The sequence below is a fragment of the Pongo abelii genome, chromosome 4 (genome assembly GCF_028885655.2).
Source record: "Pongo abelii isolate AG06213 chromosome 4, NHGRI_mPonAbe1-v2.0_pri, whole genome shotgun sequence".
In the NCBI taxonomy this organism is placed as follows: Eukaryota; Metazoa; Chordata; class Mammalia; order Primates; family Hominidae; genus Pongo; species Pongo abelii.
Genome location: NC_071989.2, coordinates 72,951,138 through 73,095,316, shown reverse-complemented (window position 1 = coordinate 73,095,316; position 144,179 = coordinate 72,951,138). Strand labels below are relative to the sequence as shown.

Sequence of the window (144,179 nt, the reverse complement as noted above, 5' to 3'; positions counted from 1 at the left end):
CACTAATTTCTTTCTCTTTCATAAAATAAGAGGAAAAACATAGGTGAAATACATCACAAAATTTGTATCCATAGATATTAACTCCTAATTTTGGATTTGTGTTGATTAATTCTTTTTTACACTTTCCCTGTGTGCTTCAAAATCTAGTATTTTCATTTCTGTTTTCTTGTCAGGTAACAGAGGTTTCTGGAGATAGAAAGGATGGACTAGAGGTGAAGAGTTTTCCTACTACAGGGGCATTGAATTGTAGGGATTTTGTAGAGGGGATTGAAGCATGAGATGGGTGGTTGGCATGAACAAAACCCAAGCTCCTTAATCTCTGATTGCCAGTGATTATATAAAACTTATGCTCATTATCAGAATATATCTCATGTCTTACTCTTAGCCCTGTCCAATGAACTGTACCTCCATCTTTCTAAACTTTCTTTAGAATTAAGCCTAACAAACATTTGTTAGATTCTTGTTATGTGCAAGACTATATATTAGCCACTCTGTAAGAATCAAATTAACTGTAATGCATATATATAATGTGAAACTTTATACATTTAAAAAATTTCCAAGTTTTTAACAATTAAAAATAGAATAAAGCAAAAAAGAAAAAAGTGAATAAAGTAAATAGTGTACAGCTCCTGACTTCAAAGAGCTTACAATTAGAAATTTCTTAAAGTTCATGAGGTTTTGGTCATTTCAATCATTCCAGCAGCCCTCTAACAATTCTGTACATTGCACAAAATTTTTAGTGCATATATTTGAAGTGTGGGTTAGAAATAATTAATATTTTAAAATCATATGCTAAATAACAAAATTTCCAAATTAAAATGACTATATTTTACTCAAGAAAATAAGTTTATAAATTAAAAATAAATACTAATTTACTATGTACAAAATACTGTGTGAAAATGAAAGCTTTTTTAAAGCACAAGTTTCAGGTTATAGGAAATCAATACACATTCAGCCCAATCTTCTACATTTTCTATATGATGCAATTAATACTTCTGTTAGCATAAAGACTATGAATCACTGAAAAAAAATCCATTACCAAAGGCAGAAAGTTTGACTAAAACAAAATTAAAAGTTCTTCTCAGAACACACACATGACCAACAAACATATGAGAAAGTGTTCAACTTTGCTAATCATTAGAGAAATGCAGATCAAAACCACAATTACATACCCTCTCACAAAGGTCAGAATGGCTATTATAAAAAATAAGATACTGGCAAGGTTGTGGAGAAAAGTGAATGCTTATACACTGCTGGTGGGAATGTAAATTGTTTCAGCCATTGTGGAAAGCAGTAGGGTGACTTCTCAAAGATCTTAAAATAGAATTGCCATTCAACCCAGCAATCCCATTATTGGGTATATATTCAAAAGACTATAAATCATTCTTCTATAAAGACACATGCACTTGTATGCTTATCACAGCACTATTCACAATAGCAAAGACATAGAATCAACCTGAATGCCTGTCAATGGTAGATTAGACAAAGAAAATGTGATATGTCTATGCCATGGAGTACTATGCAGTCATAAAAAAGAATGAAATTATGTATTTTGGGAGCAACATGGATGGAGCTGGAGGCCATTATTTTTAGTAAACTAATCCAAGGACAAAAAAAAACAAATACCACATGTTCCAATCTGTAAGTGGGAGCTAAGCATTGAGAATATATGGACACAAAAATGAAAATGACAGACATCGAGGCCTGCTTGAGGGTGGAAGGTGGGAGAAAGGAGAGGATCATAAAACTACCTAATGGATACCATGATTATTACCTGGGTGATGAAATAATCTGTATAGCAAACTCCTGCAATATGCAAATTACCTATATAACAAACCTGCAACCCTGAAGCTTAAATCAAAGTGAAAAAAACCTTGAACATGGACAAAAATAACTATAAAATATATTTGAAAATTTTTACATGCAATAGAAAATACTGAAAAATTATCTATATATGAATGATTAAAAATTATGATAATTCTATACCATGGAATACTATACATCCATTAAAAAGAACATTATATCTATATATAAAGACAAAAGAAGTTCTTCTAAAATAATAGATAAATTAAATGGGTTTTATGTTTAAAACAGTTTACCAAAAGCTAAATTTACTAGAACATTTTATCTCTTTACTATTCTAAATAATCATGGTTGCAGTAAGTGTTTTTTGTTCTGTTTACATCTATTCATCTGTATCTCCATCTATATGTAGTGTTAGTAACTTGAGATCAGAGAATAAAACTAACACACAGTGACTAAGGTAAAGCTTTGCAAATAGTAAATACAGTTGGTTAAATTAACTTTTTATACCCCTGTAATCATTGTGTACATTGAATTATAAGTCTTTTATTGAATTGAACTTCCCTAATTCATTCAGCATTTATTGAGCACGTAGTGTACACCAACATGTCAATAATAACACTATTCTTTCCAGAATGGAGAAAATTGTAAGGGTCTATGGTGGTCTTTAGTGATGTCTACGAATTAGGTTACTGACTTTCTGGCAATATGGTGGGATTACCCTCCCTTACTGCCTTTCACATGAGATAGAAACACATGATTTGTTTGGCCAATGAAATATGAGCAGAAATGTCATGTGTAACTTTAAGAGCTTACAGATGATTTGTTACACCACCTTTCCAACAGTTCAAAGGAATGCTCCATTGGGTAGCATTGAAAGGAATACTGCATTAATTCTATGTCCCTCAATGTTTGCATGAGCGGAGCTATCCTGTCATCCCGTGTTGGAAACAAACCATGAGCCTCAAATAAATTTTTTGTTGTGATAAGCCTATAAGATTGTGATTATTTATTATTTCAGTGTAACCTGGCCTTTGTCATACTGAAGTCGACTTTTTGCCCAAACAGAAGGTCTAGCAATATGGTATTGACTTCAGGACTGAATAGTGAGGAAATGTTATTGGAGGCTGCAAAGATAAGTAAGGAATCCCAAAATATTTGGTAAAACTCTTGCCTGTGATAATGAAGAAGACAGATCATACCTGAAGAACTTATAACTGTAGGAAAAGAGGATGGAAAATTGAACATTAATAGTTTATTTGGTTACTGTTGGCTGCAGTTAACAAGGTACTACAAGAAACAGATAAGATTTCAAAAGGAATGGACTTAAAAAAAATACAAGGAAATAGAGAGTCTAGAAATTCAGAAACTTCCGGGTATGGACTATGAAATTTCTTCACAATCCCAACCAGTAAAATGTAAAATGAAAGGTCTTTGAACAACAGAGTCTGATTGAAATGGCCTTAAGTTAGGAATCAAATCAAACTTTTGGCTGTGACAACCATTGCTTAAACTTCTGTGTGGACCAAGGTGTTCCAGAATAAAGATCCAGTTAAGGTTAGGGGACCCAGAAACTCCTTTCAATAAGACAAAATTGCTCAAGTAAAAGACAAGAAAGGTATGTCTCCCCCTCTAAGGCCTAGTTGATCCATGTTTTGATTAGTTAGAGAGAGAAAGAGAGAGGCATAAGAGAGAGGAAATAAAAATAGCACAGTTAAGAAATATGTCTAGAAAAGAACTGTGGGTGTGGCTAGTGGCACCTGAATCTATCTTAAATCAAACTAAAAAATTACAAAGTGCTTAATGTTAAAAGTCATTAATCTGGATGAAAAGCAACCAACCATCTACAGGCAAGAAGCTGTATGAGAAAGAGGTTATCTCCTAAGGGACACATTCTCCAGTACTACTTCAGCTCTAGCTAAGGAGGGCAAAGGAAGAGGAGAATCTCCCAGAGAGTGTAGTCATGGACCACAGAGAATAATGAACTCTACCATGGATCAGAACTGGGCTTGATCTAGAAGCATTCCTTTCCTCCAGGATAAGGAGTTCTCAAAAATGTCTGCACAGTGGGATTCTGTATTTTTTTAAGGACAAATATTTCCTGTGTGTTTTATATTTTTTCTCTGTGTAGAAATGCTTATTGGGGTTTTTCTGTCCCCTTTATACCATCTTATATTGATTGCATTGGGACAGATAAGTTTTCTTTTATGTATATGTCTCCAGATCAAGAGGAGTCATATATGGACTTGATGTAAAATGACCTCACCCTAGATCTTAAATTTTGAGCTTGATGCTAGTTGTAGATGTCATGCCAGACCCCTCCTGACTCCACTAGGGATGGCACTATCTCTAAGAGGCCAAAGAAGAGATCCAGAGACAGCAAGCAACACATAGGGTTTATTAAGGGAAATTACATACAGGATGGTCTACATGGTGGGCTGGACAGGAGAACCGCTACTGGTTGTAAAAAGCATGCAGTGTGTATAGCACCTTCACTTAGCATGTCTACCTAGCAACCTCCATTTACCCCCCTAGAAAGGGCCTAAATGCCTTGTATGGCCTGCATTCCAAGGGATGAGTCAGGAGTTCAGATTTCCTTCACAGATATGAAGTGAATCTCTGGGTTGGCCACACTTGGATTCCTTAGCTTGGAACTCTGAAAACACATTCTTCTTAGACCATAGGGTCATCCTTAGGATATCCTTAAGTTAAGTTATTGCTGTCAGGTGCACCTGCCATGCAATGTACTGGACTATGAGACTGTATCCTTTGGGGGTAAGATAAATCTATTTTATGAGTGGGAAGAAGAGTTAACCAAATAATTAGTGTCCAGAAAGATAGAATATGGTATGCACTAGTGATGTGCATAGAATCTTCTCTTCATCTTCCAGGCACATGATAGGATTGTATTTTCTCATTGATTATGAAATTAAGAATGACTGTGTAATGTATTTTGACCAATTATGTGTGAGTAGAATTGGCATCCATGACTTCTTAGCACAAGCTTTATATGCTAAGGTGGGATTGGCTACATTCTTCTTTCATGACTGGCATGATTGTGGAAACACACATTGAAATTAAGCTTTAATCAACTCATCCCCTGAGTACTATGGACTGAAATGTGTCCCCCACAAAATTCACATATCATAGCGCTAACCTCCAATGTGCCTGTATTTGGAGTAAGAAAGTAATTAAAGTTAAATGAGGTTATAGTGTGGGGTCCTTATCTGGCAAGATTAGTGTCTTTATAAGAGACACTAGAGAATTTACTTTTTCTCTCTCTGTCTACTATGTGAAGATACATTAAGAATGCAGCTATCTGCAACTAGGAAAGAAGTCTTCACCAGAATTCAACCTTGCTGGCACCCTGATCTCAAACATTCAGCCTCCAGAACTCTGAGAAAATAAGTTTCTGTTGTTTAAGCCACTCAGTCCATGGTATTTTGTTATGGCAGCCTTAGCTGACTAATACTCTGAGTGAACACAATGAGCAAAGCCCCTGCCATCCCGCATTAGATGTACACTATGAGCATGAAGTCAACCTGTTGTGATAAGACACTAGGATTTGTATATCCAACTAAGTTGTTAATGTTTCCATTCGGATGCCTCACAAGCAATTCAAAAGTTAAAATGTCCAAAGCTGAAAACTTGACTTCACCCCCATAGCCTTTTATTCCTATTCTTTCCTATCTTAATAGGACTTAATAGTACAGCAGTACACATTCACAGTATAATCCACCTGATGGTTCAACTAGAAGACTGAGAGCATTCTTGATTCTTTACTGTACATCGCCTCCCATATTAAATCCATTGGCAAGTTTTGTTGAATCTCCCTCTAAAAAACACCTTGAATTCACACAGCTTTCTCTATCTGCACAGCTCCCAACCTAGAACATTATCATTACTTCTTCATGGACTACTGGAGTAGATTGCTAATTGGTGTTTCCACTTCAACTCCTGTCTTTTCCCAGGGTATTCTCCACAAGCAACCAGGAGTTCTGTGTAAACCATAAGTATCAATCACTATCAGACCAAAATACCTTCAATGACTTCCCATTACACTTTAAAAAATAGACATTACCATGTCTATTTTATGTATGCTATCTCTTGTCACTCTCTTTCTTGTCTGCTTCAGTCTGTAATATTTTTCTTCTACTTCTTCCTTGGATGTGCCAAGATATTTTTAGTCACAGGGTTTTGAGATAATTGTAATAGCAATAACACAATTAACAAAAATATCAATAACTAACATTTATTGAATGTTCACTCTGTACCTGGCCCTGTTCATTTAGTACACATATTAGTTCATTTAGCATTCACGGTAAAATATAGACTATTCACGGTGAAATATAGACATATATAATATGTCCATTGTATAGATAGAAACCCAAAGCACAAAGAGATACCCGAGGTCATTTTCTAGTGACTGTTGGAACCAAGATTGGAAGCCAGGAGATCTGTTCCAGAGTCACTTGCCTTTTTAAGCATCATGGTCCCTAAATATCAGCTCTTTCCTGTTGTGTTTCATGTTGTCAGTCCTTTCACCATTTAATCCCAGCTTAAACATCACCCTCTGAGAGAGATCACTGTATCCACTCAGCCCTTACTGTCTTTCATCATAACTGTTTGTTTTCTTCATAGTGCATACCTCACTATTTGCAATCATATATTGTTTATTCTGTATCTAAAAGGTTGGTAAACATTTTCTGTTAAGGGCTACAGAGTAGAAATTGCAGGCACTGTGGGTCATATGCTCTCTATTGCAACTGTTCAACCCTGCCATTACAAGCAAACAAATATGGCTGTGTTCCAATAAAATTTCACTTACTAAAAGAGGTGGTGGGCCAGATTTAATCCATGGACCAGGGTTTGTCAACCTCTGGTCTAACTCTTCGATGAGACTATAAGTGCTGTGAATTTTGGTTACTTTTTTATGTATCCTCAGGGTACAACACAGATCCTGGCACATAAGAGTCATTTGGAACTTTCCTGTTGTATGAAGGAATGGCAGGCAACAGTGCATCTTACTCTCCACACACAGAAAAAGCAGACATTCACATTTAGTCTGATTATAATTTAGAAACAAATGTACGTATCAATATGAAGAGGGGGACATGGAACAGGTTACAGAAAAGGGAAGGGGAGAAAGAGAACTTGAAACTTCATCAAGATATGATGTCAACACCTCCTCTTTTCCACATTAAAAAGAAATTTGTTGCATTAGTCATTAACAGCTTGAATGTATTCCTCTGAATAATGGAAGCGGATTCCCCTTGTGACTGTGTAACAAAATGCTTTATAGCTTTGAGATTTTCCTTTTATGTGCTATACTATATACTCAGTTTTGGACAAATGAAAATCGGTGAGTCATTTTGTGTCTGGGTGGGAACATGAAGGCAGGCACACCTGAGAAGGGCAGTAGAAGTTAAAATATGGATGAGTTCTCTGAAGAGTCAGAGTAGAATAGAATGTGTTTACTAACATGATATTCTGACAGCACCTCATCAACTCTCAGCTAATGTGTCATTAATGGCTTTGTTGGATAACTGCTCTACTTCCTATGGTAAGGATGCACTAGAAATACTATTGCCAATGTTTATGTCTCAGAAAATCTCCTTTGAAATACCCAGGCACCATGGAAAGGAAGTAGAGCTAATAAATAATTCCAAGTTTATTAAATCTTATAAATTTAACAAGATTGGATCCTTAAGAGAAATTAGAAAAGATAACTACTCTAAAAGTTTAATTAACCAAGAAATATTTATTGAGAAACTATTATGTGCAAGGCATTGAGGGAAAAAGGGAAATATCTGCCAAATAATTTCCTAAAATTTTTCAATTGTAAAACATTTCTGATTGTTTAAATTGGAAATATCTTTTCCTCTATTTCTAAAAGTGGTTTGACCTATATTCTTAACCCAAAATAGGCAAAATAGCTTCATTTTGGTAACTTTGTAAATTTCCTCTGTTACAGATGAAATTAAGCTGAAGAGTGTCAAATTAATCAGTGATAGGGTATTTTGGATAATTTGTTAGATCCGTATGGAAGGGAAATGAGTAACATGAATCTCTGAACCTCCGAAGAAGATTTGGGCTTGGCCTGATTTGTTCTCTTCTCTTACCTCATTCTTCAAAAAGGGTCTTTCTTGGCTTGCCAGATTAGATCTTCTGAGTTTTTGTTCATACAGACATAATCAGGAGAAAAGCAGTGAAGAAGAATAAATGTGTGGGTGATAACTTGCAAAATTAATTTAGGGAAGAGTAGGAGAGAAGGATGAGGGAGAAGCTGAGTGAGGTATTTGTGGGATATCGGTGGGCAAGAAAAAAGGAAAGGGGTTTTAAAAAGTGTGGGCCTGATCAATGCATATCTATAATTTTTTGAGAAATGCCAGTAAAGTTTTGAGTTATTTAAAAAATTATTATTTTTTTGCTTGCTGACTTTTTTTCTTTGACTAAGATGTTGCTAGGTGTCTTGGTATAATATCGTGTATATGAAGGTCATAAGCATTGTAGATCCACAGGCTTCACAAGCATTACGCCTTCAGAAGCATAAGGCTACCTCCTCTTTTTATATCATCTCTATCACCTATGTTGGAGAAATATGTTAATCACATGATATATGCACAGTCTTTTTCATGCATTACAGAGCTGTTACAGCTGTATTCCTTTTTGATCTTTATGCATACTCAAAATTTTTTAATACTCTCTGGAATGGCAACAAAAAAGCTTTTATGTGTGAGAAATCTTCACAAATTGTGAAATGTATTTGACATAGTTATTCACTTTACATAGTAGATTTCCGATCAAGTGACGGTGATGTTTTAAGTTTCTGAAATTATGATTTCTTCTGATGAGAAATACTTGGTTCATAGAATCCAGACTATCAATTTGGACTATTACTTTAAACTCTAATTATATCAAAAGGTCTCTAAATTCAGGCCCAGAAATTCAAATAGGTTTAGGAATACTGAGAATGTATTCTTCATAATCTCTTTTCAATACTTCCTCTGTCACCATTTTAATTTTCCTCTTAGAAAACTTCCTTTCATATTAAAAGGCCAATTAGACTCAAAAGCAACAATAAACAATGGTCATTGACCCAAGAACTATTATCATTGGTTTGATGGATATCAATAATAATTGTCCAGGCAAGAAAGGAACTTAGTGGGCAGAGGAAACATCCTTTCAATTATGGTGGTTTTCAGACACCGTTGTTATTTCACTAGGCTCTTCTGAACTGGTAGAATTGGCATTAGACTGTGTCAATAAAATCACTTAGCAATTGAAAAGTCTAAATGCTTGTAGCAGGAAAAAAAACCCTTGCCAACTTCCATATTTACATGAGGCAGAATGAAAGGAAGTGACACTAATCATTGAATTTAGCACTGGTTTCTTTTTAGTTGCAAATTAAAAAGTTCCTCTTTCAGCATATTTAGTATTGGTTGGTCAGCTGCAAATAAGAGTTATTCTATCCAAACTGTGGTTATATTACAAAAAGGTCATAGACAGATTATTCTCAATGGAGAAATTAAGATGCCTAATTCTGACATTATGTGGATCTCAGATTTGGGTCAGAGTTATTTATGTGTTGGGCAAATGACCTTTGATTTAGATACCACATTTTCCTAATGGAAAATTAAAACAATAGGTCAGAAAACTTTGATGCCTTTTTTTAGATGACATAAGAGGCCTAGGATATGTTTTATATGATGGAATGTTAAAATTAGTAACTTAGGGGGACTGTGAAAAAAAATTCTGAAATTAGAACTGTCCCAGGTAGTTTAGAAAACATGATCAATGCACCCATATGCAGGAGGCGTTATCTGTATTCTGCTGACATGATGTTATCCAAAAGTTTATGCTTGTAGCTTCAAATATTCCCCACTTGTCTAGCATGCTATTATACTACTAACTTTTTTGCCTCAATAACTTGAAATTTTAATTTTCTGGGTCATGGATGGATTAGCAGAGGAGCAGAAACAGTTCTTTCAGAAGGTCTTTTTTAAAGTATACATATGTTTTAGAGAGGTTTCCTGTGGCCTTTTCCCTTTGGCCAAGTTCAGTATATCTGATTAGCTGATCCAGCTTTAGTTCCTGAATGCAAGGAGAGAGATACAGGAGAGAACTGCAAGGTGGAGAGAATCAGTGGAACCCTAAGTTCACGAGTGTGCATTAGTTATTACTCTACTTGTCCAGGCCAGGGAGAGTAACCATAGGCTTTGGCACCTAAGGGATTTTGAGAGGCTCCGAAAATAACTAGGATGTTGATGGTGCCTGAAGAACAGGATAATTGATGAGGTGAGGTGAGGTGAGAGTTAAGCCCCAAAGTTAGGATGCAGCTAGGTAATAAAAGCCCTTAGAAAACAGGCCAGGAAGTTTGGGTTGTCCTGTAGATAAGAGAACAGGGAAGAGAAAGCCTTTGGAGGATCAAGCAATGGTGAGATTTATGTTTAGATACATTATTCTGATTATCAGGGAGTAGGAGGGAACAAAAGGGAAAGGGCTTAGGCCAGTTGGTGGGAATGAATGTTTGAATAAGTTAGTGAAGGCCTGAATTAGGTCAGTGTTAGCAAAGATACAAATGACAAATTCTCCTGAGTTTTCAAGAAAGAAATAACAAGGATTGAATGGAGAATATGGTTTCAATAGCTATAATTTCTTATAATAAGAAGGGGAATATAGGGAAAGAATATAGTATTCAAGCACAGTCGTTTATAAAATGTAGTCTCTACGTACCTTCAATCCCCACTTTAGGCTAAAACCAATAAGGAAATCAACTAAAAACCAGAAAAGTGATTTGGATCTTTGTAGGCCATTGGTTCTCAACTTTAGGGAATATCAGAATCACCTTGAGAGTATATTGAAACACCAATTGGTAGCACATACCCCCAGAATTTCTGACTCAGTGAATGTATGGTGGGGCCTGAGACTTTGCATTTCAAGCAAGGGTCAAGGTGAAACTGTTGCTGCTTATCCCGGGGCCATCCTTTGAGAACCACTGTCCTTGATCATTGTTTTAAACAATAGCTTTCAATATGGCTGTTTTGAGTAGAGGCATTCTATCATGATCTGTAGTGACTAAGGGAGTTACACAATTAAATTGACGGGTCTTACTCCCATTCGCTCAAGACATTTTTTCCCCAATACATTTTAACTTGGCCTAGACCATGGTTTATTTTAGCTTACATATTCTGGTTCTGTTTTTGTAAGCTCACCCTTGATTCTTTCTACCTAAATCCTAAGACACTGCCTCTGTGATTCTCAAGAAATCATTTAATCTTTGCCTTGAAACCACGGATCCAAGTAATTCTTTAAATCTGTCTAGCACATTTATAATTGTAAGCCTTTAAGAACTATACTGTTTATCTGTTATCATCTTCTTTTATTCAACTTATCATCATCATAAGTCACAAGCCTAGAAATTCACCACTTCCATTTAATGTAATTTTCCTTTTCTGAACCTCAATATTAGTGAGACAATTCTATGAATTGTCAATAAAATTTAAAAAATGCTGTCCTATGGGGATTTGATAAAAGAACCAAAATAAATATGGAAGTAAAGACCATGAATGTTGGAGCAGATTTCATAACTGAAAAGCATAAATTATCTTAATACTTGTGACTTAGGTGGAACTAACAGAAAAAGCTTGTGTTCGGTGGGACAATTACTGTGTTTGCTGAGCCAATCAGAGAAACTTGAGGAAGAGAGAGAGGGGAAATTTACAAGGAAATGGAATAGAAGTGTCAATGCAGAGAGATTTATTTGTTATGGAGGCTCCTGTAATTGGAACAATAAACGCAAGCTTGACTGCAACCTTCGATGTTTCCTTATACAGAAAGAATATATGTTGCTTGGGGATCAAAAATATTTTGTAAATTTCTCCTGTTGTGAATTTTATGGACAGAAAGCACAGTATTTCTAAAAATATAACATGTTCATATTTTCCTTTCAAAGTGGCATTAGCTTTTTCAACTTTCTTCCAAAACACTTACGTTTTCATTTTCTCACTAGCTGACCATCTCTGTGGTCTTTTCCAGCCCTCACATTCCTTCTGTATGTACTTGTCTGTGATGCCCCCTGAGCTCAGTGGAATCAGAGCAACCTACTTTATAATCACTTCATAATCCTTCTCATTGACGTATATTTTCCATTTGCTTGAGAGAGGAATTAGCCCTGTGGGAAAATGACTGAAAAAGGCTGTTAAAACACTTGGTCCCTTAAAAATACTCAGAAAATTTCCAACTTTGTGACTCCTGGCTTTTCATCCAAGTACTCCAGCAGAGAAGTATACATAGGGGATAGTCAGTAAGAACAGCTGATGATCTGTCATCATCCCTCAAATATACCTTGCCATTGAGGAAGAAAGATTTGCCAATATATTAAATGGAACTCATACAAGTAGGTAATAAGAGCTGTTCAGTAGGTTTGGTTAACATTGCAGTTAATTTTCTATAAAAGCACCCTGGTGACCTGAGACCCAAACCTCCACACACTCTAGAGAAGTTGTTTTGCCATTGGAGAATATAGCCTAGTGGATAAAAATATGCTTAGATATGTTTGTTTTGAGGTAATTGTTCTTTATCCTTTTAGATCAGCAAGCCCTTTGTATAAAAATTCTGTCTGCTTTATTTTGCAAAATTTACATATGCATGCAATGTAAAGTTGTCTGTAATTTTCTGAAGCCCACCCATAGACCACAGAGAGAAAGCCTCTACTAACCTTGTTTGACGTCTTAGGAGCATTTATCATCCTTCAAAATTCCAAGGTTTTTTAATAGAAGATATCAGTATATGTGCATTGGCCTCTGCAAATGTATGACTAAGTTTGTAGGAGCAGAAGAAGAGAAATAAAAATGCTTGCTTTTTGCAATACTTTTTAATTAAAAAATTAAAAGCCATGGCAACTTGAGTTATGTGAAGGAACTATTTTAATCTTAAACTGTGATTTTCCTTTCTTATAAGAGTTCTATGGGAAAACTTAAAATAAAAACAAAGTGTATGTATGTGTATGTTTTCCCAGTTGGAAAATTTGTTACAGAACCTAAGTCATCCATCACCATGTCACAGAGTCAATAGAATCCTCCCCTTTAGAGTCTTGCCTGAAGGTTTTCTGTGTAATTCTCCAAATAAAGGATTAGTTAAACCCAGAGTAGCTAGTATTTTAGATCACATAGTGGCTCAAATTTTTTTTTACATCTTATCTTTCTAAGAACAATTTAATTTCTTCGTGAAGTGATTATGTGGATTCTTCTTAGTTTCCCATTTCTTGGATTCTCCAGTACATAGTACACAGCAGATTACATTCTCCCTCTAATAATTACCAGAGCCTTACGGTACTGTAGGGTTTCTGAACATTGGACACACATTAGAATTGCTTAGGGAGCTTTGAAAAACATTAATGCTTGGGGCTGCTTGGATGAGTCTCATTTCTAAACATCCTAATTAAATTGGTCTGAGGTGTGGCCATAATATTGGGATTTTTTTATCGGTATTTTTAAAAACAGCTTTATTGAAGTCTAACTGGCATACAATAAAAAGTATATATTAAAATGTACAATTTACTAAGTTCAACAAATGTGTGCACACATGAAACCATCACCAGAGACAAGATAGTAAATGTATACATCAGCACAAAAATTTGCTCACTCCTCTTTATCCCCTCTCTCTTTCTCCCTCTCCACTTCTCTTTACTCCCTCTCTAAGCAACCATGATCTTCTTTCTCTTCTTATAGATTAGTTGCATTTTATAGAGTTTTTTATTAATGGAATAGTACAGTTTGTATTCTTTTTTTGTCTACTGTGTTCACTCAGCATAGCAATTTTTAGATTTATCCATATTGTTGCATGTAGTTCATTCTTTTTTGTTGCAAATTAGTATCCCTTTGCAGGGAAATGCCACAAAATGTTTACACATTCCTTTGAGTTGTTTCTAGTTTTTGGCTGTTACAAATAAAGCTGCCATGACTATTCATGTACAAGCCTTTGTATGGATACATACTTTCATTTCTTTAGGAATGGAATGGCTAGATCAAATATTAGGTGAATGACTAACTTTTTAAGAAACTGACCAACTGCTTTCCAAAGTAGTTGTACCATTTTATGTTCCCACTAACGGTTTAGAGAGTTCTAGGTCCTCCACATCTTTATTATGCTTCATTGACCTATTTGTCTATTTTTATGTCAATATCACAATGTCTTAATTACTGAAGAGTAAAAAGTCTTAAAATCAGGTCATAAGTTAGTGCACCAACTTTGTTTTTTTAAAAGTTGTTGTCTGGGAGGCTGAGGCAGGCAAATCACTTGAGGCCAGGAGTTCCAGACCAGCCTCGTCAACACAGTAAAACCCTGTGTCTACTAAAAATACAGTAATTAACTGGGTGTGGTGGCTCATGCCTATAATCTCAGCTACTCAGGGGTCTGAGGCATGAGAATCACTTGAGCCTGGGAGGTGGAAGTTGCAGTGAGCCGAGATCGCGCCATTGCACTCTAGAGTGGATGACAGAGGGAGACTTTGTCTGGGGGGAAAAATGTCCTATTCTAGGCCCTTTTATTTCCATATGAATCTTAGAATCAACTGTGAATTAAAAAAAAAACCCACTGTTGTTTTGATTGGGATTACATTGAATATATAGATAAATTTGGGAATAACTGACATCTTAAAAATATTGAGTCTTTTGACTTATGAAAATATATATTTCTTCATTCACTTAGATCTACTTTAATTTCTCTCAGTAATGTTTTATAGTTTTAGTGTTCAGATATTGGGCATGTATTATCAAATTAATCCCTAAGGACTTAATATTTTCTAATGCCATTCTAAGTGTTATTTTTTTCTAAAGTTTTCATGTCTGATTGTTCTTTGCTAGTGTATAAAAATAAAATTATTTTTCTGTGTTGATTTTGTATCCTGTAACCTGGATAAACTCATTTAGCTTTTCTAGTAGTTTATTTGTGGATCCCGTCACATTTTCTGCATAGATGTTTAAATAGGGAGAAAGACAGTTTTGTCTCCTTCTGGGCTCTTTTTATTTCATTTTCTTGCCTGATTTCTCTAAGTTAGAATGTTGACCAGAAATGATGATAGCAGGGATCCTTGTCATATTCCTGACACTGGGGAACTACATTCAATTTGGCATTAGCTGTAAGGTTTTCATCATTGCCCTTCATCATGTGGGGCATTCTCCCTTCTTAGTTAACATTCTAGTTAAAGCCTGATCCTGAGGGAAGGGAAGGGTCATGGGCCACATGAATTTTTTTAGTTCTCTAATTATTCCTTTATGAAGTGAAACCAGTTCAAAGTTTTACCATTATCCACAAATATTGAACATAATCCCCACTCTCTCACTCACAATAGAGTTATCTGTACTGAGTACAGAGCCTGGTACTTAGTAAAGGCTTAATTAATGTTTTATTTGGCCTTTCCTTTTTCTGATTTTGAGAGCACAGTAACATAAGCTTATAAAATAAATTGGGAGGTGTTCCCTCCTCTTCTATTTTCTGGAAAATATTGTGTAGGATTAATGTTACTTCTTCTTTAAACATTTGGCAGAACCATCTGGACTGGGAGATCTCTTTTTTTAAAAGAATCTTTAAATTATGGATTCAAATTCCCTAATAATGATAGGGCTATCCCGATCCTTGATTTTATATTGGGTGAATTGTAGTTTGAATTTTGGGGGAAATTGGTCCATTTTATGTAACCTGTCAAATTTATGAGTGTAGAATTTTTCATAATATTATCTTATTATTCTTTTGATGTCTGCAGGGTCTATAGTGATTTCCCATTGTATTCCTGATAGCGATAAATTTGTGTCTTCTGTATTTTCTTTATCAGTAATGCTAGAGATTTATTAATTGCATTAATGTTTTCAAATAATTGGCTCATCAGCTCTTTGTTTCATTGGTTTTTCTTAAATGTTTTTCTGTTTTCATTATTTAATTGATTTCTGCTTTTATTTTTACTATGTTCTTCCTTCTGTTTGATGGAATTTGTTGTTGTCCTTATTCTTTTTCTAGGTTCCTTTGAAGTGAATTTGGTTTAATGGATTGAGACATTTACAATTTTGTACCATATGCATTTAGGGCCATAAGTTTGCCTCTTAGCATTGTTTTAGTTGTGTTCCATAAATTTTGGTATGTCATGATTTTATTTTCATTCAGTTCAGTATGTTTTTTATTTCCCCTTGGAAATTGTCTTTGACCCACAGATTATGAAAAAATATATTACTCAGTTTCCAAATGTTTGAAGATTTTTCTATTTCTTTCTGGGATTGATTTCTAATTTGATTCCATTGTGGGCAGAGAATACACTCTATTTCAATTCTTTCAAACTTTTAAAGTTTTTTTTTTGTGTTGTTGTTGTTTTTTTAAAATGGAGTTTTACTCTTGTTGCCGAGGCTGGAGTGCAATAGTGCAATCTTGGCTCACTGCAACCTCTGCCTCCCAGGTTCAAGAGATTCTCCTGCCTCAACCTCCCAAGTAGCTGAGATTACAGCGTATGCCACCATGCCTGGCTAATTTTGTATTTTTAGCAGAGACGGGGTTTCTCCATGTTGGTCAGGCTGGTCTCTAACTCCCGACCCCAGGTAATCTGCCCGCCTCGGCCTCCCAAACTGCGGGGACTACAGGCGTGAGCGACCGTGCCCGGCCAAGATTTATTTTAAGGTTTAGGGTATGGCTTATCTTGGTTCATGTTCTGTAGGCAGTTGGAAAAAATGAATACTCTGCTGTTCCGGGGTGTAATCTTCTGTAAATGTTGATTAGATCTTGTTGGTTAGTGTAGTTGAGTTCTATTAATATATCCTTTCTGATTATCTGTCTAGTTCTATCAATTGTTGGGAGAGGGTTATTGAAGTTTCCAATTATAAATATGAATTTGTTTTAGCCTTAATTTTGATAACTTTTGCTTCATTTACTTTGCATCTCTGTTGTTTGATGCATACATATTTATGATTACTATGTCTTCTTGGCAGAATAACCCTCTTGTTTTTATAAAATGTCCTTTTCTGTATCTGGTAAATATTTTTGGTCTGAAATGAAGTCTACTTTGACTGATATTAATGTAGCCACTCTTTTCTTTTGATTACTGTTTGCATAATATATCCTTTTACATCCACTCTGCCCATGTCATGTATTTAAACTGAACTTCTTATAGCAGCATATAGTTGTCATATTTTTATAAAATCTACCAATTTCTGCCTTTTATGTGGTATATTTAGACCATTTACACTAATGTAATTATTAATTTGTTAGACTTAAGTCTATTATTGGATTTTTTTGTTTTCTGACTTTTTTTCTGTTTGTTTCTCCATTTTCTTTTTTCTGACATTTTGTGGGTTACTTAAACTTTTTTTTTCTTTAGAATTCCACTTTGATTTATTTATAGTGATTTTGGTGTATTTCTTTGTATAGCTTTTTCAGTGTTTGGTCTAGGTACTGTATTATATATACATAACCTATCACAGTATACTAGCGGTATCATTTTCCCAGCTTGAGTTAGAGTAGAAACTTTACTCCCCTTTAGGCCCTTTTATACTTGCCATTTTATAATTGTCTTAAATATTTCCTAAATATACCTTTAGAATCATATCAGACACTGTTATAACTTTTGATTCAGCCATCAAACACACTTAAAAAAACTTTAGATGCTAAAGGTCATCTATTATATTTATCCATATACTTTTTTTTTTTGCTTGCTTACTGTGTTCCTTCTTCTTTCCTGCTGTTCTAAGATTCCTTCTTTTATTGTTTCCTCTCTGTTTAGATAATTTCACTTATCTATTCTTTAAGGGTAGATCTTTTGGTGAAGGATTCATTTAGAGTTCCTTCATCTGAGAATGTTTTCATTTTCCTTTCATCTCTTTAGAATATTTACACTTGAGATAACATTCTGGGTTGATAGGTCTGTTCTTTTAGCACTTTGAAAATGTAGTGGCACTTCTTTCTGTCTTCTGTGATTTCTTATGACATATATGCTATAATGCATTTTTTTTCTATTGATACAATGTTCTGTTTTCTCTTCATTTGAAATATTTTCTTTGCCTTTGGTTTTCAGAAATTTGACTGTTGTATGTCTTGGAGATTTATTTGAATTTATTCTAAGTTTGCTTAGCTTCTTGGATCTGTAAGTTTATGTCTTTTGCTAAATTGTATGAGTTATTATTTCCTTCAGTATATCTTCAGCCTTTTTCTCTTTCTCCTCTCCATCTGGTAATCCAATGACTTGAATGTTAGATATTTTCTTACATTTCCACAAGTCCCTGAAGATTTGTTCACTTCTATTTTTCAATTTGGTATTTCTATTGTGTTATATCTTCTAGCCCAGTGATTTTTTTCCTGTGTCCCCCTTATGCTGTTGAGCTTATTTCTTTTTATTTTTTTGGCTATTGTCCTTTTCACTTCTAAAATTTTCATTTGGTTCTTCTCTACATCCTCTATTTCTATGCTAAGACTTGTATTTTTAATTTGTTTTAAGTGTGCTTATAATGGCTCTTTGAAGCATTTTTATGATGAGTGCTTAAAGTCTTTGTTAGATAATTCTAACATATCTATTATCTCAGTGTGTCTATCTATTAATGGCCTTTTTCATTCAGTTTGAATAATTTGGATATGACAAGTAGTTTTCTATTAAAGCCTCAACATTTGGGTGTTGTGTTTTTAGATTCTAAAACATATTAAAACCTTCTGTTTTAGTTGACTTTTCTTGACATCACTCTGGCAGGGGAAAGGGACCTCTACTTTATTGCTGCCTATGAGGCAGAAGTCTAAGTTTCCTACTTGAACTTGGTCCCTTTCATCACTACTGCTGGATGTGGGTGGAGTTTCAGGTTCTCCCTAGACCTTACGGGATGAGAGGGTTAAGAGTGCCTTGTTACTTCTTCCTACACACCCTCCACTGATACCATGAAGGGCTGGGGTGGCAATGTGGCTTAATTACTGCTGGGTGGTTGGTAAAATTTCTGTCTCTCCACCGTGCCTCCTCTGACACCACTTCAGGGAGGAGGGAGAGGGGCACCTTATTACAGATGGGTGGGGGATAGACACCCATACTCCCTAAATTGTCACCACTGACCTTGCATCAGGAGGGGGTCTTGTTACCACCTAGGAAAGATAAAGTCATTTTTTTCCTACTTGGACTTTTTTTAATACCACCTCTAAGAGGCTTGGAGGAGATTATTTCAGGCTGCTGTGGGTGAAAGTCTAGGTTACTCATGTGGTCTTTGCTGGTGTGGGGCAGGGGACAGAATACTTTGTTTTTTCTTTCCAATGTTTGGCTAAATTGAGTAGTTATTGTCTAAATTTTTTTTCTCTTCTTGGATGCTTCTTTCCTGAATTTTTCCCTAGAGAGAGCAGACTTTTTCTTGGGGGTTTGGGGCAGTTTTTATCTATTCCCATTGGCCTTTCCAGGTTGCTGGCTTCATAAACTCTATGTCTAAGATATTAATGTAAGAAAAAATAAACCCAGGGACCATAAGTTGCTCTTCATATTTTGAGGTCCGTAGCCAGTCTGTCTCTATCCACCGTTTAAATTTTTTAAATCATTTTTTATATATAATGTCCAGAGAGTGTAGTTGTGTTTAGGGGTAGAAATAGAGAAAAATACATCTATTCCACTTTCCCAGAAGTGGAAGTAATTTCTGTGAAGGTTTTGATTAGAAAATTTTTGTAATATCACAAAGATAATCTCAGGTATCATCATCTGAACGAATTGCAAAGGAGTGGACTGGAAGCAGGGATGTGTTATCTCTGCATAAGAAATGAACGTTTCCACACCCCCTCATCCCCGACACACTGAATGATTGTGAATGCCTGCTATGTGCAGGAACTATACTTACCCTTTACCTACACAGTCGCATTTACTCCTTACCACACTGACAATAAGGTAGGTTTTGGAATTATTTTCCTAATAAAATGATTATGTTTCAGAGGAATTAAATAATTGCCAAAAATCACATAGTAAGCAAGTCACGGAATCAAGTATGGAGCACAGTCTACCAGACTGAAGTTGGCAAGATAATGAAGGACAGTGTATTAGCCAGAGTTCTCTAGAGGCACAGGACTAATGGGATAGATGTATATATGAAGGAGAATTTATTAAGGAGAATTGACTCACACGATCACAAGGCCATCTGCAAGCTGAGGAGCAAGGAAGCCAGTCTGAGTCCCAAAACCTCAAAAGTGCAGCCTTTAGTCTGTGGCTGAAGGGCCGTGAGCCCCTGGCAAACTGCTGGTGTAAGTCCAAGAGTTCAAAAGCTGGAAAACTTGGAGTCTGATGTTCGAGGTCAGGAAGCATCCAGCATGGGAGAAAGATGAAGACGGGAAGACTCAGCTAGTCTAGTCTTTCCATGTTCCTCTGCCTGCTTTTCTTCTAGCCACGTGGGCCACTGATTAGATGGTGCCCACCCAGCTTCAGGGTGGATCTGCCTTTCCCAGTCCACTGACTCAAATGTTAATCTTCTTTGGCAGCACCCTCACAGACACACCCAGGAACGATAGTTTGCATCCTTCGATCCAATCAAGTTGACACTCAATATTAACCATCACAGTTTTATGAGATGTTAGAGAAGATGTATCAACATTACTGACTCTTAAGTTCAGAGGTGTTTGGCAGCCTAAGTACAGAGTGTGTGTACCTTTGGTCATGATTCTCTCAACCTGAGCCATCTGAATATCATCTTATATGTATTCCATACTTAAAAGCCACCTGGATTATTATTTGCTGAATATTTTTCTTTATTCACTTATGTTACTTAAATAAATGTTTATCTTAAACAACAATATTGATATGACCATGTGCTAGTTGTATCTATTTTTCTAATACAGATAGAGATAAATATTGACTATTTAAATAACAGCCGATCTGTGTCTGAGCCAAAAGCTTTTCAGGAATTACTTTGCTGTGGAACCCCGACTTCGGTGCCTGAAAGAGCTCTAATGGAATATGGTTGCACACACAGATATAGCACTGGGGCAAAGGGATGAGAGAACACTTTCCCAGTATTATTGCCACTGGAGTGATTAGAAGTTTTGGTTGGAGGATTATATTTATCTTTAATTTTCAGTGACAGCTCCTTCTGTGTTCCAGGTGATTGTGTACTGACTCTTAGGAAGGCCTGTTATTAACCAAGGGTTAGAATTTAAGAAAAATTACCTTATTAAATGAATACCCATCTGTTGGTGTCTGACTGGCTACATTGTATTCAATACTTAGAGAAAACAAACTCTCTTTTAGTACTTACTAAGTACAACAAATCAAGACTGTTTTTAAAAACATATCTGACTCTATTTTCGTGAAAATGTATACTTAAAGTATGTTGTTGTATCCTGGTTCTTACTTTCAGCACTCCCAAGATGAATTCAGATTTTTCCCAGTGATGAGTTCATCAGATGTTGAAAATATGGTCCCATCTAGGATATTAATCTTTACAAATAATGCCAGCAGAACAGAATAAGAGCCTAAGCTTTGATCCACAACACAGAGAAAGAAATTTGGCTTATTAGAAAAAAAATACAAACCTTTTTTTCTTTTAAAGAAAGGATCCTTAATGATCATGTCACCAAACAGCTGAACTGTTGCAGAGGAATGGCATAGCAGGGTTTTTACTTATTCATTCATTCTGAGTTCAGTTTCACTGGGTTATACCCAGGGCATACAAATAGATGGAAACTAATTTCACATCTGTTCTCCTGCTGTCAAACTGTAATTGGTGACTGATTACATATAAAACATTTTCTTTCTTCCCTGACCTTTTTGTCCTGATAACTTGGTCATTTGCTGCCAAGGTGGGAACAGGATGCATCTAGGTGGAAAGTGCTTTTTCTTTACAGAGATGAAGCACTCACTATCATCTTGAAATGTTTCCCATTTGTAACATGAAGTGAATTGCTTTATGATGGAGGCATTTGGAAAGGAGAAGAAAGCATTTTTAGACCAGCTTTTGGTAATAGATAATCAGCCATATACTGAGCTGAGGATATCACCATCTATATATGGATTGCTTCTAGCCAGAGTGAGATCTCCCCCTCTTGTTTTTACTGCTGTACTAATATTCAATATCAAACAAATCTCAGCTATTAAAACTGAAGCTGAACCCAAATATAACCTGTTCAGCACTTAGGAAGAAGAAGGTAGCTGTTGTCTTCACTGATTCACCTGAGATGTACATCTGTGGGATTTTACTTTCATTTGAGGGATAATGTAGTTGTTTCTGTCTGGAATTGGATAATGAGATTTCAGGGAAGAGTGGCTTTCTACCTCTTATACTAACATTAGTTTCTACTTGAAATTATTGTGTTAGACCTAAGCATCAAAAATAATGGCTCTGTTACTGCTGAATGCCTTTGCCACAAAGGGAAAGCCTAGAGGGTGAAGATGGGGATTGAGCACAAAGTTTGAAGTCAAGAAAGAACATCTTGGGACATATTTGGAAGTCACTTGCAACTTAGATTTTTTATTTTAATGGGCAGCAGGTTGATTCCACATTTGTTGAAGACCGTTAGTATGCTGGCCAATAATCTTGTTTTTGTCTTTCAGTTAAAGCATGAATTTCCATTATATATAGAGAGATTAGAATGTGCATGCCGACATTACTTCTTGTCTCTTGAACAGTTCTGAATAGATATTTGAAATTCGTTAGTCATTTAGTTGTAACTTTTCTTTTGCTGGCCAAAAGCATTTAATAATTTTCTTTATTAGTTATTTTAAAATAAAAATGTATCATATGCATATTATAAAAACTTTTTAAAATTACAAACAAAAATGTATAAAAGTAAGTAATCTCCCCACTTAAGCCCCTATTCCCACCTTTTGAGGTATCTAGTATTTACAACCTGGTATATGTCTCTCCATATAGGTCTCTAGACTCTTCTAAAAGTATAGATATATAACACATGGTTCTCTCTCTCTCTCTCTCTTTTAATCTCTCTTTCTCTTTCTCACATTGGCATGACACTCTATTCATGTAATAAATGTAGTTGCCTACTCAATATCTATTTTCAAGTGGCATTCTATAACACACTTTAGTAAATAGCTATACATCCATGAAATAACTCATTCCTTGCCTCAAAGGGGAAAAAAGACACTTCTCATTTATTTTCCACATTATATGTGAAGTCTAGAGTCTCCAAATTATGTGTAATCTTCTCCATCAAGTCTCCATAAACTTCTTCATGGTCTAAGGACCGATGGATAATCAATTGTCCCAACACAATTTTTTAAAAAGACAATCATTTTACCATTGAACTTCCTTGAAACTTTTTGCCAGAAAACTAAATTCATTAAGGATGTCTGCTCTAGAAAACCAAACACTGCATGTTCTCACTCATAAGTGGGAGTTGAACAATGAGAACACATGGACACAGGGAAGGGAACATCACACACTGGGGCCTGTTGGGGGATGGGGGCCAAGGGGAGGGAGGGCATTAGGACAAATACCTAATGCATACAGAGTTTAAAACCTAGATGATAGGTTGATAGGTACAGCAAACCACCATGGCACATGTATACCTATGTAATAAACCTGCACATTTTGCACATGTATACCAGAACTTCAAGTAAAATTAAAATTAAAAAAAGTCTGTTCTGATCTATCTCTGTTCTTACGACAAAACTGAAGTGTCTTGATTTGAAATAGATGGACCACAACTCAAGATTTAATTCAAATGTCAACATGATAACGCCACACACATACACCACAAAGAGTATAAATATGTTTATTATTTACATAAGGAGGCTTTATGAGGAGAACAAGACTGGCCTAAGATTGTCTAAAAATGCCTCAATAGAGCAAGAAAAGAGACCGGCTTGGGACTTTTATTGTAGTTAGGGGACGGGATTAGCAAGGACTTGCTGGTTTGAATCTCCTTGTGGTGCCTTCCAAATAAGGGAGCTGGTTTCTTATCAGCTTGCCCAGATGTGAAGCAGAAGAGAAAGAGGCTTAAACAATGTCAGCAGTCAAACATCAAAAAAATTGAGTTGAACTCTTTATTACATGGGACTTTACAGTGTCTTGAACTGAGAAGTGTAAGGCCTCTACTGTTTTTTTTCTCAAAATTGTTTTCAAAGCTGTTCTTGTTTTCTTTTTTGTGTTAGGTTAATTGGTTATGACATTAAGAACTCATTAGCTACATAAAATGAAGGTTAAAAACTTTCTATCTTTCATAATGACAATGAAAAACTTTTTTCTTTAAAAGTTAGATAATACTTATACAAAACTATCAATAGCTGGTATTTAAAAATATCATTGTTGGTGCTTAATTACCATATAAATTTCTTCTGTGGATATTGGTCTATTAATATTTTATCCCTTACTAGAGAATATTAAAAAATTACAATTTGATAGAAATTATTCTTTAGATTTTCCAATTTATTATGGAAATATATTGTGTAACTACTGCAGTTTTCTGATGTGTAAATGGTTATCTATTTCAAGAATATTTATTTTGCTGATAAATGAGTAATATGCTAAGGCCTTAGAATAGTAAGTACACAGTAAGCACTCAAATGTTGGTTAATATTGCAATAGAATTGCTGATATCACTTTGTTATAATACTGTAATTCATCTCTTTTGGCATGTTTTTTATTCTTGGTGGTTTGCTGTTAAGTTTGCTATAAATCAGTTATTTATAAGTTCCTTTTGGTTTAATTTATACTTCCTTTTAGTTTTGAAACTTTCTTTAAGCTTTTATCTTCAAGTATGTCTTTTCACTTGCTTTTGATATATTTTGCTCTTCATTTCCTATTTTCTTGAAAACTCAGCTTATTTATTTTCAGTTTTTATTGTAAGTGATAAAAACATTTTTGGCTGTCTGTAATTGTCTAAACTATTCTCTTTTAAAATTACTTTCTAGATTACTTTTAATTTGTTTTGATTTTCTCTTTTATCCAGGAGTTTTAAGAGATGATGGGATAATTTTCACATGGTTAAGTTGGCATATTTTGACGGCACTTTTTATTGTATATTTATAATTCCTTTGAGTGATAATCAGGAAATACAACTTTAAGTTTAAAATTTTTTTTTTTTTTTTTTTTTTGAGGTCGAGAGACTGTTTTATTACTTATTTCCTTTTAAGGATTTAAAACACCACATTATCTTTATCTTATCTGTTATGTTACAGAGAGTTTTTATGATTCAGTTCTAAGATTTTTTTTTCTTTTATTATTATTATTATTATTATTATACTTTAGGCTCTATGGTACATGTGCGCAACATGCAGGTAAGTTACATATGTATACACGTGCCATGCTGGTGCGCTGCACCCACCAACTCGTCATCTAGCATTAGGTATATCTCCCAATGCTATCCCTCCCCCCTCCCCCCACCCCACAACAGTCCCCGAAGTGTGATGTTCCCCTTCCTGTGTCCATGTGTTCTCATTGTTCAATTCCCACCTATGAGCGAGAATATGCAGTGTTTGGTTTTTTGTTCTTGCGATAGTTTACTGAGAATGATGATTTCCAATTTCATCCATGTCCCTACAAAGGACATGAACTCATCATATTTTATGGCTGCATAGTATTCCATGGTGTATATGTGCCACATTTTCTTAATCCAGTCTATCATTGTTGGACATTTGGGTTGGTTCCAAGTCTTTGCTATTGTGAATAATGCTGCAATAAACATACGTGTGCATGTGTCTTTATAGCAGCATGATTTATAGTCCTTTGGGTATATACCCTGTAATGGGATGGCTGGGTCAAATGGTATTTCTAGTTCTAGATCCCTGAGGAATCGCCACACTGACTTCCACAAGGGTTGAACTAGTTTACAGTCCCACCAACAGTGTAAAAGTGTTCCTATTTCTCCACATCCTCTCCATCACCTGTTGTTTCCTGACTTTTTAATGATTGCCATTCTAACTGGTGTGAGATGGTATCTCATTGTGGTTTTGACTTGCATTTCTCTGATGGCCAGTGACGGTGAGCATTTTTTCATGTGTTTTTTGGCTGCATAAATGTCTTCTTTTGAGAAGTGTCTGTTCATGTCCTTCGCCCACTTTTTGATGGGGTTTTTTTTTTTTTTCTTGTAAATTTGTTGGAGTTCATTGTAGATTCTGGATATTAGCCCTTTGTCAGATGAGTAGGTTGCGAAAATTTTCTCCCATTTTGTAGGTTGCCTGTTCACTCTGATGGTAGTTTCCTTTGCTGTGCAGAAGCTCTTTAGTTTAATTAGATCCCATTTGTCAATTTTGGCTTTTGTGGCCATTGCTTTTGGTGTTTTAGATATGAAGTCCTTGCCCATGCCTATGTCCTGAATGGTAATTCCTAGGTTTTCTTCTAGGGTTTTTATGGTTTTAGGTTTAACATTTAAGTCTTTAATCCATCTTGAATTGATTTTTGTATAAGGTGTAAGGAAGGGATCCAGTTTCAGCTTTCTACATATGGCTAGCCAGTTTTCCCAGCACCATTTATTAAATAGGGAATCCTTTCCCCACTTCTTGTTTTTCTCAGGTTTGTCAAAGATCAGATAGTTGTAGATATGTGGCATTATTTCTGACGGCTCTGTTCTGTTCCATTGATCTATATCTCTGTTTTGGTACCAGTACCTTGCTGTTTTGGTTACTGTAGCCTTGTAGTATAGTTTGAAGTCAGGTAGTGTGATGCCTCCAGCTTTGTTCTTTTGGCTTAGGATTGACTTGGCAATGCGGGCTCTTTTTTGGTTCCATATGAACTTTAAAGTAGTTTTTTCCAATTCTGTGAAGAAAGTCATTGGTAACTTGATGGAGATGGCATTGAATCTGTAAATTACCTTGGGAAGGATGGCCATTTTCATGATATTGATTCTTCCTACCCATGAGCATGGAATGTTCTTCCATTTGTTTGTATCCTCTTTTATTTCCTTGAGCAGTGGTTTGTAGTTCTCCTTGAAGAGGTCCTTCACATCCCTTGTAAGTTGGATTCCTAGGTATTTTATTCTCTTTGAAGCAATTGTGAATGGGAGTTCACTCATGATTTGGCTCTCTGTTTGTCTGTTATTGATGTATAAGAATGCTTGTGATTTTTGTAAATTGATTTTGTATCCTGAGACTTTGCTGAAGTTGCTTATCAGCTTAAGGAGATTTTGGGCTGAGACAGTGGGGTTTTCTAGATATACTCTCATGTCATCTGCAAACAGGGACAATTTGACTTCCTCTTTTCCTAATTGAATACCCTTGATTTCCTTCTCTTGCCTAATTGCCCTGGCCAGAACTTCCAACACTATGTTGAATAGAAGTGGTGAGAGAGGGCATCCCTGTCTTGTGCCAGTTTTCAAAGGGAATGCTTCCAGTTTTTGCCCATTCAGTATGATATTGGCTGTGGGTTTGTCATAAATAGCTCTTATTATTTTGAGATACGTTCCATCAATACCTAATTTATTGAGAGTTTTTAGCATGAAGGGTTGTTGAATTTTGTCAAAGGCCTTTTCTGCATCTATTGAGATAATCATGTGGTTTTTGTCTTTGGTTCTGTTTATATGCTGGATTACATTTATTGATTTGCATATATTGAACCAGCCTTGCATCCCAGGGATGAAGCCCACTTGATCATGGTGGATAAGCTTTTTGATGTGCTGCTGGATTCTGTTTGCCAGTATTTTATTGAGGATTTTTGCATCAATGTTCATCAAGGATATTGGTCTAAAATTCTCTTTTTTTGTTGTGTCTCTGCCAGGCTTTGGTATCAGGATGATGCTGGCCTCATAAAATGAGTTAGGGAGGATTCCCTCTTTTTCTATTGATTGGAATAGTTTCAGAAGGAATGGTACCAGCTCCTCCTTGTACCTCTGGTAGAATTCGGCTGTGAACCCATCTGGTCCTGGACTTTTTTTGGTTGGTAAGCTATTGATTATTGCCACAATTTCAGCTCTTGTTATTGGTCTATTCAGAGATTCAACTTCTTCCTGGTTTAGTCTTGGGAGGGTGTATGTGTTGAGGAATTTATCCATTTCTTCTAGATTTTCTAGTTTATTTGCGTAGAGGTGTTTGTAATATTCTCTGATGGTAGTTTGTATTTCTGTGGGATCGGTGGTGATATCCCCTTTATCATTTTTTATTGCATCTATTTGATTCTTCTCTCTTTTTTTCTTTATTAATCTTGCTAGCGGTCTATCAATTTTGTTGATCCTTTCAAAAAACTAGCTCTTGGATTCATTTATTTTTTGAAGGGTTTTTTGTGTCTCTATTTCCTTCAGTTCTGCTCTGATTTTAGTTATTTCTTGCCTTCTGCTAGCTTTTGAATGTGCTTGCTCTTGCTTTTCTAGTTCTTTTAATTGTGAGGTTAGGGTGTCAATTTTGGATCTTTCCTGCTTTCTCTTGTGGGCATTTAGTGCTATAAATTTCCCTCTACACACTGCTTTGAATGCATCCCAGAGATTCTGGTATGTTGTGTCTTGGTTCTCGTTGGTTTCAAAGAACATCTTTATATCTGCCTTCATTTCTTTATGTACCCAGTAGTCATTCAGGAGCAGGTTGTTCAGTTTCCACGTAGTTGAGCGGTTTTGAGTGAGATTCTTAATCCTGTGTTCTAGCTTGATTGCACTGTGATCTGAGAGATAGTTTGTTACAATTTCTGTTCTTTTACATTTATTGAGGAGAGCTTTACTTCCAAGTATATGGTCAATTTTGGAATAGGTGTGGTGCGGTGCTGAAAAAAATGTATATTCTGTTGATTTGGGGTGGAGAGTTCTGTAGATGTCTATTAGGTCTGCTTGGTGCAGAGCTGAGTTCAATTGCTGGGTATCCTTGTTGACTTTCTGTCTCGTTGATCTGTCTAATGTTGACAGTGGGGAGTTAAAGCCTCCCATTATTAATGTGTGGGAGTCTAAGTCTCTTTGTAGGTCACTCAGGACTTGCTTTATGAATCTGGGTGCTCCTGTATTGGGTGCATATGTATTTAGGATAGTTAGCTCTTCTTGTTGAATTAATCCCTTTACCATTATGTAATGGCCTTCTTTGTCTCTTTTGATCTTTGTTGGTTTAAAGTCTGTTTTATGAGAGACTAGGATTGCAACCCCTGCCTTTTTTTGTTTTCCATTTGCTTGGTAGATCTTCCTCCATCCTTTTATTCTGAGCCTATGTGTGTCTCTGCACGTGAGATGGGTTTCCTGATTACAGCACACTGATGGGTCTTGAGTCTTTATCCAATTTGCCAGTCTGTGTCTTTTAATTGGAGCATTTAGTCCATTTACATTTAAAGTTAATATTGTTATGTGTGAATCTGATCCTGTCATGATGATGTTAGCTGGTTATTTTGCTCGTTAGTTGATGCAGTCTCTTCCTAGTCTCAATGGTCTTTACATTTCAGTATGATTTTGCAGTGGCTGGTATCGGTTGTGCCTTTCCATGTTTAGCGCTTCCTTCAGGAGCTCTTTTAGGGCAGGCCTGGTGGTGACAAAATCTCTCAGCATTTGCTTGTCTGTAAAGGATTTTATTTCTCCTTCACTTATGAAGCTTAGTTTGGCAGGATATGAAATTCTGGGTTGAAAATTCTTTTCTTTAAGAATGTTGAATATTGGCCCCCACTCTCTTCTGGCTTGTAGGGTTTCTGCCGAGAGATCCGCTGTTAGTCTGATGGGCTTCCCTTTGATGGTAACCCGACCTTTCTCTCTGGCTGCCCTTAACATTTTTTCCTTCATTTCAACTTTGGTGAATCTGACAATTATGTGTCTTGGAGTTGCTCTTCTTGAGGAGTATCTTTGTGGCGTTCTCTGTATTTCCTGAATCTGAATGTTGGCCTGCCTTGCTAGATTGGGGAAGTTCTCCTGGATAATATCCTGCAGAGTGTTTTCCAACTTGTTTCCATTCTCCCTGTCACTTTCAGGTACACCAATCAGACATAGACTTGGTCTTTTCACATAGTCCCACATTTCTTGGAGGCTTTGCTCATTTCTTTTTATTCTTTTTTCTCTAAACTTCCCTTCTCGCTTCATTTCATTCATTTCATCTTCCAGGGCTGATATCCTTTCTTCCATTTGATCGCATCGGCTCCTGAGGCTTCTGCATTCTTCACGTAGTTCTCGAGCCTTGGTTTTCAGCTCCATCAGCTCCTTTAAGCACTTCTCTGTATTGGTTATTCTAGTTATACATTCTTCTAAATTTTTTTCAAAGTTTTCAACTTCTTTGCCTTTGGTTTGAATATCCTCCCGTAGCTCGGAGTAATTTGATTGTCTGAAGCCTTCTTCTCTCAGCTCGTCAAAGTCATTCTCCATCCAGCTTTGTTCCGTTGCTGGTGAGGAACTGCGTTCCTATGGAGGAGGAGAGGTACTCTGCTTTTTAGAGTTTCCAGTTTTTCTGCTCTGTTTTTTCCCCATCTTTGTGGTTTTATCTACTTTTGGTGTTTGATGATGGTGATGTACAGATGGGTTTTTGGTGTCGATGTCCTTTCTGTTAGTTTTCCTTCTAACAGACAGGACCCTCAGCTGCAGGTCTGTTGGAGTACCTTGCCGGCCGTGTGAGGTGTCAGTTTGCCCCTGCTGGGGGGTGCCTCCCAGTTAGGCTGCTCGGGGGTCAGGGGTCTGGGACCCACTGGAGAAGGCAGTCAGCCCATTCTCAGATCTCCAGCTGCGTGCTGGGAGAACCACTGCTCTCCTCAAAGCTGTCAGACAGGGACATTTAAGTCTGCGGAGGTTACTGCTGTCTTTTTGTTTGTCTGTGCCCTGACCCCAGAGGTGGAGCCTACAGAGGCAGGCAGGCCTCCTTGAGCTGTGGTGGGCTCCACCCAGTTCAAGCTTCCAGGCTGCTTTGTTTACCTAAGCCTCACTGCTGACTTGCTGTTTGATCTCAGACTGCTGTGCTAGCAATCAGCGAGACTCCATGGGCGTAGGACCCTCTGAGCCAGGTGCGGGCTATACTCTCCTGGGGCACCGTTTCCTAAGCCCGTCGGAAAAGCACAGTATTCGGGTGGGAATCGGCACCCGATTTTCCAGGTGCCGTCTGTCACCCCTGGAAAGGGAACTCCCTGACCCCTTGCGCTTCCCGAGTGAGGCAATGCCTTGCCCCTGCTTCGGCTGGCGCACGGTGCACTCACTCACTGACCTGCGCCCACTGTCTGGCACTCCCTAGTGAGATGAACACAGTACCTCAGATGGAAATGCAGAAATCACCCGTCTTCTGTGTCGCTCGCGCTGGGAGCTGTAGACCAGCGCTGTTCCTATTCGGCCATCTTGGCTCCTCTCAAGTTTGAAATTTTGAAGAATATATCATGGTTTTTTGTTACAAGATAAAAATCTTATAAATGTTATATCAATACAAGGAAACAATGTATATTTTCTGAAAAATACAAAACTCTCTTTCACTCTCATATACTCCCATTGAAATGTAATCATTAAGAAATTCAATTCCTGTGAGAGAATAGGAGCCTATTTTGGATCAATACTTATTAATAAACACAGATGGCCTAATCACATTGACTAAACTTCTGCCTAATATCCCCTATCCCTTTTCTACTAGCCCATTCTAGTGCTTAAAAACTCTCCTGCTTTTTGTTTCAGTGGAGTTGAGTTCAGTCTTCCTCCCCTATTTCAATAACATTGAATAATGTTTTTCTTGTCATTTTAACAAACATTGGTTGCAATTTCTCTTTGCACCTGACATTTGTTAAAATGTAATATATTACAGCTTGCTGACTTTATTACTCAAATTCACTATCTCCTTTCTTATTGTTGATTTTTATCGCTTTTTGACTAGTTGCAGCCCTTAGAGTTTCTATGGAATATGATGAAATGCCTATGTATCCTTACAAGTGATACAAACTGGTCCTCAGTTTTTTTTTTAAAGTAATTACTGTAGAAACTTGATTTTCTCTGAATCTTATGAAATGGAACAGATGCATCTCATTTCCAAAAAATGTTTGGAATGGAAGAGTTCACAGATCAAACCCAACCCATTTTTTGTCAATATAAAGTGAGTAAGAACTTGCAGAATACTTTTCGTAGGTCTCACAATAAATTAATGGCAGCAGTAGGCCTTAAACTCACGTTTTAAAGTTTAGCTATCCTTTTTACTCTTATAAGAACTAAGTGAATCTTCTATGAGAAACAGTAGAGAGGAAAGCTCATTGACCAGTACCCTTTAATGGAAAGGAAGGGAGAATAGGTAGTGGAAAGGCATTCGGTTTGCAATATTTCTGCTAAGAGGCAGGTTCAGACCAAAGACTATGAAACTATTGAGACAGCAACATACTCAACTGTGGAGTATCCAGATTTAGCCAGTAAAACTACAGATGTCTAGTTCAACTTAAACTTATTATAATTTTTTAAGTATAAATATACCCCAGACAATATTTGGGGGCACATTACAATGGAAAGAATATTCATTGTTTACCTGAATTTCAAATTTAACTGGGCATTCGGTAGGACTTTGGGAGATAATAGAGACAGGTGAGTGCGAAACAATTCCAAATTCCTATATATATTCAAGCGAAGAAAGGAGATACACTCTATCCTTTTAACTATCAAGTTCTGTAATAAATCACATATAGCACTTCCTGTGTATATAGAAGCTTGGATATCTTAGGTGTGTGATATTTGTGAAGCCTTATTACAGGTTTACTTTCCCTAAGTTTCATATTAGGAAAAGAAGCCTCATTAATAGGCAAAAAATAAGTAAAAACAGGTACATTGGAAATGGAAAATATAACACTGGGATTAGATCCTCAGTGGAAGCTTTATCATGTTTTTCTGACAATTCATGAGATTAGTCAGTTTATAATTCAGGTGGTGGATGAGGACATCAAAAGACAGTTTTCTTAAAGAGGATGTTTTTCTTGATAAGTTCTTTGTTGTAGTTAGGAGTTTGTACACAAAGGATAAAAAAAAACATGTCTCTGCGACCATTGAAAATTACAAAAACAATTGATTTTATCAAATTTGTTAAAGGCATTGTTTTAGAGCGTAAGAAATACAAAAAATTATTAGCTGGGTGTGGTGGCATTCACCCGTAGTCCCAGCTACTCGGGAGGCTGAGGCAGGAGAATCGCTTGAACCTGGGGGAGGTGGAGATTGCAGTGAGCTGAGATTGTGCCACTGCACTCCAGCCTGGCGACAGAGAGAGACTCCATCTCAAAATAAAATAAAATAAAATAAAATAAAATAAAATAAAATAAAATTAAAAAGATAATGCTTTATACACGTAGATCAATTTGTGTTGAGTGTTCCTGCTGTACCAAAAACAAATTGAATTCATTGATCAGTTAAAGATTTTAAAAAGCAATGCTATTTCATGATAATGTCCCAATGTAAATTTGGCTATACTATGATTGGCAGTTTGGCTTCTGACCTCTGCCCTGACTGAGTGGGATTGAAAAGCATCGTATGTTTCCTGCTGCAGAAGAAGTCTGAAGAAGTTGGTAGCTATGGGCAAAAGAACCATTCACCAACAGCTCTAATGTCCTCTGTCTAAGGCAGTGGTCCCCAACCTTTTTGGCTCCAGGAACCGGTTTCGTGAAAGACAATTTTTCCACAGATGGGGTGTGTGGGGATGGTTTCATGATGGAACTAGTCCACCTCAGATCATCAGGCATTACAGTCATAAGGAGTGTGCCACCTAGATCCCTCTCATGCACTGTTCATAATAGGGTTCACACTCCTATGACGTTCTAATGCTGCGGCTGATCTGACAGGAGGAGCTCAGGTGGTAATGCTCACTCCCCCACAACTCACCTCCTGTTGTGCAGCTCAGTTCCTAACAGGCCACAGATCAGTACCAGTCCTCAGCCCCGGAGGTTGGGCACCCCTGGCCTAAGGCATTTTTGTTTAGTGATGCAGAAAGGGCACAGGCAGGGAAGTCCATGGATTCTCATTCCTGCTACTTACTTACAGGTCAATCTTGCCCAAGTCACTGAGTCACCTTAATTCTATAAACCTCAATTTTCCAGTTAGCAAATGGAGATAATAACAATGCCTGCTGAAGTCTCTGAATTACTGTTGAACTCACATAAAGCATATGTACATATGTTGTAGAACTTGACGTCATATGCCTAAATCAGAGTCCCACTAGTTTTCCTGAACCAAAAACTAAGAGGCAAAGATATTTCCTACTGCAATAAAGATATTATAAGACCCTAAAGCCTAGAAACCTAGCCTACCATTCTTCATCCCACATAAGGTAATGTATAATGGGCCATGTTCTAGGTTAGCACAAATGTGTGGCTATTTCTTCAGGCCAACTCACATTTGGAAATAAAATCCGTAAGACTCGAGTGAAACAGAAAAAACTAAGTCTGGAAAATGATTGGTTACTATTTGGGATGAGCTCAAAAATTCTGTTGAGACTCTGGGGAAGTGCTTCCTAAATTCTTGTTATCCCTTAAAATTATGAATAATAGCCATATGAATTCTTTTCCTGAAAAGGCAAAGACCCTTCTCTTGCCAAAACTTTTCACGTCGACGTTGTTCCAAAAAAGCAGCTATAAGAATGTGAACCTCTTAAATGTTATTTCTTTTGTCAGTATTCAGAAAGAAAAGGCTACAAAATCTGTTCAGCCTCTAGCCCCATCTAACCAGAGGCACCAAAGGAGCAAGGAAACACAATCAGAGACCCGAGCTGTCCCCTTGAGAAGCCCTGGAAGTAGGCTTCTGCCTTTAATATTGTTTATCCAGTAGCTGATCATATTGCCAGAGAAAAGAGCCACGAGACTCCTTCTCCCATAGTTTGTCATTGTCAGCAGGCATTTGGCTGTCAGCAATAAGGAGCTTTACTATTGCTTTCTCTATTTTGTTCTTAACACAATTCAGCAATGAACTTTCTACCTAGGGACTCTGAGGCAAGCACAACAATCTTATCAATAAATCCCAAGATTTCTACCCCTTACTCCATTTTCTAATCTAGATTTTCAAAAATAAAACTTTGCACCATTAAGGGTGAGTTAGTTGTGAAAATTAAATTACTTAGATTCCATTCAGAACATAAAAGTTTATAGCTCTTAAACTAAAGAAAATAGCAGTTCCTCAAGACTTGTAGACATCCCTTGTCCTTGGCTGTCACCGCCAGTAGTGTTTCTTGACTGAAGACTTAAGGCATGAGCTAGACCAGATCTTAGAAATGCTTGTTCCCTGGTGCCATAAAGAAATAGCACTTGAACATAAATTTAATTTCCTCAGCAAGGTCATTTTTACTTTCTGCAGAAAGGGTACACTCGCCAGCAGTTTTGCCACGAGAGTACACCAAACGAAGGAGACAGGGTCATTTATAACCTGACGAGTCCACCCTACTGCTGTGTCTGGTTTCCATTGGCTGGAATGGGACCTCACATTCTGTATTTGTCCCAGTTGGCTAGCAACTTAGAACTTTTTAAAAGAGGCAAAGGCAGAGGAGAACAAAGAAAGGAAGAAGTAACTTGTGGAATGCTCAGAAAGGTAAAAACACCTTCAAATAAGGAAGAGAAACAGGCTATGATCTAATGCTTGCTTGGACCAGTATAAGCATGCCAGTTCAAATATTTAGGCTCAATTGTGGGAGCTAAGAACATAAAGTACCTTGATTTCTTTATTATGGCTAGCAGATATTTAAGAATGTTAGCACAAGTCTTTGAATAAATTTGCTTCTAAGAGAAGTTACTATTTATTCCTAATTAGATGGGGAGGAAAGTCTTTGAAGAGGAACCTCTACTTTACTTTTTACACCAGATCATCAGGTTTTTGCTACTGTTGTCATCCATGGGCGATCAAACCAAGTTCTTATGAGCCGTTATTAAAAATCAATGACCTCCATTATCTCTATTACTGTTAAGACACATACATTCTGTGAGAAGAAGCAGAACTTGGATTAAAAGCATGGACTCTGGAGTTTAAACTACCTCAGTGTTACACTTAACCACTTGTTGATTTAGGACAAGTAACTTACCTCTTTCTGTGCACATTTCTTAATATTATACATCTGTAGAGTAAATATAATAATAGGTCCTACCTTATAGAATGAAAACGTGTAAAGTACATCACACAGTGCCTAGCACTTAACACAGAGATCAAAAACACCAGCAATCATCATCATCATTGTCATCACCATTACTATTGTTAACTACAGAGATTGATAGAATCAAATATTATTTTCATTTATCAGAGATAAAGGATTTTTTTGAAAACACACTTTAAGTTTGTAGCCTTAATAAAATCTCCTGTAATATGTTTAATATTGTTCAAACCTGAGATTTTTGAAATGGTCACAGATATACTTGCACATGTAAAAGCAAACGCAAATTAAACACAAGAAGTCTAATTCTTTCTGTTGAAAACTAGGGAAGAAACTTCTTCCTTTTCTTCAAGCATTTACTTTAGAAAACTTGTAAGTTCTTCTCTATCTTTTTGAAATGTAGGTAAATCTTTCAAAAGCCCAATAATCCTCTTACTACTGTTACAAACCAGGAATGTCTTTCTCAGGGACCTGGGAACTATCTCTTTGAAATATAATTGTGATATTGTGATTTATAACAATAAATATATATTTGATCCTCCTCTTCCCTGGCATATAACCCTTAAAACCCTTGGGATATCCAGAGTAATGTCTTTTTGTGTGCTGATGAGCTGCCTGATGACTGTGGGCTCCTGGATAGCCTTGGGATTGGGACTAGTTGCCAAAAGAACCAACCATATGATCAGAGGCTTGCAACTTTCAGCACCACTCCCTGACCTCCAGGGAGGAGGGATTGAAGGGTAAGTTGATAACCAATGGCCAATAATTTAATTAATCATTCCTATGTAATGAAGTCTCCATACATATTCAAAATGACAGAGTTCAGAGAGCTTCTGGGTTGATGAACACATCTATGTGCTCAGAAGATAGTGTATCTCAAACCACTCCACAGGACAAAGCTCTTGTGACTGGGACTCCTCTCAGCCTCACTCTATGTACCTCTTCATCTGGCTGTTCATCTGTATCCTTTATCATAGCCTTCATTATATAATAACCTAGAAACTGTAATTAAGTGTCTTCCTGAATTCTGTGAGCCATTTTAGCAAATTTTGAAACCCAAGGAGGGCATCATGGAAACCTCTGATTTGTAGCCAAGTCAGGTGAAAGTTGTAGGTAACTTGAGGATTCACCACTTACAAATGACATCTGAGTTTGTTCCATTTTCTTTATAGATATATTGCTTTATTGAGTTGGTTGAATCCTAAAGTAATAGATACATTCCATCTTTTATAAATAAAAGTAAAATAACTGATTTGCTTCTCAAGGAACTGATTATTAGAAAAATAGTTCAAATGTACAGGTAAATATCTAGCTATAGAAAAGCCATCAGCCTTACTTCATTTGAAGAGAGGCCGTGTGTGTATCCAGTACCAAAGGCAGCACAGATGAGGCAGAAATCTAGAGCAATGGTTCTTAAATTTTATTGTTCATCCAGATCACCTGAATGGCTTGTTTAAACACTGATTTCTGGGTGCCACTCCCAGAGCTTCTGATTCAGTAGGTCTGGATGAGGCTTAACAGTTTGCATTTCTAACAAGCTCCCAGTGATGCCAGTGTTTCTGATTTGGCTACCACACCACTGAGTAGAGCATTTCCCCATCTATACATTCATTCTACAAATATTTACTTAGTGCCTACTGTGTGCCAGGGACTCCTCTATGAGCTAGGGACACAGCATTCAACAAAATGGACACAAATCTATATTCTCAAATATTTTATACTGAGGAAGACAAACAGTAAACAATATAAACAAATAAAATATATAATACACTGGTAGTAAGCACTAAGGAGAAAAAAAAACCATGATGTGAAGGATATGTGCTGTGTTGGGTATAGTGTCAAAATTTTGATAGAAGGTGAGCAGAGAAGTTTGCCCTGACAAGATATTTTTGAATAAACCCTAAAGGAAGTGAGAGCCTTGTTCATAAAATATCTGGGGGAAAGCATTTAAAGCAAAAGAAAAAGGAAATATCCAAGCCTGAGGCCAGAGAGAGCCTGGCATGGTCAGAGAATTCCAGCATGGGTTTACAAAGTGATGAAGAGAATAATAAGAAATAAGGCCCCACCAGGCATGGTGGCTCACACCTGTAGTCCCAGCACTTTGGGAGGCCAAGGCGGTTGGATTGCCTGAGCTCAGGAGTTCGAAACCAGCCTAGGCAACATGGCAAAACCCTGTCTCTACTAAAAATACAAAAAGTTAGCCAGGCATGGTGGTGGGCACCTGTAGTCCCAGCTACTCAGGAGGCTGAGGCAGGAGAATCACTCGAATCCAGGGGGTGGAAGTTGCAGTAAGTTGAGATCATGCCACTGCACTCTAACCTGGGCAACAGAGGGAGACTCTGTCTAAAAAAAGAAAAAAAAAAAAAAGAAAGAAATCCCCAGAGATGAGGTGGAGGTGACCAGCACAGAAGACCTTACAGGTACTATGTGATTATCATCGTGTGAGTGAGATGAGATGCCTTTAGAGAGTTTTAAGCCGATTAAATCGAATTTATATTTTAATAGCATTACCCTGAATGCTCTGTTAAGAATAAAAAGAGAGGCAAGAGCAGATGCAGACAGGCCAATGGGAAGGCTAGTGTAACAATCATCTGGTGAAGTTTACTTAGTGACCATAGGCATACAGTGTACTTCAATTCAGTGGTCTAGTCTTTCTAGCATGTGTGTCATGATACAGTTAAGCCTCCACATAATCCTCAAAATGGGGCCCAAAATATTAATTGCATAAAACACGTAGTCTGGTTACTGCAAAGTTAATGAGAAAACAAAGGGCAAAAAAGCCATTGAAACTTAGGTAGAAGACTTACTATACACAGAATTGAGAGCAAGTTTCAATAATCACAAGGCAATTGCTTCCTAAGCCTTCTCTGGTTTCCTGCAGAAGATAAGAACTTTAGCTCATCCCCATGCCTGCCCCTATGACCGCCATCTGGATGATAGCCTATCTGTTTACAGCATGGTTTATTGAATATTTTAATCCCACTGTGAGACCTGCTGCTCAGAAAAAAAAGATTTCTTTCAAAATATTGCTGCTCATTGACAACGAACCTAGTCACAAGAGCTCTGATGGAGATATTTGAGATTAATGTCGCTTTTATTCCTGCTAACACAGCATCTATTCTGCAACCCATAGATCAAGGAGTAAGTTTGACTTTCATGTATTATTATTTAAGAAATACGCTCAATAAGGTTATAGCTGCCAAAGATAGTGATATTTCTGATGGATCTGTGCAAAGTAAATTGAAAACCTTTTCTAAAAGATTCATCATTCTAGATGTCATTAAGAACATTTCTGATTTACGGGAGGAAGTGAAAGATAAGCATTAACAGGAGTTTAGAATAAGATGATTCCAACTCTTATGTATGACTTTGAGGGGTTGAAGACTTCAGTCAAGAAAGTAACAGTAGATGTGGTGGAATTAGCAACATAACTAGAGTTAGAAGTGGAGCCTGAAGTTGTGACTGAATTGCTGCAATCTCATGATAAAACTAGAATGGATGAGAAGTTGCTTCTTATGGATGAGCAAAGAAAGTGGTTTCTTGAGATGGACTCGACTACGGGTAAAGATGCTGTGAATATTGTTAAAATGACAAAAAAGGATTTAGAATATTTCATAAACTTGGCGGTAAAACAGCAGCAGGATTTTAGAAGATTGACTCCAATCTTGAAAGAAGTTCTACTATGGGTAAAATGCTATCAAACAGTATCACATGCTGCAGGGAAATATTTCATGAAAAGTTGTCAATGTCACCAGTTAACATTGTTGTCTTATTTTAAGAAATTGCCACAGCTATCCCAAATTTCAGCAACCACAACCCTGATCAATCAGCAGCCATTAAGGCAAGTCCCTCCATCAGCAAAAAGTTTTAAGACTTTCTGAAGGCTCAGATCATTGTTAGCCTTTTTCAATAATAAAGTATTTTTGAGTAAGGCATATACACATTTTAGTCATAATGCTATTGCACTCTTTGACTACAGTATAATGTAAACATAACTCTTGTATTCAGAGGGAAAACAAAAATTCATGTAACTCATTTTGCTGTGATATTTGCTTTCTTATGTTAATCTGGAACAAAAATGGCAATATCTCCAAGGTATGCCTATATGGAGAATCATATTTTTATATTTATAATTTAAAAACCCACCTTTACAAAGGAGTCTTTTATTATAGTGCTAGTATAATGATGTGGCCAATATATCTGAAGAGTAGATTTTAAATGTTCTTACCACAAAGAAATGATAAGTATGTGATGTGATGGATATGTTAATAATTAGCCTGATTTAATGATTGCACAATGTGAAACATGTATTATAGCATCACATTGTTTCACATAAAATTTTTTTTTTTTTTTTTTGAGATGGAGTCTCACTCTGTTGCCAGGCTGGAGTGCAGTGGTGTGATCTCGGCTCACTGCAACCTCTGCCTCCCGGGTTCAAGCGATTCTCATGCCTCAGCCTCCTGAGTAGCTGGGATTACAGGCACGCGCTACCACACCCAGCTAATTTTTGTATTTTTAGTAGAGACGGGGCTTCACCATGTTGGCCAGGATGGTCTCAATCTCTTTACCTCGGGATCTGCCCACCTCAGCCTCCCAAAATGCTGGGTGGCATTACAGGCGTTAGCCACGGTGCCTGGCCAATGCATACAATTTTTATTTTTCAATTAAAAATAAAATTTAAAAATCTATCAAAGACAAATAAATGTAAAAAGAAAGCCTATTTGAAGTGACTGAGTACCAATAAATATTTTATTACCAAAAAAGAAAATGTCTTTATATATATATATATATATTTTTATTATACTTTAAGTTCTAGGGTACATGTGCACAACGTGCAGGTTTGTTACATATGTATACACGTGCCATGTTGGTGTGCTGCACCCATTAACTCGTCATTTACATTAGGTATATCTCCTAATGCTATCCCTCCCCCCTCCCCTCACCCCACAACAGGCCCTGGTGTGTGATGTTCTGCTTTCCGTGTCCAAGTGTTTTCACTGTTCAATTCCCACCTATGAGTGAGAACATGCGGTGTTTGGTTTTTTGTCCTTGCGATAGTTTGCTGAGAGTGATGGAAGAAAATGTCTTTTTTTTTTTTTTTTTTGTAGAGATGGAGTCTTGCTCTGTTGCTCAAGCTGGAGTCCAGTGGTGTGATCTTGGCTCACTGCAACCTCCACCTCCCAGGTTCAAGCAATTCTCCTGCCTCAGCCTCCTGAGCAGCTGGGACTACAGGAGCACACCGCCAGGCCTGGCTAATTTCTTTTGTATTTTAGTAGAGACAGGGTTTCACCGTATTGCCCAGGCTGGTCTCAAACTCATGAGCTCAGGCAATCCACCTGCCTCAGCCTCCCAAAGTGCTAGGATTACATGGGTGAGCCACGGTGCCTGGCCATCTTTGTTTTATAAACGTAGGCCACCCTAGAATTTTATGTGATAAAATGTCTTTAATTTTCAGCTTTTCAGGGTTACTACTGTTATTCTTATCCAAACCTATTTAGTCACTGTCAGGCAGATGACTCTGATATTCTACGTGCCAAAATGGGGGGACATTAAGGTTTCTTAGATGAGGCTGGGAGATTGAATCCCTTGAGGCCAATCTCTATAGATGCATCATAGAACTTTTTTTTATTAGGTTCTAAGGATCAACAAGGCAATAGGATATAGGTCTCTGCCACTCTTAGGACCCTCAGAAATCCATATTTTTCCAAATTTGAAGTAATATCCTCTGTATCTCTTTCTGTTTCCATTTCTTTGCCCCCATCAAAGCTATGCCTGCCCTGCCTGTTTCTTTCTGATTCTCATCAGTGAGATCAGGCTCACACAGATGAGAGCCAGAAAGACAGGTGCACTTCACATCACTGACATAAGGGCAAGACTTACCTTTCTTCCTGAAATGAAAGAAAATAAAATATAAAGTAAAAACAGATAGCTTTATTCATCATCCTTCTTCAGTGATGCAAAGAAAATACAAATATCTTCATAAATATTTCTGCCACTGAAGTCATATATATGGAGCAGGACATAGAATGGGACGTTTCCCTATTGACTTTGGCTGAATTTTTATTGAAGCTCCAACTGAGAAAAGGAGTTAGATATATCTGTGCAGGCTTTGCTGAGAAAAACCAGATTGTTCCAGGCTGTATCATTTCCAGAAGCCTTATAGAAGAGCATTTTAAATCCATTCTCTGAGGGGAAATTGTAAAAGAAGAGAGAGTAGTGGCATTCAACTATTTAACGCCTCCTCTCCCTCCCACCACCACCTGGATTTAATAAGCAAATCCATTGAAGAGACAGTACTTGCAAGCAAAAGGGGCTGGCCTCACATTCTCCTGCTGGCTGCTTGGTGGGCTGCAGTTTCAGGCCTTGCTTGTGCTGCTAGTCATGTAAGTACTTGGAAGGCTTGACTTGTGTTCCCTGAGGATGGGGGGAAGGGGACAGTCAGATGGCTCTTGACGGGCAAGGTCAAAAAGCAGCCCTTGATGGCAGAGTGAGGAGAGGGCAATTTTGAAGACAGCCTGTTCAGCTGCATCTGTTTCCTCTGGCCAAATGGTTACTGCAGAAGACAGCCAGGAATGAATATGGTAATCATAAAATGGTTTTGAAGGTTTTTTATTTGGAAACAATTTAAAACTTACCAAAAAACTGCAGTCTAACTTAGAGAACTTCTGTGTTCCCTTTACTGAGATTAATCAACTGCTAAAATTTGCCACATGTGCCTTATGTTTTTTGGGTTTTTTTCTTTATCATTCTCCCCATTCCCTGCTCTCTTTCTATGTGTAAAGTTTTGTTTTTTTTTTTAAACCATTTGAGAGTAAGTTACAGGTGTCATGTCTCTTACCTCTTATTGCCTCATCATTTATTTTTATGAGCAAGGACATTGACCTACATGACCCCAAAACAATTATCAAAATCAAGAAATTTAACATCAATAGATGACTACTATTGACAGACTATTTACATGTTACCAATTGTTAATTATATAATTTATTATTCAAATCAGGGCAATTTTGAAAGTGATAGAGTGATATTAAAATTATGCCAGGACAACAGGTAGAAACTGAGGCCATGCTAAGAAAACTAGGATGTATAGTCAGTCATTCTGGGCTTGAATGGTCTGTTAAAGATCTCATTCAAGAGAGCTGCCCCCTTCAGGAGTGAGGGAAATCACCAGAAAGGGGCCAGAAGTGCACACTGAGAGCTGAGGCTGAGGGTGACTCCCAAGGGCTAGCCAGGGTTCAGTACTAAGGGCAATATGGCGGCCCTTGCCTTGTGAAGGTGTGAGGAATGCACAAATGTATTCAGCCTGATACAGCAGCATTCGAATGCCTGCTATGACAGCATACAGGACAGCTGAGAGAGTGAGACAGCCTGTGCCAGCTGAGAAAAGCTGTTTTGTCCCTTTCTGCCTCAGTCCTCTACCACTATGGTGGTCCTGGGGGAAAGAGAGGCAGTTCAGGGAAGAGAGGGAAAGAGCTAAGACAAGGGGAATGAAAAGGCAGACTAGGTCCCTTCTTTGTTACTTCTGTTCCCCATCGTTGAGATTAGAATTGCACCAGGGGAGGGATAGTCTTTATTATGATGAGAGATTAAGGTTTGCAATTATATTGGAGAGAAACTTTTAAAATTAGAAACAAAATCATTCAAATACATGAAAGTGATGGGGAAAAAATGCAATTTTCTCTCACAGGAAAGAAAATCCCATAGGTCATGTTTGAAGGAGGTGATGGGAGAAAAATGACACAACTTTTCAAATCCAGCATGTCTAATCAGCTGACTACACATGGTTTAGAAAAATTAAAACATTGCCTAAGTAAAATAGAACCAGAATTCATCACTTCTTTTTCTCTCCCCAGCCCTCTGGAAAGCTGTGCTTTACTTGTTTACATTATTCTTCTCTGCTCCCTTTTATTTTTTTAAAAATATGCATTATATATACAAGTATATACACATGCGTGTATATATATGTGTGTGTATATATATGCATGCATATACGTGTGTGTGTATATGTATATAAAATACTGCACATCCTATACTAAATTTGCTTTCTTCACTACTTTACTATATGCAATAGGTATCTTACAACATATCACCGGCTCTTCATGTTACAAACTGTAAAGATCTACCTCATTGTAGGGACACATCATTGTGTGAATGTATTATGATTTACCTAACCAATTTATTATTTATGACAGTTTGTTTTCCATCGTTAGTGATGATAAATAATTTATTATATCTTTAGGATAAATTCTCAGTGAACTTGTATCCAAAGTGTAGACTTAAAGGATTTTGTGATATAAAATGCCACATTTCCTTTCCAAAATTTGTATCTATGTACACTAGCAATAAAAAGAGGGCCTCTTTCCTCACCTTATTGTCAAAAATCTAGTGAATATTATTTATCTATCAAGTACTTATTCATTCACAAAGGGATACACTTCAGTTTACTTTCCAGTGGTCATAACCAGAAATAAGACAGTCCAATGGTATGGAATGGAATAATAATTTTTTTCTTTTCTTTTTCTCTTTCCTCTTTTCTTTCTTTCTGAATAGCTCTTCAGATTTAAAACCTAAGAATTAATGGGAGAAGCAAACAAAATAATTCCACGCATTGCCAATGTTGAATATATTCAGAGCTTTCCAAAATTTGATAGCTGGATCTGAAATTGTTTTTTGCATTAATACAGTTTTGTTTCTGACTGATCATATGGTTCACCACAGAACCCACCTCCACTTGTTGACTGGTTACTTTCGGTGACATCTGTGTGAGTGGGATGTTAGAACATTCTGCAAGAACTGCAAAATTGTGCTTCATAGGATTATTAGAATTATGCTTCATTTGATACCATTTCAATTCTTTGCTTCTGTTTTTCCCTTATGCTAACTCTCTAAAAACTGAAAAACTAATAATAGCAGTAAGGTTGGAACCACAAAATTGTGGCCCTTTGTCTGGCTAGGCACTTAAGAGCATCACAACTATGAATTTGCACTCCATCTGCTTTGCTTATAATGGTGAAAATTCAGGTAATTTCTTTTCTTCATGGAGATGCATTGTTCATAAATGGCATGTTTCTTGCTTACTCCTGTGCTGAAGCCATGCTTAAGTTCCCAAGGAGAGATTATTTCATAGAAAAGAAGAGTGAATCAGGTGGCTGTGTAGGACTGACAAAGACCCGGCCTGCTGCACCCATGAATAGTTCCCAGTGGGTCTCACAGCTGTAGCTCTAAAGTAAGTCAATTGCTTAGCTTTAGGAATTACTTTAATTCTTTATGCTTACCAAAGTCTATATAGACCAATTAAAATATTATTTTTTAAATCAAATAGTACTCTATTAGAAGGTTGAAGCTTCTCCAAAAGAGTCATAGTTCTTTTCCACCGGGCCATGTATTTCCAAAATTTGTGTTGCTGGAGCATCTTGGCTGTTTGTAGGAAGTTCCCACAAATATGGAAAAGATGAGTAATTTTTTTTATAACTCAGAGCTTTTATGGAAGAAACAGTCTGCAAATAACAGTGCATGAACTCTTATCCGTGTGTCACCTTAGGGTGCTATTAGTCAGAAGGGATACACTAGAGGTTGCAAACCACTGGCCAGCAGGATCATCTGTCCCATAGTCATTTCCTTTGTCTAACACAAGGTGTTACGGACTGAATGTTTGTGTCCCTAAAATCCTAAACCCCCAAGGTGATGGTATTAGATAGAGATGGGACTTTTGGGAGGTAATTTAGGCCATGCAGATGGCACCCTCATAAATGGGATTATTGCTCTTACAAAGGAAACACCAGAGAACTCTCTCCCGCTCTTTCCACTATGTGAAGGTGCAGTGAGGAGTGGGCAGTCTGCAACCTGGAAGGGGACTCTGAGAAGAACCTGACCGTGCTGGCACCTTGATCTCAGACTTCCAGCCTCCAGAACTGTGACAAACAAATTTCGATTATTTATAAGACACCCAGTATATGGTGTTTGTTATAGCAGCCCGAACTAAAATACGGCTTTTCAAAATATTGATCGTTAACTGGTATTTAAAAATCTGGATTTCAAGTTTCTTTTGGAAAACTGAAAGATCTAGTATTGCTTGGGTGACATTCTTACACAATAATCATATCACTGCCCCTTCAGGACAGAATATGGTCTTCACTCATTTATATTACCTGCTTATTGTAGAATCTTGAATTTATAACCCCTGTTACATTCTAAAGAGGCACAACATACTTTTTTGAGAGGCAATTCTTTAAGACAGCTCAGTTTGCTATCCTTTTTAAAGTTTCACATTCCCAGTGAGTAAATGATTCTACGTTCTGGCAACACTTTGTACCTATCTGGATGAAGGTACTTTTCATAATATGTTGTTGGTTTTTCCCCTAAGCCTACCTTCTCCTATAGACTTTGAGGGTAGAAACCATCTCCTGATTGCCATTTTAATGTTCCAGTGCCTATCGCTGCATGTAGGTCCTTGAGAGCTGCTTTCTGAATGAATGAATGCTTGAATGAACAAATGAACAAATGGCCCATTCTATTAATGATTACTTGGGTTTCCAAACCAAGAGGGATAGAGGTGACTTAGGATGAATTTTTCTCAACATTTGGTACTGTTTGAATAGTTTGCATCATATAGATCTTCGAATCAATGTCATTTGAAGCCTGAGCTATAAATTAGAGCAACACTGTTGCCATGGAGCAGCTTTGTTTTTTTCTGAATACTGGGAATAACAATTCTTATTTGATTATCCTATTAAAATTAACACAAAACCTAACACAAACTCATTATCCCTGTCAAGTTTTTAATCATTACCTGACAAAAGAAGAAGCTGAAATCATCCAAAAATATAATTTCTGTCCTCCTTTTGAAAGAATAACATATTCAAGTTTTGTCTCATTGTAATTTCAGTTCTGTTTTTAGTTAGCCTTTTATAAAAGAATGTAAAATCTTCTTTCCAATCTCACCTTTGTAAAGAATGTAAATAAAAAGTGTTCAGTGTTTTGGAACAGTTTTAATATATTTCTCCTTTAAATTAGGATCATAAATGCTCAAAAATGTCATAGCCATTTAATGAAAGGGTGCATATTTTAGTGACTGCAATGAAAGGGAAGCTATTGAACAAATGGTATCTGAGGGTGGTTGTTCTAATTAGAATTGTTGCATAAGAAAAGCAAAAGCAATTCCCCGTATGAAGAAGGCAAAGCTGATTTAATCCAATCTTATTAAGGACAGGTCTATTGTAAGCCAGATTTTAATCAATCATTTTACCACAAACCAGAAGTTACATTTACATTTGTTTCCCACCTAGATACTACAACATTTCTATCACTCTCATCTCATGTAGTTATCAATCACTTTAACACTGATATATTTTTGAAGTTAAATTTAAATCATATGTAATTACATATATGAAATTCAATTTTGTATCACAATTATGTTATAAAATTGGACATAGGTCCATTTCTATGTGGGCAAAATCATCATAAAATTGATCAAAGCACTTTTTAAATAGGAAAGGGTTAATTGGACATCTGGCTGTGAGAAATTTTGAATGGATTCTATCTGCTAGGAGTAGTGCCCACTACAAGAACATTGATGTCTTGATAAAACTAGATTGTGCCTGGAGAAGTAGCAATGCATAACTATAACTTGATTTTTAATTGTATATCTCTGAAAGCATATTTTATATCATATATTTACTAAAGAAAAGACTATATATTTGCTATGTTAATTATTTAAAAACTATTTTAACTAGATATTATTTTAGAATATCATTAATATAGAGAACAGGCTCAAACAATATTATTTAGTGTTTCTTGACTATGGAAAACCACATACTTCTCTGCAAATGTAATTCTTGGCAAAGATTTGTCTCCATTCTGGACATTTGAAATTTCTTTTCCAGTTTAGAATGATAGTGTCCCAGCTTACACCTAAAGTATTGCTTTAATATTCTTTGTTTGAGTGTTTAGTGAAAAGGGAGTGCAAAGGAAATTCACTCAACTCTCCATTGGAAATGAATACCCCATCATTTTTATCATGAGTTCCCATAGTATTAAAGCATTGTAAATGTGTAGCAATTACTGAACCTGTGGTATAACAATTTTCCCCACACAAATATAATTTTATATTTCTTTAAAGAAATTTTAAAAATATCTAACAAAGAGAAAGCCTGCCAAGATAATCTTAACCAAATCCTTGTTTGATGTGCAACAGTGGATGGGAAAGTAGGACCAGGGGTCCTTCTGGGATGTTCTGTCCAACACTGAACTTTTCCTCAAAGAACCTTTGTCAAAGGCAAGTTCCTCTGTCCTTAGAACATCAGTAAAGTTACCTCATGGTTCTCAAGAGGCCACCTGCTATGGAAAAGAAAGAATGTGAAGCCCACTACAAGGGTGGGGCTATGACTTCTTGGAGTCAACATTTGGTACTGGTTGAGTAGTTTGCATCATATAGGTCTTCGAATCAATGTCATTTGAAGCCTGAACTATAAATTAGAGCAACACTATTGCCATGGAGCAGCTTTATTTTTCTCTGAATACAGGGAATAACAATTCTTATTTGATTATCCTATTAAAATTAACATAAAACCTAACACAAACTCATTATTCCTGTCAAGTTTTTAATCATTACCTGACAAAAGAAGAAGCTGAAATTATCCAAAGATGATTTGATTGTTTAAGACAGCTCAGTTTGCTATCCTCTTCAAAGTCTCACATTCCCAGTGAGTAAATGATTCTGTGTTATGGCAACCCTTTGTACATATCTGGATGAAAAGCCTTGGATTCTCTGCTACTCCTGTAGTATACAGGGAGTCCTACATTTCTAAAATTAAAACTTGAAAGGACTTCTCATTTACCTCCAATTTCAAGTGTAACTTTTGACTGGTAGTGGAAAGGCGGTGCAACGCAATGCTGAATGGTGATTGTCTCAGGTCTCATGATGGAAAAAAGGCAGTCCTTTTGTAGGCTTTGAAGCACTTACCTTTTGCTCTTCATTAAGCTGTTCTTACTCATGAAGTAACGTCATTAAGTCGCCTTACTCCTGAATTATGGACTCACATTTCTCTGACATGGAGGAAGTGTGCTGGATCCACAGAAATCTAACTTATTCTGCCACCCATCTCAACTTACCCTAGACCATTTCCATACCCATACAATATCAATATTAATAAGTATGTAGATGTCAAATTTACTCCGTACTCTTGGACTTGCTGACAAACTGATGTAGTTATAAGAAATGATATGTAAGTTTCATTTAAATATATGACTTTAAACTTCCTCAATTATCAGAATCACATTTTAGCAAGTCGATTGTAAGACACTGTGCCAAACAGTTATATAAGCTTCTAAAGAAAAACTAGTGATCTATTTCCTGAATCTTCATCCCTTATTCTTTAAAAAAAACTTCATTTTCAGTGCTTAATTTTGACCATTTGTTGCCCCACTCTTAGACTATCAAAATAGCTTTTCAATTGATTTTCTTATTTCCAGATTCTTCTCTACAGCTTCAAACCATCCTGCACAATGTTGTCAGGTTAATTTCCCTAAGAACTAGCTACTTGTATGCTGAAAAACATTCAGTAATTCTCACTCTCCAGCAATAAAACTTATAAACTTATTAAAAGGTAAAATTTTATTATGACAGTTCCCTGCTTAGCAACATTTTGACTCCCCATCACCCTTAGAATAAAGTCCAAATGCCTTAAAACATGGCCATCTAGCTCTCTCTGACCTATTCCTGACTGCCATTCTAACTGCGTGTGTCTCTGTTCTTCTCACACACCCCAGGTGCCCTGGATTTTGATATAGTGCTATGACCTTCTCCACAATTTTCCATGGTTAAAACTTAGGATCCTAACGAAACATAGAGAAGACAGAGCCAGTTCATGGTAACTTGGGGACTTGTACCATCCTCAAAAGCCAAGGGATTTGACTGCAGAGAGAACTATTCATAATCTGACTGCTTCTCTGCATCCTGACTCCACCAACACCCTAGTCCAAGTCACCATTATTTTTTATCTTAATTACATGCCTTCCCTTTGGTCTACCTACATCCACTCCTGTCTTACTCCTGGTTTTCTTTCAGTCCTATGCATTTGTCATGCTTGTTCCTACCATAGAGACTTTGTATTTATTGATCACTCAGTCTCAAGGGCTGCTTCTTCCCCTTCATGCCTACTTACCTCATTTTCATCCTTTATGTTTCAAGTCACTTAGGCCTTCCTCAGGAAAGTCTTCCTTGAGCTCTCTGACTACATCGAATGCCCTTCCTGTGCTCTCTTTCAGCTCTGTGTGCATCTTCTTCATGGCACTTTTTCACAGTAACACCTTTTACATGCATTTTTCTGACTGTTTGGATAGTATCTGTCTCCTCCATGATACTGTAAGCTTCATTAGAGGAAGCGCTAGATCTATTTTTTTAAACTACTTTATTTCTGGGGTCCTGGGCAGCTCTTGATCAAAAATAGTCATACTTAATAAATATTTTTAGAATGAATTTGAATAATAGATCAAAGTCATCTCTTAAGCTTATTTCAAAGTAATATATTTTGATCCAGATTTATGACTTCTCATTCCCCCCAATGTGCATGAGAATAAAAGATTTTATTAATGTTCAACTTTTTCAGAATATTACATTCTTTCTGTTTCCTGAGAAACCCTGCAGCTAGGACAGATTTTCTCATGTCCTACTATCTTAGCCTTTCTAGAGACATGATGGGTTTCTTGCTTGCTTGCTGCGTTTTTTTTTCCTCTGAGATTTCAAGTTACCAAACTTTCATAATAAAGTTTCCTATCAGTGTTTTTAAAAAGTTATAAGCAAGGAAAATATGGGAGTTGTTAAACAAACAGGTAGAATTAGAAGTAAAAGTATGATAAATAGGTAGGTGAAAAACTTAATTTTAATCCATTTTAATATTGAGCCTCTATAATCTTAAATCTTATTTTAGGTCCCAAATTATATTTAGGCTCTGGGTCCTTTCCAGGCAATTTTCTCAGCCTGGCACTCTCTATTCTGTCCCCTACCCCATCCTTCCTTTGCCACACATCCTTTAGATCTAAGTAAAAATAGCATGTTCTAAGGATTGTTTTCTCTGGTTTATCAGCTCTGTGGATGGAGCCATTTAATTTTTTTGTTGCTGTATTTCCAAGTACAACGCCTGGTATATAAGAACTGCATAACTCATATTTCTTGAATGGATAGATGAATTAAATGAATATCCTTTGCCATCTGGGTATAACCTTTTAACTGACACTGCCTCTGACACAAATTTTACACTCCATTTCTGTGGCGTTGCTTCCGCCATCTCTAGACTTACAATGACATTCCATTTTCCTAAAATAGCACTATGTATCTATGTTTTGTTTTGGTTTTGTTACAGACTTCCTTCCACCCTTATTCATCATGGCCTATCTACCACGAAGCTATCTGCTTTGCTGTACCTTTTTTTTCCCTAGCTAGAAATAATCCCTTTCTCCTCTAAACTTTCAAAGCCATTAGCTGGTCACATGTCTAAGGCAATGACACCTTGTATTACAGGCATTAATGAAGGGCTCATATATCTCTAACTTGATTGCAAACTCTTTAAGAGAATAGGCTATTTTGTACCCATCTCTCACCCATAATTTCTAACATAGTACCTTGCAGATAATACTCATGTACTCAGTCAATATTTGTTAAAAGAATTGAGTAATAGCCACTCTAGTTAACCAAAGGTTTTCCTATTCATGTTGCTTAGTTTGCTTAATCTAAGTGTTTAAACCTCCTGTGCAAAAGAGATTATTTTATTGTAGTCTTATTTAAGCAGTTTGTTTTATAGCAATTTCTTTTTGTTATTTGATTTTAGGAACTCCCTTTATATTTAGCAGATTAAGAATTTTTAAATGAATACAAATGGCCCAAAAACCTGGTCATAAATCTTCTGGATCGTGGACTAAGAACAGATCCATTTTCCCCGGTTTACAAAGAAAGTACTAAATGGAAGAGGTGATTCTACAGTATGCAGGATTGGACCTTATTCAAGAATTACTAGATTTAAACTGGTCATTGTAAGCAATTTAAAAAGTCAGTATGGCCCCAAGTCTATTCAGTTTCCAACAAGCATAGAGCAAAGCATATCTGACAGTGACCTACATATAGTTAGGAAATTAAGGGGCTTAGTAAAACTTCTGCTAAAAACATTTTTGGAGAAATTCTTAGCTAAAAATCCCCAAGGGATTCTTGAAGAAATCAGAAATGATAATTCAGACATAAAGTGCATCCATCTTTTTTTTTTCCCAAGAAGGAGAATATTCTAAGTGAGTGCTTACTTACAAGGAGCACAGAGTTTAGAAAATTAGAAAGAGTTTTACAAGCGGCACACACTTAGGGCTTCGGGGTTGTCTTATTCTGCTTGTGGTGCTATAACAGAGTATCACAGATTGGGTAATTTATAAAGGACAAAAATTTATTTCTCACAGCTTTGGATGCGGGGAAGTCCCAGATCAAGGCACTGGCATCTGGGGAGGCCTTCTTGCTGGATCCTCACATAACAGAAGGGTAACGGGACAAACCCATTCCCAAACTCTTTATATGGTGGCATTAATCCCTTCATTTTTCTGCCCTCAGGACCTAAACATCTCCTATTAGAACCCATCTCCTGGCATTATTGCATTGGGAATTAAGTTTCCAACACATGAATTTTGAGGGGCACGTTCAGAGCAGAGTAAGGGTTACCATGGAAAGACCCCAAAGGGACAGAGTATGCAAAATACTCTTAATGATTATACCAGAAAGAGTATAAGATGTTTTTGTATTTGCCTAGAAGTCATTTGCAAATGAATTTGGGGGCCTGGGACAATAAGTAAGGAGGTCTTAGGGATTAGATTTCTCATTGCTATGGAACTGAGTATTTTTCGATGACAAAGTTCCTCTCCTTATGTTAGGGGAGAAGTTACAGAATGTGAAGTCACCTAGGATAAGGAAAAGGGGTGTTTCCCTGGGTTTAATCCAGTGCTAGTCTCTGTGAAATTGCATTTCCTGGTTAGTAAGTGAATGCCTGTTTATAGCTTGGAGTTGCCTTGAGAGGGGTGGGAAGCAAGTTGGACTTGTCCTGCACAGGATTGATTTTAAGGACTATCTCACTATAGTGAGATACCTGCATACCTGCAGAATCGGAGCAATGGGAACATTTCTGGAGTTACTTGAGAGATTTTGTCAGTAGAGAAAGAGTTCTTGGGTTTGGAACAAATAAACAATGAATGGTGCCAGTGTGGTGCCTCACATCTACAATGCCAGCACTTTAGAAGAAAGGCAGGAGGATTGCCTGAAGCCAGGGGTTTGGGACCCTGTCTGTATACCAAAAAAAAAAAATAAATAAATAAAGTAAAAAAAAATTAGCTGGGTGTGTTGGCGCACGCCTGTAGTCCTAGCTACTTGGAAGCCTGAGGTGGGAGGATTTCAGTGAGCTATAATTCTGTGATTGCACCACTGCACTCCAGCCTGGGCATCAGAGCCAGACTTTGTCTCTGATAAACAAACAAACAACAACAAACAAACAAACAATAAATGGGACACACTCAAGGATTCCTGAGACTGAACATGGTTTGTGTCGAATTACTTTTCAAAAGTCCCAAGGGAAATGTGGGCATGGTTGTAACTGATGAGAAATTCTAGGACCTAGTTTATTTTTTCCTACTTTAAACTTCAACCTCAGATTACACACTGAAGAAGAGCACAAAGTGGATTGTAATAATGCAATCTAACATAAATAGTCGTTCCTCAGTTAAAAAAAATCCCAATAACCAAATGAAAATGTGTCCTAAGTATATTGTAGTGGTTAAGAACTCAGACTTGGGTGCTGAGATTTACACACGTATTCAACCGTGTATCTCTTCTCCCTGTATCTCCAACCTCAGTGTTCATTTACTGTGCAGTAAAAGCTAAGAGCTAAGAAAATTCAGCATGTTATTTAATCTATTTTTAAGTATTGGTCGCTTCATTAGTGGGTGAAGAAAATGATAGCAACTACTCTGTAGAGTTTATGTGAGGGCTGAAAAGCAAGAATACTCAATACATGTTGCTTATTACTATTTTAAGAATATTCTTTTCATGTGATACAATTCAATATAATAAAATAAACTGAAATGTAGGGTATACAGTTTCGTATTGGACCAGCTTCAAGTTTTGATACTTAGATGAGAAAGCATGAAGCAGTGGAAAGAATTCCATTCTGGGAATTAGATGACCTGCATTCCCTGGGCAAGTTTCTCAATGCCTATGGGTCTATGGTTCTTCAACTGTACACTGAGACTTGCAGGTTAGATCAGTGACCACAAAAGGTGAGCACCTACCATACTGGCAATGGAGATGATTTAAGTCTATTTGAACCACAGATCAAATTGCATTGAACTACAAAATGTGTGTTTTTCTGTTCAGTTTTCTTTCAATACTTCTATTTAAATTAAATCAAAGAGAAAGGTTGAGTTTAGTACTAGTCATCACCCCCTGCCAACATTTGCTAAACTCTCCTTTTAAGAGAAGAATAAACTACAGGAAATAACCAGTATCTAAGTAGACTTAAATAATTTATTTGTTTTCATTGTGCTTATTTTTGTGGTTACTTTCTATTTATGGGAAGTAATATTGGGTAATTATTTACAGTTCCCATTTATAATATTTATATAAAGAAGTAACCCTATTTAAAGAGAATTATTACATCTAGGGAATATGTACATTTTGAAAAAATTGTGAAGGTGACTGAAGAGAGACATTTGGGAAACATTCTACTATTCAACATTGGATTATTTCAAGTTCATGGTTTCAAAGGTGAAATAATGGCACACCAGATTTATTTATAAAAGCTAATAAATTTTACACTACGTAAATGAGAAAAAATAACAAATTCACAGTCCTAAAATAAAGAGTCAATGCATATGAGTTTAAAAAGTAGGAATTTTTGAGAAAGGATTAAGAAAGAAGTCCTCATGTTAGGACTAAGGACCTTTGGATAGATTTTGGGTCATATTAGGCATGGGATGAGATTAGAGACAAGAGAGAAGGAGCTTAATCAAACCATATTATTCAGGTAGGAATACTTCAAAAAAATTCATTTCCTTTTCTGAAAAATTTCCATTTAAAAAGAGGATTAATACCAAGTGTTGTGGTAAATACTAAGAAGACAACTGGACATTAGTGAAGATATGATAGTATGGAAATCAGTTCCATGAAATGAAAGAAAGAAAGTATACCAGCATACTTCATTATATCGCACTTTTGTTATTGTGCTTCACTTTATTGTACATTATAGATAGTGCATTTTTTAATAAATTGAAGGTTTGTAGCAACTCTGCTTTAAGCAACTCTATAAGCACCATTTTTCCAAAAGCTTGTGCTCACTTCATTTTTTTGGTTCACATTTTAGTAATTTTTGCAATATTTTAAGTTTTAAACATTATTATTATATCTGTTATGTTTATCTGCGATCAGTGATCTTTGATGTTACTATTGTATCTATTTTGGGGCATCACGAACCATAAAAGATGGCAAATGTAACTGATAAATATTCAGTATATTCTGACTGCTCCAATGACCAGTTGTTTCCCATCTCTCTACCTCTTTAGGGGCCTCCCTATTCCCTAAGACAAAATAAAATTGAAATTAAGCCAATAACAAGTCTACAATACCTACAATAGTCTCAAAGTATTCAAGTGAAAGGAAGAGTCATATGTCTGTCACTTTAAATCAAAAGCTAGAAATAATTAAGCATTGTGAGGGAAGCATGTCAGTTGCTGAGACAGGCCAAAAATTAGGCCTCTTGCATCAAATAGTTAGCCAAGTTGTAAATAAAAAGGAAAAGTTTTTGAAGGAAATTTAAAGTTCTACTCCAGTGAACACATAAATCATAATAAAGAGAAACAGCGTTATTACTGATATGGAGAAAGTTTTAGTCATCTGAATAGAAAATCAAACAAGTCACAACACCCCTTTGAATCAAAGGCTCATCCAGAGCAAGGTCCTAACTCTATTTAATTCTGTGAAGACTAAGAGAAGTGTGGAAGCTGCAGAAGAAAAGTTTGAAGGTAGCAGAGGTTGGTTCATGAAGTTTAAGGAAAGAAGCCATCTCCATGACATAAAACTGCAAGGTGAAGCAGCAAGTGCTGATGGAGAAGCTACAATAAATTATCCAGAAGATCAAGAGAAAATTATGGATGAAGGTGGCTACATTAAACATCACATTTTAAATGAAGACTAAATAACCATTTATTGGATGATAATGCTATGTAGGACTTTCATATCTAGAAAGGAGAAGTCAATATTTGGCTTCAAATCTTCAAAGGACAGGTTGACTCTCTTGTGAGGGGCTAGTGCAGTTGGTGACTTTAAGTTGAAGCCAATGCTCATTTACCATTCCAAAAATTCTAGGGCCCGTAAGAGATTTGCTACTCTGCCTGTACTCTATAAATGGAACAACAAAGCCTGGCTGACAGCACATCTATTTACAGCATGGTTTGCTGACTACGTTTAAGCCTACTGTTGAGAACTAGTGCTCAGAAGAAAAGACGTCTTTCAAACTATTACTGCACATTGACAATGTACCTAGTCATCTAAGAGCTCTCATGGAGATATATAAGATTAATTTTTTTTTTTAATGCCTGCTAACACAACATCCATTCTGCAGCCCATGGATCAAGGAGTAAGTCTGATTTTCAAGTATTATTATTTAAGAAATGTGCTTCATAAGTTACAGCTGCAAAAGATAGTGGTATCTCTGATGAATCTGTGCAAAGTAAATTGAAAACCTTTTCTAAAAGATTCATCATTCTAGGTGCCATTAAGAACATTCATGATTCACAGGAGGTGGTCAAAATATCAACATTAACAGAAGTTTGGAAGAAGATTATTCCAACCTTCATGGATGACTGAGGGATTCAATACTTTAATGGCAAAAATAACTGCAGATGGGGTGGAAATAGCAAAAAAAAAAAAATAGGATTAATAGTGGAACCTAAAGAGGTTACTTAATTGCTGCAGTCTTATGATAAAACTTGAACTGATGAGTTGCTTCTCATGGATGAGCAAAAAAAAAAGTGGTTTCTTGAGATGGAATCTATTCGTGGTGAAGATGCTGTGAGCATTGTTGAAATGACAACAAAGGGTTTAGCATATTCCGTAAACTTAGTTGATAAAACAGCCATAGATTTTGAGAGGATTGACTCCAATTGTAGAAGTTCTACTATGGGTAAAATACTATCAAACAACATCACATGCTACAAGGAAATCTTTTATGAGAGGAAGAGTCAATCAATGAGGTCAGCTTCATTGTTTCTTATTTTAGGAAACTGCCACCATCACCCCAAACTTCAACAACCACTACCCTGATCAGCAGTCACTAATATCAAGGTAAGACCCTATATCAGCCAAAAAATTATCACTTGCTGAAGGCTTAGATGATTGTTAGCATTTTTTAGCAATAAAGTATTTAAAAGTATGTAATTTTTTTAGACATTGCTATTGCACACTTAATATACTACAGAATAGTGCAAATATAACTTTTATATGCACTGCTAATGCAATTTTTTTGACTGGCTTTATTGCAATGTTCCCTTATTGAAGTAGTCTGAAACTGAGTTATGGTTAAGGTATGCCTGAATATGTCTGTATGTATGTATGTATGCATGTATCTATAACATACACATTTCTTGTATATATAATTATTTCCTTATGCCATTTTATTCTTGCTCATACTTGAATGTCTTGCAGAAGGGTAGGCATCAATAATAATCAGTAGCACAATGTTGATATTTGATACATCTTAGCTAGCATAATTTACAGTTTTCCAAAGAAGAACAATTATAATACATCATTGTAACAATTGATATGACAGATACACAATTCCTCCAACTTATTTTATGCCCACTTTTCCAAATAAGTGTCTGGACAAAAATTACAATGCTTTTTAAGCTTTGTCTGTTAATACTCAGATTTGTCTTGGATGTTAGAATAAAAAAAAATTCAGTGAATGCTACTGCTTCCTGTTCAGAAAGGCAACATGTCAATTTAATAACCATTCCACTATTACCAGGGGGTCTTTCAAAAACATCTAATTTGAAATTGGCTAACCAAAATTGTTTACTTCAATGTTAATTTTTTACTTTTGAATTGATTTTCTAAGATGAAGATAATTAGAATTAATTACATAACAGGAGGTATACTGAGAGTCACAGCAGTGGTGATGGTAGTGGCCTTCAGCAGCAAATGGGGGTGGTTCTTTTGCTTACCACCTTTATGACCTTAAGCAAGTCACTTAATGCATCTAAACATCAATTTCCTTAGCAGTAAAATGCAAATAATAACACCTAATGCTTTGATGATTAAATATAAATCACTCAGTGTAGTTACTTACACAAAATAAATGCTTAACAAACATTAGCCATGATAATAATCATAGTCAAGACTGATATAGAATAAGTAGTAATAATACTTTTATTTTTTTCTCGAGAGTTTCTCCATGTGAATGGTAATTAATTTTTAAAAATAATATTCTGTACAGCCTTTCATTTATATAGCAAATGCTTCGTCTTAAGACAGGTGGCACGTTTCTAGAGAAACCGTTGCCTTCTATAATTGCTTTGACAAAAGTATGAATGAGAGAATAAATATTAAAAGTAATAGCTTAGTGTTAAATATTATAAGTGATAGCTTTAATATATTACATTGGATTTCTGGAAAGAGTTGAGTAAAATTTTTTCATATATCACAGTTTTTGCTTTCCAGTGAGATGAAGTTTTGCTAGTCAATCTTTTCCTGTTTCTAAATGTGAACAATGTAATGACTCATGGGGAATAGCATAAAGGTTGATAATACTGTTTAAACAGAAAACTTTTCTGGAAGTGAAAAATATTTAAGAGACATATAAAGTGACTACATAAAATTATGAGTCAGATAATGTAATTTATTTTTTTAATTTAAAAATACTCTAAGAAGCACTTCTTTAATGACAGAGTAAGGACTTCCAAAAACAAACTCTTCCATAAAAACAATAAGAATACTAGCAAAAGGTGTCAAAATGTTTGTTAGGATGCTAGAAATTAACCAAAGTCTTGCAACAATATGAGAAACATTTATATAGGAAAAACGTCTGAATCTTTGTAAGATCCATGAGCTTTGTGGTATTTTGACTTGCCTCCTTTGTATTCCCCTCTCCCTAGCTCTTTTGTAGCCTTAAAAACCATCAGACTCAGTACCAAGCAGATGTAAAAATCAGCAATCTAATAACCACTGTAGGGGTAGAAAAGATTTGGAGCTCCCCATAAAGCCCCATCTCCAGAGAATGATTACTGTTTGATCGGTCTGGTAGCTCTTGGTAAAGCCCATTTTCAAAAGATAGCAGTCTTGCCTTTATTTGACCTGATTCAGAGCTCAATCAGTGAGGAAATCCCAACCCCAAGTAATTTGTTAAAAACATTCAGCAGCAATTGTTTAACATTGCAGCCACTTGTGGTGGCAATACAAATTGGGGAAAACAAAAAGCTGCCAATAAACATAACATAAAAATTTAGGAATGAGGTGTACATAGGGGACTTTGAAAAGTTCCAGTATATTTCTAGGGATTTATGCTGTTATGTGCAGGAATGTGTGTATGTTCAGAGAAGACCTGAAAAGACCCAATCTCTCCCTTATGACTGACCTTGAAGCTCTGTGCAATAGACAGTAAAGGTCATTTCAAAGTGCTAAGTGACTGGAATATTAAAGGCATACCTCAACACATACACGGATCCCCTTGGCAAAGGGTGGAGTGCTTAAAGATTCAAGACATTTAAGTAAACCTATGTCCAATCATTAACTGACAACTAAACTAAGAAGAAAATTCTGTGTTTATACATGACAAAGAATATAGAGTCTTATTAAAGTAATCTAGGAAAATTAATAAACAGATAAACAGCAACAACAACAAACAGCAGCAACAACAAATCTTAAGGAATGAGGAAATCTGATTTCCAAACTTTCCACATTATACTATTCAAATGTTCAATTTTCAACAAAAGTTATGAGATGCATATATAAACAGGAAAGTGTGGCCCATAAACAGAAAATAAAAAGTCAATAGAAACATCCCTTAAGAAATCCCAGATGTAGAACTTTCTAGACAGAGACTCCAAAACAGCTATTATGAATATGCTCAAAGAACAAAAGCAAACTATGTCTAGGAAAATTAAAGTATGAGAAAAGACTATATTAAATAGGAAATAGTACTAAGGTGACAGAAATTATAAAAAAAAAAGAACCAAAATAGATAATCTGGAGTTAAAAATTACTACACTTGAAATGAAATATTCACTAGAGGGATTCAACAGCAGATTTAAACTAGCTGAAGAAAGAATCAGCTTGAAGACAGGTCTGAAAAACAAAATAAATAAAGAATAATAAACAAATGCAGAAAAATGAAGAACCATTCAGAGACCTGTAAGATACCATCAAATGAAACAACATGTGCATTATGGTAATCCTAGAGGACAGAAGAGAGCAGAAAGAATATTTGAAAAAAAATGGCCAAAAACTTTCTAAATAAGATTAGTAACATTAGCTTACATATCCAAGCAGCCCAACAAAATTCAAATAAGACAAACTTTAAGAGAGGCACATCTAGGCACATCCTAATCAAACTATTGAAAGACAAAGACAGAGAATCCTGAAGCACTTAGAGAAAAATGACTTATAACTTACAAGGTATATTTAATAAGATAAACAGCTGACTTCTCATCAGAAACAATGGAAGTCAGAGGTAGTGGGATAACAAATGCAAAGCTCTGAGAGAAAAAAGCTACCAACCAAGCATTCTATGTACAGCAAACTATCCATCAAAAATAAAAGAGAAATTAAACAATTCCGAAAAAGAGAAAAATTAGGAGTTTATTACTAGAAGACCTGCTCTGCAAGAAATACTAAATAGAAGCATTCCTTCAGGCTGAAATGAAAGCACAATATTCCATAACTTGAATCTAGTTAAGGTAACTATATAGGTAAATATTAATATAAAAGACAGTAAAATGTTTTTTGTTTGTTTATGTGTTTGTTCTTTGGTATGTCACCAGAAAAATAGATAAATTATACTTCAGAAAAATTAAAAACTTTTTTTTGTGGAAAATGAAGCTATTAAGAATGTGAAAAGATGTCCCACAGAATGAGAGAAAATATTTGTAAATCATATATCTCATAAGGGACCTGTTTCCAGAATATAAACTAACCTTAACTCTTTGATTATAAAAAGACAAATAATCTAATTAACAGGTGGACAAATGATTTGAATAAACATTTCTCCAAAGAGGATGTACAAATAAGTGTTCAAAAATTGAAATAAAAGATGCTTAACGTCAAAACTTTAATGAAATTCAGAACTATAGATGAAATAACACTCCATACATGCTAGAATGGCTAAAATGAAAACAGACAATATATATTTAAGACATTAATGAATAGGCTTATGGGCTCATTGCAGTTGTTTTTATGTACAACTCAAGTCCTTTACCCTGTTCTTATCCTCCTCAAACCCATCCCAAATTTATCCCCCAGCTTGTCAAACTAAATGGCTGTCAAGTAGTTTGGAAGTCAGTCACTTCACTCAGGCATCTGTCCCCAGCCTCGAACCAGGTCTTACTTATAATGGTGGCTTGGAGCATACATTGTCTAGTGATATTAAGGATATTGCATTTATTTAGTTTCTGATTAAAATTATATGTCCTTGTCCTTTCACTTCTCAAAAACCTTAATGTAGGCAGGGACTAGCAATAGTTTTTCCATCTTCCCTTGGGCAAAGGCAGGGAGCACTGACTTCAAGCAGTCAGCTTGGTCCTTGCCCCTCATCTCACTTAGAACTCCTGTCTCCAGTTAGCCTGTTGTCGTGTAGCAGTGAACTCTTGGCCACCACTTGCTGTTTCCATTTTCCAACTCTCACAGACCTGTGGCTTTGTCCCTTCAATTTTGTGTTTGTTTCTGCTTCATAAAGATGTTTATTTTGCTTCAGAGGTGGGCTATGTTCAGATTGCTCTTGAGATATTTTGTCTATCATTGTCAAAGATTTGCAGCTAAGGTATTAATCAAAGTCAAAACTTATAACCAACATTTTTATCAGAGCCTCCCTCCCCCGTTTAGCTCTCTTAATTGGTGTATTTTTAGAAGCCATTTTCAGGAGTTGTGTTGTATCGGCTTTGCCCACAAAAGATACTAGAATCTTGACTTTAATATAATTGTTTATTTTTTAATATATGAGAAAATTTTTTTGGTTTGCAACTTTATATAAATAATAAAAAGATTAAATAAAAATGGCTAAACAAATAGTAGGGAATTAGCATTGTGTAATAGTTTACTAAGTGACATATTTATAGACATCATGAAATGTCATAATATATAATATGATTCTCATGTTAAATTTCCAAACATTTCCATCAAAGAACTGGTGAAATTCTTAGCCAGGAATGCTTCATGAACTAGTTTCTCCTATTATGTTCAGAAACTTTTCTTCTGTCACACTTTGGCTCTGACACACACTGAGTTTCTTTTCTAATCTATTCTTCCCTGGATACAAATGATCATTTCTTTGTTTCAAAGTCACAATCTTATGACTTTGCTTGTGTACTCTGACATACTGCCATACCTCCTAGGGACACAAGTGCTCCAATCTGAGAAATAGTGATCTTAAGAAAAGATTTGAGGGGAAGAACCCTAGTCATTAGTAACTCTTTAATATTTTAATAAACTTTAGCATATAATTGGTTTATTTAATGACTATGAGTCAGTATGAAGCCAGATAAACATTATAATAATAATAATTTACTATTTTTATTGTTATCTCAGTACTGCTTTCTTAATCTTTAAATCCATTATGCAGAATTGTTCATCCCAGCTGCTAAATGAAATCTTGGGCAGAACAGCAAAAGAAACTGTTATCAGAGTGAACAGGCAACCTACAGGATTGGAGGAATTTTTTGCAATCTACTCGTCTGAAAAAGGTCTAATACCCAGAATATACAAGGAACTTAAACATATTTACAAGAAAAAAACAAACAACCCCATCAAAAAGTAGGCAAATGATATGAAAAGACACTTCTCAAAAGAAGACATTTATGCAGCCAACAAACATCTGAAAAGAAGCTCAACATCACTGATCATCAGAGAAATGCAAATCCTAACCACAGTGAGATACCATCTCATACCAGTCAGAATGGCGATTATTAAAAAGTCAGGAAACAATAGATGCTGGCGAGGCTGTGGAGAAATAGAAACACGTTTATGCTGTTGGTGGGAATGTAAATTAGTTCAACCATTGTGGAAGACAGTATGGCAATTCCTCACAGATATAGAACCAAAAATACCATTTGACCCAGCAATCCCATTACTGGGTATATACCCAAAGGAATATAAATCATTCTACTATAGAGACACATGCACACATATGTTTACTGCAGCACTATTTACGATAGCAAAGACATGGAACCAACCCAAATGCCCATCAATGATACACTGGATAAAGAAAATGTAGTACATATACACATATATGCAGCCATAAAAAGGAATGAGATCATGTCTTTTGCAAGGACGTGGATGAAGCTGGAAGCCATCATCCTCAGCAAACTAACACAGGAACAGAAAACCAAACACCACATGTTCTCACTCATAAGTGGGAGTTGAGCACTGAGAACACATGGACACAGAGAGGGCAACAGCACATACCAGGGCCTGTTGCAGGGGTTGAGGGGAGGGAACTTAGAGGATGGGTCAATAGATGTAGCAAGCCACCATGGCTCATGATACCTATGTAAGAAACCCGCACATTCTGCTCATGTATCCTATTTTTTTTTCTTAGAAGAAATAAAGAAAAAAAATCTTGGGCAGAGACAATGGATTTTCTAGTCATTTTCAGGTATTAAAAAGTCCAGAAAATTTTATTACCAAAACTTCAATAATTTTGAATTAAAACATTCTTTAGTTTTGCTTTGACTCAGGCTTTAAAACTTGTATGAAAAGTGCTTTATCTCCTGTTCTCCTTCTAGATGCTGGTTCTAGTCTCATCCACGGATAGGCCTAGGGGTGAAGTTTAGAGATAATAAGAATCAGATGTTTTTGCTCCCTGTATATAGCAGATTTCCAAATGCAGGTTTCTTTCCTGTGGGACACTCCTGTCATTTCTTCTGAGGTTTTTCCCTGTTCCCATTGCTGGTGGCTCTTCCTCTTGCAGTCTGCTGACAGACAACATCTTCTCCAGCTAGCAGCTGCCTATGATTCTCCCCTTAGTCCTCCAGCTGCACCCCCCACCACTGCAGAATCGATGCTCTTATCTGAGACACTTTTCTATAACTCAGACTTGGCTATTTTTCACGGTCCTCTTTTGCTGATGGAACACAAACTTCTTGGCTTTCCAAATTGTGGAAGCAAAGTCTGTTCCCTGTATACTTACCACACATTACCCTAGCCGTCTTCTTACCTTTTATCTTTTTCTGGTATGGGTCAGAAACTGTCCTCAAACTCCAGGGAACATATGGCAAGCTTTCTGAATGGTTCTTTTAAATCTCCAGTCACTTAGGAAGGAAAGACCTCCTTGGTCTTCTCACCTCTTTCTATCTGCTACATTTGGGGCAAGTGATGTGCTAAGAATTTCAAAGCCACTTTCAAATAATCAATATAATTTTTCAAAATATCACTTTAATGTAAAAGACATGCTATTTTCAGTTTTTAGAAGGCATTTCTTTGGAAATGACTTTTTAATAAAAAATGTTTTGTAGGTTTTCCCATACAATAAAACAAATTTTGGAATCAGTCAATAACTATCTCAAAAATTCTTTGATTTCAATTATTTCAATAACTGTTTTACATGATTTCTCTATTTAAAGAACATGGTCAGCTGTAAAACTCCATTTGACCATTAATTCATTTGACAATTTTTTTAAAACTTTTTTTTTCTGATTTGAATTATCAACTAAAAATATACAAGCCAATTTGATTCAGACGGAAATAGCGCATTGTTCATCTTACCCACTTGTGATTTTTGTGATGTTTATATTTCTTCCATATTTGGGTTGCCTTGTCTAGGCACATCCCGATATCCTTGTCCAGATGGCTTTCGTCACTGTGTACCCCTCCTGTTGTTTTATTTTTTTTTTAGACAGAGCCTCACTCTATCACCTGGGTTAGAGTGCAGGGGTACAATTTCAGCTCACTGTAGCCTCGATCTCCCAGGCTCAGGTCATCCTCTCACTTCAGTCTCCCAAGTAGCTGGAACTACAGACATGTGCCACTACACTGAGCTAATTTTTGTATGTTTTGTAGAGCTGGGGTTTTGCCATGTTGCCCAGGGTGGTCTCGAACTCCTAGGTTCGAACAATCCACCCGCCTTGGTCTCCCAAAGTGTTGGGATTATACGTATGAGCTGCCATGCCTGGCCTGCTCCTGTTGTTTTAACTGTAGAATGCATATGTTGTCCCAGACACTGTGATGATTATAACCTGTCTGTTCTCTCTAAGAATATTCATACTATATGTGTTTGCATGCCTCACCTGTACACATTGCCATTTTAAAATTTTAAAAATCCTTTTATCATTTCTGCTTTCTCACACATTTTATCTTGTATATATTTAATAGAAATATTCCAGAGAATACTTCAGAGCTATAATTAAATCTGAATATTTGAAATTCTTCTACTAATTGGCAGTCTTGAGAGATGCAACTTGCTTTAAAACCTCCCAAACTATGTGATTTATACAAATGACAGAATTGGGGTTATTTTATGTTTTTAATTCCACAGACGATTTTTTAGTCTAAAAGGATCTCTTTAAGTAGTAGGAAATCTTTCTGAGGTATTGCAAACATAATATAATTTATACATTTTTAAAGTTACTCGGCTTTAAAAAATCCCCCACATCTGTTGCATACAAGTAAGGTACATTCATAATTACAAAGAAGAATTATACAAATAAATGATGTCAGGAAATTAAAAGATGACTTTGGCCAAGTGAAAAACTGCCTAGTAGGTTAAGTTCTGATGCTCTTCTATTGCATTAAATGATTACTTCATCTTTTGTAACAAGAGTAGGCCATTTCTATTTCAAAGAAAAAGATTTAGATAAAATACTGAATTTCTGGGTCTAGACTCATATTGTCATATTTTGTTGCTATTGAGTCAATTTTAAATACTAAGTAGCTAAAGGGGGTATTCCCTTTTCTTTGTGCTACTTGCTATGAATGTTGCATTGTTTGTACTTTGATGAGTTTCTTTTTTTTTTTGGTTATTTTGTTTCTAAAAATACCTCTACAAAGCAGGTTAATCCGCTTTTACTTCTAGTACATGTAATACTGGCAAGAAAATTATTAATTTGTAGGGAAGTAAATGTTTATTTCCTTTTCTCTACCTTTTTCTTTCTTAATAGTATAGTAAATCCAGACACATATCTGTAGAGATATCTTAGTTGTATAATTATTCTGTTTCTTGGATATTTTTTAACTTTCAAGCTCAGCTGTCATAGGTTTAGTACAGTCTGTGTACTGATTATTTCATATATTCCACCCTGAAGCTACTCAAAATATAGTAACCATGGAAATACACACACTCTGCACATCTCTCTTCCTTTTACTTTGTGTTATTTATTTTTTTGCTAAATGCAGTTAAACAAATGCTTTCATTTGAATTTGGCTGCTGGGAGTGCCAGAAACTCTTATATTATTATATATTTTAGTTTGTCTTCTGGAATGTTAAGATAGTTACTTTCCTTTCCTTTTTTTTTTTAATCATGGATGGTACAGGGTCAACACACTGATGGAGGTTCAATTGAATTGATTTGTCTGGCAAAATATGCTGGTGTCCTTTCTGAGGGCAAGTGTTTATATTTTAGAATAGAAGGAAGCAGGGCTAAGGTATATTTGAAAAACACAAGAGAGAAGCTGGAAAAAAGAGTGGGTATTTCTGGAGTCAGGGTACAAGAGAGAGCCTCTTGTTGTGGTCAGCAGCTCACCAGCCTTGTCTACTTCAAATGGCTGCACTGGCTCACAGCCTCATCCTGAAATCAACTGTTATCATGCCATTATGAGACAGGAGGTTGCTCTGCAGGTATCTCCAGATTTTGTCATCTGGAAGATTTGCCCTGACTTGCTCTACAATGATACTGTCCATAAAAATAATTCATTTCCGCTACACCATTTAGACACATTCTGGAACTTTGAAGGCAATAAGGACCTTATAAGATAATCTGGATTTTTCTTTAAAAAACTAGTGCTTATATTGAACTACATTCATTTAAAAAATCTTTCTTAAGCTTAGTTTGTTTGTATGGTAGCAGCAATAGTTAACAATCATTTAAAGTATTTACTTCATGCCTGGAACTCTGCTAGGTGCTTATCTCACTAAAGGCTCACAGGATCTATTGCATAAATATTATCAACATTACATTAGATAAAGAAATTTAAGTTTCAAAAGGAGTAGTAACTTTCTCAGGGTCACATGGCTAGGAAGTAAAGGTGCAGGGATTGGAATGGAGAACTTTCTGTCTTCTGAGCCCATTTTCTTTTCATTGCTTCATAGTGCCCCACACAGTGTTATCCTCAGTAGCCATGGTCCAGAGGAAAAGGAGAATATGACTTTTTTCTTTACAGAGTGTATGATATGGTTGTGGAAGAAAAATATATTTTTCTGTAAAACAACTAGAGGTGAATTTAGTATGTTAACTATAAAATGAACTTGTACCACATAACCCCATGTGTTTTTGCTTCAAGGTACGATCTTGGTTCTAGAGGTTCTGCAATTAAAGTGACAAAAGGATTTCTGAAGAGAGGAATACAACTTGTGTTTTAATTCCTCTATGGAATATTTTTTTCTCAAACTTCCATTAAATATTCTAAATCACATTTATGCTATTCTGGCCTAATTCCAAACTCTACCCTCTTTTCTTTTTTTAACCCAAGAGTGATTGATGGATTTTGGCCACATACTGGTTGTATCAGGTTAAGTACAACAATTGAATAGTAGGTCCACTGCGTGCACCTCAGCCCTCCTCCCCACCCGCCCAGTTGCTGAAGCAATGGAATCATAGGATGAATGCATCATGGTCCTTGTCATGACTCAGCACTGCTTGATTTCTAAGACATTTAACTCTTAAGATCCTCTCTCCCTTGTCTACCACTTCCATAACCCCATATATTTCTTACTTATATAAACTTACTCTTTGCTTTTATTCTTCCATCAATCCTCTCTGGACATCATCTCTGTCTCTCCCCAGCGAGGATCTTATCTTTGTTTCTAATTTTCATGGTGCTCTTATTTGTGTTCTGGAATCTTTGAACTTCTGCAACTCCTGCCTTGCCCTCCTCAATCCTAGATGAGTCTAGTAGATTATTTTTTCTGCTTTCTTTCATGATGATTGAATCTGTTAAAAATTCTGGGTAAAGAACATCACAACTGGTTGCCAATTTATCTATTAGTTTCTGTATTAGTCCATTTTCACACTGCTGTAAAGACATACCTGAGACTGGGTAATTTATAAACAAAGGAGGTTTAATTGACTCACAGTTCCACAGGGCTGTGGAGGCCTCAGGAAACTTACAATCATGGTGGAAGGGGAAGATGCACATCTTACATGGGGGCAGGTGAGAGAGAGTGGTGAATGAAGGGGGAAGAGCCTCCCATAAAACCATCAGATATTGTGAGAACTCACTCAATATCATGACAACAGCATGGGGGAAAGAGCCCCCATGACCCAGTCACCTCCCATCAGGTCTCTCCCTTGACATGTGGGGATTTTGATTTGAGATTTGGGTGGGGACACAAAGCCAAGACATATCAGTCCCTCCCCATCACATTTCTCAGGGTTATTTCCCTAAAGGCCTTTCATAGTCCTCATCCACAAGCCTTCAAGACTGAGCTCAAATGACATGAAGACTTCTCATTATCTTGTCTCCTTGAGGGAAGGATTTATCTCATCTTCCTTGAAGCTGGTATCACTTGCTAAAGGAATTAACAAGAATATGAAGTTGTTACGGGAACATACGCTAAGCTGCATGGCTTTCTGCTATAACATTATTAGTAGTTACTGCATTTAGACTGACATCAGAGAAAATGTGGTGGAAACCTTTAATATTAATGTAGCTTTCATCACAATAAAATAAACCATGCAAAAATTATTACATGGCTTTGCTTACATGTAGAAATTTTAAGGTTACTACAAAGCATCCTTGTGGTTTTATCTGGTTTAGTGTAATTGATAGATCATTTTGGAGTTCTTCGATAATGAAATGGTAGCCCTTTAAGTAGTATAGTGGTTGATTTTTGTGGTTGCATTATAATATGCCTATTAAACTAGATTTGTATTGAATGTTTGCTATATTTAGGCAACATGTATGAAGGAAAATGTGCATGAAACATACATGATGCATAAAAATTGCATAATGTACAGTGCATTACATTCTAGGAGCTTCCTTACAGTTATTCCTGAGTTAAGAAAATGCTTTCATCTGAACATTCATCTTTGTGGACCTACCGATATGACTGGTGGGAATAAATAACTGAAACCTTAAAAATAAATTTTATTACTTTTATTTTTTTTAATTTATGGATAATTATAGCCATAATTATTTAATACAAAGAATGATTATGGCATACTTTCAATATTACTAATGTATTTCTACTTCTAATGGAAGTATTTTGATTGGGTGGGTTTTTTTAATCCTTAGAAATAGGCTAACCTGCTTCTGCCACTAGTACCTTTAATACTGTATTAGTCAGGGGTCATATCGGGAGACAAAAACTAAACAATAATTTAAACAGAAAAGTTTAATGTGGATAATTATAAATATTTTCTTATCTATCTATTTAATAATCAATTATTTATAACTAAGAGAGAATAAAAGAGGATTCTAACGACTACTCTGGGTCTGAAGGTGACTACCTAAAGAGGAAACTAACTTGGAAAGGGAAGGATGGGCTTTAAGGCTGGGATGCAGACTTTTTGCTGGAAATGTGTTTGTAGTCTACTGAATGGAGGAGAAATCCCCTGGGTTGCAGTGTTGACCAGAAGTGATTCAAAGTCAATGGGCCATTTTGAAGGTGCTTCGAAATCTATTTTGAAGGTAAGAATGCTTAGAGAATTTGGACTCCACTGAGTAGTTGAGGTAATGATAGGGGAGGATAGTATCACAGTCTTTATATCAGAAGTTGTTTATTTCCCTTTGTTTTCAGAGAAGTTCAAGTTAGTAAGGCAGAGTGTTTTGTTTTTCTTTCCTCACTTTTACCATACCCCTGCTCCTCCTACTTCTTCTTCTGCTCAATTCTCTGCTCCACATGTTAAAAATAATTGAGTAGAGATTTCTAAAAATATAAGAAGTACATTAAGTATCGATTCAAACACTAAGGTTTGATTTTGAATATAAAAGTGAAGGAAATAACCATTTAAAGCCACTCTATGCTTCTGTTAATTATTCCTCTTTGTTTTCCTCATTATACCTATTTCTGTCTCTCTTCATTGTATTCAGTAATGCTACCTCCTCCTTGTTTTGGTTTATTGAATATTTAAGAAGTTATTGCTGTTTAGTTTCACTGGTGTTCTCTTACAGGCTTGGCCAATTATTTTTCATAATTATTTGATTTTCTTTTAATTCCATAAAATAGATACATGTGTGTTCATTATGTATGTATATTGCCATAAAAATTTTATTTTACTACATATACCTAGGATTCCATATTTATATCTATACATTTATATTTGTTTCTATTTTTCTATCTATTGATCTATTTATCTATATATCTCTCTATCTATTAATACAGATGTGCACACACATACATCCTCTGGAATACAACATTGATAAATTAGCAGTAAAATATAATCAGCTACATTTCCTTCTATTTCTTATCATAATAACCCAAATAATTTTATCTTAAATATTTTCAAGTACACTTAGTAGTCTCTGGAAATGCAGAATCTATATGTTTTGACTTATAAAAAAGGCAGAAATATCAGTTTTTATTTTTAAGCTGAATCTCACTTTGATAGTTTCTTTTTATAAATTATCAAACTATAATCCAGTCCACCATTCCCATTTTGTAGAAGGGGAAGTATGAAGTAGCTTACGCAGCTCACACACATGATTACAACGATTTTTGACCATCTTCTGCATGAATTACCATGCTATTAATCCAACAGACCAATGGATGGAGCATTTCAAAATTAAATATTTGAGGTTACCTGATGAATATTTTAATAAATGTTCATATATTTCAGTCTATATGTTACTTATTTATCTTTTATATAGTTATATGTTTTGGAGATAAAATCTGATTTTGAAAGTGGGGTGTAAAATGTGTGTGTGCATCTATGTTTTTGCATGTGTGCTGGGCATTTAATGAGACAGAATGCTATTCCCTTCTTTTCAGCTTTTTTAGTGGGGTCTGTCTTTCAGAAGTCCAGTCTAAAAAGACTGGGTCTGTTTCTGAATAACTACATTACTATTTTCCCATACTTAAAGGTGCTGTCATGGGCATTCAGATGAATTATTGAGTGACAAACAATGACATCCATCAGCCCCCAGCTCTGCCTCTTCCATTGTACAGTTCAATAGCTATTTATTAACTCTCATTGCTTATTTTAAAGGTGGGACTTCACACTAGCTCACAAAAGCCAAATAAATTTGATTTCAAAGATGCACAATAGTGTCTGGATGAATTACTTAGTGTTTACTGATGTGCCAAAAAGAGAAATAAAGAAAACATCAGCAAACACAGTCTGAGCTGCCTTGGTTGTAGGAATGGGGGAGTAATTCCATACTCTAAAAAATTTGCTTCATTGCTTTTATGTTCAAAGGTTTTATGTGATGTCTGCCTTTTGTACTGGTTGCCAATGCAAGTTTATAATTTTATGTTAGATGCTTGAATTTTTCAATTAAAAAAACGTTAGCCTGAGCAAGCCAGCCAAGACTATAGAGAATAACAAGTCATGTAAAATAGATTGTATTTTTACTGGAACATGAACAAGAGTATAAATGTAATTCTAGAGGCAGTAGCCAAGGATGAGCCAAAGCTGGAGAGTTTCTGTTCAAACTCCCCATTTTCATTTTATACACCATGGCAAAAAGCATCAGCTTCTATCATCAGTGCCTAGTTTTCAAGTTATAACAATTCTTTAGTGTCTATTTCTGTTCAGATATAGATCCTACCTTAGTCAACACTGTCTCCTTTAGGCCTCCTTGTTAAATAATGCATCAATTTCCCTATTGAAATGACTTTTAAATGGGAAGTTATTTGTGAGCACAAATTACTTGGTAAGATTTTTTTAAATACATATTCATAATATCCACCAAGTTCTTTTGCTTTAGGTGGTCTGTGGTGACTCCCAGGAACTTTTATTTTGAATGCAGAGTACCCCAGGTGATTCAAATGTAGGTTGTTTGAGAATCACTAAAATTATTATTTTTATTTTTATTATACTTTAAGTTCTAGAGTACATGTGCACAACGTGCAGGTTTGTTACATAGGTATACATGTGCCATGTTGGTGTGCTGCACCCATGAACTCGTCATTTACATTAGGTATATCTCCTAATGCTACCCCTCCCCCATTCCCCTACCCCATGACAGGCCCTGGTGTGTGACATTCCCCTTCCTGTGTCCAAGTGTTCTCATTGTTCAATTCCCACTTATGAGTGAGAACATGTGGTTTTTGTTTTTTTTGTCCCTGAGATAGTTTGCTGATAATGACGGTTTCCAGATTCATCCATGTCCCTACAAAAGACGTGAACTCATCCTTTTTATGGCTGCATAGTATTCCATGGTGTATATGTGCCACATTTTATTAATCCAGTCTATCAATTTTGGACATTTGGATTGGTTCCAAGTCTTTGCTATTGTGAATAGTGCCTCAATAAACATACATGTGGATGTGTCTTTATAGCAGCATGATTTATAATCCTTTGGGTATATGCCCAGTAATTGGATTGCTAGGTCAAATGGTCTTTCTAGTTTTAGATCCTTGAGGAATCGCCATGCTGTCTTCCACAATGGCTGAACTAGTTTACAGTCTCACCAAGAGTGTAAAAGTGTTCCTATTTCTCCACATCCTCTCCAGCACCAGTTGTTTCCTGACTTTTTAATGATCGCCATTCTAACTGGTGTGAGATGGTGTCTCATTGTGGTTTTGATTTGCATTTCTCTGATGGCCGGTGATGATGAGCATTTTTTCATGTGTCTATTGGCTGTATAAATGTCTTCTTTTGAGAAATGTCTGTTCATATCCTTTGCCCACTTTTTGATGGGGTTGTTTGTTTTTTTATTGTAAGTTTGTTTGAGTTCTTTGTAGATTCTGGATATTAGCCCTTTGTCAGATGAGTAGATTGCAAAAATTTTCTCCCATTCTGTAGGTTGCCTGTTCATTCTGACGGTAGTTTCTTTTGCTGTGCAGAAGCTCTTTAGTTTAATTAGATCCCATTTGTCAATTTTGGCTTTTGTTGCCATTGCTTTTGGTGTTTTAGACATGAAATCCTTGCCCATGCCTATGTCCTGAATGGTATTGCCTAGGTTTTCTTCTAGGGTTTTTATGGTTTTAGGTCTAACATTTAAGTCTTTAATCCATCTTGAATCAATTTTTGTATAAGGTGTAAGGATAAATTATAATTGTAAAAGTGAGTTGATGCCACAGAGAGAATCCTTCCGTAGCAGGTACAGATTCAGATTGTCTTAACCCAAGTACCTACTTTTTGGGTCTCTTCCCTAAAAAATTCAGACTGAAGTTGTCATTGGATATGACTGTTTGATCTGAGTGACTTTCCTAGAGCATGGTTTAGTGGCAAACTCTCTCATGAATAATCAGTGAAATCCTGAAATGTAGGTGTTTTCATTGAAAAAGATGTTTCTGGAAAGCAGAATTAGGGGATCTTCTAACCATGGTCAGAGACCATGGAAGAAACGCAGAGCTGATCATCTTTGTGTTTAATGGTTACTTTTGCCTAAAGCAGGCAAATAAGAAAAGGCAGAAAAAGATGAAAACATAAGCAATCAAACAATAGCTAAACATTACAAGTAGTAGGTTGTGCCAGTTACAGCAACAGTATTAAATAGCATTTAAAAATTACTAAACACGGCTGGGTGCAGTGGCTCACGCCTGTAATCCCAGCACTTTGGGAGGCCGAGGCAGGTGGATCATGAGGTCAGGAGATCAAGACCATCCTGGCTAACACGGTGAAACCCTGTCTCTACTAAAAATACAAAAAATTAGCCCGGCGTAGTGGCGGGCGCCTGTAGTCCCAGCTACTCGGGAGGCTGAGGCAGGAGAATGGCGTGAACCCGGGAGGCGGAGCTTGCAGTGAGCCGAGATCGCGCCACTGCACTCCAGCCTGGGCTACAGAGCCAGACTCCGTCTCAAAAAAAAAAAAAAAAAAAAATGTTACTAAACACTTTTTCTATCATTATTATTTTTTAAATTTGGCCTCAATCATTAATCTTCTGACTTAAACGTCCATAGTAAAATGCCCTTTTACTTTGATTCAGTTGAGCAACAATGGAATTAAGTCTGCTATTTGTGTTGGCATATTACGCATATTAAAATGTAGCAGTTTATTTACAAAAAGATCATACAAAAGAAGAAGGGATGTATTGCCTCAGTAAACAGATAAATATGATATATTTACTCCTAATTTTTAATATTTCCTTATAATTTGGTGAATGTTAATATTAACTTTATCTGTCTGATGTATGTTAGATACCTGGTCTGAGGTTCCAAGAATATACATAGACATTTGAGTTTTCTTTATCTGAGTAAGGACAGTTTAAGAAGTTGAAGGATAATTTTTTTTCAAATACAATTGAGAGTACATCTTATTTAAAAGTTCATCTAATTATTAATAAGTAAACTTAAAGTTTGATTTAAAAAAAAGCCTTTTTATAGATCTCTGACAGTTTCTAAAAGTACAACTCAGACATCAACACACTGTGTAAAAATGGCTTTGTTTTCAGTTTTGCGAAACACAAAACACTAATTAATATATGTAAAGAAACATGCACATATCCTTTGATCCTCATTTGATTAAGATGTTCCTTGATTGCTCACTCTTAAATGATAGGAGTTGGGGAACAAAATCAGTTATCTGGCTTCTATTATATCTATTGCTTAGGTTTGTTCTTGTTGTCAAAGCTGTTCAAAAATATGGGTGACATATGGATACAATATTAAAATAAATGCATCCTTAAATTTGTATTTTTGCTGTAAAGATTGCCATATGCTATGGGAAATTAAAGTAACACAAAATTAGAAAAAAATAATTTAAAAGCAAAAACAACAAAAAGTCTGGCTCGTATGTTTAGACAAGGTTTTAGGAGGCTAAGGGAGAAGTTGGGAGACATGTTAGGAAGCTGTGTCAATCTACTATTTCTAGAATAACAGTAAAAATCATAGAAATTCAGTAGCATACAGGGCATTTATATTTCATGCATCTGTGGGTGGGCTAGGTGTCTCTGTGGATCTTGACTGTGCTCGTGTTCTCATCACTCACCTGTAGTGTTTGGCTGGAGGATCTGTAAACTTAAGCTGAACTTGCCTGTGGTGGCTGAGCTCCACATTTTTCTCATACCCCTCTTGGGACCAGCAAACTAGGTATATTCTCTTGGCAATGTCAGAGGCACAAGCTCCTTCTTTTGTCAGTTTTTCTAAAATTCCATTAGCTAAAGCAAGTCATATGGCCAACATCAAGGGGTAGGAAAACAAATTCTGTTTTTTTTAAAAGATCTGCAAAATTCCATGGCAATAGAAGGCACGGTTAAAGGAGAAAAAATGTGAGGCTAGTGATTCCATGTACCAGAAAGTCTCTTGCAGTAGTTTAGACAAGAGGTTTGGGTTCAAACCATGCATGGAACTATGGTAATGAGAAGAAGTAGTGGGATTCTGGATATATTTTGAAGGGACAGCTAGAGACATTTACTGAGTCATGGAGAGATGTTAAGGATGATTTCAAAATTTCTAGTATGGGAACCTAGAAAGATAAGCTTGTCATGAACTGAGATATGAAATGTTATAGATGGAGCATTTTTGGAAGAAAAAGAACAAATTCCATTTTGAACATGTTCAGTTTCAAGAGTCTGGATTTACAGGAGTACGATGTGTGCTACCAATATATATTTGGGAATTGTGTACTATTTAAAGCCATGAGTTTGGATGAAATCAATAACTGATAGTATGTAGAAAGAAGAGAGAGGAGGACTAAGGAAATTTTTAACATTAAGAGGATGACAGATATGAGAGATCAGCAAAAGGGACTGAGAAGTGATCTACAAGATAGAAAAAAATCAAATGAGTGAGGTGTGCTATGTAAATACAACATAGCAAGGAGAAAAGAGTGGTCAACTGAAGTAAATATGGCTTATAAGTCAAGAATGATGCAAACTAAAACTTACCATAAGATTTAACAACATGGAGGTTACTGATGCCTTTACCAACAGCAGTTTCAAAGGATTGCACCACACTGAGAAGTCATGTTTGGAATGTGCTGGGATCCCTAAATGTAAGAATTGAATTCTTTAACAAACTCTAAAGAATTCTAAAATTCTAATTCTGATTCTTTTAAATAAATGCTTCTCTCCTTCCCCTGCATTCTCTATTTGTTTCTGGAAAGATTTTTGAGAAATATAATGGACCATGCCTCTATTTTCCATGTATCTTTACTAACTAACACTTTACCCTATGTTTTTTCCATTTTAGGTGGCTTATTTAGCTCTATCTTCTGGTGCTTATATATCCAATTGTGTCTAATCTGCTGTCAACTAACCCACTGAATTTTTTAAATTCAATGATCATTTCTCTTTATATCTGCCTGATTTTGCTTTTTCATGTTTCTGATTCATTTTTTATATATTTAATTATTTTAAACACATAGAGTTCATAATCTATGTTTTATAACTCTATCACCTGACATTCTTAGGAGTCAAATTCTGTTATTTATGTTTTATGTTGACTCAGCTCATAATGACTTGTTTTCTGTGCTTACTAATTTCAGATTGGGATGTCATGCTTGGTGTGCCCCACCCTTGATAATTTTGTGCAGCGTAACTTGGAATGTGTTACTTTATCAAGGTTTATTTTGTGACTCTGCAAGTCCCTCAGAGATTATAGCAGATATAGTTGTAGCCCTACCAATATTCTTTTATGCCTTATTATTTCTATGCATGTAGGACTAACTTTTATTTGCCAGCATACATGTCTCTTTGCCTGAAACTTTTGTCTGGCCACCACTCTTACCAGGTACACGGAAGGCCAAAAATGCAAAGTAATTAATGTTCCCTACCTCAACAAATGAAAGATTAGAGTTGGTGTGTAAATACCATAACTCTCTTGCATCTTGGATGGAATAGTTCTGAAGTTAGTGACCGGTATCAGCTCCCAGTTTTCCCCCATGGGGATAAAATCTCCTTACCCTCAGGGGTAACACACTGCATAATGTACCCTTTATTGGCTGCCTTTACTCTCCTGACTCACATACTCCCCTATTCACTCAAATACTTACCAACTCAGAGTCTGTTTCAGGAGTACCCAAACTAAGACAGTCTTATTATGAGACCAGAACTACCATTTTTTCTCAAATAGCGAATTTTCAGAACTTCTTTGTAATACTAAGGATTATCTTTGGGTTCTTGACACCTGAAGATGATGTGAAAATTGAATCCTGAACTCGTGTAGAGTAATACTCTGGTTCAGAGTCTTCAGAGAAGACTTTTTCCCCTGCATAGTTACTGGACTAAGACAGAAAAACTATCCTGATATCATTTTATGCCAGTGGGAAATTTTTCTTCCTAGTCTGTTTTATAGCCCCAGTTGGAAGCAAGAATTTCACTCAGCATTTTATGCCTTACGCCAAGCCCAAACTGAGATTCCTGGGTTTATAATACATTCCCGGAAATGGAAGAATAGGCATACGTCAGAGATACTGTGGGTGGGATTCCAATCCACTGCAATAAAAGCAAATAGTGCAATAAAGAAAGTCACACGGCTTTTTGTTTGTCCAGTGTATATAAAATCATATTTATACTATAATATAGTCTAAGTGTGCAATAGCATTATACCTAAAACTGTACATATACTTTATTGCTAAAAAAATACTAACAATCACCTGAGCCTTCAGTGACTTGTAATATTTTTGCTGGTGGAAGATTTTGCTTCATTGTTGATGGCTGCTGACTGATCAGGCTGGTGGCTGCTGAAGGTTGAGGTGCCTCTGGCAATTTTCTGAAATAAGATAACAATACATTTTGACACATTATTGAATCTTCTTTTCATGAAAAATATCTTTGTAGCATGTAACTGTTTAATAGCATTTACCTAATTAGAACTACCTTCAAATTTGGAGTCAATCTTTCCCTAGAGCTGGTTTGCAACTAAGTTTATGGAATATTCTAAATTATTTGTTATTACTTCAACAATGTTCACAAAATCTTCATCAGAAGTAGATTTCATCTCAATAAATGCCTTTCTTTTCATATCTGTACAAAAGAACATTTCATCTGTTAAACTTTTATCATGAGACCGTAGTAATTCAGCCGCATCACTGGGCTCAACTTCTAATTCTAGGTTTTTGCTATTCTCACCACATTTGCAGTTACTTCCTCCACTGAAGTCTTGATCCCTCCAAGTCAAATCATCCATGAAGGTTGGAATCACCTTCTTCCAAACTCCTGTTAATGTTGACATTTTGACCTCTATGAATCACGAATGTTATTGATGACATCTAAAATGGTGACTCCTTTTCCAAAGGTTTTCAATTTAATTTACCCAGATCCATCAAAGCGATCAATATCTATGAAAGCCATAGCCTTATAAAATGTATTTCTTACATAATAAGGCTTGAAAGTTAAAATTACTTTTTGGTCTATAGGCTTCAGAATAGATGTTATCTTAGCAGAAATGAAAACAACATTAATTTCCTTTTACATCTCTTGGGTGCATTGTCAATGAACAGTCATGTTTTGAAAGGAATCTTTTTTTCTGAGCAGTAGATCTCAACAGTGGGCTTAAATCATCAGTAAATGATGCTGTAAACAGATGTGCTGTCATTCAGGCTTTGTTACTCCATTTATAGAGCACAGGCAGAGTAGATTTAGTGTAATTCTTAACATCTTTAGGATTTTTGGAATGGTAAATTAGCATTCACTTCAACTTAAGGTATCTAGCTACATTAGCTTCCAACAAAAGAGTCAACTTGCCATTTGAAGTCAGGCATTGACTTCTCTTCCTAGATATGAAAGTCCTAGATAGCATCTTCTTCCAGTAGAAGACAGTTCATCTACACTGAAAAATTTGTTGTTCAGTTTAGTCACCATTATCAATTATCTTATTCAGATCATTTGCTGAAGCTTCTCCATCAGCACTTGCTGCTTCACCTTACAGTTTTATGTTATGGAGACAGATGGCTTCTTTCCTTAAACTTCATGAACCAACCTCTGCTACCTTCCAGGTTTTCTTCTGCAGCTTCCTCACCTCTTTCAGCCTTCACATAATTGAAGAGTTAGACCATTGCTCTGGATTAGGCTTCGGCTTAAAGAAATACTGTGTCTGGTTTGATCTTTTATCCAGACTACTCAGACTTTCTCTGTATCATCAATAAGGCTGTATGGCTGTATCATTCTTGTGTTCACTGGATTAGCACTTTAATTTTTTCAAGCACTTTTCCTCTGTATTCACAACTTAGCTAACTCTTTGGTTCAAGAGGCCTAGCCTTCAGTCTGTCTTGGCTTTCAGCATGCCTTCTTCACTAAGCTTAATCATTTCTAGTTTTGGCTTTGACGTGAGAGACACATGATTCTTCTTTCACTTCAACACTTAGAGGTCATCATAGGGTTATTAATTGGTCTAATTTCAATATTTTTGTGTCATAGGGAATAGGGAGGTAGAAGGAAAGAGATGGTGAAATGGTGGTCAGTGGAGCAGTCAGAACAGACACAACATTTATTGATTAAATTTGTCATCTTATATGGCAATTACCATAGTAACATCAAAGACCACTGATCAAAGATCACCATAGCAGATATAATAGTAATGAAAATGTTTGAAATACTGTGAGAATAACCAATATGTGACACAGAGACATGAAGCAAGTACATGTTGTTGGAAAAATGGCAGCAATAGACCTGCTTAATGCAGGATTCCATAAACCTTCAATTTGTTAAAAACATAGTATATTTGAAGCACAATAAAATGAGGTGCAATAAAACGTGGTATGCCTTTATCTTTTCCATTATTAGAGAGAGTTATTGTCAGGGCCATAATGAAAACATTTGCCTTCTTGAAGCAGGAAACTGGAAATTTTAATCTGAATGATATTAACATAATCGAGGCTTATTGATGCATCAAAATATGAGGAGCTCTTCTGTTTGTTTCCTTTTGACTAATGCCTCTGATCCTGGAAAGTTAAGATGAAGAATTTGTTCTCTCATTCCCCTCTCTTATAAATTTCTAGGATATCAAGAAAATATCCAAAGGTAATATTTTTGCCCAAGTTATTGACGTGTCCATTTGCTGCTGTTTGAGTTTATCAGGAGAAGATGAATACATGTCTATTGGATGTCTATATTTCTAATTTCATCATTTGGCTATGCATGGATATTTGTTCCCATGAACATTATTTTTGTATAGATCACCATCAGTCAAGTAGTCCCTGCCAGCCTGGTAAGATGATAACTTTGAAGCTTTAGTCATACCTTGTCGTTTCTCCTATGCCTGATGTTGTCAATTCACACTTTGACCATAGCTTGCCTGCAAGTACAACATGTAATATCTCTGTTGTGTCTGATACAGAAGTAACTTGAGTGAGTTGGTTTCTGTATCTTAAAAGAGTTTTTATTTCTGCACATTATTTCTGTAACAAGAACAAGGAAATATATTTTCAAAGGCCAGTAAATAACCTAGGGCGTAAGTGGTAGATATGATGGGAAGCATTAAGCTCTCAATCTTAATGGGCCCTGGGATATATGTTAACAGCAGCTTGCAAGTGGGAAAAGAGTAGCCATTGATCAGCTAAAAATATATATAATAAAGCAGTCCTCATAATTAAAGCCATCAATTTGGTTATCATCTCAGGAATTTTCTGCTCAACCTTTCAAAAATGCTAGGATGATACGCGTGTTTTTGCTCAGCTTGAGCAGCTCCTCAGGTTGTTGGATCCAACCCATTCCATTGTAGGATAACAGTAACTACTTAAAAATTCTTCTTATATTGATTCAAAGTCTGACTTCTCCTAACTTCTTAGTCCTTACTGGTTCTAATTTTTCCCTTAAGAATACCACTGTCCACAGGGCTTTCTTCAGTAATGGAAATGTTCTAAATCTTGCATTATCTAATATGGTAGCCAGCAGCTACCATATTAGCTACCATATTAGATGAGGCTATTGAGCATTTGAAATGTGGCTAGTATGATAAGAAACTGCATTTTTAGTGCTACTCAAATTTATTTTTTTTATTTATTTAAATTTTATTTAAATTTTCTTCTGGGAGACAACTGTTGAAGTATTTAGAGGCACTGCATTGACTGAGTTTCAGTCTTCTGTTTCTGAAGGACAACTCGCTCTAGAGCCTTGTGGCTTACAGTATTCTTACCCTTCTCTGTAACTTTCTCCAGATTATGTTGTTTATTAATTATCTGCTTAAAATCTTGTGCTCATATCTGGTCACAGTGGATCAAGATGGTCTGACTAATCCACAATGCATTGGACTTATCAACTTAGAGTGAGCATTGAAATTTAAGAAATTTTATATTGTGTTTATTTATTTATTTGAGACAGAGTTTTGCTCTTGTTGCCCAGATTGGACTGCAATGGTGCAATCTCGACTCACTGCAACCTCTGCCTCCCCAGGTTCAAGCAATTCTCCTGCCTCAGCCTCCTGAGTAGCTGGGATTACAGGCACCTGCCACCACATCTGGCTAATTTTTTGTGTTTTTAGTAGAGATGGGGTTTTACCATGTTGGCCAGGCTGATCTCAAGCTCCTGACCTCAGATGATCCACCTGCCTTGGCCTCCTAAAGTGCTGAGATTATAGGCATAAGCCACCGCACCCGGTCTTGTGTTTATTTTTGAATGCCATAATGCACTTGATATTTTGTTAATGAGAAATTACCACTATTGATATAAATTGTATATTCGTCTCCTCCAAATGTCATGTTAAAATTTGATCCCCAGTGCTGAAGGTTGGGCCTGATCAGAGGTGTTTGGGCAATGAGGGCAGATCCCTCTTTGGCTTGGTGCTGTCCTTGCAGTAATGAGTGAGTTCTTGCTGTACTAATTCATGTAAGAGCTCGTTATTTAAAAGTGCGGCATCTCCTCCTTCCTTGCTCCATCTCTTGCTATGTGACACCCTGGCTCCCCTTCCCCTCTGCTAGGAATAAAAACTTCTTGAGGCCTCAATAGAAGCTGAGCAGAGGCTGATACCATGCTTCTTACATAGCCTGCAGACCGTGAGCCAAATATACTTCTTTTTTAAAATAAATTACCCCATCTCAGATATTCTTTTATAGCAATTAAAATGGACTAACAAAATCACATTCAGGAAAATGATTGGATTTTAGAATTAAAAACCATTTTGGGCAACTTCTAGTTCAGTGGTTTTCACAATTTATTTTCATCAATGGACTAATTATTAAATGAAACTTTCCCAGAAGAGTAAACAGTTAATTCTGTAGTGAGTTGGTTTGGAGCAGGAGTGGGCTGTCCAGCTTGTAATTCCTACCTAAATAGTATAACCCTTCTTGATAGAGTGTTGATGTGAGTTCCAACCAATACAGATACAGAATCAAATCATATGAGTCAGTAATGAGGCCTCCTAATTGTATTGTTTAAGGAGCATTGAAGGCTACCTGACAAAAAGACAAGCTCAAGTAGGAAAATGGATGCTTAAGCAGTTATTCAAAGCATTCAGGGTCAGACATCCTAATAATGATTTGTACCCTGATTTTATTGAAAGTATAAGGTTATTCATAATTACTTTAAGATATTGAATATAGGTTATTTTTCAGCCTATGTGGTAACATTGGGAATTTTGGTGTCTACCTGTTGGACACATTTAAAATCCTTTTTCTTTTGTCTTCTACTATATAGGTGAGGGCTTTGTGAGCTTCCAGGTTTCCTTGTCATCTCTCACAGAATTTATCAAACTTTTGTTTGCACAGGTGTCATCTGGAGATCTTGTGAAAACATATGTTTCTGGTCCCCATCCCTAGAGACTCTGATCTGGTACAACTGGGACAAGTCTCAGGACTGTATCCTTAACAAGTCTCCCAAATAATTCTGATACCTTTAGTCCATATTCACACTTTGAGAAACACCGACTTATGCTGTGGTCATTAACAAAGAATGGAAAATTTATGGATTTAAAAGCTGTCTTGGGAGTTAAGTGTCAACAGCTAACTGTTTTTTTTTTAAATCTTGGAAGGTTTATTTTAGAAAGATTTTTGAGAAACACCGAGCTATACTGTGGTCATTAACAGAGAATGGGAAATTTATGGATTTAAAAGCTGTCTTGGGAGTTAAGTGTAACAGCTGTTTTTTTTTTTAATCTTGGAAGGTTTATTTTAGAAAGATTTTTGTCCGGAAATATTTTGAACCCATTTTTTTTAAATCCTTACACAATGTGTTTGTCATGTGGCTGACATTCCTAAGCTCTAAGATGAGGAACATTTAATGGGTATTCTAGTCCTATTGCCCTGCTTTTGGAAACACAATTTCTCACCATGCATCCTACCTTTCACATATCATTATTCAGCCTTTCAACCTTACTTGATGTGTGATCTGTCATCAGCCTGCAAGAGGCTCTCGGCTCTGTTGTGGTCCTGACACATGACTGCTGTGGCTGCCACATTTTTTTCCTCTTAGCTTTTGTTCTTCCTCACTTCTAGACATGTCTACATATTTCATTGAGACATAACAGAGAAAAATTACTGTTGGGATAATGAGCCTGAAAATTAATAATCTTTTTTAACAAGTTTTTTTCTTGTTGGTGCCCTTTAATGAATGTATCTAGGCTGCTGGAAGGGGAAGCACTGTAAAAGCCATAAAGGGCTTTCTCATTATTCAAATGCTGGGTAGATAGGATGAGAATTTAATGTCATCTATAATAACTTCTGAAAGTGGCACTTTAACCCATATCTTTTACCAGTAGAACATATTTAATAAATTTATAAAGCTTTTGTCTTTGTTCTACCTGCATAGAAAATAGATGAAACATCATGATCCAAATACATTGGTTTGTTGATTTTTACTATTTAGATACTATCTGAAACAGAGGATAGCTACTGTCACATGAAGGTGAAAAAGATAGATTGCATGGAGATAGCAAGAGGTAATGGTTTAATACTTGGGCTAGTTTGGCTAAGTTTCTACCCATTAGACCTGTGCTGACAGTATGGTAGCCACCAGCCACATGTGGCTACTTAAATTTAATGTATTTGTTAAATTAAGATTTAAAAGTTAGTCTCTCATTCACACTGACCACACTTCAAGAACTCAGTAGCCACAAATGGCTAGTTGTTGCTATATTAGACCAAGCAAATATAGAATATTTCCATCAGAAAAACTCTATTGGACAGTGCTACACAAGACTCTCTCAGCTTGCTGATCTTATCTGAGCAGGGCAAAACAGTAAGTACCTTCTATGTAAAATGCTGATGTTTGCTTGGGTTAAGGTTAATTGCTACTTAGGACCGTGTGCTGTGTGACAATAGACCAGCACTGAATGTGATGCATTTCTGAAGTGTGAATACAGTTTTTACCTCCAATTGAGCTGGCAATTTTTCTTCCCAGAAGAGCCTGTTGGCTTAGAGGTAGTGGCTGAGTATTCAATGATTTAATCATGTACAAATTTGCCTTATTCTTTTTTTAATTAAAGCATAAAATAGTTATTTTAAACTATGTTTACAAATTACTGTATGTGTATTTCCTGCTTAAGAAAAACTGCAAAACAAACAAATATGGAAATGATTTTCTGGTTGAAAAATAATTGTTTGCTTTATATTAAACAAATACATTTATTTTTTATTTTATTTGTATTAAAAAAGAAATTCCTGCAATGGCAAGATTCTTTAGTGCAATTAAAATCAAATCAGATGAATTTTTGTTTTGGCATGTACAGTTATATCCAAGAACATCAATTATATTACTATATTATCGTCAAATATTATAGATTTACCTTCAACTCAAAGTAACTGCTTTCCAGATCGTCAACACATATTTCAGCCTTTAATTTTCTATAATTTCAACTTTTATAAAGATGTATGGTTGTGAAAAGATAATTTTGAGAGACCTGTGCTCAAATGTCTCCTACCTGGGAAGGACAGTGCAGGCAGTGGCTCAAGTAGTATTGGCAGTAGAATTCCACATGGCCAGCGCTGGTGTGGTCATGGTCTTGATTCTTAGTAGAGCAATCTGGGAGTCAGAGAAGCAAACTGGTAAACCTAGAACCAATTAATCAATTAGATAGGAAAATGATGCTGAATTAATCATTGGCATAAAGTTTTTAAGCATTGAGGTCTTCGAAAGCCAATAATTGGAGAGCCAATTTGCTTGTAACACCAAGAATTCTACCCATTTCTCTGGGCTGACCAAGTTCTGGCGGAGGATTGGTTCTGATGAGGAGAAGGCTATAGATGCTTGGACTGTATTATTTTTCACCCACTGCAAGATTTATTTTATTGAGATGCATTTTTATATTGTTACATCTGGATTTTAACTGAGGGTAGTAAAAGAACTCACTCCATGAAATGAACTACTATACTTGCTACAGAAATGTTATTGAGGACAATGTCTATATAGTATTATGCCCCATCTGAAGCATGCTGAGTAGGAAATTTCTTTTTAGAGGCAAGGGCTGGAAAGTTTTGCGGCTCCAGAAACATTGCAGTGTTTCATCCTTGTTGGAATAAAACAATAACAATAACAAAAACTAGCTGGGGAACTGGCATGACTCCTTTTTCACTTTGGCTTCTAGGAAATGTAGAATCAAAGTCTTGCCATTAGTGGCTAGAAAGGTTGACATGATGATTAGTCCTTGGATTTGGGAATATATATATAAAACCCCCAAATCACTGAATACTCTCAGATCTACCAATTGCTGATATGCTCATGATCCACAAAGGACTGTTGCTCTATCACTGACTAAAGATAAGAAGCGAAACAGTAAATCATGGATTTCAGGACAATCACTTGTAAATCACTATTGGATGATCATTAAGCACTCAACAAATACTTGTGGAGACTCTCTGTGCCATGTATCATTTGGGATGTTCTGTACATACATCAGGAACACAACGAAGATGCTGGCTTTAGTATGTACCTTTAGTATGTACCTTCTGGCTGGGTCTTTTGAGTCGGCCATGATTGTGCCACTGCACTCCAGCCTGAGTGACAGAGTGAGACCTTATCTCAAAATAAAAAATTAAACTAACAGCCAACTACTAGAACTTTTGCCTGAATAAAGCTTATTTAGAACACATATTTTCTTCATAAGGTACCTATCTTAGACAATTTTGTTTTGCTATGAAAGAGTACCTGAGACTGAGTAATATATAAAGAAAAGGGGTTTATTTAGCTCATGGTTCTGTAGGCTGAGAAGTTCAAGGGCACAGCCCTGGCTCCTGGCAAGGACTTTTGTGCTGCATCATACACAGTGTAGAAAGTCAAAGAGGAAATGGACACATGTGAAGAGAAGCAAACTTAAGTAGCATCCTGGCTTTATAACAACCCACTCTCTCAGGAACTAGTTTATTCCCTCAAGTGCTAATTGACTCATGTGAGGGTAAGAACTCGCTACCATAAGAACAGCACCAAGCTGTTCCTGAGGGTTCTGCCTCCATAGCCAGAACATTTTCCAATAGGCCTAACATTCTCATACCACTACACTGGGGATCAAATTTCAAAATGAGCTTTGGGGGATACAAACTATATCCGAACCATAGCAGTATATCACATCCTCTTTGTGCTTAGGAACACTAAACAGTACTTTAGCACTATGTTTGGGGCCGTTAAACAGTGAAATCACCAATAAACAACAACAAAAAAAACCACACAAAAATGTGAAGAATGTGTTATTAAATATACCATAAAAAGGACATTATTTTTTTTCCGGTATGAGAGCTGAAACTAGAAGGCAAGCATCACTTTCCCCCACTTCATTGGGAATGTTTGCCCCAGGCAACTCAAATTTTTTACCACTCTGTGAATGCATATGTCTGCAAATGACTGAAAGTGCCATAGATAATGATTTTGGATGTGCAAACAAATTTGAGCGAGTAGGTGAATTCCACAAATGTGGAATCAGCAAATAAAAAAGATGGACTCTATATGTATGCGCACACTGTCTATATATACCTGTATGTGGGAGTTTGTACAAGCTAATGGAAATTCCTGAAAATTGGCAAAGATCTCCTATGATTTTCTCAATAGCAGATGAGATAGCCAGTCTGTTATTAAATACAAAGAATGTATGAGGAAGTTAGAAGAAGACTGCCCTTTTTGTTTATCTGGGTGGAAAAAAATGAACTCAAGGGAAGAGTATGTATATTGAGGACTATATCAACCTTGGGAGGCTAACATATAGTGGTCAGTGCAAGATTGCAACTTCTGCATGTTATTATAAATTAGGATGGTGTGTATGACATCTGAGTTTTTGAAAATAACTCTATGGAGAAATTAATATGGTAAGAGTTGTTATTTGATCACTTGATAATGGAGAAATTATCTTTACTACTACATATAGACTTCCCTGAGTATTCATGGAAGGCTGGGGTCATAGAGAAAGAAGCAGGTAGACATTATAAATTAAACCCAGAAAAAGTTTTTTTTTTCTCTCAATTCCTAACTTCAGCTATGTCCCCCTGTGAATTCCCTTATCAATTCATAGTTCCCCTTATTTTAGAGGTACAAGGAGGAAATTTGACATTTGCCTTCATCCTGTACCCTCATTCTCTTTTTCAATCTCCAATGACAATTTTCAGGTACTTAAAATACTTAAACTCCATCAAATTCATAGAGAAATTGACAGGTTGTGGTATATTTATTATAAAAAATGAGGACAAAGAAGAATAAAACCTTTTAATCATGTGTGTCAGCACAGTATCAATTACCCAGACCATATCTGAAGGCCTAATATATGCATGTGCTGGCATAGCTATTGGAGGTAGAAGAGAGTTGTAAGTGGCAGGAACCACAGCTTATCCATCTTTTTCTCTTCCTATAGTACATAAAAGTGCCTTAACCTACAAGACTTGATGATAATAGTGGAGGTAGCTACCATCTATCTAACACTTTTTATGGACCAGACATGATGATGACTTTCTTTCAAATGTTATCTTAGTTAATCCTCACAATGGGCAATTTATAAACAAGGAAATTGAAATCCAGAAAGGTTAAGTATCTTGGTTAAGGGTCAGATAGTTGGAAAATAATCTTTATGTGTTATAACTGAGTTTTCATTTGGGATACACAATTAATCTTTAGTTTCCTTTTAGGCAGCAAAGTGGAAAACAGGCAGAAGTTTCAAATACCAAGGAAAAGTGCCTGCTAAACAAACTTGTTTTTTAGATGTTTTAAGATCTGTTTCTAACTCATCAAAACAGTATAGATTCATGAATGTAGTATAGCACTCTATTACAATACACATGCTTGGTGATATTTTATTCTTGTCTTCTGAATTAACACCAATGTACAATAAAATTGCTGTTCTGGAAAACACTATATATAATTTTTTCTTCCTCCTCAAACCTAATTAGGTGGTGATAATAACAGTTCCTATTTACTGCAGTATGTTTCACACATTGTGTTAAAGGCTTTGAAAGCATATCTCTTTGATATTACAATAATCTTATGAAGACATAATTATCGTTATGCACATTTTCAGATTTAAAAATGAGGAATAGAGTGCTTGAATAACTTGCTTAATATAACTCGGTTTGCGTAAGTGATAAAACTGAAATTTGAACTTATATTTGTCTTTCTTAACCCTTTCTTTAAGGAATACACTATTAGTTATTCTGTCTCCACATTGGTAGTCAGCTAGTATTTATTCAACCCATACCATGTTTCTGATCTACTGTAGTAAAGTACCTGTAATCTACCCTCCAGAAACCTTTCATCAGACTGGGAATACAAAATGACTTGGAGGAAGAAATAGAAGAATAAAAAATTGTTGGGTTTTATGAATCTAAATACAATGAAAATTTAGGGAAATAAATGATTGGAACTGAAGACATTAGGAATGTTTCATGGAAGAAGTAGAGTTTACAGCATCTTTTAGACATTGGATGGGATAGAGAAAGACAGTGAAATGAGAGAAGGTTCTAGGCAGGCAGCACACCATGAGCAAATGGTGAGGAATGAAAAGAAATTAAGTGATCCAACTGAAGGAGGGAAAACATTCACTTACATTCAACTCTTCATTTATTTAACATAACTATGATGTGTCAAGCATTTCACTAGGTACCATGGAAATGGGTGCCTATTATCATGTAAATAACTGTACTGTATGTTGAGGAGGTTTCTCTGTATATAGTAGTTTCCCCTCATCCATGGTTTTTTTCCACAGTTTCGGTTACTGACATTATTTGGGTTACTGTCAATTGTCGTAGCTGTCTGCCTTTTCTTCTTTGGTCCTTGCTGCTACTAAGGAAAGTCAAGCACACCCACAGGAGTTAGGTGGGTACAGGGGAGTCTACAATAGATCTATACTATTTCCTTTGAAGGATGATCCAAATGTATTAACTTACAATTTTAGAAATAATTTGTAAGTTTTAAACTGTGTGACATCTGCGTAGCATGATGAAATCTTGCACCACCCTGCTATGTCCTACCCTGTCTTGCCCAGGTGAGTCATCCCTTTGTCCAGTGTATCCAAGTTGTCTATGTTCCCTGACCATTAATCACTTAGCAGCCATCTTGGTTATCAGATTGAGAAAACATAGTGTATATATATATATATTCAGTTTGGTACTCTCCTTGGTTTTAGGCATCTACTGATCTTGGTTTCAGACATTCCAGGTCTTGGAATGTACCTCTCATGGGTAAGGGAAGACTAATGTACCTCAGTATGTAAGGTATCTGGTAGCATGATAAAGGCTTGGTATTGTATACAATAGACAGCAAGGAGATTTTCTTGATTTTTGAAAGGAGAAGTAATGTATTAATAGCAGCAGCAAAAAGAAATTTTAGGAGTCAGAATATTTGGGTTTTAGTCTCAGATTGGTTATTAATTAATTAACTGTGTAACTTTGGTTAACTCCATTAGTTCATTTAATATGGGGAGAATGGCATCTTCCTGCCTGGTTCATGGAGTTGTGCAAAAACAAAATAAAAATGAAAGACTTTTGAAAATTGCAAAGTACTTAATTTATAGATACTAATTAACAGTATTTATTATGGGAGGCATGTGTGGGAGGTTAGTTTTTGGAAAGGCTATGTCTCAGCAAGCCAATGAACAGGCTTATAATAATCCAGGTTAGAATGGTGTGATAGCTTCAGGAATGGAAAGGACAAAGAGAATCTGGGAGTTATTCCAAAGAAAGAATCATGAAACACAGAGGTTAATGACAGGTTAGACAATGAGTGATTTAGTCATCTACTCTTTATTGAACACTTATTATTAAATATCTACTCTATGTCAGACACTGAGGATTCCCAGCTGAACAAGTCATACACGCCCTGTGCCCTCACATGAAATAGTGGAGGCATTTAACAAATCACTCAACCTTTGGAGAACAGTGAAATGGAGCAGAGTCTTATGAGAGCATAAAACAAGAAAGACTGAGGGCTTAAAGAAGTTTTCTCTGAGGAAATAATGTGTAGGTTGAGATGTAAAGCAGGAGTGGGACTTAGGTGAAAGGGATCAGATCATTCCAGGAAAAAGATAGCATGAAATAATTCCCCAAGGCAGAAGAGAACATGACACATTCTATAAAATAAGACAAGTCTACTATAGACTCCCCTGTACACACCTAACTCCTGTGGATGTGCTTGACTTTCCCTATTAGCAGCAATGACCAAAGAAAAAAAGGCAGACAGCTACCATAATTGACAGTAACCCAAATAATTCGCAGAAGCCACCATATTAGAAAACATTCTCAATTTTTGTCCAGTGTTGCAGTTCCATCCCTTGCAGCAATGACAACCAGAAAGAACAGGTGAAATAGTACAGATTTTTAAAAAATTAATTGCATTTACACCAAATTATGGAATCAGTGGTAGACATAGCTCTGCAGTATTTGGAACTTACTTTCTTGTGCCCACAGCTTCTGTACAATCTTTTTACTTACAATTCTACTTGCCATATTTCTCTACTATGCAAACTAATTGCAAACTCCTTCCCTTGTTTCCTCCTCAATAAAGTTAGATAGGCAATAGGTTGCTTTGCCTCTCTTTAATATTAATTTTATTTATTCTTTCATTCATATTATTTTTATTATGATTATGAGCTCTGTAACCATGGAGAGCATGAAGTAGTGCATTTTCAGTTTAAATCATTTTTAAATTGTTTAATCTTTGTTCATACGTACTCTACTTGACTAAATTCAAAATCTGCCCTTGGCTTCTGCATGCTTCTAGTCACCAGACTGTAAGTGCAATTAGATCTTTCTGCTTTTTCTCTCAGGTTTGTCAACCAGCTTTATATTATCTTCTTATCTTACTGACTGGACAACAAATCTTTCAAGTACTTTGTGTATCCAATCATATCCTTCATTTTTAAGGCTTGATAGTAGATGTATTTTTAACTGACGGTACTATATGTACATGAATTTTCACTTTTTAATCCTTTTCTTTTACTTCTAAAGAATATGTTTTCTTCTTCAAACAGCCAGTAGTTAGAGCCGAGAGAGAAAGGATGGCATAGATAAGGCCAGAGAGGTAAAGGAGACCACATCATGGTGAGCCTTAAGGATTATATTAAGGATGCTGGAGTTTTTCCAAATGGCCTTTGGTACTATAATACATTTGGAAGCAAATATAATTATTCGAATTTTAAAATATTTTTATTTTAGTTTTTATAACTAGACTTTTTTAAAGAATAATTTAGAAAAATTGGGAAGACAATACAAAGTTTCCATTGATTCTACACCTAATTTTCCTTGTTATTGACAGAAAGGAAAAACATTGAAAATATAGTTCATGGAATTTAAGTTGAGAGGGAGGAGAGGTATAAATGCTAGAAAGAGGAGAATGATTAGGAAGAATGTTAAAGGGTTGATGGGTGGGAGGTTCACATGATGTCAAAAAAAAAAAAAAAAGGTAATCAAACAAGCTACAAGACTAGAACATTCCTTCCCAGATCTCTTTGCTTGTCCCACCATCCTACCCTTTAAATGTTGTTCACCGGGTGTATTAGTCCATTCTCACACTGCTAATAAAGACATATCCAAGATTGAGTAATTTATAAAGGAAAGAGGTTTAATTGACTCACAATTCCACAGGGCTGGGAGGCCTTAGGAAACTTACAATAATGGTGGAAGGGGAAGCAAACACGTTTACATGGTGGCAGCAAGGAGAAGTGCAAAGTGAAGGAGGAGAAAAGGCCCTTATAAAACCATCAGATCTTGTGAGAACACAATCACTATCAAGAGAACAGCATGGAGGTAAATGCCGCTATGATTCAGTTACCTCCTACTGGGTTCCTCCCATGATGTGTAGGAATTATAGAAGCTACAATTCAAGATGAGATTTAGGTGAGGACACAACCAAACCATGTGACCAGGATTCAATTTTATCTTCTTATCATTTTAGAAGTGTCACCTTGAACAATCTCATCAACGTTCTCTGTTGCCACAACTCCCAAATCTGTATCATCAGTCATGGTCTCTCAACTCATGTATTTAACGGTTTTTTTTTTTTTTTTTGGAGTCTCTTGGAAACCTTTCTACATATCTTATTCTTGTTAGAGCAACACTATCTGTTCAAATCAGAAACCTAGAAATCACCTTAGATTCTTCAATGTGCTTTAACTTCCTTTGTATGCAGTCACCCAGGTCATTTTCATTCTTTTGCTTAACGTCTCTTTATTCTCCCTCTGTTTTCTCCCTTTTCACAGCTATTCAAATGAATAGCAAGTTCTCATCTTCTTTATTCTGGATTGTTACATTCTTTTGTGTTCTGCTTGCCTGTAGTCTTCTCCTCCTCCAAGTATGTTTAATATTTTCTATATTAAAGTATAACCTCCATAGTATGTCACACAACAGCCTGCTCTCTAGCCTGAACCACAGCCACTCAAATTTCACTGTTTCTTTGCTTCTCAGATGTTCCCTCAGCCTAGAGTATCTTTCCATCACTTGTAGTCTGATAACTTCCATCCATACATCAAAGCTCACCTCAAAGATTTTCTTTTGTTTGAAATATTTCTTGATTCTTTAAAGTAGCGTTAGTCATTCTACTTTGTCACAAATTTAACACATATTTTAGTATTGCACTTTTCACGTCATGTTGTTTCATGTCATTCCTTTGTATGTCACCTACTAGAATAACCTACCTTAAAAGCTGGACTGAATTCTTTGGGGGAAAGGAATATGTTTATTTATATTTGTATTTGCAGCAGATGAGACAAAGTACACACAGCAACTATTTGTTGAATGAATGACAAGTTCAAATTTAGACATTTTGTAGTCAAGGCTTATATAAAACTGTAAATTAAGAAGACATTTCTCAAAAGAAGACATGCAAATGGCCAAAAGTTATATGAAAAAATGCTCAACCTAATTAATCACTAGGAAAATACAAATTAAAACCACAATGAGACATGGCCTCACACCTGTTGGGATGACTATTATCAAAAAGACAAAAGATAAGTTTTGGCAAGGATATGGAGCAAAGGGAAACCTTGTATACTGTTGGTGATAATCTAAATTAGTACAGACATCATTGAAAACAGTATGGCGGTTCCTCAAAAAATAAAAAATTGTAGAGGAATAGTTTGTGTTTTCCCCCAATATGTTGACTTATTTCAGGGGTCTGGCCTATCAGTTTTTGGTCAAAGACTGCCCCTTATGTTTGAATTAGTAGGTGGTTCTATTTGGCTTACCTGGATTGTTATGGCTCCATCTGTACTTTCCTGGGATTTTTAGCCTTGATCCCTGATTTATCATTAAATCTGACTTTCATACATCAGGCTGGAAAACAATGACCTCAACATTTTCTAGTAATATTTTAATGGAAAAATAATATACATACTCATTTTGACCACTTAAATCACAGAAAGTTACATAAAAAAACAGTATCACTCCCCTCTTTTCTTCTTTCATGCGACTTCCCTCCCTACACATAGTAAAGAATATAAAATAATGTGGAGTTTTTTCTTCCATACATTTTCCTAAGTTTAAATGCTCACTTGAATACAGAGAAATTTTAAAAATAAAAATGGGACTATTCTTTGAAAATTATTTTATAATATAATATAAACATTTTTATAGGTGAATTCTGACAAATTAAACTGCCATCCCCTAGTGATTCAGAGTTCACCACAGCAGAAGAAAGCATGGAACATTGTATTCTGGTTCTTAAATGCTTTTGTCTGTCATTTTGAACACATTTTATTGGCCACAGAAACTGACACAAGCATGCCCAACTTCAAGGGCCCAGAGATTTGTAAAAATCTTCCATATGTTCAGAAAGACCCAGAAATATTGGTATCACCTACCACAACAGTAAGTGACATTATGAGTGATCATAACAAGGAGACTGGAACCAGTAGGGGGTCAGGAAGGGCTTTCATGAGGATGAGAATGTCTCTGAATGGGAAATGAATAACATTCTTTGTAGTGGAAAAATTAGATGCACAAATGGATGCGAAGAAGCAGGAGTGTTCAAATAATTGAAAACTACCATGTGGCAGGAGAAGAAAGAGGGACTAAGTGAGGGGAAGTGTGGCCTAAGATGAGATTTCAAAGGCAGGGCCTTTCAGGCCTTATCAAGGATTTTGATCTTTACCAATGGGAATCTTTTCGAGCATATGAAGTGGGAATATGACATGCTCAGTTAGTATTTAGACATGATCATGTTTGCTGTAGTATGGAAAATAGGTAGGTAAGGGTGATGGGGGTGTAAGGGGCAGGAGAGGGAGTATGGAGACACAATGGTAGTTCAAGAAGAGAGAACACAGAGGCTAACTGCAGTGGTTGTGGTGGAAATCAAAGTAGGACTTGGATTCAGGAGAAATTGATGGATATTTACAATGTTTTCAAATTTATGCTATTATAATACTAATCTAAAGTCTTATATATTCCTATTTATGATTAATTTTTGTGTGATGATGTCATAAAAATAAGCATTTATTCAAAGAGTGTTCATAATTTAATTTTAATCAATATGGACACTTTTTGATTCCCCCAAATGATTTTAACAAAAAGACCTCACCAACAATGTGTAATATAGGGCTCTTTACAACACCTTCATAGAAACAAGACCCTATCATTTAAAGACACAAGCATCACTTTCTAACATTATCTCCCTGATAGAGTTTGGCTCTATGTCTCCACCCAAATCTCATGTTGGATTGTAATCCCCACCTGTCAGGGGAGGAACCTGGTGGAGGTGATTAGATCATGGGGGTGGATTTCCCCCATGCTGTCCTCATGATAGTGAGTGAGTTCTCATGAGATCTGATGGCTTAAAAGTGTGGCACTTCCCCTCTCCCTGCCACCATGTAAGATGTGCCTTGCTTCCCCTTCATCTTCCACCATGATTATAACTTTCCTCAGGTCTCCTCAGCCATTTAGAACTGTGAGTCAATTAAATCTCTTTTCTTTATAAATTACTCAGTTTAAGGTAGTTCATAGCAGTTCTTTATAGTTCTGTATATTCAGAAAATGGACTAATACACTCCCCATAATGTATTTTAATTTTTTTACCCCAAATTCAACTATCTGAATCAATTACTTGGTCTAAAGCAGGTCCCCATTCCCCAGGCCATAGAGCAGCACCAGTCCTTGGCCTATTAGGAGCATAGGAATGGGACCTCACAACAGGAGGTGAGTGGCAGGCCAGTGAGCAAAGCGAGAGATCCTGCACATGCAAGGGATCTAGGTTGTGTGCTCCTTATGAAAATCTAACATCTGATTATCTGTCACTGTTTCCCATCACCCCCAGATGGGACCATCTTGTTGCAGGAAAACGAGCTCAGGGATCCAACTGATTCCACATTATGAGAGTTGTGTAATCATTTCATTCTATATTACAATATAATAACAATGGAAATAAAGTGCACAATAAGTGTAATGCACTTGAATCTTCCCCAAACAATATCTCCCTGCTCCCTCCCATCTGTGGAAAAATTGTCTCCCAGGAAACCTGTCCCTGGTGCCAAAAAGGTTGGGAACTGCCGGTCTGAAGTGTAGGTGCTAGGCTTGTTCTAGCAAAATTCAGAGCAAGAGAACACAAAATGTGCTGCAGCTTTAACACAGTTATTTCTTCAAAAAGCAATCTCTCTAACAGGTTAGTAACATTTTTTCACAAAGCCATTTAAAATTGCATTTTGCTAAGTACCATTTGCATTTTTTATGTATGTTCGGCATATTATTCATTATTTAATTATATCATTATTAAATTATATTATGGTACATATTTGTTGCAGTGAGAAAGAAAGAGTACTTCATACCCAGTATCTTTCAGTACTGGATACAAACTTCCCTGCTAATGAGTTAAGTGACAGATAATTAAGTAATTGCAGGTAAATAATCAAACATTTTTATATTATGTAGAAATCTTTGGTGAAATTAATTACATGGTGTTTAAGAGTGATTTAGTGATATTGGGAATGTTTATTGGAGTTTCTTGAGGACTCAGAATCCATTGTTATTTTTTCCTGTTTAGAATAATAAAATATGGCTCCTGCTTTCTGAATGTTTGTTATTCCCCACATTTTTCAAGAATGGACTCAGTTTAGATGAGGGTTACCTGGGTATATATAGATATAGATATAGATAGATAGATAGATAGATAGATACATAGATAGATAGGGCCAATATAATGAGTGAAAAATGGCATCTGGTTTAATATGCATTTTTCCTTACTACATGTAAAATTAAAAGCTTTGTATATGTTGATTGCCATTTGCCTTTTTCTCTTATGTATGCTTATTATTTGCTTTCTCATTTTTGCATTAGGATAGGGTCTGAAAATTAGTCTGAGGTAAATAAATCAATTTTATTCTGAAATTTTTAAGGGGTCAAACTTTCTCTGCTGTGTTGGTAAGAAAATGTATAATTTTCCAAAGTTGAGTCTTTTCAGTTTTCAGCCATTGTAACAAATTTTATAGTTTCCTCTTTTGACATTTCCATAGAGCCTCTTTCAAGAAAGATCCAGATATTCCTTTTCATTCCAGGAAAGAAACAGAAGCTATCTGTGTCTGTCTGTCTATCTGTCTATCTATCTATCTATCTATCTATCTATCTATCTATCTATCTATCTATCTATCATCTTATATCTATCTCTAAACGTCAGAGCAGAATGGGAAACCACACACTATGGAGTGTATGATACATTCTAGTAAAAAGACCACCCAGAAAGTAAGAACACCTCCTCCCACTCTTTCACTCTCTCCACCCCATCCACCAGTGTCCACTTTCATTTGTTTATCTTTGTAATGCCCTTTCTGCACAGTCTGCACACTCTTCCTTTGCATGGAATATGCATGCTCTCCTTATTCATCTTGTTGGTTCCAACTCAAACTTTATCGCCTAGCTCAAATGTTATTTCTTCAGAAAAGTCTTCTCAGATCTTTCCATTTAATTTTCCTAGTATCATTTAATTATCATTAACACGTTTTATCACATTGTGAGTTTTTTTAAAAATTACAATTATTCGATTGATGTTTCTAACCTCCATTAGATGGTAAGTGTTCTAGAGTCAGAGACTGTGTGTGTGTGTGTGTGTTTGTTTTGTTTTGTTTGAGATGGGGTCTTGCTCTTTTGCTTAGGCTGGAGTGCATTGGCATGATCATGGGTCACTGTAGCCTTGACCTCTTGGGCTTAAGTCGTCCTCCCATTTCAGCTTCCGGAATAGCTGAGACCAAAGCTATGTGCCACCATATCTAGCTAATTTTTTAAAATTTTTTGTAGAGATGGGGTCTTACTATGTTGCCCAGGCTATTCTTGATCCTCCCACCTTGGCCGCCCAAAGTGCTGGGATTACAGGCATAAGCCACCAAGTCTCGCCATTATGTTTGGTTTTGCACACTATTTTGTTTCTCCCATACAGTATAGTGTTCAGTGTGAAGTTGACACTTCAGTCTTAGAATTTTCTTTTACTTACAAATTGGGCTTGTTTCTATTGATTCTATCTGTACATGTTACTAAGCTTATTTATGAGCCATGCTAAAGCTTTGTCCATTTATTAGTCTCACTTGTCATTGGGGTTTGTTGTTTTTAGTGGGGTTATATTCATTTAACCTCACCTTTTAGTACTATAAAATTTTTATACATGTCTAATGATTCATTTGTAGTGGTTTCTTGAAGATTTGCTGTAGATACCATCTGGAATCAGTGGAGTAAATTATTTATGGACCTCTTTGGAGCATTGAACAGAAAGTTTTGTCCATGACTCAGGACCTGTAATGATTTCTTGCTCTGGGTATCTCTAAGATCTATCACAAGTATCTCTAGATGGAGCTATTTAACCTTTTCTCTTATAAACTAAAGTCATAAGAAATGTAACCAAAGGAACCTGCTCATGCTATTTGTTTCTAGAATTCCAGGCCTTAAAGTTTGAAGATTGCTTAATGCTGGGGGTTCCTGATAATGTGCACTGACTTCTTTCTTCTTTTATTTTTTTCCTTATCAAAAAAGACCAGTTATGCCAGTAAACACCATGTATGAGCAAAATTATTCTTTTCTTGGTCTGAGACAACTGAGACCATGAGCAATAGCATTTTTATTTAAACCATTGTTTTTTCCTAAAAATCCAGAGTGTTCCTCTATCCAAAATAACATTGTTTTGTGAAATGGTAGGTTTAAAGAAATCTATACTATTATATTAGCAAAAATAGAAACAAAAAATATGCATAAGGCTGTTAAAAAATAAATTACAGTTTAATTTTAATTTTAATGATGAGCAAGTTGGGCTTCAGTCATAGACCAATATTTATTTTTAATAATAAGGATATCATCTGATATCTATCTATAGCTATTGGTCTATCAATTTATGTATCTACCTATTTATTATCTATTATTATATTCTAGATGCTTTATATATTGCCATTTAATCCTCAGAACAAGTCTGCTTTTTACATAATTACATATAAGTCAAATAGAAAGCACTGTCTTCAGCCTTTGGGCATGCTATTAAGTGTGTGTTTTAGAAGACATACTGAACACTCACTGTAGGTTAAATTCTATATTTTATCCTGCATACCAACTAAAATACTTCTTTTTGAATTGCATGATTTTTGAGCTCATCTTTTGGATGGCGAGTTCCTTGAAGGCAAAAACTGTGTCCCAATAATAGTTATATCCCCAGTACTCAGAATTGTTTTATCCAATATTGTAGCATGTGGCTAATTAGATTTAAATTTAATTAATTGAAATTGGATAAAATTAAACATTCTGTTTCTCAATGATATTAAGCACATTTCAAGTGCTCAGTAGTTATCACTGATGGCTAGAAGTTACTCTATTGGACGAAGACTGCATGAACATTTTCATTATTACGGAAAGTTCTATTGATGGCAATATTTAGTATAACAATTTGTCATGAAATAATTCATGGCTTGATAAATATTTGTCAAGTGGTTTATAAGATATAGACATTTTCTAAACATAAGAGATAGAATAAAAAAAAATTTTTCTCCAGTATTTTCCCTATATTATCATTTTTTGAAGAAAATAGACATTAAGCAACTCAGTGCTAATGGACATATATTTAACAGTAGACTATTTCAGATTCATTGTAGAAAGGCCCGTTTTTAAATTATCTGGGTAGGGCTTTTTGTCAATCAGTAGCACATCCTAGTGAAAATATTTAACCTTTCCTTGGTTCCTGTGACATAATTAGTTATCAGAGGTACAGAAATCTATTCCTTTCTTTCTGGAACCATTAAAGGGATAAGGGCAGCAGATTTTATAACTTAAAAAATTTGTACAAATTTCTGTGTTAGATGTGTAGAGATTTAACCACACTTCAAGAAGAAGTGGGAGGAGAGATACAGCATTTAACACAGGAGGACCTTTAGTGCCCTGCAATAGGACTGTACATAAGCAAAATTTTGTGCTGGCTTCCTGTGCTCATGATCTTGGGGGCTTTTTATTTCATTTGCTTCCATTATTTTCCTTTTGATTTTTTGGTGAACCAGTTTTATATGTGTTCTGACATCAAAGTTAAACAGGGAATAATAAAGAAGCCTCATGAAGACTTCTAGACCATTATGTGATGCTAACACACTATTTAGGAAGAAGCTACAGTCCTCTTAGTAAATACAGAGGACTCACTTCTGCTGTGAGGCTGCATAAATAGATAATGCAGCTGTAAATTTTCTGGTAATTGATGTGATCATTAGTTTAAGTCGTCCCAATTGACTAGATTGTATTCCTTGAGCAAGTGTGGAGGGGTGTTTATGTGTGATTGCTGTCTCTGGGAAAACTGCACCTGGAATGGGTTTCCTCTACGCCCTGAGGAGTGAGACTGCTGTAATTGCTGATGAACGGAGCATGGAGATAAAACAGCAGCAGCTGTTTAAAGAGTGGGTAGATAGGCTACATGGAACTCTGTGCAGCTTGAGAAAAGAGAACGTTTTGTTTAAAACAAGTGAAGCATTTTATTTTAGGAATATCAGGATTCTAAGAAACAAGGAATAATTGTGTAATTGAAGATGAAGTGGTAGATGGTAGTCGTGCTTCACAGCATCTAGGGCAGGCCAGCATTTGACTTTTGGCTTTTCCACAACTGCCTGTAGAACTTACAGAGGGAAAATTACATAGAATTTGAAATGAGACTAGAATTCCTTCTCTGCTTCCATATAAGATTTTATTGATTCAAGAAGGTGAAAATGACATCTGCTTGCAAACAATTGTTAAATGAATTAATGGCTTCCACATTTGGTGAAACTAAATGGGCTGGATTTTGTCCTATGCCTAGCTTTCTATTATGGGAATGCTAAGTATGTGAGAGTTATTTATATCCTACTGCTCAAGGTCATCGCCAAGGTCTGATTGTAAAAATTCAAAAAATTGCAACTTCAGGCATAAATGGGTTAAAGTTCTTGTACTGCTTTAGTAATTTCTAATTTCTATCCATTTATTTTAAAATTTATATTCTTTATAAGACACTGAAAACAGCAACCAAAGAAACACTGATGACAAAAAGCATTTTAATAGAGAGCATAAAATAATAATTCTTTTCATCAGATCTATAAATTGTATCTATCTGATTTAAATTTTTTATATACCACCTGAAGATATCTTTACTAGGACAAGAACAAGAGTTAAAAAAAAATTATTTCCACTTCACTCTTTCATTTCCTGGGAAATAACACTTTTTCTGTCTTTAATGGGTTATATCATAAGAGGACCTTATAAATAGTATCTGAAACATTTTTTATGCCATATTTTGGCAAGCATGAAAATTATAAAAAGTGATACAGAAAACAAGAACTCAAAATATCATATAACAAAAAAAGATTTTGTCTTCATTTGATTCTAAAATTGTAGCTGATTTTCAATCTACATTTTAATGTACATTTGTCCTATATATACAATAAGAAAAAATATGACCTTTCAAGATTTACTTAAATCATATATACTTCAAAAATTATCTTTATATTTCCTTTAAAGAGTAAAAGATTTAAAAATAAGTAACATATTATGAAGATTATTAAAATGTATTAACTAAATGGTGTCTTTAATGATTTAAGTTTTTAGATCTTTATTACAACACAAATTGATAAAATGATTTTTTTCCTTTCTTTTTTTTTTTTTTTTTTTGAGACAAGTTCTTGCTCTGTCACCCAGGCTGGAGTGAAGTGGCCATGATCATGGCTCACTGCAGCCTCGACCTCCTAGGCTCCAGCGATTCTCCCACCTCAGCTCCCAAGTAGCTGAGACTACTGGCACATGCCACCATGCCTGGCTAATTTTTGTATTTTTGTAGAGACAGGGTTTCACTATGTTGCCCAGGCTGGTCTCAAACTCCTGAGCTCAAGCGGTCCTCCTGCTTCGCCTCCCCAAAGTGCTGGGATTACAGGCAGTAGCCACTGTGCCCACTGATAAAATGATTTTAGATGACATGATTGTATATCTGGAAAACCTCATTGTCTCGGCTCAAAATCTCCTTAAGCTGATAAGCAATTTCAGCAAAGTCTCAGGATACAAAATCAATCTACAAAAATCACAAGCATTCTTATACACCAATAGCAGACAAACAGAGAACCAAATCATGAGTGAACTCCCATTCAAAATTGCTTCAAAGAGAATAAAATACCTAGGAATCCAACTTACAAGGGACGTGAAGGACCTCTTCAAGGAGAACTACAAACCACTGCTCAATGAAATAAAAGAGGATACAAACAAATGGAAGAACATTCCATGCTCATGGGTAGGAAGAATCAATATCATGAAAATGGCCATACTGCCCAAGGTGATTTATAGATTCAATGCCATTCCCATCAAGCTACCAATGACTTTCTTCACAGAATTGGAAAAAACTACTTTAAAGTTCATATGGAACCAAAAAAGAGCCCACATTGCCAAGTCAATCCTAAGCCAAAAGAACAAAGCTGGAAGCTTCACGCTACCTGACTTCAAACTATACCACAAGGCTACAGTAACCAAAACAGCATGGTACTGGTACCAAAACAGAGATATAGATCAATGGAACAGAACAGAGACCTCAGAAATAATGCCACATATCTACAACTATCTGATCTTTGACAAACCTGAGAAAAACAAGAAATGGGGAAAGGATTCCCTATTTAATAAATGGTGCTGGGAAAACTGGCTAGCCATATGTAGAAAGCTGAAACTGGATCCCTTCCTTACACCTTATACAAAAGTTAATTCAAGATGGTTTAAAGACTTAAACATTAGACCTAAAACCATAAAAATCCTAGAAGAAAACCTAGGCATTACCATTCAGGACATAGGCATGGGCAAGGACTTCATGTCTAAAACACCAAAAGCAATGGCCACAAAAGCCAAAATTGACAAATGGGATCTAATTAAACTCAAGAGCTTCTGCACAGCAAAAGAAACTACCATCAGAGTGAACAGGCAACCTACAAAATGGGAGAAAATTTTCGCAACCTACTCATCTGACAAAGGGCTAATATCCAGAATCTACAAAGAACTCAAACAAATTTACAAGAAAAAAACCACCCCATCAAAAAGTGGGCGAAGGACATGAACAGACGCTTCTCAAAAGAAGACATTTATGCAGCCAAAAAACACATGAAAAAATGCTCACCATCACTGGCCATCAGAGAAATGCAAATCAAAACCACAATGAGATATCATCTCACACCAGTTAGAATGGCAATCATTCAAAAGTCAGGAAACAACAGGTGCTGGAGAGGATGTGGAGAAATAGGAACACTTTTACAATGTTGGTGGGACTGTAAACTGGTTCAACCATTGTGGAAGTCAGTTTGGTGATTCCTCAGGGATCTAGAACTAGAAATACCATTTGACCCAGCCATCCCATTACTGGGTATATACCCAAAGGACTATAAATCATGCTGCTATAAAGACACATGCACACGTATGTTTATTGTGGCACTATTCACAATAGCAAAGACTTGGAACCAACCCAAATGTCCAACAATGATATACTGGATGAAGAAAATGTGGCACATATACACCATGGAATACTATGCAGCCATAAAAAATGATGAGTTCATGTCCTTTGTAGGGACATGGATGAAATTGGAAATCATCATTCTCAGTAAACTATCGCAAGAACAAAAAACCAAACACTGCATATTCTCACTCATAGGTGGGAATTGAACAATGAGAACACATGGACACAGGAAGGGGAACATCACACTCTGGGGACTGTTGTGGGGTTGGGGGGAAGGGGGAGGGATAGCATTAGGAGATATATCTAATGCTAAATGACGAGTTAATGGGTGCAGCACACCAGCATGGCACATGTATACATATGTAACTAACCTGCACATTGTGCACATGTACTTGAATTTTGTAAAAAATATGATCCTAACAAAGTGCACAAGCAGTAATATTATTTGTGAGTATATTTTCTCATAACTTTTCTAGCTGCTGAAGTAGCCCTTTCTAATTCTACACTAGTAGGGAAATGGTGAAGAGAGTTACAAACTAGTGCCAGATATTTTCCTTTAGCATTTTTAACCTTTAAATAATCCCATCACTTGTTTGATGATTTTGAAATTTTTTTAAACAACTTTTTTCTTCCCAGAAACTGCAAACTTTTGTTGAAATCAGGTTGTAGTTTTATTTCAAAGTATTTCTGGTTTGTAATTCACTGTATTTCTCTTTTGTTATCATCATGTATAGATAATCTTATGCAGAGTTACTGTATTAGCTTGTTCTCACACTGCTATAAAAATATACCTGAGACTGGGTAATTTATAAGAAAAGAGGTTAAAGCTTATGGTTCTCCAAGTTGTACAGGCTTCTGCTTCTGGGGAGTCCTCAGGAAACTTACAATCATGGTGGAAGGTGAAGGGGGAGCAGACACATCTTCACGTGGAGGGAGCAGAAGGAAGAAAGAGAGAAAAAGGGGAGGTGCAATACACTTTCAAACAACCAGATTTCATGAGAATTCTATCACAAGAACCGCAAGGGAGAAGTCTGCCCTCATGATTCAGTCACCTCCCACCAGGCCCTTCCTTCAACACTGAAAATTACAATTCAACATGACATTTAGGTGGGGATGCAGAGCCAAACCATATTGTTCCACCCTTGACCCCTTCCAATTCTCATGTCCTTCTCACATTTCAAAACACAATCACGCCTTCTCAACAGCTCCCCAAAATCAATTCATTCCAGCATTAACTCAAAAATCCAAGTCCAAAGTCTCATCTGAGACAAGCCAAGTCCCTTCTGCCTATGAGCAGCCTATAAAATAAAAACCAAGTTAGTTACTTTCAAAATAAAATGAAGCTACAGGCAATAGGTAAATGCTCCCATTCTAAAAGGGAAAAATTGGCCAGAACAAAGAGGTTACAGGCCCCATGCAAGTCCTAAACCCAGCGGGGAAGTCATTAAATCTTAAAGCTCCAAAATAATCTTATTTGACTCTATAGCTCACATCCAGGCCACACTGATGCAAAGGGTGGGCCCCCAAGGCCTTGGGAAGCTCTATCCCTGTGGCTCTGCAGTGTATAGCCCCCTTGGTTGCTTTCATGGACTGGTGTTGTGTGCCTGTGGCTTTTCCAGGTGCACAGTGAAAGCTGTTGGTGGAGCTATTATTCTGGGGTCTGGAGGATGGTAGCCCTCTTCTCTCAGCTCTACTAGGCAGTGTCCCACTGGGAACTCCATGTCAGGGCTCCAACCCCACATTTCCTCTCTGCACTGCCCTAGTAGAAGTTCTCCATGAGAGGCCTGCGCCTGCAGCAGACTTCTGCCTGGTCATCCAGGCATTTCCATATATCCTCTGAAATCTAGGCAGAGGCTCCTAAGCTTCAACTCTTGCTCTCTGTGCACCCACAGGCTTAACACCATGTGAAAGCTGCCAAGACTTGGCACTTGCACCCTCTGAAACAATGGCTTAAGTTGTACCTTGGGCTTTTAACCATGGCTGGAGCTGAAGCAGCTACCATGCAGGGCACCTTGTCCCAAGGATACACAGAGCAGCAGGGCCCTGGGCCTAGCTCACAAAACCATTTTTCCCTCCTAGATCTCCAGGCCTGTGATGGGAAAAGCTGCTATGAAGGTCTCTGAAATGCCCTGGAAGCATTTTCCCAGTTGTCTTGGATATTAACATTCAGCTCCTCTTTACTTATGCAAATTTTGCAGGCTTGAATTCCTTCCCAGAAAGTGGGCTTTTCTTTTCTACCACATGGTCAGGCTGCAAATTTTCCAAACTTTCACTCTCTGTTTCCCTTTTAAATATAAGTTCCAATTTTCAACCATTTATTTGCAAACACATATGAGCATATGCTGTTAGAAGCAGCCAGGTCACTTCTTGAACACTTTGCTGTTTAGAAATTTCATCCACCAGATACCCTAAATCATCTCTCTTAAGTTCAAAGATCCATAGACCTCTAGAGAAGAGGACAATGCCACCAGTCTCTTTGCTGAAGCATAGCAAGAATGATCTTTATTCTAGTTCCCAATAAGTTCCTCAACTCTATCTGAGACAACCTCAGCCTGGACTTCATTGCCCATGTCACTATCAGCATTTTGGTCACAACCATTCAATAAGTCTCTAGGTAGCTCCAAACTTTCCCACATCTTCCTATCTTCTTCTGAGCCCTCCAAACTGTTCCAACCTCTGCCCATTACCCAGTTCCAAAGTCACTTTCACATTTTCAGGTATCATAGCATTGCCCCATGCTTGGTACAAATTTTCTGCATTAGTCCATTCTCACACTGCTATAAAGACATACCTGAGATTGGGTAATTTGTAAGGAAAGAGGTTTAATCAGCTCACAGTTCTGTGGACTGTACAGGCTTCTGCTTCTGGGGAGGAAACTTACAATCATGCAGAAAGTGAAGGGGAAGCAGACACATCTTCACATGGAGGGAGCAGCAGGAAGAGAGAGAGAGAAGGGGGAGGCGCTACATACTTTCAAACAACCAGATCTCATGAGAACTCTATCACTAGAACAGCAAGTGGAAAGCCTACCCTCAGGATTCAATCACCTCCCACTAGGCCCCTTCTCCAACAGTGGGAATTACAATTCAACATGAGATTTGGGTGGGGACACAGAGTCAAAGCATATGTTTTCTCATCAGTTTAATTTGTATATTCTACTGTTCAGAAATCTTTGATATAGGGTAAGAATTATTTTTGCAGTAGAAGCTTTTCTCTGTTGATTGCTTTCAAATTTATGCTCTACCCCATTGAAGAATAAAGAAGTTACAGAATAATACTTATAAGTAGTGAAACTTTGTTCAATTTGAATTTTAGTGGCTTCACTAAACTCATAACTCTGTGAATATATCTCAGTATGTAAATAATTTTTGTTTCAGATTTTTAAAAGGCTGAAAAAATGCATCATATCAAGTGAAGTATGATATTTCTGAAGATAAAAATAGAATGATATACTAGAATAACAAAAATTTATATTGCAGTCACTAAGCACCACTGACTGGGAATCTCATCAGACCATGAATAGAAGAGGTAACAGAGAGGGGTCATAGCATCATGTCTCTAGGAGACACTTCAAAAATCTACTCATATATTCCTAGGGCACTAGGACTAACCCACAGAAGGAATCAAATAAGCTGGATTGAAAGGCAATGAGGAGATGTTTGAAGGTAGAAAGCAAATGGCAAAAGTTTGCATTTCAAATTCACCAAAAGAAGCATCAGAAGAAACAATTACCATTCTACTCCATGGACTAGCATTTATGCCTAGAACATAACATGAATCCTAAGGATCAACCAGCATTTCCATAAGCCCTTTTTGTCACATGATTGTTTTAATATATGTATAACAATAGCTGGAAGGAATTTTTAAGATAGCGAAGGATTATTGAGATGCCTTGAATCTTATACTATGCAATTAGAACTATACTCTTTCCACTGTGTGTGTATTGGGAGGGTGTATGAGATGCACCTTGTAAATTGAAGCACTAACTGAATTATTGTAATTCTAATGTTGATAAGTTCCCAGAATCATACCTCATTCTTCCATTCTCTTCAAATCTTTTAAAATATTGATATGTATCCAGTTGTTATTTGTTCCAGTTTTTGTTCATACGATGATGTTTGTCAACTTCCAAGACAGCAATGATGTTTATGCTTCCCTTTATCATGTCAAATAACTATTTTCAGTCCACAATTGTCACTGATTGTTACCTTTCTTTCCTTGACCATTGCTTAGAGGTGACTGGACCTGCTATTAAACTTGCATTTTAATATCCAAGGTGCTATTACACATTGGAATTTTGCAGTCTCTGCAGCATATTTACATTTTCTTGTCTTTGTCACCCATTTTGGATTAACACTTCATCAGAAAACAAAATAATAGCAGGGAAGTGAGGCTACTGTAGGGTAATCAAATGCATCAGTGAGCATCAGTTCAGCTGAGGAAAGCACAATGTGATGGCTCAGTGTTCAATGGCAGAGAGAATTTGCTAATATTTGCTCCACTGTACTGCCTCACTGGCCATGAGAACAATATGCAGGAGCTGTACTGCTCAATCTTAAAATAGATTTGCATATTTAAATACAAAAGTATTTGAGACAAATCACATTCTAATAAATCAGCACTGTACAGGAAGGTGCTCCAAGAGAAACGTATGCATAGAAAACACGTCAAACATGACTTATAAATGCCACCCAGTAGGCAGCTCAAATGAATTTTTAATTCTTCTTTACAAGGACTCTTTGCAAATCAAGATTCTGTAGCATAGGAGCATTATTTCTGTTCTGGTTCTAGTGAGGATATCCCTTTTTCTGCCCTGTCCAATGTCTAATGACATTTTTGGCCCAGGCTATTCAAGGTTAGAATGGACTCAGCAAATATTTTCTGATCACCTGTTATGTGTAAGGCAGTATTCCAGGCTTTAAAAGCTCTTACTTCTGAAAGAAGGAATGATTTCCAAGTTAGGTCCTCTTTGTGAACAGACTTCTCTGTTCAGTTGGGACCCAGGGGCCATTATGCTTCCTGGGCAGCAAGTTCTCCGTGCCAAAGCTCAGGATTTGAATGTTTAACTCCTGTTAACAGGTAATCCACTCTCCAATTAGGGATGACAACCTCATACTGCTTGCTAGTACATAGATGAAAGGGAGCAGATTTTAAAAAAGATGTTATATCCTCAATTTGGGATAGAGTAAGCTGAACCTACATAAGTTTAAAATGTCACCCAGAATGCCTAAAATCTGACAAAAAACAGAACACTTGTTATTCCTTAGCAGTCTGTTAAGACATTAAAAAAGGCTTGCCAAGTGACAAGCAGCATATGCACACATGACATATTAAAATCATGAAAAGCCCTTGGTTTTCTCAACAGGATGTGTTTCTAGCTCAACCTTGATGTTTGTGTTGTTTCGTTCATGGTTTCCCTAAGTGCCATAGCAGATGAGAAACCTTCAAGCGGCAAGACCTTGTTAAGAACATTATGAACATTTTCAGGTCATACTGTAACATAATGTTTGAAGTGATACCTTTCTTAAAAAGTATTGTCTACTTTAGGTCTTTATATTAATCTTTTGGACATTTTTAAAGCCGGGGTGTCTAATCTTTTCACTTCCCTGGGCCACAGTGGAAGGAGAATTGTCTTGGGCTACAGATAAAATACACTAATGATAGCTGATGAGCTAAAAAAAAAAAAAAAAAAAAAACTCACTGTTTAAGAAAGTTTACAGATTTGTGTTGGGTTGCATTCAAAGCCCAACACAAAGTCCTGGGCTGCATCTGGCCTGTGGGCGGCGGGTTGGACAAGATTGTTTTAAAGAAATGTGATGTTTGTAATATTAGTACAATATCAAACCGAAACTCAGTTTCAGGGACATATTGTAAGATAACATAAAACATTAACATTCCTTGCATGCCTTCCCCCATATGGCTCTTTTTAATGTATTCCATTTGAATTTGCCATATCTATGTCTAAATTGTGGAGAGGGGATGTCAAAGAGAAATGTAATTTAAAATTATCTGACTAAAACTGTGTGCTTAGTTTTGTCCAATTTTAGCATGCTACTCACTGTTAGATATCCAGTAATGAATATCATGAGATACTGATTGCTTCCTTTTCAAAATAATAATTGTAGATTAGAAATGCTATGTACTCAGTATCTGTTTCTCAACAGGTGAATTATCTACACATTGTATGCCTTTTGGTAATTTCACTGCTCATTAACACCTCTATCAATGGGGAGGTGGTAAAATGCAAGCTATGAGACAAAATTCTTGTTCTCCTTGTTAATAACATTGCAAGAGATTTAGAAAAGACTGTAATTAGCCTCTGACCACCATCTTGTCCACACAAATGGAAGTGAGAGCTTCTTTGAAAGTGGGACCAACAAAGAAGGAAGAGCCCTGAGAAGGAAAGCAGGCAGGTAGTTTGTCATCAGCACCCAGTTTACTTGTTTGGTGCATACTTTGGTTGTTTATGCAGTGCAACTTTGGAGGCATTCCTCAACATCGATTTCTACACCACCGAGTCTGGTCTACTGACTTATGCTTGAAAAAAAATGTAAAGACTTATTTCATAACCAAAAATAAGGCTAAAAGTCTTGGGAATAATAACAATGACATAAATACAAACTAAAGTGTAGATTGTAGTACCCCAGGATTCTTTCTAAGGATAGATATTGAAAAAGGAGTGTCTTTAGATTTAAGGAAGAAAAACAAAAGGACAAAAGGATGCATTTATATTAAGAAATGAGGAGGTAATACTGTGCCTAATCTGGAAAGTGAAGGAACATGGAAAAGAGACACTAGGCACAAATAATTATTTTCACAATCTGTTCAGGGCCAGTCCCACCCATCATCTTAGGTAATCTAGAAACAAAAAGGCTTTCCCTAAAGTCCTGGTTGTCATAAATGTTTGGAATGTATTTTCAACATAAATACCAAGCATATGTTTAATGTGTTGATTTTTCTTAAGTCTGTTCAATTACCTTCTTAGTTTGAAAAGAAATAAACTGATTATAAAATGTCATACCTTTAAAAAGTCTTGCTAGCAAGCAGAAGTGCTTGTTTCCCTCATTATAGTTTCCTTAGAAGGTTGTTTGCGTGTATCCTACTTAGTATTATAGAGATTGGAGGCAGAATTGCAGCATGGGTAAGAACATGAACTTTAGAAACAGACTTAGTTTTGATTACTAACTTTGTCATCTATAAGTTGTATGACTTTGGACATGTTACTACTCTCTGCCTTAGTTTTCTTGTCTATAAATTGGTGAAAACAATACTGTGTCATGAAATTAAGAGGATTAAATGAGACCATATATGCAAAGTGCTTTGCACCAAGCCTGTCAGATTCTAAACACTCAGTAAATGAATGGTAGCCCTGTGTTTGATGGTGGTAATGGTGATTATGAGATTTAAACTTTTTAACTCAGTAAGTATAAGATCCATAAGTTTAGGGACTATGACTTATCTTTTTTTTATGTGCTTGAAATATAGGATCAAATTGTACAGAGTAAAGTATACTTAATTAGTTAAGTAGAGAACTTTAGAGTTTTGAATTAATTGGAGATAGTTCTTTTAAGTTGGCAAAAAATAACTACAACCATGAAATATTTTAAAAAGATGTAATTGAATTATTTAAAAATATGTGATAACTTGAGTTGCTAATAAAGTTAGCAACTCATTTACCCTCTATCCTTAGCAAACTATTGCAGGAACAGAAAACCAAATACCGCATGTTCTCAGTTATAAATGGCAGGTAAATGATGAGAACACAAGCACATAAAGAAGGAAATAATAGACACTGGGGCCTACTGGAGGCTGGAGGCTGGGAGGAGGGAGAGGATCAGAAAAAATATCTGTTGAGCACTAGGCTTAGTACCTAGTGCCCAGAATGACAAAATAATGTGTACGACAAGCCCCTGTGACACAAGTTTATCCATATAACAAACCTACACATGTGCCCTTGAACCTAAAATAAAAGTTAAAAAAAGAAAGAAAGAAAGAAAGCATGACCACATAGAGGTCATTTGGAAACCTGATTTATTGATGAACTAACAAAGATTAAAGTTGCTATCTTAAATGACATGAAGCAGCATTTCTAAGGTGTTTAAAATTATCCTTATGAAATTGAATAAAAGTTTCTTTGTGATGTTCCCCTTCCTGTGTCCATGTGTTCTCATTGTTCAGTTCCCACCTATGAGTGAGAATATGTGGTGTTTGGTTTTTTGTTCTTGCGATAGTTTACTGAGAATGATGATTTCCAATTTCATCCATGTCCCTACAAAGGACATGAACTCATCATTTTTTATGGCTGCATAGTATTCCATGGTGTATATGTGCCACATTTTCTTAATCCAGTCTATCATTGTTGGGGACTGTTGTGGGGTGGGGGGAGGGGGGAGGGATAGCACTGGGAGACATACCTAATGCTAGATGACAAGTTAGTGGGTGCAGCGCACCAGCATGGCACATGTATACATATGTAACTTACCTGCACCTTGCGTACATGTACCATAAAACCTAAAGTATAATAATAATAATAAAAAAAGTTTCTTTGTATATTTTATATGCTTTTTATGTCAACAATTTTTTAAAATTTTTATTTTTAATTTAGCAGACATTGAAGCACACAGAAACCAAATCTGAAAGAGATTTTGTAAACTTGTTTAATATGAGCAGAAATGAAAAGAACTGAGAATGTTTGTCTAAAATAATATAAAATTCTGGAGAGGAAGTAGCATCAATCTTCAAATATATGTAGAACATTGATATGTGCTTTCGGTCGAGATTGTTTTGGCTGCAAGTGACAGTAAATGCAGCCCAAGCAAAATTAAGGGTGAAAATAAAAGAATGCATTAGTTATATAACTGAAAAGTGCAGGAAGTAGATCTGCTTTCATATTTGGCTGTATATTTCAGAACCCAGTCACTCTTTCTTTCTGTTCTTCCTTAGTGTTTGTTGGCTCCATTTCCAGAGAGACTCTTGCTTCCAATGGGCAAGATGGTGGTCAGAGGATCTCTACCTCCAAGACCACTGAAACAATGAGTGTTTCTCTTGCTCAACAATTCAAAGTAAAATTCCTGGCCTGAATTAGGCTTTGTGCTCTTTCCTGAAATAATAACTATGGTCTTGGGAGTGCTATGTGTTCATGTTTGAATCATAGGCCCACCCCTGGAGATAGTAGCAATCAACAATACCAGACCCAAATGTACTACAATTTGATGAGGGGTGATATTCCAGAGAAAATCTTGGGTGCTGGGTTCTGAGGAAAGAAAGAGAATGGATAGCTACTACAGCATAGAAGAGGGAGCCCTTGTATTCTGTTGCTCAATGGGAAGGATCTGGAATCTATTGGAAAAAAAATAGTTGTAAGACAGATTTCAGTTCAACAAAAAGAAGAACGTAGTATTCAGAACTCATAAAGAACTGGCCCACCTGAAAAGCTAGAGTAGCTTACTTTGGATTTCTTTTGAAAAGAAAGTAGCTTGTTGTGAATTTCAACCTTGCTGAGAATTTGCTGCGTCAATTTCTAGCTAGAGATTTTATAACAACTCAAAAAGAAAGTCCATTGCTGGGAAGTATTTACTACTCAACGTATTGAAGATTTAATTGTAATATAATTTCCTAGAAAGGTTAATTGGCTTTCTTTCCTACAAACAACAATAAGCTTGTGAAGCTTGTCTTCAAGCTCGGTCTTGGTGGCAATCTGTGGGAGACTGGAGTAGATAGATGATCTTTAAGATCTTTTTTTTTTAGTCTGTAGGTGGTTACTAGATTTCTTCTGTTAAGTTTGGATGTGACAAAGAGATCATATGCTAAATCCTTTTAAGGGTATATATATAAAACAGTATTACCTAGGGACTTGCTTGATGGAAGCACAGAAGTTCCTAGAGGAAGAACCTTCCTCAGAAGGCAACATGCTTCACCATGAATTCACATATAAACAACCTTGATGTCCATATAATGTTTTTTTGATATTTTGAGATTTAAACTTCGAAATGTTTCCTTTTATTTTTCTTTTTGCAATTCCCCCCACTAAAGAAGATAAAGACTACATCTCTCTAGTATCTTAACTTTTATATGAGACTATATGATTAGAATTCACAATCTCTCTAGTCTTTTTGCGGTATGTTTATGCAAAATGCATTTTTTTTCCATAAAAGGGAGGAACTCATAAAGGTGATATATGGTGAAGAATCACTGATTTTGGTCTTTAAATAATTTTCTGTCCATAGGGATTTAAACAGCAAATGAGGAAAAGGAAGCAATAATTACTGAACATCAATTGTGTACCAGGTGCTTTATATAATTGATCTAATGTAATCTCCACATTATCTATAGGTATAGCTATAATTAGCTCCATTAATACATGAAAAACTCAAAGTTTATAAAAGTTTGCATACCTTGCCTGAATTAAATCATTTAGCAAAATGTATGACCTTGTCCAAGGTCATACTCATCAGCTGGCAGAGCCTAGATTCAAATCTGAATCTATCCATTTCTAAACCCACTCTCTTTCCAGCATACTACATTGCCTGTCTAAAAAGGAAATGAAACAAAAAAGAGTCTGTTTTCTACTGATTCCAGAGAATACTGTGAAGTTTATTGTTTTCCAATTGATATTTCTGTTGATTTTCAAATTTACTTGCATATATGGGAAGTATGGTTCTATGGGGAAATTAATAACTTCAGACTATTAATGCAAAGATGGAAATCACTATGGAATCCGTAATTTAGTAAAAAATACAGAAAATATTGGTAATTCATTATATTCTTTTATATAATGGTAGTGACAATGGTTTATGTAATGACAATGGTTTCTGTAGGGTTCAGCATTCACCATTATTACCGTATATCACCTTCACTTTTTATTGCATTGGAATGGCCATATTTCCTTTTTCCTTGTTCTTTTAAGAATGAGCTCATTTAAAATTAGTAAATGAGTTTAAAACTTTTTCTTTATTGAAATAAGGAAGAAAATAGCTTGTTTTGAATTTCAACCTTGCTGAGAATTTGCTGCATCAATTTCTAGCTAAAGATTTTATAACAACTCAAAAGGAAAGTCCGTTGTTGGGAAGTATTTACAATGCAGCATATTGAAGATTTAATTGTAATATTATTTCCTGGAAAGGTTAATTGGCTTTCTTTCCCACAAACAATAATTGCACTCAACTATGAGCTATATGGGCTTCAGCTTCTAAAATAAGAGCTGATACATGGAAAGTTATAATTTTCTGAAAGTAAATTATTTTCTCATGTGTGAAAACTTTGATGTGCAGCTATGTTAAGGAAAGGCTTTTGAGAATTTTGAGGACATTAAACTAAAAAAAGGGAAACATCCCAGCACCAATGAAATGCAACAGTTAGACAGGGATCTTGGAATGTCTCCTGCTTGTCAGATGTGTTCTTTGGAGTCTGTTAGAACAATATTAATTTCACATTATATCTGATACTCACTAAACAAATTGCTGCTGTATTATACATCTTATGGGATGTTTAAAAGAGTTTACATCTTGCTGTGGAAAGTTAAACATTTTCATGAGATCTTGATTGAACTTTTAGCAACAACCCACACTTCTTACCTGTTGTTAGGTCTGACTGTGGGCAATACAAAGAATATAGCGTTCCTTACTTTCTTAGTGGGGTCAACTGTTCAAAAACAGAAAGACACACATATCTTCCAAGAGCCCACGAAGATTATGGCTTGGGTAAGAATGTACCGCAGTACTGTATCTAAGTGATGCAGCAGAGTATACTATCAAGAGGACAGGATTTGCATGTATTTGTTCTGCTCTGCAACTTTTAGACTGTGTGACCATAGGCAACGTACTTCCTTATCTGTAAAATGGAAATAAAAGTAACTATATTGTGGGGTTGGTATAAGAATCAAAAGACCTAATGTATATGGGTGCCCAGTAGATACTAGGGACTCCATAATTTTTTACTGTAACTTGATTTAAGAGAATTAGAAAGACCCAGGGAATCTGTGGAGAGGACACTCAAAAGGAAAAATTTAATATTTATGATTGATGATTGTTTTGCTAATTAAGTGAATGTAACTATTATATACAAAATATCACAAGCTTCAGAGGTGAATGACCTGGGTTCCAGTAACAATAGCTACTACCTAGCTCTGTAAGTAAGTTAGTTTATCATTTCTATAAAAGGAGGGTGTTAGGCTAGATTAGGCTTTCTAGATCTGATTTTAATTTTTAATTTATTTTAAATGGCTCTTTAAAATATGAATTTTATTTTTTAAATCCACATATGTAATATGTTTATCCATTCATATTTAGTAAGAAACATTTGATGAGAAGTTAACACTGTACAAGGCACTGCCATAGCCATAGGGTATATAAAGACAGCAGTCCTTGTCCTAAAAAATCCTGCAGGGGAGATAGATAAATATAGGTACCTAAACAGTAAACAATGACCACATGAGACTTCAGAAAATAGTCAACTCATTCATATAAGAGGAAAAGAGAATCATCTATGTGTTTACTCAGTTACTCATACAATTTTTTTGAATTTCTATTGAATGTCGGGTATTGTGATAACTGCTGTGATATTCATGGAATTTATAAGCAGAGTTTTTCAGAAGAAATTGGATGTACTTTCTGAAGAGAGAAATGTAGGCTGAAAACAAATGCTTTGGGATTTGAAGTCATGCAGACAGATGAGCTTCTGGGGAACTCCAACATTTAAGGAGTGGGCAGAAGAAATGTGCTCCCAAATAATTCTGAAAAAGAGATTTTAAGGAAGTGAGGGAAATATAGGAGTTATTTGGGTTGTGGAAGCCCTGATAGCAGAGGGTTTCTTGAAGGGAAACTGGGCAAATGGTTGTGGGAAATATTATAAGATGTGAATTTAACCATTGGAAGTATTTTGATATCCGTAAGAAGAGTCTTAGTGAATGGGTCAGGGTGGAAAAAATGTTAAAGTATGTTGAAGAATAAACAGCACATACATAGAAATTTTTAGAAATCCAGCCAGAGTAAATTATTGCTTTAAAAATTTGATTGTGAAGGCAGGAAAAGATTGTGTAATGTTCTGATGGAGAGCATTAGATAGAATGTTCAGAGGATCAAAGACATGAGATTAGATTCCAGACTTTAGAGTGTTTGTCTAGCTCTCTCCTCCTAATTCTTTACTATATCCCTTCAGGATGGAAATATCCAAACTTTTATTTTAATTTCTGTGGTTGGTGCTATTTAATCTACTCAACCAGTACTTAGGTAACATTTTAAGGGCTTTTGCTAGTGCTCTGAAGTGCTTTTGCATTTCACGAGGAGTTAGCAAGACTTACAGTCAAACAATGATCTATGTATTGAAATGTGTGCCTTGAATAGGGTCATGTGTCTTTGTAGAATCTACTCTAGGGATTTTTTTTTTCCTATGAAAGAGTAATGAAGCAGCTTCCTTTTGTGGAAATTTGGCAGAGCTCAGTCAAAGCCCTCATAGTAAAAACTATGATTCAAATATTTGTTCCCACCTAAAGTCATGCTGAAACTTAATCCTCAATGTGGTAATATTGAGAGCCAGGGGTTTTAACAGGTCTCTGCTCTCATGAATGCATTAATCATGAATAAATGGATTAATGGGTTATCATGGGAAGAGAACTGGTGGTTTTATAAGAAAAGGAAGAGAGACCTGAGCTGGTATACTAGCATGCTCAGTCCCCTATCAAGCAATACCCTGTGCCACCTGGGACCCTCCAGAGAGTTCCCACCAGGAAGAAGGCTCTTACCAGATTCAGTCCCCTGATTTTGGACTTCTCAGCCCCCATAACTGTAAGAAATAAATTCCTTTTCTTTTACATTACTCAGTTTCAGGTTTTCTGTTATAAGCAACAGAAAATAGACTAAAACAGTAAGCCCAAGAATTTTGAAAAACTTCTATAGTGAATTCTGACCCAGTTAACATTTATTTAGTGATATATCTTCAGCTCCTTTTCTTCATCCTTCCCTAGGGAATGAATTGCAGAGGTATATGAGCTAAAATATTTCCCTGATTTCAGCTTTAACCTAATATACTGATCTCCAACTCAGAAGAACCTGTGGTTTGGATGCAATACAGTCTGTAGTTTTTGAAAACAGGATGATAACCACTGTGAGGGGAGCCTATAGCCTTCTGGTCTCTGGAGAGGTCAGACCAGCAGAAAGGCTGTTAGTGCAAACACAGCTGAGCCTTCAGCTGGCTTGCCTTGCCAGGAGGCTTTTTTTTTTTTTTTTTTTGGTCTGTTCCTAGGGACAATACTGCTTCTTCTTCTGGATAGTGCTTTTTTTTTTCTTCTTTCCCTGAACACATTCCACCCCTCCCCAACTTTAATAGTTTAACAAATCTCCCACGGCAAAAGTATCACAGCTTTTGACTAGGCACAGTTCCTGTTTCTCCACAGGAGACATTCTCATGGCAGCACTTGCCTCATTTCCATTTGTCTTCCTGGAATCTCACATCCTACATTTGTGCAAATCACTCAGATGTGTCTGCCAGTCTTCTTGCTAAGAAGCAGGTACTTTACTCTCCTAGTGTTGAGACATCTAAGAAAGCAGCTCTTGTTATTAGATACCTTTTTAAAGGGAGAAACTGTTCATTTTGGACTGCAATTCTTATCTCTTAAAAGGAAGAAACTGAAGTATAAAAGAACTGAGTTTTATATTCAGTTATTATGTTATATTGAATCTGATTTAAAAGGCACATGTTAAGGGATCTATGTGAAGACTATGAAAATAATAATGTGCATCTAGTTAAATGTTGTGTCATTTTGAAAAATATGAATTATAACTTAGTAAAGGCAGACTTGGTGGGACTTAGGGTATTGCAGCCAAATCCCATAAGGTTAGAAAAATTGATAGATTTGCTTTGCTCTGACCAATGGAATTTGGTCAGTGAATTTCTTATTTTAACTTGGGTAGTAAGAGTCAGCCTTTACTGAAACACTACAGAGTGCTACAAAATGATGAAACTATGAGTCTGTATTCTAAAGGAAAAATGACCTGTTGTTTTAGAGTCTCATGTGTCACTGAAGAAGGCTCCAAGAATATGCAGCAAAAAAATAGTTGTGAGGGAGAAGAGGTAATTGTGGTGTGTTGGGGTGGCAACATTTATCTTTTTAAGAGGTGGTAGGCTTAGGTAGGGTTTAGCGTGAACACAACTGGGATAAGCCCCCCGATAATCTTAGAAACCTTTAATTCATACATTCTGTGAGAATGTAACATGAGATGGAGATTGAAGTCTCTGAGGTGGGCAATGGGTACGATAGTGAGAGAAAATAATGGATGTCTTAGTCTTATTTTTAAAAGTTGCTTGTCATCGCACTTTTGGGGGTAGGTTGGAGGTAGCAGGATAGCCTGAAATATGGTATAGATGCAATATGAGTTTATTATTTTATCATTACCTATTGCTTTTTTATTACTTGTTCATGTTTAGTTAGAGTTATAATGTTTACCTTGGGAGCTTGTTGCTGTTTTCTTTGAAAAATTAATTCTGTTTACAAATTGGGTTTGGCATGAAATGAATGTAGTTTTAGAATTAAGAATAATTTATTCCTGTCCCCAGTTTCATTGATGAAGAAATCGAAGTTCAAAGAGACTGAGTGACTGGTCCAGGGACATACAAAAATTTGTTGGCTAAGAAGGCAACAAATTGGTAATGTGATTCTCCATTCAGTACTTTTTCTACTGCTTCACATTTGCCGTACACCCTAAATGATTTAGTTGTGTGTGTGTTTGTATGCGTGTGTGTGCATTTGTGCGTGTGAGTCAGGCATGCACCACAAAGTTGATCATATTGCATGTGCCCCATGATACTTGTGTAGGAGGATTTCTAATACCAGAAGAGTATCTACTGCTAAAAGTACTAAATTTCTAAGTAGTAAGGGGGGCTGTTAAATAACACAAAACTGTACTTGAAAGTGAGATCACTTTTCTGCCTATAGATATTTCACTAAATTTTATATACGCAAATACAGATTTTCTTAGAGAAAAAATAATTATGTATTTTAGACTTTATATCTATAGTTATTCTTCCTTCCTTCCCTCCTTCTTTCTTTCTCTTTCTTTCTTTCTTTCTTTCTTTCTTTCTTTCTTTCTTTCTTTCTTTCTTTCTTTCTTTCTTTCTTTCTTTCTTTCTTTCTTTCTTTCTTCTTTCTTTTCCTTCTCTTCTCTCTCCCTCTCTTCCTTCCTTCCGTTCTTCCTTCCTCCATGAAATGGTATCAAAATGGCAGAGTGATTGGCCTCAGTCTAGCCTGGTATTTCGTACAGAGCTGGTGGTCAGTAAATATTTGTTGCTTTTACTGATGCTCTTATAGGTTCATGCCAAGTTTTGAGTTCAAAATATGAATTCAAATAAGGACCAGATGGTTGATGCTTAAATACTCTACTCATAGGGTAGAGATGTAAGGACCTGGGATGCAGACATTAAGGGAAGGTGAGGGGTGGAGCTGCATAGGGAAAATGTTGTTTTATGATACAGATAAAGTTCCCCAGGGAATCTCTTGGAACTTCCCTCAGAAGAATAGATGAAAAGTCTGTCTGAGCATGGCAACAACTCCCAGTTTCTCCTCTTCTCTGATGGTTTATCCTTCCTGGCTTTTTGATGAGATCCCCAGGAAGAGAGTGTAAGACAGTTGCATTTCTTTTGGAAAGAAGCTTTCTTGGTCAAATAAGGAAATTCCAGAGAGCATCCCTCCTTATACCTGGAGGGGGCTGGGAACAAGACAAGGTTACAGGGACCTTGGTTCTGAGACACCTTCAAAGGCCTCTACATGTTTAAAGAGCCAGGCTTTGGGGAATCACTTTCTAAGACCCAACAACAGAACCTCTGGCAACATAGTGAAGCACAAGGTTAGTGTGACTGGAACCTTCCTCTTTGGCAACATACTGAATTCATGATGTGCATTTCTTGAAATCCCCTCCTTCCTTTCTGTTGCTCAAATTCCTAAGTGACCTTCAGTAGATCTAAGGCACCCTGCACCTCCAGCTACTCCCTCTATAGTGCTTCTTTCTTTATAATGTTTCCAGATCATTTTCCATCCCCTCACCTTCTATTTTCATATTCGCTAACAGCAATTGAGTCAGAGTATAAATAACTGTTATAATCATTGCAAAACCATATTTATTTCTTAAAATATTCCTTTTCTTTAAGAATGAGGACTATGTCACCACGGGAATTTCCTGCATCAAATAACAGGGAGATATTTGAACTAAGCATCACTCAAGAATGGACAGCAGCCTGTCGTTTCCTTCATTACGGAGTTCCTTGACTTCCTATCTGAAGAGGCAAAAAAAGAAGTGCCATCATTGATTTTGGAAAGGGCTATGGGGATCATCTCTTCTTTTAATCTGAGCATTCCTGGAAATGAGATTCTGAAATATAGCCACTGCCCTAATCTCCTAGAAGTAATAGTTTTGGCAAAAACTAAAAGTAAGGTCTCTATTTCCTTTACAAATAATGGGTTAAGATAAAATACTTTATCCCTATTATAGCTAAAATGGTGGCATTATGAAATTGTTTTATTGAATAGAAATGAAAGAGAAAGGTGTGGTAACATTATTACATACATAAAGTGTGGGTGTGTCTATATTTGTATGGAATGGGAAGAAGTGATAGGCAGAGTAATAGCCCTCAAAGATGTCCATGCACTTATCCTTAGAATCTGTAAATATGTTACTTTACATGGCAAAAGGGACTTTGCAAGTGTGGTTAAGATTAAAGACATTGAGAGGAGGAGGTCATCCTGGGTTATTCTGATGGTCCTAATATAAGCACATAATTCCTTCAAAGCCGAGGACCTTCCTGGCTGTAGAAAACAAGGGAAATGATAGCATGAGAAGGACTCAACCTGCAGTTACTGGCTTTGAAGTTGCAAGAAGGGATCACAAGCCAAGGAATGTGGGCAGAAGCCAGAAAGCTGGAAAAGGGAAGGAAACAAATTCTACCCAAGAGCCTCTAGAAATTAATGAAGTCTAGCTGAGAACTTGCTTTAAGTCCAGTGATACCCATATTGAACTTCTGACCTGAAGAACTGTAAGAGAAGGATTTGTTGAGAAGGGTGCTGACATTTTAAGTGAATTATGATCAACTACTGATGAGGTTAGTAGCAATAGTTAACACTTTTATAATGCCTCATATACACTAGGCATTTTTATAAGCATATTGTATAGTCCATTCTCACACTGCTATAAAGATACTACCAGAAATTGGGTAATTAATAAAGAACAGAGGTTTACTTGACTCACAGTTCCACATGGCTGGGAGGCCTCAAGAAACCTAAAATCATGGTGGAAGGTGAATGGGAAGCAAGGCACATCTTACATGGCAGCAGGAGAGAGAGAGAACATGAAGAGGGAACTGCCAAACACTTAAAACCATCAGCTCTCATGAGAACTCACTCACTATCATGAGAACAGCATGGAGAAAATCGTTCTTGTGACCCAGTCACCTCTCAACAGCTCCCTTCCTCGACACCTGTGGTTTACAATTCCAAATGAGATTTGGGTCAGGACACAGAGCCAAACCATATGACATATTCACCCTCAAGAATCTAATGTCTTCTCATTCTTAACATAATTTTGCAGAAGATAAAACCAAGACAGAGAGATTAATTAACCTGCCCAAGATCATACAGCTGGGATATGGTGGAGCCAGAATTTGAACTCAGACCACATGGCTGCAGTATGTAGCTTTAGAATCAGGTTACAGTGTTGGTGGTCTTAGTCGCTACGTCATAATTTATTATTACTCCCCTTTTACACATAGTGTATTAGTCTGCTCTCATGCTGCTAATAAAGACATACCTGAGACTGGGTAATTTATAAAGAAAAAGAGATTTAATGAACTCATAGGTCCACATGGCTGGAGAGGCCTTATAATCATGATGGGAAGGTGAATGAGAAGCAAAGTCATATCTTACGTGGCAGCAGGCAAGAGAGCATGTGCAGAGGAACTGCCCGTTATAAAACCATAAGATTTCGTGAGACTTATTCACTAATACGAGAACAGCATGGGATAAATCACCCCCCTGATTCAATTACTTCCCACCAGGACGTTCCCATGACATATGCGGATTATGGGAGGTACAGTTCAAGATGAGATTTGCCTGGGGACACAGCCAAACAATATCAGATGGCAAAACCAAAGTGGCAAGAATCTGGTTTCTTGCCCAGATTCAGAGAGCCAGTGTAGAAACTATGACTGCTCATTTCCTTTCTTCCTTCATTTCTTTCTTCCTTATGTCTTTCTTTTTAAGAAACAGGAAGCTTTGGAATAAGGAAAATGTGTTGTCTACTTATTTATCTAAATGTCAGAGAAAAGGAGACTTTCATGCTGAAACGATGTTCTTAGCTCATTAGAAATTATGGCAAAATAGTCTGTGATCAAATAGGTGGAATTTTAGCCATGTTGTGTTATCTATCAACACATCTTTATTCCTCAAATATGAAATAAACAGTTTTGATGTATGCAAAGAATTTGTGCTTTTTATAAGCTATTTTTGAAATACAGAATGTAGAATGAAAACTATCATTCTACATTTATTCCCCAGAGAGAATCGTTTTCTTTTTTCCTACTCCTCTCTTTGCTGCACATATATTTTATAGTTGAAATTTAACTATTTATACAATTTAGTAGCCTGTTTTTCCATTTAGTAGGGCAACATAAACATACCCTCATATGAATGTAAACTCTCCGTGAGTATTTCTTCCAATGGGTATATTGTATTGCATATTAAGTAGCATAACCACTTAACCATTCTTGTACTATTGGAATGTAAGAATATTGCTACAATCTCACCAGCATCTTAATTTTAAAAACTGCTATTCTACTGTGCAGAAAATATTTTATTAAAATAATTGCCTCTTTAGATTTTTCACACTCATCTTCTCAGTGTGAAACTAAACAAAACAAAATAATTATCACCCACTTATTTTGTAGAAAACAACAGCCCTCACTTAAGATGAAATCATAGAGTGGCTGCAGAAAAATGGGATTGCATGTTGACTCTAACTGAACCAGAAGCTAAGGCTACATATTTCATGAAGAAACTGAATGTGGGGGAAAATATCATGTAAACTTGGGAGCTAATAATGAGGACAAATTAAAAAAAAAGGTCAGTTTGCCAAGATCTTGGAATACCAAAAATAGAGTGAGAATTAAATAATTCAAGTCTGGAGAGTTATCTTATTTTATGTGTAGTTAGTTACCTTTTTGTTTGCTTTAATTTGTTGCCTCTTAATTAGTATTCCTTATTGAATCAGAATCATAGGTTTTCATTATAATAAGCAGGCTAGTTTGCTGACTCTATGAATGTGGTTTTATTTTTGGACTCCTGCTTTAGGCACTCCTTCAGTTTTGTTGTTTTATTTTTGCAGACCCTAGATAACAACGACAACACTGTAGTTATCTTGAGATGTTAGATTAACTGTTAGAAATGCAGACTCTGAAGGCAGAAATGAGTTAAAAATCTGCTCTTATGTTTACCAACTGTGCATCCTTGGACAAGTTATCTAACTCTTCAAAGCCTCAGTTTCTTTATTTAGAAAACTGAGATAACAATAGGGCCTACATTGTATAGTTGCAAGAGAATTAAATGAGGTATTGCAATTAAATGAGAATTAAATGAAGTATTATTTTTGGACGCCTGCTTTAGGCACTCCTTCAGTTTTGTTGTTTTATTTTTGCAGACCCACGATAACAACACTGTAGTTATCTTGAGATGTTAGATTAACTGTTAGAAATGCAGACTCTGAAGGCAGATACGAGTTAAAAATCTGCCCTTATGTTTACCAACTGTGCATCTGTGGACAAGTTATCTAACTCTTCAAAGCCTCAGTTTCTTTATTTAGAAAACTGAGATAACAATAGGGTCTACATTGTATAGTTGCAAGAGAATTAAATGAGATATTGCAAACTATGACAGTGCCTCATAAAAGATCAGTAACTAATAGTTGTTACTATCATCATCATCCTCATCACCACCATCCTCCTCCTCCTCATTATCATCAATATAATTTCTTTATCTTTCTGATTCTTTTTGTGTATGATTTACTTCTACCTCAACTAAGAGGTTGAGAAACTCTAGCTCTCACTTCCTTATCTTTCTTCATTCATTCATTCATCAACAAACATTCATCTAGAACAAAATAGATAAAGTCTGGACACAAGAAGCTTATATGCTTATAAGAAATGATCAATAATGAACAAATAAGCAAATAAATATTTAGCATGTCAGGTGGTATTGTGATGGGGAAAAGTAGAACAAGGCAAGGGACACATGGAGGGATAAAAGTCAAAATGGGGTTACATGGGGAAGGTAGGTTATTATTCAAGCAAAGTGTTAAAAATCTCTGACAAATGGCATTTGAGCTGTCTTAAACAGAATAAGAGAAGAAAGCAAAATTCCCAATGGAGAAACATGCCTGGTATGTTCAAAATTCAGCAAGAAGGACTGTGTGGAAGGAATAGAGTCATCCTATGGAAGAGTAAAAAGAGATGAAGTCAGAATGTGGGGGCAAGGCAGAACACACAGGGCTCTGTAGGCCACTGTAGGCCACTGTAGGGGCTTTGACTATTACACTGAGTGAGATGGGAAGCCACTGAATGAAAATGAGCAGAAGAATGACCAGTTAAAGACAGAAGTGGGGGATAAGATAGAGGAGACTATTTAAATAACTCAGGTGAGACAAAGTGGTAGCTTGGACCAGGTGGTAGCAGTGGTTGTAGTGACAGAGAATTGGTTGGATTCTTGATGTATATATACATACATATATATAGGACTACCATCTTCTTATTAATGCACAGACCTTATAAATAGGTATAAAACAAACTAGTGGTCCTTTTCTTTTTGTTTCCAGTAGCTGCACTTATACTTTTGTTTTTTAGAGTGCTCTATTTTTTGTTGTTAACATTTTTTGTTATTAATTATTGATATGGTTTGGCTCTGTGTCCCCACCCAAATCTAATCTCGAATTGTAATCCCAATGTGTCAAGGGAGTGAGGTGGTTGGATCATGGGGGCGGTTTCCCCTACACTGTTCTCATGATAGTGAGTGCATTCTCATGAGATCTGCTGGTTTTATAAGTGTTTGGAAGTTCCTCCTTCACTGTTCTCACCCCTGCCACCATGTAAGATGTGCCTGCTTCCCCTTCCACCATGATTGTAAGTTTCCTGAGGCCTCCCCAGACAGGTGGAATGTGAGTCAATTAAACTGCTTTGGTTTATAAATTACCCAGTCTTGGGAATTTCTTTATAGCAGTCTGAGAATGTACTCACTCATACAGTAAATTGGTACTGCAGAGAGTGGGGCACTGCTATAAAGATAACCTGAAGATGTGGAAGATTGCTTCCACATCTTTGTGGAACTGGGTAACAGGCAGAGGTTGGAACAGTTTGGAGGGCTCAGAAGAAGACAGGAAGATATGGGAAAGTTTGGAACTTCCTAGAGACTTGCTGAATGGCTTTGACCAAAATGCTAATAGGCATCTTAACAATAAGGTCCAGGCTAAGGTGATCTCAGTTGAGGATAAGGAACTTGTTGGGAACTGAAGTAAAGGTCACTCTTGCTATGCAAAAAGACTGGTGGCATTTTGACCCTGCCCTAAAGATCTGTGGGACTTTGAACTTAAGAGAGATGATTTAGAGTATCTGATGGAAGAAATTTCTAAGCAGCAAAGCATTCAAGAGGAAGCAGAGTGTAAAATTTGGAAAATTTGCAGCCTGATCATGAGCAAAGAAAAACCCAGTTTCTGGAGAGAAATTCAAGTCAGCTGCAGAAATTTGCATAAGTAACCAAGAGCCAAATATTATTCACCAAGACAATAGGGAAAAGGTCTCCCGGGCATGTCAGAGACCTTCACAGCCACTCCTCCCATCACAGGCCTGGAGGCCCAGGAGAAAAAAAATGGTTTTGTGGGCCAGGTTCAGGGCTGTGCTGCTTTATGGAGCCTCAGAACTTGGTGTAATGCATCCCAGCCACATCAACTCCAGCCTTGGCTAAAACGGGCTAAGGCACAGCTCAGACCATTGCTTCAGAGGGTGCAAGACCCAAGCCTTGGTGGCTTCCATGTGATATTAGGCCTGCAGGTGCACAGAATTCAAGAATTGAGGTTTGGGAACCTCCATCTAGATTTCAGAGGGTGTATGGAAATACCTGGATGTCCAGGCAGAAGTTTGCTATGGAGGTGGGGCCCTCAGGGAAAACCTCTGTTAGGGCAGTGTGGAAAGGAAATGTGGGGCTTGACCCCCCACACAGAGTGCCCACTTGGGTACTGCCTAGTGGAGCTGTGAGAAGAGGGCCACTGTCCTCCAGACCCCAGGATAAGAGATACACCAACAGCTTGCACCATGTGCCTGGAGAAGCTGCAGACACTCAATGCTAGACATGAAAGCAGCCAGGGATGGGCTGGGGGCACCAGCCCTGCAAAGCCACAGGAGTGGAGCTGCCCAAGGCTGTAAGAGCCCACCTCTTGCATCAGAATGCCTTGGATATGAGACATGGAGTCAAAGGAGATCATTTTGGAGCTTTAAGATTTAATGAATACCTTGCCAGACTTCAGACTTGCATGGCCCTGTAGCCCCTTGCAAATTTGGCCAATTTCCCAGTTTGGAATGGGAGCATTTACCCAATGTCTCTATTTCCACTATATCTCAGAAGTAACCAACTTGCTTTTGATTTTACAGGTTCATAGGCAGAAGGGACTTGCCTTGTTTCAGATGAGACTTTCAACTGTGGACTTCTGAATTAATATTGAAATGAGTTAAGACTTGGGGGATTGTTGGGAAGGCATTATTGTTTTGAAATGTGAAAAGACATGACATTTGGGAGAGGCCAGGGAAGAAATATACGGTTTGGCTCTGTGTCCCCATCCAAATCTCATCTTGAATTGTAATCCCCACATGTTGAGGCAGGGAAGTGATTGGATCATGGGGGTGGTCCTCTCCCAACTCAGTATTTCTTGTGATAGTGAGTGACTTCTCATGAGATCTGTTGGTTTTATGTGTTTGAAAGTTCCTTCTTCACTCTTCTCTCTCCTGCCATCCTGTAAGACATGCCTGCTTCCCTTTCCACCATGATTGTAAGTTTCCTGAGGCCTCCCCAGCCAAGAAGAACTGTGAGTCAATTAAACCTCTTTCCCTTATGAATTACCCAGTCTTGCATATTTCTTTATAGAAGTGTGAGAATGGAATAATACAATTATTGCTAACAATTTTAGTATGTTGTCACTGTCATTTATCTTCCCTCTTCATCATCCTCTATCCCCCTGGTTCCCAGTCCTTTAAGCCTCTGGATTCTCCTCCAAAATTGTTTTAGACTGGAGAACTGTTGAGCACCTGAAGGCCTTTCAAATGTTCTTGCCTTAGTTTAAACATGAGCAAGTCCCAGTGCTATATTTCCCTGATCTTTTCCAGTTGAAATGGAACTTGGCCTATCTTCTTTGTGATGGTTTTTGCTTCCATCATTATTTTGCTGAGGTAATTCACCACACTAAATAGAGAAGTGCTTTGCCTTACCCTCTTAATTTCCATTTAAGGGGCTGGTGATAGTAAGGGCTGTGGAAATGATATTTTGAATTGTCCTTAGACTTTAAATATGTACAGTTGAGTGAATTTAAATATGCTTTGATATTTAAGGTGCATGGATTGTATTAGTGGTTTTATGGTGAGGCATTTATGTGGTGTAAAGAAGAGCCTCACATATCTGAGAGATACTGTGTAGCAGGATTGGAGATGCTTCTGTGGGTAGGTAGTCAATTTCTTCTCCATTTTCCTACTGTTTTAGTCTTTGTATTTGATTGATCTTCTTGTCTGCAGAATCTGTGTCTTCTCATCCCTCTCCTTTGTGTAAGGTACATATTAGGTAACAAGTAGTCATGTTATGTTAGTAGATACATGTGGAATCAGCCCCTTGCTCTTTCCTCTGCCTGAAAAGCTCTTCTTCCAGACACACATGTATGATTTACTTCCTCACTTTACTCAGGTTTCTATAGTCTCATCTGAAATACTTTCCTTGGCCATCCTCTCTAAAACAGCATCTGCCTTCGTCATCCCCTATTCCTATTTGTGTACTTCTATCTGTGTATTTACTCATGTATTTGTCTATTGCTAGAATGTTAGCTCTGGAGCACTTCACATGTTGTTTTGTTCCCTGTGGTATATGCAGAGCCTAGCATAGTGCCTGACTTAAATAGTCTTCATGAATAGTATTGAATGAACAACAGAGAAAAAGAATGAGCCTCATTCCCTGCCTTCAAGATATGTAAAGAATGAGGAGTTTCACTCTGTCCCCCAGGCTGGAGTGCAGTGGCATGATCTCCACTCACTGAAGCTTCTGCCTCCCATGTTCAAGCAATTCTCGTGCCTCAGCCCCCCAGGTAGCTAGGACTACAGGCGGGTGCCACCACACCCAACTAATCTTTGCATTTTTGGTAGAGACAGGGTTTTTCCGTGTTTGCCAGGCTGGTCTCAAACTCCTGGCCTCAAGTGATCTACCTGTCTTGGTCTCCCAAAGTGCTGGGATTACATACGTGAGCCACCACGCCAAGCCAATAGCTAGAAAATATTTTTAAAATATAGGGTGAGGCACATCTCACCAAATAGTGAGGAACCAGAAGAGGCAGAGGCTTGAGATATGAGCTGGGATGTCTGTTCTTATTCTTACTCAGATGATGTCTATTCTTGTTTAGATGATGTCTATGTGGTCTGCTGAGGATCAAAAGCTTCAGCTGTTAGAGGCTGAGTGTACCGTTCACTTACATTCTTTTAGCGCTGTGCTGTGTACTATTTGGAGGGCATAAAATAAGTGTTTCTAGATATCATAATTTATTCCAGGGAGTGTGAATAGTAGCTTCCTAATCCTACTAAAAAAAACAGGGCAGAAAAGTAAAATATTTGAAGCTTCATCCCTCAGAATCACCCTCAGAGTGCTGGTAACATAGCAGTCTATGGCAGCTGGTACCCACTCACTTTGGGTTTATGATAGAAGCATGAGAATCTTGGTGGGGCTGATGCCTTCCTTTGAGCATCCACAGTGTCACCTAAGAGACCAGGCATGTTCTCTGCAGCTTTCATAGTCATTAGGGGTACAGTGAGTGTGTCTGCAAGCAGTAAGAAAGTCAGTCTTTGAGTTCCCATGGTTGTCAATATTTCTTTTGAATCTGTTTGTCTAGCTACTTTTCAAGCCTTTGGGAAATACTTGAAAAGTAGTGTTTCATGTCAGAGATCAACTTGTTAACTGTGGCTGAAATTTCCCCTGCCACTCTGTAGATATTGGCAAGAATTCAGATGACCATTTCTGAAAACGAACTGGTATCTTCTCTCTCACCATTTGTGTGGTATATGAGTTTTGTCCCCTTTCTATGACTGGCTAAATTAAAAACTTCAAGATTTTTTCTCTCAACATTCTATGCGACAAATCATTTGAAGACTAGGAGTCAATGAACACTGGTTCTAATCCAGGCTGTGCTAGTAATGGTCTTTATAGCCATGAAAGCTTTTCATTAAAGCTTTTCGATTCTGCAATCTAACACAACAAACCACAGACTCTGGAATCAAAAAGCTTTTGAAAAATTGAGGAAATGAACCAAAATAAACATAACATTTACAACTGTAAGTTGAAAGACAATAAGTAGGGATAGAGGAATAAACATGGAGTCAGGAAATTTGGTATCTAATTTTGAACTGGATACTAGCCGGCTGTGTGACCTTGATACACCATTTAACCTCCAGGGTCCTCACTTTACACATTAATAAAATTAGGGGTTTTGTCTAGGCCAATACTGTTCAATAGAATGTTCTGTATCAGCATTGTTCAATGTAGAAGCCAGTAGCCACCTCGGTCTGTTGAGCAATGGGGTTATTACAATTGAATAACTAAGTTTTAAATATATCTAGTAGTTTTAGGGGATATTTGCATTATTTGAAACTTTCCTAATTGTCTACATTCATCTTATTGAGAGGCAGAATTCATCTCTCACTATAACTGTTAAAAACCCCAGAAACTTGCTTTTTTAGCTTCCCTTGCAGTGACGGGTTGGGCACATGACCTAGGCTCAACCAATGAGATGCACCTACTCTGGTCTTTGAAATAGAAGCTAATTGAGCAAAGAAGCAGAAGCAGAGGAAAATATATACATATAAATACTATTCACAAACACTATTTTAAGCCAGGCACTGTGCTAGGCTCTGCGTATACCACAGGGAACAAAACAACATGTGAAGTCCTCCAGACCTAACCTTCTAGCAATAGACAAATACATGAGTAAATACTCATGGGCATTGATAGCAGTAGTTCCAGTAGGGGAATCTATTATTCAGAACTGGCTGTAAACTATGGTGTCCTTTGTTCAATATGATGTCAGCAGAGTCCTTTCCTGATTGGTTCTGTTACATAATATTATCTGTGATCCTTACTGCTGTGCAGACCTACATATTCAAGACTGTTTGAAGCCTGGTTCTTCGACTTTCAGAGAATTCTAACAACTACCCAATATATTTTCCTTTTTGTTTCTTAAATCTGAAAGATTCCATTTTTGTGACTTGTGGCTGTGATCCCACAGATTATGGGCAAAAGGAGACAAACATTTAATTAATAATTAAAATATAATGTGTATGTGGAATCATGTACAATAGTGCTCAGTAAGCACAAACGGGATGTGAGACCAGGTTTTACAACTGGTAATAGTCCCACTGGATCTTCAAAACAAGCTGGGTTTTCCAAGTTGAAATGGGAGAAGTGCATAACAACAGAAGAAAGGGCATCCAGGGAACCTCGAAGTCAAGATAGGGTGAGCCATGCTTGACCAAAACGAAGGAGTTCAGTGATTAAAGAAGGGATAAAAAGTGAAACTAAAGAGATAGGCTGGTGTTCCACTAAGGAGTTTTGGCTGTATTTTATAGACTATAAGCATCAGGTGAGAGCTTAATCAATCCTGCTTTCTGGAGGCACATTAGAGTGGGGAGAAGCTGATGACTAAGTTTGGTTAGGAGGTTATTGTAATTTTCCAGGCATAGAGAATGAGGAAACAAGGGGGGTGGTGGAGGCACAGATTTGAGAGTTGGATTTCCCTTTGCTTTTACTTTCCTTTACACTTATTAGATATGGGAGTGAGTAGAAAGTAGGGATTGTGGATAGACTGAGATTTCCATTTTGGGACATCATGTAGATGATGATGTTGTAAACTGAAACTGAGACTACTAGAGGAACAGGCATGTAAGACAAAATAATGAGTGTAGGTTTGTAATGCATTACATCCTAGAAGTAGGAGCCAAGAAAGACATCATTAAGTTGATTTGGGCATGGAACCATCAAGGAATCACTGGAGAAGTCTTATAGATGAAGGAATTATGGGTACTAGTGAGGAGATGCTGCTACAGTAAGTTTGTTCTCAAGGGTGGTTTCAGTGCAGTAATTAATATGTTCAATTCAGTATATTCATCAATACACCTTCATCTCAGTCAAAGATTCACCTCTTTCCAATCTTTCTTGCTTTGGGCTCTGAATCCAGCACGGCAGAATAGAGTCAGCATCACATGCTCTTCCTTTACACACACTTTACCTCACCTCTCTGCTTTCTCCTTGTTCTCCCACTAAGGTATAGATAGACTAACAGAGCAACAACTTCCCCCAAAATTCCTTGTAATTTTCAAAAGCATCTTCAACTTCAGCTTCTTAATAACGTTGAGGTAGGTGAGTGCTAAGAATTTTAGGTCACCTTACTTGCACCTCCTGCAAGGAGGCCGAGCACTTTAGAGTGAATGTGAGTGCAGGGGAAGAGAAGCCAGCACCATTGTTATGGAGCCTCAGACAGGACTGAGGCAGAGTTCCAATGACACATACTGTTAGATGAGTTTCGCCAGTCTCAGGAGTCCTGGTCAGCATCCTTAGTTCAAGTACTTTGTGCTCCAAGATGTCTTTTAATTTATATAAGGCCTCAGTGAGACCATATATTTGTATGTTTTTTTTTTAAGGAGATGAGTAACTTGCCAGTTCAGAAACAGAGAATATCAATGAAGTATTAAAGCAAGACCGTGGCATGACATCCTGCAGGGGAAAGGGCTTTAGAAATGAATAGACAGAACTGTACTTGAATCATGGTTCCATCATTGCTTAACCATATCCTTAATTTCTCCAGTCCTCAAGGTCTTCATCTGTAAAAACTGGTTAACACGATACCTGCTCTCTGTATAAACACAAAAGTAAATAAATTTGGTAAAGGAAAAACTTTAGAGGAACATAAAATAATCTGTTCAATGTTTTATTTCCTTTTGTTTGTTTATTGCTGGGGTAGTGGCAACTCTCCCTTTGCAATAAGTGGTTATTGTTATCTCAATACAGGGCTTATGAATTTCCCTGGGACAAGGTTCTCTAAGGATCTATTAGGAAGGGATGTTAGTTAACACTTAAAATGAGAGCTTTTCCTAAAAAAAGTATTGATGGCATAGTGTGATTTTTCTGTCCTCTCGCCCCCTCTTGTGTCTCTCTTTTCTTATTCAGTAACTCTACCCCCTTCCTCATTGCAGGACACCAACGCAGCATGGGGAGCTTCCAGCCTTCCCTTTCTCTCTGCCCCACAGAACCTCTATGCTCTAGAAGGAAACCTCCTATGCTCTAGAAGGAAACCTATATACTCATTCAAACCAAGGAATTAATGGCACATGTGAGCTTAATTAGCCACTCTTTCCACATAGAAGGCTCATTTGAGCTAAAGCCTCCTTATGGTTTAAAGAAGATAATAACACACTAGACTAACTGAAAAATATGTTTAGGGGTCAGATAGAGACCAACACCACTTTATTGCAGCTAAAGATGAACTGTAGGGTTTGGCCTGGATCTGGTAAAATGCTTCCTCCACCCCCATTCCTCACCACATTGCCGAGTTCACATCTTAAGACCCCAGTGTGGGAGTGTCACTTTGCAGAGAAGGCTCACTCAATCAGCTATATATCTCACACCTACTAAGAGCTGGAATATGGAGGAGAGGCCATATATACACAAAGATGTTTAGCACATAACCCCACCTGATATAAAAATAGGAATTAACAGGAGTCATATTCTTACTGTCTGATATTGTTTGGTTCTGTGTCCCCACCCAGATCTTATTTAGAATTGTAATCCTCATGTGTCAGGGGAGGAACCAGGTGGGAGGTGATTGGATTATGGGGGCGGTTTTCCCCATGCTGTTCTCATGATAGTAAGTGAGTTTTCATGAGATGTGATGATTTTATAAGGCAGTTTTCCCTGCTTTTGCTCATTTCTCTCCTGCCACCTTGTGAAGAAGGTGATTTGCCTTCTGCCACAATTGTAAGTTTCATGAGGCCTCCCAAGCCATGCATAACTGTAAGTCAATTAAACCTCTTTCCTTTATAAATGACCTAATCTTGGTTATTTCCTCCCTTTTCTTTTTTTCTTTTTTTCTTTTTTTTTGAGATGGAATCTCACTCTGTCAGGCTGTAGTGTAGTGGCGCCATCTCGGCTTACTGAAAACTTGGCCTCCCAGGTTGAAGCAATTCTCCTCCCTCAGCCTCCTGAGTAGGTGGGATTACAGTCACCCACCACCATGCCTGGCTAATTTTTGTATTTTTAGTAGAGAAGGGGTTTCACCATGTTGGCCAGGATGGTCTTGAACATCTGGCCTCAAGTGATCCACCCACCTCAGCCTCCCAAATTGCTGGGATTACAGGCATGAGTCATCATGCCCGGCTTCAGTTATTTCTTTATAGCAGTGTGAGAGCAGACTGATACACTGTCTGCTCAGCAAGATGAATCACTTCTCACATAGGAAAAGCAAATGATAAATGGAAGGAAGTTTGGATGCTTCAACCCATTACATACAAGAAGTTAGAGGTGCTTATTTTGTGGACCAATGGAAACCTGAGATGGGACAGGAAAAGGATGTTTCTTCCTACTTTTCTGGGCTATAAGAATCCAGCATATAAACAGAACCAAAGACAAAAACCACATGATTATCTCAGTAGATGCCGAAAAGGCCTTTGACAAAATTAAACAACACTTCATGCTAAAAACTCTCAATAAATTAGGTATTGATGGGACGTATCTCAAAATAATAAGAGCTATCTAGGACAAACCCACAGCCAATATCATACTGAATGGGTAAAAACTGGAAGCATTCCCTTTGAAAACTGGCACAAGACAGGGATGCCCTCTCTCACCACTCCTATTCAACATAGTATTGGAAGTTCTGGCCAGGGCAATTAGGCAGGAGAAGGAAATAATGGGTATTCAACTAGGAAAAGAGGAAGTCAAATTGTCCCTGTTTGCAGATGACATGATTGTATATCTAGAAAACCCCATTGTCTCAGCCCAAAATCTCCTTAAGCTGATAAGCAACTTCAGCAAAGTCTTAGGATACAAAATCAATGTACAAAAATCACAAGCATTGTTATACACCAACAACAGACAAACAGAGAGCCAAATCATGAGTGAACTCCCATTCACAATTGCTTCAAAGAGAATAAAATACCTAGGAATCCAACTTACAAGGGATGTGAAGGACCTCTTCAAGGAGAACTACAAACCACTGCTCAATGAAATAAAAGAGGATACAAACAAATGGAAGAACATTCCATGCTCATGGGTAGGAAGAATCAATATCATGAAAATGGCCACACTGCCCAAGGTAATTGATAGATTCAATGCCATCCCCATCAAGCCACCAATGACTTTCTTCACAGAATTGGAAAAAACTACTTTAAAGTTCACATGGAACCAAAAAAGAGCCCACATTGCCAAGTCAATCCTAAGCCAAAAGAACAAAGCTGGAGGCATCACACTACCTGACTTCAAACTATACTACAAGGGTACAGTAATCAAAACAGCATGGTACTGGTACCAAAACAGAGATATAGATCAATGGAACAGAACAGAGACCTCAGAAATAACGCCACATATCTACAACTATCTGATCTTTGACAAACCTGAGAAAAACAAGCAATGGGGAAAGGATTCCCTATTTGATAAATGGTGGTGGGAAAACTGGCTAGCCATATGTAGAAAGCTGAAACTGGATCCCTCCCTTACACCTTATACAAAAATCAATTCAAGATGGATTAAAGACTTAAACGTTAGACCTAAAACCATAGAAACCCTAGAAGAAAACCTAGGCATTACCATTCAGGACATAGGCATGGGCAAGCACTTCATGTCTAAAACACCAAAAGCAATGGCAACAAAAGCCAAAATTGACAAATGGGATATAATTAAACTAAAGAGCTTCTGCACAGCAAAAGAAACTACCATCAGAGTGAACAGACAACCTACAAAATGGGAGAAAATTTTCACAACGTACTCATCTGACAAAGGGCTAATATCTAGAATCTACAATGAACTCCAACAAATTTACAAGAAATAAACAAACAACCCCATCAAAAATTGGGTGAAGGACATGAACAGACACTTCTCAAAAGAAGACATTCATGCAGCCAAAAAACACATGAAAAAATGCTCACCATCACTGGCCATCAGAGAAATGCAAATCAAAACCACAATGAGATACCATCTCACACCAGTTAGAATGGCAATCATTAAAAAGTCAGGAAACAACAGGTGCTGGAGAGGATGTGGAGAAATAGGAACACTTTTACACTGTTGGTGGGACTGTAAACTAGTTCAACCGTTGTGGAAGTCAGTGTGGCGATTCCTCAGGGATCTAGAACTAGAAATACCATTTGACACAGCCATCTCATTACTGGGAATATACCCAAAGGACTATAAATCATGCTGCTATAAAGACACATGCACACGTATGTTTATTGCGGCACTATTCACAATAGCAAAGACTTGGAACCAACCAAAATGTCCAACAATGATAGACTGGATTAAGAAAATGTGGCACATATATACCATGGAATACTATGCAGCCATAAAAAATGATGAGTTCATGTTCTTTGTAGGGACATGGATGAAATTGGAAATCATCATTCTCAGTAAACTATCGCAAGGACAAAAAACCAAACACCGCATATTCTCACGCATAGGTGGGAATTGAACAATGAGAACACATGGACACAGGAAGGGGAACATCACACTCTGGGGACTGTTGTGGGGTGGGGGGAGGGGAGAGGGATAGCATTGGGAGATATACCTAATGCTACATGACGAGTTAGTGGGTGCAGCACACCAGCATGGCACATGTATACATAACTAACCTGCACATTGCGCACATGTACCCTAAAACCTAAAGTATAATAATAATAAATAAATAAATTTTTTTAAAAAAAGAATGGATTGAAAACATAGAAAATCGAAGCACTTTCAAAGGGAAAATGTAGGGCAATAAAGGCTTTCCTGGTGCCATTTAATCATATTTTATATACAGAAACCTGTTATAATTTTGTGATTATTTGTTGTTTGAAGCAGCCTCTGTTGTCTTGCCTTTTAAAAAGTAGTCATTCATGGCTGGACACAGTGGCTCATGCCTGTGATCCCAGCACTTTGTGAGGCCAAGGTGGGTGGATCATTTGAGGTCAAGAGTTCAAGACCAACTTGACTGACATGGTGAGACTCTGTCTTTACTAAAAATACAAAAAAAAAAAAAAAAATTAGCTGGGCATGGTGGCCTGCGCCTGTAATCCCAGCAACTCTGGAGGCTGAGGTAGGAGGATCGCTTGAACCCAGGATGCAGAGATTGCAGTGATCCGAGATTGTGCCACTGCACTTCAGCCTGGGAGACAGAGTGAGACTGTCTTAAAAAAAAAATCATTCACAATTTTTTTTTCTTCATGTAATAATAAGGGCCAGTGCAACAGCAGACAATACATCTAACTCTAATCAGAATATTTCAAGTTAATTCTTAGCTAGAACTAATGTTTACAACATACTGTAAGTCTTTTGAAATCTGAAACAATATTTTACTTTACCTTATAGAAAAGATCTGTCATGGTGCTTAGCACGTAGTACCTCAAGGATTCTCAATAAATGAATGAATTATCCCATCATATTCCATTTCCTCTCTTCCTAAGGTCACCTTATGTATTAGCCCATTTTCACACTGCTGATAAAGACATGCCCAAGTCTGGAAAGAAAAAGAGGTTTAGTTGGACTTACAGTTCCACATGGCTGGGGAGTCCTCAGAATCAGGTAGGCAGTGAAATGCACTTCTTACATGGCAGCATCAAGAGAAAAATTAGGAAGATGTAAAAGCAGAAACCCCTGATAAAACCATCAGATCTCATAAGACTTACTTACTATCAGGAGAACAGTATGGGGAAACCACAGCCAGATACAAATGATCTCCCACTGGGTCCCTTCCACAACACGCAGGAATTATGGGAGTACAATTCAAGATGAGATTTGAGTGGGGACACAGAGCCAAACCTTATCATTCTGCCCCTGGCCCCTCCCAAATCTCATGTCCTCATATTTCAAAACCAATCATGCCTTCCTACAGTCCCCCAAAGTCTTAAATGATTTCACATTAACCCAAAAGTCCACAGTCCAAAGTCTCATTGGAGACAAGGCAAGTCCCTTCTGCCTATGACCCTGTAAAATTAAAAGCAAGCTAGTTACTTCCTAGATACAATGGGGATGCAGGTATTTGGTGAATACAGCCATTCCAAATAGGAGAAGTTGGCCAAAACAAAGTGGTTACAGTTCCCATGCCAGTATGAAATCCGGCGGTGCAGTCAGATTCTAAATGATCTCCTTTGACTCCATGTCTCACATCCAAGTTATGCTGATGTAAGAGATAGGTTCCCATAGTCTTGGGCAGCTCTGCCCCTATGGCTTTGCAGGGTGTAGCCCCCTCTTCCTGGCTGCTTTCACAGGCTGGCATTGAGTGTCTAGCTTTTCCAGGTGGACAGTGCAAGCTGTCAGTAGATCTACCATTGTGGGGTCTGGAGGACAGTGGCCCTCTTCTCACAGCTCCACTAGTGGTGCCCCAGTAGGGACTGTGTGGGGGGGCTCCAAGCCCACATTTCCCTTCTGCACTGCCCTAGCAGAGGGTCTCCATGATGGCCCTGCCCCTGCAGCAAATTTTGCCTGGGCATCCAGACATTTTGATACTTCTTCTGAAATCTAGGTGGAGGTTCCCAAACCTCAATTCTTGACTTCTGTGTACCTGCAGGCTCAACACCACATGGAAGCTGCCAAGGTTTGGGGCTTGCACCCTCTTAAACCATGGGCTGAGCTTTACCCTGTCCCCTTTTAGCAACAGCTGGAGTGGCTGGGATGCAGGGCACCAAGTCGCTAGGCTGCACACAGCATAAGCACCCTGGGCCCAGCCCACAAAACCATTTTTTCCTTCTAGGCTTCTGGGTCTGTGATTGGAGGGGTTGCCATGAAGACCTATGACATGCCCTGGAGACATTTTCCCCATTGTCTTGGGGATTAACATTTGACTCCTTGTTACTTATGCGAATTTCTGCAGCCAGCTTGAATTTCTTCTCAAAAAATGGGTTTTTCTTTTCCACTGCATCATCAGGCTGCAAATTTTCTGAACTTTTTTGCTCTATTTCCCTTTTAAAACAGAATGCTTTTTAACAGCATCCAAGTCATCTTGTAAATGTTTTGCTGCTTAGAAATTTCCAGATACCCTAAATGATCTCTCTCAAGTTCAAAGTTCCACAAATCTCTAGGGCAGGAGCAAAATGCTGCCAGTCTCTTTGCTAAAGCATAACAAGAGTCACCTTTGCTCCAGTTCCCAACAAGTTCCTTATCTCCATCTGAGACCACCACAGCCTGGACCTTATTGTTCATATCACTATCAGTGTTTTTGTCAAAGCCATTCAACAAGTCTCTAGAAGGTTCCAAACTTTCCCACATATTCCTGTCTTATTCTGAGCCCTCCAAACGGTTCCAGCCTCTGCCTGATACCCAATTCCAGTCGCTTCCACATTTTTGGTATGTTTTCATTAATGCCCCACTGTACTGGTACAAATTTACTGTATTAGTCCATTTTCATGCCCCTGATAAGGACATACCCGAGACCAGAAAGAAAAAGAAGTTTAACTGGACTTAGAGTAAGTTCCACATGGATGGGGAGACCTCAGAATCATGGTGGGAGGTGAAAGGCACTTCTTACATGTCGGCAGCAAGAGAAAAATGAGGAAGATGCAAAAGTGAAAACGCCTGAAAAAACCATCAGATCTCATGAGATTTATTCACTACCATGAGAACAGTTTTGGGGAAACCACCCCTATGATTCAAATTATCTCCTACTGGGTCCGTCCCACAACACGTGGGAATTATAGGGGTACAATATAATTGTAAGGCGAGATTTGGGTGGGGACAATATAATTATATTGTGGGAATTATAGGGGTACAATATAATTATAAGGTGAGATTTGGGTGGGGACACAGAGCCAAACCATACCACCTTAATTCCTTGAACTTAATTCGTTTCCATTTCTTGTGATCCCTAGAAGCATCTTTAATTTCTTTTCTCTTACTCATCTTTTTTTTTCCTCATAGGCAACTCTTTGCTCTTGCAATGCTTTCATTTTTCTGTCTTTTTCCCCCTTCTTATTTTCTGCCTTCATTCACTCTTCCTTTTCTTTCACCTGCGCTTCCATAATTATCTCTCTACCACCTTTCCATGTGTGACTTGGATAACTGGAGTGGAGCATCTTACATTATAAGATGCTGAAGTTGATCCATTACTAATTGGTTATGAGGGGAAGAGCCAGAAATCTGTCTTGGGCTGACCTGAGACAAAGACATACCAATATCTATTTTGACATTACAAACATCTCCAAAGGACTGCCAGTCTTTCTTCACTGTGCTTTTACTTGAATCTAAAATCTACTTCTGAAAAGCTGATCAAAACTTTACTAGCATGCATACTTATAAAGTAATACACATGAAAATAATGGGTATTCACATTATTTCTCTGTTCATCTAAATATCTAACTTAAGAAAATATAGTGAAAGGGATAATATCTTTTATTCTTTTTTTTTCATTTGGCTTTCATTTATTTTATTTTATTTTATTATTATTATACTTTAAGTTTAGAGGGACATGTGCACAATGTGCAGGTTAGTTACATATGTATACATGTGCCATGCTCGTGTGCTGCACCTATTAACTTGTCATTTAGCATTAGGTATATCTCCTAAAGCTATCCCTCCCACCTCCCTCCACCCCACAACAGTCCTCAGAGTATGATGTTCCCCTTCCTGTGTCCACGTGTTCTCATTGTTCAATTCCCACCTATGAGTCAGAATATGCAGTGTTTGTTTTTTTGTTCTTGCGATAGTTTACTGAGAATGATGATTTCCAATTTCATCCATGTCCCTACAAAGGACATGAACTCATCATTTTTTATGGCTGCATAGTATTCCATGGTGTATATGTGCCACATTTTCTTAATCCAGTCTATCATTGTTGGACATTTTGGTTGGTTCCAAGTCTTTGCTATTGTGAATAATGCCACAATAAACATACCTGTGCATGTGTCTTTATAGCAGCATGATTTATAGTCCTTTGGGTATATACCCAGTAATGGGATGGCTGGGTCAAATGGTATTTCTAGTTCTAGATCCCTGAGGAATCGCCACACTGACTTCCACAACCGTTGAACTAGTTTACAGTCCCACCAACAGTGTAAAAGTGTTCCTATTTCTTCACATCCTCTCCAGCACCTGTTATTTCCTGACTTTTTAATGATTGCCATTCTAACTGGTGTGAGATGGTATCTCACTGTGGTTTTGATTTGCTTTTCTCTGATGGCCAGTGATGGTGAGCATTTTTTCATGTGTTTTTTGGCTGCATAAATGTCTTCTTTTGAGAAGTGTCTGTTCATGTTCTTCGTCCACTTTTTGATGGGGCTGTTTATTTTTTTCTTGTAAATTTGTTGGAGTTCATTGTAGATTCTGGATATTAGCCCTTTGTCAGATGAGTAGGTTGCAAAAATTTTCTCCCATTTTGTAGGTTGCCTGTTCACTCTCATGGTAGTTTCTTTTGCTGTGCAGAAGCTCTTTAGTTTAATTAGATCCCATTTGTCAATTTTGGATTTTGTTGCCATTGCTTTTGGTGTTTTAGACATGAAGTGCTTGCCCATGCCTATGTCCTGAATGGTAATGCCTAGGTTTTCTTCTAGGGTTTTTACGGTTTTAGGTCTAACATTTAAGTCTTTAATCCATCTTGAGTTAATTTTTGTATGAGGTGTAAGGAAGGGATCCAATTTCATCTTTCTCCATATGGCTAGCCAGTTTTCCCAGCACCGTTTATCAAATAAGGAATCCTTTCCCCATTGCTTGTTTTTCTCAGGTTTGTCAAAGATCAGATAGTTGTAGATATGTGGCATTATTTCTGAGGTCTCTGTTCTGTTCCATTGATCTATATCTCTGTTTTGGTAGCAGTACCATGCTGTTTTGGTTACTGTAGCCTTGTAGTATAGTTTGAAGTCAGGTAGCGTGAAGCTTCCAGCTTTGTTCTTTTGGCTTAGGATTGATTTGGCAATGCGGGCTCTTTTTTGGTTCCATGTGAACTTTAAAGTAGTTTTTTCCAATTCTGTGAAGAAAGTCATTGGTAGCTTGATGGGGATGGCATTGAATCTATCAATTACCTTGGGCAGTATGGCCATTTTCATGATATTGATTCTTCCTACCCATGAGCATGGAATGTTCTTCCATTTGTTTGTATCCTCTTTTATTTCATTGAGCAGTGGTTTGTAGTTCTCCTTGAAGAGGTCCTTCATGTCCCTTGTAAGTTGGATTCCTAGGTATTTTATTCTCTTTGAAGCAATTGTGAATGGGAGTTCACTCATGATTTGGCTCTCTGTTTGTCTGTTGTTGGTGTATAACAATGCTTGTGATTTTTGTACATTGATTTTGTATCCTAAGACTTTGCTGAAGTTGCTTATCAGCTTAAGGAGATTTTGGGCTGAGACAATGGGGTTTTCTAGATATACAATCATGTCATCTGCAAACAGGGACAATTTGACTTCCTCCTTTCCTAATTGAATACCCTTTATTTTCTTCTCCTGCCTAATTGCCCTGGCCAGAACTTCCAACACTATGTTGAATAGGAGTGGTGAGAGAGGGCATCCCTGTCTTGTGCCAGTTTTCAAAGGGACTGCTTCCAGTTTTTGCCCATTCAGTATGATATTGGCTGTGGGTTTGTCCTAGATAGCTCTTATTATTTTGAGATACGTCCCATCAGTACCTAATTTATTGAGAGCTTTTAGCATGAAGGGTTGTTTAATTTTGTCAAAGGCCTTTTCTACATCTATTGGGATAATCATGTAGTTTTTGTCTTTGGTTCTGTTTATATGCTGGATTACACTTATTGATTTGCATATATTGAACCAGCCTTGCATCCCAGGGGTGAAGCACACTTGATCATGGTGGATAAGCTTTTTGATGTGCTGCTGGATTCGGTTTGCCAGTATTTTATTGAGGATTTTTGCATCAATGTTCATCAAGGATATTGGTCTAAAATTCTCTTTTTTGGTTGTGTCTCTGCCCGGCTTTGGTATCAGGATGATGCTGGCCTCATTTAAGTAGTGACAACAGAACCTATCATAGGTCCTTTTGAAATGCAATAAACTTTGATTTAAAATAAGTTGTTCAAATTATTAGTATGAAACTCTACCGCATTTGACAATATTTTAGATTTTTAATTAATCTGAAAATATATGTAATTCTTCTTGTCTTTCTTGGCAATTCTCCCAACCATAAAACGATTGAATTTGATTATAACCTAACCAAAGACAAGACATTATGGAACAAGCACAGCTACTTGAGGAGAGTTAACCTTCTCATGAATATCAAGTGCTAGAAAATTGAAATGAATCTTCATATTAAATTGAAAACAACAAACTAATAAACCTGTGCATATTCAATAAGGGAAATTACTCAAGGGTACTGATTTTAAGAGATTTAGTCTTAAGGAAAATAAGGAGTTATATGGGAATGAGAAAAGTCTTAGGGATTAGATCAACCTCCTGGGGAAGGAAAAGTGATAGCTCTAAAAAATTGACAGCAAGCAGAAATTCATTCAGGTCAGGAGTCGACATAAGAGAACAACTGTAATTATTGGGGACAAGTTCCTGGAATTTAGGGTAGAACTGTGGCTATTTTTACCTCATAAAAACTGAGAAACCATCCAAGAAACCAAAGGAAAGGCTTACACCATAAAAGTAATCAGACAGCCAGAGTTTAGCCACTAGGAATAAGAAAAGAGCCTAATTCTTGTGGATCAGAACAATGGTCAGAGAAGGAGCAGAAGCCAGGTTACCTGGGTTTTTAATTCTCTAAGCTATGGCTTAAAGTTCCTGAAAGTTCCTGTGGCCAGCACAGAATCTGTCCCAGAGATGAGGATGAGCCAAATTTAAAAGACGGAGTAAAGTGAGAACAGCTTTGAAATTTAGGGGAGAAATAAGACAAACCTCACTGTGTGAACAGTACCTAACAGAAAAAAATATATAATCTGATAGTCTTATGCTGCAATAAAAGTCTAAAGTTAGTAATTAAAACTTTTCTTGTAGGATTGCTAGGATGACTGAGTAAATGTCTCAATATATAGAAAGTGCTAAGAAAAGTGCCCAATATGTTGTAGGTATTCAATAAATGTTAGCTTATTACTGCTAGTATTATCAATGCTTTGACTGTTTTGAATTTCTTCATGGAGATACTGATTCTGCTTAAAGTTTCTGAAAGAAGCCACAAAGGGGATTAAGTGGCAGGAGGTTCTTTTTTAGTGACTTGAAAATTATACTGAATACCTTTTGGAAAGTAAGAGAGGCCTAGACAGCATGGATTGCACAATATATTCTCAAAGTGCATGAACGTAAGTGGTCTGGAAGGCTCTGAAGACTGCTTCTGTTTTGTGTCCCTAGAATCCAGAACCCCAG

The 144,179-nt window shown here is 36.8% G+C and overlaps 1 long non-coding RNA gene across 2 annotated transcripts; it reads left to right on the top strand.

The window, feature by feature from the left end:
- The first annotated feature begins 35,079 nt into the window (after positions 1 to 35,079).
- On the top strand, positions 35,080 to 120,770 carry LOC129059279 (uncharacterized). 2 transcript variants are annotated; one of them, XR_010140157.1, is made up of 3 exons: positions 35,080 to 35,133; positions 118,932 to 119,021; positions 120,519 to 120,770. It is a non-coding gene; the product is annotated as an uncharacterized LOC129059279 (long non-coding RNA). The 2 variants fall into 2 exon arrangements; XR_008525073.2 differs by lacking the exons at positions 118,932 to 119,021; positions 120,519 to 120,770 and adding exons at positions 56,980 to 57,044; positions 62,530 to 63,416 and having other exon boundaries at positions 35,085 to 35,133.
- The last annotated feature ends 23,409 nt before the right edge of the window (positions 120,771 to 144,179 follow it).